This window comes from Sus scrofa, chromosome X, assembly GCF_054392235.1.
Source record: "Sus scrofa isolate SSC_HxYL_T2T_F1_AM1 chromosome X, Sscrofa_HxYL_maternal_Yorkshire_Landrace_v2.0, whole genome shotgun sequence".
Lineage (NCBI taxonomy): Eukaryota > Metazoa > Chordata > Mammalia > Artiodactyla > Suidae > Sus > Sus scrofa.
The window spans coordinates 76,014,863-76,159,041 of record NC_139401.1 but is presented as its reverse complement, the minus strand read 5'-3'; positions in this window follow the sequence as shown (position 1 = coordinate 76,159,041).

Sequence of the window (144,179 nt, the reverse complement as noted above, 5' to 3'; positions counted from 1 at the left end):
TACCCCCCTCACATCAATGGACAGATCCTCTAGACAGAAAACCAATAAAGCAACAGAGATCTTGAAGGAAACGATAGAAAATTTAGACTTAATTGATATCTTCAGGACACTACATCCAAAAAATATCAGAATACACATTCTTCTCAAATGCTCATGGAACATTCTCAAGAATCAACCACATATTGGGACACAAAGCTAACCTCAAAAAATTCAAAATATGCAACCTAGAATACTCTATCCAGCAAGAATATCATTTAAAATAGAAGGAGAAATATTTTTTTTCCAGCAAACAAAAGCTAAAAGAATACAGCAATACAAAACCCAGGCTAAAAGAAATATTGAAAGGGCTTCTCTAAACCAAAAAGAAGGGAAGGAAAGAATGTGAGGAAAAAGAAACAAAAAAAAGAAGAAGAAGAACTAGGATTGAGGAAACCACAATCAGAGAGCAGTCACTCAAATAAGCCAGCATACGGATTTAATCATGAACATGTTCCAAACAAAATAAAATTAAAAAGAAAATAAAAGATTCCTCAAAATCATAACATGTGGGAAAAGGATGTTAGGAAATAAATATACCCTTTTTGCTGGTTTGTTTGATTCTCTTCTTAATATTAATATAGTAATGAAGTGTTTGAACCTACAGAACCATGAGGCTAAAACACAGAATTATAGGAAGGGGTTAGCATACTTAAAAAACAGGGCAATCACAAGTCAAAACCAAACATTGCATTCACAAAAAATGAAGGAAAAAAAAACACTCAAGCAGACAAAAACCGGAGACCATCCAACCAAAACAAACAAACAAACAAACAAACAACAACAACAACAAAAACAAAAGGAAGAATGGAGAACCATAGAATCAACTGGAACACGAGGTTCAAAATGGCAATAAATAATCATCTATCAATTATCACCTTAAATGTCAATGGATTGAATGCTCCAATCAAAAGACACAGAGTGGCTGAGGGGATAAAAAGCAAAAACTTCAATATGCTGCCTGCAAGAAACGCACTTCAGGACAAAGGATACATATAGACTGAAAGTGAAAGGGTGGGGAAAAATATTTCATGCCAATAGACATGACAGGAAAGCAGTAGTTGCAATACTCACATCAGACAAAATAGATTATAAAAAAAAGACATAAAGAAAGACAAAGAAGGACACTACTTAATGATTAAGGGATCTATCCAATGAGAGTATATTACTATCTATCCAATGAGAGTATATTACTATCTTCAACATATATGCCCCAAATACAGGAACACCTAGATACATATAACAAATATTAACAGACATAAAGAGAGAAATCAATGGGAATACAATCATAGTAGGAGATTTTTTACCCCACTCACACCAATGGAAAAATCCTCTAGAAAGAAAACCAATAAAGCAACAGAGATCCTAAAGGAAACAATAGAAAAGATAGACATAATTGATATCTTCAGGACACTACATCCAAAAAAATCAGAATACACATTCTTCTCAAATGCTCATGGAACATTCCCAAGAATCAACCACATATTGGGACAAAGAGCTAACCTCAATAAAATTAGGAGCATAGAAATTATCTCAAGTATCTTCTCTGACCACGATGGCATGAAACTAGAAATCAACCACAGGAAAAGAAATGAGAACAAACCGACTACATGGAGATTAAACAACATGCTACTAAAAAATCAATGGGTCAATGAGGAAATCAAGACGGAAATTTAAATATACCTTCAGACATACGATAATGAAGACACAACCCCTCAAAATCTATGGGATGCCGCAAAAGCAGTGCTCAGAGGGAAATTAATAGCAATACAGGCCTTTCTCAAAAAAGAAGAGAGATCTCAAATTGACAGCTGAACCCTCCACCTAAACGAATTAGAAAAAGAAGAACAAAAAAGTCCTAAAGTCAGCAGAAGGAAGGAAATTATAAAGATCAAAGAAGAAATCAATAAAATAGAGATTCAAAAATCAATAGAGAAAATTAATAAAACCAAGAGCAGGTTCTTTGAAAAGGTAAACAAAATTGAAAAACCCCTGGCCAGACTCACTAAAAGGAGGAGAGAAAGAACCCAAATAACCAAAATTATAAATGGAAAAGGAGAAATCACAACGGATACAGCAGAAATACAAAAAAAAAAAAAAAACATAAGAGAATACTATGAACAACTATATGGCAACAAGTTTGACAATCTGGAAGAAAGGGACAGTTTTCTAGAATCTTACAGCCTGCCAAAACTGAATCAAGTAGAAACAGACCAACTGAACAGACCAATCAGTAGACGTGAAATTGAAGAAGTCATGAAAACACTACCTACAAATTAAAAGTCCAGGACCAGATGGCTTCACAGGTGAATTTTATCAAACATATAAAGAGGAATTGGTGCCCATCCTCCTTAAACTCTTTCAAAAGGTTGAAGAAGAAGGAATACTCCCAAAGACATTCTATGATGCCACCATCACACTCATTCCAAAACCAGGCAGAGATACCACCAAAAAAGAAAACTATCTCCCAATATCTTTGATGACTATAGATGCAAAAATTCTCAACAAAATCTTAGCCAACCGAATCCAACAACATATCAAAAAAATTATACACTATGACAAGGTAGGGTTCATCCGAGGTTCACAAGGATGGTTTGACATATGCAAATCAATCAGCATCCTACACCACATTAACAAAAGAAAAGTCAAAAATCATATGATCATCTCAATAGATGCAGAAAAACATTTGACAAAGTCCAACATCCATTCATGATCAAGACCCTCACCAAAGTGGGTATAGAGGGAACATTCCTGAATATAATCAAAGCCATTTATGATAAACCCACAGCAAAGATAATCCTCAATGGGGAAAAACTGAAAGCCTTCTCACTCAAATCTGGAACAAGACAGGGATGCCCACTCTCACCACTGCTCTTCAACATAGTTTTGGAAGTCCTAGCCACAGCAATTAGACAAACAAAAGAAATAAAAGGCACCCATATAGGAAGAGAAGAGATAAAACAGTCACTGTATGCAGATGACATGATACTATATATAGAAAACCCTAAGGACTCAACCCAAAGACGACTTGAACTGATTAATCAATTCAGCAAAGTAGCATGATATAAGATTAACATTCAGAAGTCAGTCGCATTTCTGTACAACAGCAATGAAATATTAGAAAAGGAATACAAAAATAAAATACCTTTTAAAATTGCACCTCACAAAATCAAATACCTTGGAATACACCTGACTAAAGAGGTAAAGGACCTATATGCCGAGAACTATAAAATGTTAATCAAAGAAATCAAAGAAGATGTAAAGAAGTGGAAACATATTCCATATTAATGGATTGGAAAAATCAACATTAGAAAAATTGCCATACTACCCAAAGCAATCTACAGATTCAATGCAATCCCTATCAAAAGACCCATGACATTTTTCACAGAACTAGAACAAACAATCCAAACATTTAGATGAAACAACAAAAGACCCAGAATCGCCGAAGCCATCCTGAGAAACAAAAACCAAACAGGAGGCATAACTCTCCCAGACCTCAAGCAATACTACAAAGCCACAGTCATCAAAACAGTGTGGTACTGGTATCAGAACAGACAGACACACCAATGGAACAGAATAGAGAACCTGGAAATAAACCCTGACACATATGGTCCATTAATCTTTGACAAGGGAGGCCAGAACATCAAATGGGAAAAAGAAAGTCTATCAGCAAGCATTGCTGGGAAACCTGGACAGCTGCATGCAAAGCAATGAAACTAGAACACACCCTCACACCATGCACAAAAAGAAACTCCAAATGGCTGAAAGACTTAAATATACGACAGGATACTATCAAACTCCTAGAAGAAAACATAGGCAAAACACTCTCTGACATCAACCTCATGAATATTTTCTCAGGTCAGTCTCCCAAGGCAACAGAAATAAGAGCAAAAATAAACCCATGGGACCTAATCAAACTGACAAGCTTCTGCACAGCAAAAGAAACCAAAAAGAAAACAAAATGACACCTTCCAGAATGGGAGAAAATAGTTTCAAATGATGCAATGGACAAGGGCTTAATCTCTAGAATATAAAAGCAGCTTATACAACTCCACAGCAAAAAAGCCAATAAATCAATGGAAAAATGGGCAAAAGACCTGAAGAGACTGTTCTCCAAGGAAGATATACAGGTGGCCAGCAAACACATGAAAAAATGCTCAACATCGCTGATCATCAGAAAAATGCAAGTCAAAACTACCACAAGATACCGCCTCATACCAGTCAGAATGGCCATGATTAAGAAGTCCACAAATAACAACTGCTGGAGGGGGTGTGGAGAAAAGGGAACCCTCCCTCCTTGGTGGGAATGTAAACTGGTACAGCCACTATGGAGAACAGTTTGGAGATACCTTAGAAATCTATACATAGAACTTCCATATGACCCTGCAATCCCACTCTTGGGCATCTATCCGGACAAAACTCTACTTAAAAGAGACACATGCACCCGCATGTTCATTGCAGCCCTATTCACAATAGCCAGGACATGGAAACAACCCAAATTTCCATCAACAGATGATTGGATTCGGAAGAAGTGGTATATATACACAATAGAATAATACCCAGCCATAAAAAGGAATGACATCATGCCGTTTGCAGCAACATGGATGGAACTAGAGAATCTCATCCTGAGTGAAATGAGCCAGAAGCACAAAGACAAATACCATATGATATCACTTATAACTGGAATCTAATATCCAGCACAAATGAACATCTCCAGTTAAATGAAAATCATGGACTTGGAGAAAAGACTTGTGGCTGCCTGATGGGAGAGGGAGGGTGTGGGAGGGATTGGGAACTTGGGTTTATCAGACATAACTTAGAATAGATTTACGGAGTTCCCATCGTGGTGCAGTGGTTAACGAATCCAACTAGGAACGATGAGTTTGCGGGTTCGGTCCCTGCCCTTGCTCAGTGGGTTATCCATCCGGCATTGCCGTGAGCTGTGGTGTAGGTTGCAGACGTGGCTCGGATCCCTCGTTGCTGTGGCTCTGGCATAGACTGGCAGCTAGAAATCCAATTAGACCCCTAGCCTGGGAATCTCCATATGCTGCAGAAGCAGCCCAAGAAATAGCAGAAAAAAAAAAAAAGAAAAAAGAAAAGATTTACAAGAGATCCTGCTGAGTAACATTGAGAACTATGTCTAGATTCTCATATTGCAACAGAACAAAGGGTGGGGGAAAAAATGTAATGTAGACATGTAAAGATAACTTGATCCCCTTGCTGTACAGTGTGGAAATAAAAATAAATAAATAAGTAAATTAGGTTGTTTCTTTACATAAAGCTGTATGAGATGTTTATATTTTTTAATCCATTGTTGATTGCTTTGTTTGCAAATTTTTCTCCCATTCTCTGGGTTGTCTTTTCATTTTGGTAATGGTTTTCTTTACTGTGCAAAAGCATTTAAATTTGGTTAGCTTCCATTTTTTATTTTTGCTGTTATTGTCATTATTCTACAAAGTGGATCTGAGAATATATTGCTGCAGTTTATTTCAAAAAGTGTTCTGCCTGTGTATTCCTCTAGTAATTTTACACTATATTGTCTTACATTTGGGTATAGTCATTTTTTTTGTCTTTTTGCATTTTCTTGAGTCACTCCCACAGCATATGGAGGATCCCAGGCTACGGGTCTAATCAGAGCTGTAGCCAGTGACCTACACCACAGCCACAGCAATGTGGGATCTGAGCCACATCCGTGACCCACACCAAGGATCATGGCAACACTGGATCCTTAACCTACTGAGAAAGGCCAGGGATTGAACCCACAACCTCATGGTTCCTAGTCAGATTTGTTAACCACTTTGCCATGATGGGAACTCCCAAGTATAATCCATTTTGAGTCAATTTTTTGTATGGTGTTAGAATGTGTTCTAGTTTTATTTTCTTACATGTAGCTGTCCAGTTTTCCCAGCACCACTTATTAAAGAAACTGTCTTTTCTCCATTGTATATTCTTGCCTCCGTTGTTGTAGATAAATTGACCATAGGTGCGTGGGTTTATTTTTAGGGTTTAATCCTGTTCCACTGACCTATATCTCTGTTTTTGTGCAAGAACCAAAATGTTTTGATGACCATGTCTTTGTAGTAGAGTTTGAAGACAAGGAGGCTTATTCCTCCAGCTCCATTTTTCTTCCTCAGGATTGATTTGGATAATTGGTTTCCACAAAAAATTTTACAAATTTTTGTCCTGTTCAGGGAAACATGCCATTGGTAATTTAATAGGAACTGTACTTACTCTGTAGATTGCCTTGGGTATTATAGTCATTTTGATGGTAGTGATTTTTCAATTGAAAAACACGGTATATCTTTCCTTTTGTGCCATCTTTGATTTCTTTCAACAGCATCTTTAATTTTTCAGTGTACAGGTTTTTTTTTGACCCTTTAGGTAGATTTGTTACCAGGTATTTCATTCTTTTTGATGCAATGGTAAATGGGATTGTTTCCTTAACTTATTTTTCCTGATTTTTCATTATTATCAAATAGAAATATAAGATATTTTTCTGTATTAATTTTGTATCCTGCAAACTGAATTCATTGATATGCTCTAGTAGTTTTCTGGTAGCTTCCTTAGGGTTTTATATGTATAGCATCATGTCATATGCAAACAGTGACAATTGTATTCTCCTTTTCTAATTTGGATTCCTTTTATTTTGTTTCTTCTCTTATTTCTGTAGTTAGGACTTTCAAAATTATGTTGAATATAAGTGGTGAGAGTAGAGTAGGTACCACTAATTATTAAAGAGTTGTAAATCAAAACTACAATAAAGTATCACCTCACACCAGCCAGAATGACCATTGTCAAAAAATCTACAAACAATAAATGCTGGAGAGTTGTGGTTTTCTCTGGATAGATGCCCAGGAGTGGGATTGCTGGATGAAATGGTAGTTCTATTTTTAGTTTTCTGGGGCATCTCCATACTGTTTTCCACAGTGGTTGCACCAATTGACAATCCCACCAACAGTGTACTAGGGTTCCTTTTTCTCCACACCCTCTCCAGCACTTATTGTTTGTAGACTTTTGGATGATGGCCATTCTGGCTGGTGGAACATGGTACCTCATCACGGTTTTGATTTGCATTTTTCTAATAATGACTGATGTTGAACATCTTTTCATGAGTTTTTTGGCCATTTGTATGACTTTGGAGAATTGTCTGTTTAGATCTTCTGCCCATTATTTGATGGTTTTTTTTTTTGTTTGTTTTTGGTATGGAGCTGCAGAAGGTGTTTATAAATTTTGGCGATTAATCCCTTGTCAGTTGAATCACTTGCAAAGATTTTCTCCCATTCTGTGGGTTGTGTTTTCATTTGTTTAGGGTTTCTTTTGCTGTGCAGAAACTTTGAAGTTTGATTAGGTCCCATTTGTTTATTTTTGTTTTTATTGTCCATACTCTGATAGGTGGATCTGAGAAGATGTTGCTGTCATTTATGTCAGAGAGTGTTTGGCCTATGTTTTCCTCTAGGAGTTTGTTAGTGTCTGGTCTTATATCTAGGTCTTTAATCCATTTTGAGGTTATTTCTGTGTATGGTGTTAGGGAGTGTTCTAATTTCATTCTTTTCCCTGTGGCTGTCCAGTTTTCCCAGCACCACTTCTTGAACAAGCTGTCCTTTCTCCCTTGTATACTCTTGCCTCCTTTGTCATAGATGAGTTGGCATATAGTTGTTCACAGTATTCTCTGAGAAGATGTTGCTGTCATTCCACAACTGGCAAAGACACATGTACTCTGATGTTCATTGCAGCACTATTTACAATAGCCAAGACATGGAAACAACCTAAATGTCCATCGACAGAGGAGTGAATCAAGAAGATGTGGTACATATACACAATGGAATATTACTCAGCCATTAAAATGAATGAAATACCAGAATTTTTAGTGACATGGATGGACCTAGAAATTATCATATTAAGTGAAGTCAGCCATACAATGAGACACCAACATCCAATGCTTTCACTGACATGTGGAATCTGAAAAAAGGACAGGCTGAACTTCTTTGCAGAGCAGATGCTGACTCACAGACATTGAAAAACTTATGGTCTCTGGAGGAGATAATTTTGGGGGTGGGGGTATGTGCTTGGGCTGTGGGATGGAAATCATGTGAAATTGGATTGTTATGATCATTATACAACTACAGATGTGATAAATTATTTGATAATAAAAAATAAATTAAAAAATAAAATAAAAATAAATAAATAAATAAATAAATGCTGGAGAGGCTCTGAAGAAAGAAAAACCCTCATACACTATTGGTAGGAATGTAAGCTGATCCAGCCACTATGGGGAATGGTATGGAGGTTACTTAAAAAACTAAATATAGAACCACAATATGATCTAGCAAACACACTCCTGGGCATTTATCTGGAGAAAACCATAATTCAAAAATATATATGCACCTCAATGTTCATAGCAACATTATTTGCAATAGCTGAGACATGGATGCAGCCTAAATATCAATCAACAGAGTCTTGGATAAAGATGTATATATATACATATATATATATGTGTGTGTGTATATATATACATATACATATATAATGGAATATTACTCAACTTTAATAAGCATAAAATAATGCCAATTGTAGCAACATGGATGAACCTAGAAATTATCATACTAGGTGAAGTTATTCAGACAGAGAAAGACAAATATATGAGATCACTAATATGTGGAATATAATAAAAATGATACAATAGAACTTGTACAACAAAAAAAAAGACTCAAAGATTTCAAAACCAAACTTATATTTATGAAAAAGAAAGCATATGGGAGAGGCAGGGATAATTTAGGGGGTTGTAATTGATACATACACACTATTATATACAAAATGGATGGATAATAAGGAGCTATTATGTAGCACATGGAAATGCACTAAATACTGCTTAAAAACCAAACTTATATTAGAAAGTAAAACTGAAAGGGAATGGATATATGTATAACTGATTTACTTTGCTCTATATATGCCTCAAATGAATAAAAAACTTTCAAGACTATATTCCAATAAAATTTCAAACATTTAATAAAAATAATTAAAAATTAAAATAAAAATAAATAAGATAAACATTCCTTGGCATGCATCTTGGTAAAGGCTTTTTGTATATGACACTTAAAATACTAGCAACAAAATACAAATAATAAAAAAATGGGACTACATCAAACTAAAAAAATTCTGCACAAAAATAAAGATATTTGCAAAATATATACCAGGTAGGAGGTTAATTTCCAAATTAAATAAAGAACTCATACATCTTAATAGCAAACAACCTAATAATTCCTTTTAAAATGGAGAAAATGACTTGAATAGAAATTTTTTTCAAAAGAGATATGTGACTCTCAACTGGTACATGAAGAAGTGCTCAACATCACTAATCATTAGGGAAATGCAAATCAAAACCACAATGAAGTTTCAACACATGGTTTTTAAAATGAAATTAATCATAGAGACAAGAGATTTAAAAAAATGCCAGCAAGGATATGGAGAACAGGGAAAATATTACACTGTTTATGGTATTGCAAATTGGTACAGCTATTACAGAAAGCACTATGAAGGTTTTTCAAACAGTTTAAAAAATGTGGAAATTGAATCCAGCATTTCCACATTTGGGAATATATATGAGAGTTACTAAAACACTGTGTCAAAGACATATTTTCAGCTCTATAATCTCATTGCAGTATCATTTTCAAAAGACAAGACTTGGAAAGAACCTGTGTCCATTAAAAAATGAATGGATAAAAAACTTTCTGAATATATATACATATATATATATAATTTAAGTATGGGAACAAAAATACCATCATTTATGCAACATATATGGACATTGAGGACATGATAAATTTAGTAAGTCATAGACAAACAGTGTATAATTTCACTTATGTGTATAATATAAAATATGTCATAAAAAAGATCAGATTTTTGATTACCAGAACTGGGGAAGAGAAAGTATGGTAAATGGATAAAGGTGGTCAAAATGTACAAACATACAGTTATAAAATAAATAAGGACTGAAGATCTAATGCAGAAGATGTAAATGTGAAGTGTATTTAACACTGCTGGAATATCTTTCCATTTCTTTGAATCTTTTTCATTTCTTTAATTAATATTTTATACTTCTTAGCATATAAGGCTTTTACCTCCTTGGTCAGGTTTATTCCAAGGTATTTTTTGAGGGGTGTGATTTTAAAGGCATGGTATTTTTTATACATTTCCTAATATTTAATAGTTAGTATATAGCAATGCAACCAAAATCTGAATGTTAATCTTGTGTCCTGCTGCTTTGTTGAATTCATTGATCAGTTTGAGTACTTTTTGTATGGTGTCCTTGGGTTTTTCTATATATACTGTGATGTCATGGGCATAGAGTGACAATTTTACCTCTTCTCTCCCAATTTGGATATATTTTATTTTTTTGTTTGTCCGATTGGCATGCCTAGGACTTCCAATATTATGTTGAATGAAAGTGGTGAGACTGGGCATTCTTGTCTTGGTCCAGATTTTAGTGAGAAGGTTTTCATCTTTTCTCCATTAAGTATTATATTTTGCTGTGGCTTTGACATAAATGGCTTTTATTATGTTAAGTTATGTTCCTTCTATAACTACTTTGGTAAGAGTTTTTATCATTAATGGATATTGGAATTTGTCAAATGCTTTTTCTACATGTATTGAGAATGATCATGTGGTTTTTGACTTTCCTTTTGTTAATGAGGTGTATGACATTGATTGATTTGTGGATGTTGAACCATCCTTGTGGACCAAGCACCTGAGTTGGAAAAAAAATTATCACCCAATGAATTTTATTACATTCATAATTGTACAACAATCATCACAACCAAATTTTATAGCGTTTCTATGCCAAAACCCCAGGGCATCACCCCACCCCCCAATCTGTCTCATTTGGAAACCGTAAGTTTCTCAAAGTCTCGGAGTCAGTATCTGTTCTGCAAAGAAGTTCATTGTGCCTTTTTTCTAGATTCCACAAGTAAGTGATAGCATTCGATGTTGATGTCTCACCCTCTGACTGACCACTTAGCATGATTGGAAAAATTAATGTCACAAAAATGGCCATACCACCCAAAGCAATCTACAAATTCAACGCAATCTCTCTCAAATTAACCATGACATTTTTCACAGAACTAGAACAAACAATCCAAAAATATATATGGAATCAGAAAAGACCCAGAATTGCCAAAGCAATCCTGGGGAACAAAAAAACAAGAAGCAGGAAGCATAACTCTCCCAGACTTCAGGCAATATTACAGAGTCATGGTAATTAAGATAGTGTGGTACTGGTACAAAAACAGATGTAAAGACCAATAGAACAGATCAGAGAACACAGAAATTGACCCACACACCTATGGTCAATTAATCTTTAACAAAAGAGGCAAGAATATCAAGTGGGAAAAAAAGTCTCTTCAGCAAGTGGTGCCAGAAAAAATGAACTGCCACAGGTAAATCAATGAAATGAACACAACCTCACACAATGCACAAAAATATACTCAAAAGGCAAGACACCATCAAACTCCTAGAAGAGAATATAGGCAAAACATTCTCTGGCATCAACCTTACAAATGTTTTCTGAAGTCAGTTTCCCAAGGCAACAGAAATAAAAGCAAAAATAAACCCATGGGTCCTATTCAAACTGACAAGCTTTTGCACAGCAGAGGAAACCATAAAAAAAGGCAACCTACAGAATGGGAGAAAATAGTTTCAAACAATGCAACTGACAAGGGCTTTGTATCTAAAATATATAAACAACATATACAACTCAGAAAAAAAAAACAACCCAATTGAAAAATATACAAAAGACCTGAATAGACATTTCTCTAAAAAGATATACAGATGGCCAAAAAGCCCATAAAAAAATTCAACATTACTACTTATTAGAGAAATGCAGATCAAAACTACACTATCACCTCACACAATTCAGAATGGCCATCATTAATAAGTGCACAAATATTAAATGCTGGAGAGGGTGTGGAGAAAATAGGACCCTCCTACACTTTTGGTGGGAATGTAAATTGGTACAACCACTATGGAAAACAGTATGGAGGTACCTCATAAAACTAAATATAGAACTAACATAGGATCCAGCAATTCTACTCTTTGGCATATATCTGGACAAATCTTTCCCTGTAAAAGATACATTCACCCCTATGTTCACTTCAGCACTATTCGCAATAGCCAAGATATGGCAGCAATGTAAAAGTCTACCAACAGATGAATGGATTAAGATGATTAGGTACATATACACAATGGAACACCACTCAGCCATAAAAAGGAACAAAATAATGCCATTTGCAGCAATATGGGTGGAACTAGAGACTCTTATACTAAGTGAAGTAAGTCAGAAAGAGAAAGACAAATACCCTATGATATCACGTATCTGTTATCTAATATATGGCACAAATGAACCTTTCCACAAAAAAGAAACTCATGGACTTGGAAAACAGACTTGTTGTTGCCAAGGGGTGGGGGAGGGAGTGGGTAGACTGGGATTCTGGGTTTAATAGATGCAAGCTATGACATTTGGAATGGATAAACAATGAGATCCTGCTGTATAAAACAGGGAACTATATCTAGTCAATTGTGATGGAGCATGGTGGAGGATAAAGTGAGAAAAAGAATATATATATGTGTGTGTTTGTGTGTGTGACTTGTTCACTTTGATGTACAGTAGAAAATTGACAGAACACTTTCACACAGATTGATTTGTGGATGTTCCAAATATAATGGAAAAAATAAAAATCATTAAAAATGTTTTAAAAATAAAATTATTTTAAGGGAATAAAATAATACTGCTTTATGGTATATTTTAAAGTTGTAAAGAGTGTAGATCATAAGAATTCTCACCACAAGACATTTTTTCCTTTATATGTCTGTATGAAATGATATAATTTCTAATCTTATTGTGACAATCATTTCAAGGTATAAGTCAAATCAGTATCTTGTACTCCTTAGACTTACACAGTGCTCTATGCCAATTATATCTCAATAAAGCTGGGAAAAACAAGATATAATACATAAAAATTTATTAAAAGCTGTGATTAAGATGCAGAAATTGTCAGAATATGGAAAAGGGCAATAATCCTACTATATACTTTCCCTAAAGGATATATTTTAGATTCAAAGTTACACATAGATTTAAAGTAAAACTATGGAAAAATATTCAATTAAAACAGTAACTCAAAAAGAGATGGAGTGGCTATACTAATATTAAACAAAACAGATTTTAGAACAAGACAAAGAGGACAATATACGATGATAAAAGTGTCAATCTGTCATGAAGATATACATAAATAAACACATACGCACCAAACAACAAAGCCTTACAATAAATGATTTTAAAAATTTACACAATGAAAAAAATATGGAATAAAACAGAAATAATATAATACTACAACTTCTGTAATGGATAGGACAAGAAAATATATACTTTCATATGAAAATAAAGACTTGAACAACTATTTAAAAATTTGACATATTTATAGAATATTATGCAATGATAAGAGAATACACATTTTTCACATGTGTACAGAAACATTCTCCAAAATATACCTATACATTGGGATATAAAAATTCTCAATACATTTGAAAGGATTAAAATCATATAAAGTTTATTCTCTAATCACAATGGAAAGAAATTAGAAATCGATAACTGAATGAAATTTATATAATTCAAAAATACATGGAAATTTTATAACACAATACTTAATCAATGGGTTAAAGAATAAATAATAATGTAAATTAGAAAGTATTTTTAAATTTAATTAAAATTAAAACACAACAAACCAAAATACGGAACACAGCTCTGATAGTGTTTAAAAGGATACTTATCACTGTAAATACCTTATTCAAAATGAAGAAAGTTATAAAGTCAATAATCTCTCATCTTAAAACTTATAAAATAGAAAAAAAAACTAAACCCATAATTAGCATAATAAAGGAATAATAAAAAATTAATACAACAACAACAAAATACCAGACTAACAGGTACAGAAAACAAACTAGTCGTTACCAGTGGGGATAAGAGTAAGGGAAGGGACAAGATAAGGGGAGGAGATTAAGAGGTTCAAACTACTTGATATAAAATAAATACGATTGAAAGATGTAATGTAGAGCACAGGAAATGTAGCCATTATTTTATAACTTTATAGGGAGTATAATCTTTCAAAATATTGAATTGCTATGTTGTACACTTGAAACTAATAAAATATTGTACATAAAAATAATCAATAAAAAAGATTGGAGTAGAATGTAGTGAAATGAGGAATTACTCAAAATAAGAAAATTCATTGTCAAAAAAAATTTGGGAAAAATCAATGACAGTGAAACATCTTTAGATAGATTGACCAAGAAAAAAGTCAAATTACTAACATCAGAAAGGAATGGAAGTACATTACTGTAAACTTCACAGAAATAAAGCAAAAAAATAAAATAAATTAAGGCAGTACTATGCATGACTGTATGAAACAAATTAGGTAACCTAGATGAAACTTTTAAAAAATCCTTTAAAGAAACAATCTATCAAAATTCATCTTAAATGATGAAATAGAAATTATGAATACAAGGAGTTCCCATTGTGGCAGGTTACAAACACTACTAATATCCATGATGATGCAAGTTTGATCTCTGGCCTCACTCAGTGGATTCAGGATCTGGTGTTGCTGAGAGCTGTGGTGTAGGTTGCAGATGCAGCTTGGATCCTATGTTTTTGCGGCTGTGTTCCTGCAGCTCTGATTCAAAGTGTGGCCTGGGAACTTCCATATGCTGTAGTTGTGGCCCAAAAAAGCAAAAAATAAAAAAGTATGACAAGATACTGAATTAGTAATAAAAATATACCTATTTTTAAAAAGCCCAGGAACAGTTGGTTCTTCTGCTATATAATTATAAAAATTATTTGAGGTAGGATTATTACCAATTATTGACAATCTAAAAAACAGTAAAAGAATGAAGTGTTCCCATCTATTCCATGACAAATACCATCACACCCTTACCCCAGTCCATCCCTTTAATGAATAGCTTTAATTAACATCTTTCCCCATCCTCCAGGTTTCCAAAAATTCCCATGGGAGATCCTAGAGAGCACTTTATTCACTTGAACTTACCAAGTGCTTTTGTTAAAACCACACCATAAATGTGGTAACTGACTTATTTATCCCCATTCACCAGGCAAAGAAAAATCAAATGGATTTTAGTTGTTTTACACTAAGCATTTCATATAGTTCTTCTGTAGCATAAGTTTCTTTTCTGTAGAATGGAGATGTATTTTGATCCCTACATACTTCTAATGGGTATCCTGATAATTGCCAAAATCTCTGGAAGGGAGATAGTAGAACTTAGTGTTCAGGTATAATTTTATTTATTTTTTATAATTATTTTCATTTTTTTTCCATTATAGCTGGCTTAAAATGTTCTGTCAATTCTCTTTTTGTTGTTGTTGTATTTTTTTCTAGGATCACACCCATGGCATAAGGAGGTTCCCAAGCTAGGGGTCTAATTGGAGCCATAGCCACTGGCCTTTGCCACAGACACAGCAATGCAGGATCTGAGCCAAGTCTGTGACCTACACCACAGCTCATGGAAATGCCAGATCCTTAACCTACTGAGTGAGGCCAGAGATCGAAACCACAACCTCTTGGTTCCTAGTCGGATTCATTAACCACCGAGCCACGATGGGAACTCCTGTCAATTTTCTACTGTACAGCAAGGTGACTCAGTCACACATGTATGTATACATTTTTTCTCACATTATCATGCACTATCATAAATGACTAGATATAGTTTCCAGTACTATACAGCAGGATCTTATCGCTTATCCTTTCCAAAGGCAATAGTTTTCATATATTAACCCCAGATATGATTTTAAAATGTTTTTTTCTCATTTTCTATATGAGAGAGTGGACAAAAATAATTTTTTATAAATATATAAAATATATTTTACATGTAAACTTTGATTATAAGGAAAATCTTGAAGTTGAGCCTACTTATACTGCTTTGATTGGATGGCCCCATTTATAATGCTTTAGCAGAGAAAGAACTAAAAAAATACCCCAATACTTTATTGTTCCAGTATTGATTGGTATTAGAATACACACTGAGACATGTACCAAAACAGTAGGAGAAGGGCTACTCCTCCAAACTTTGCTCCATTTAGACAAAATCAGAGGAGAATTTCTGTTGTTATGGTGCATGTTTCTACTAAAATATTAACTGCTAAACTGTTGATCTGAGTTGTGTTCCATATTATTTAGGTGCATTAATTTGTTAACATTCGCAACAATCTCATTATCATTTTAGGAAGGCACTACTACTGTCATTTATTTTCAGAAATGAGGTGATTTGAAATAATCTAATCAATTTACTGAAAGTCAGATATGTGATAGGTGTTAGAATCAGTAATTAAACTCTTGCCTTTCTCTTTCTGACTGACTTCATTCAGTATGAGAGTCCCTAGTTCCATCCATGTTACTGCAAATGGCATTATTTTGTTCTTTTTTATGGCTAAGTAGTATTCCATTGTGTATATATATAACATTTTCCTAATCCAAACATCTGTCAATGGACATATGATATCACTTATATCTGGAATCTAATATATGGCACAAATGAACCTTTCCACAGAAAAGAAAATCATGGACTTGGAGAATAGACTTGTGGTTGCCAAGGGGGAGAGGGAGGGAGTGGGATGGATGTGGAGCTTGGGGTTAATAGACACAGACTATTGCCTTTGGAATGGATTAGCAATGAGATCCTGCTGTGTAGCACTGGGAACTATGTCTGGTCACTTATGATGAAACATGATAATGTGAGGAAAAAGAATGTATACATGTATGTGTAATTGGGTCAACATGCTGTACAGTAGAAAATTGAGAGAACACCCCAAACCAGCTATAATGGAAAAAGATAAAACTCATTATATAAAATAAATAAATAAATAAATAATAAACTCTTGCAATCTGTCTCCAGAGCATGGGCCCTTAATCACTAAGCTTTACTGACTCCCTAAATATAGTTTAAGTTATTTGTGCATATGAATATATGAGGAAGATTGGGAGGGGAATCATAATGAAGTGAATTGTATTGTGCCATCTTACAGAGAATATAAATCCAATTTTTACTCCCATTAAATTGTCTTTGTGCTCATTATTGAAAAGTTTGATTAAAAAATCAGTAATCAAACATTAACCACTTGTTTGCCACCAGTAAGGCAGAGTACCTCTGTACTAAAATTATTTCAAAGTAGTCTTAATTTATACTTGTGAGAATTTTAAATGTGTTAAAATTCCAGTTTATTTTATTTTGCAATTGATTTTATTGAGTGACTTCAAATTTTATGAACCCAGTAAATAAGTTAGAGTGTATTTGTGATTTGAATGAGAACTGCACTTATGAGGTCTTATTTCTAGTTTTAAAATAAGAATTTAATGAACATCAGAGAGCTTTTTTTTTTTAATTTTACTGTGAGGCTTTTGAGGGATGGAAGGAGGTACACTGAGTTGATCCTAAGCATTACACAAAAGTTTGACCTCAAGTTTCAGCTTCATGTCCTTATTTTGGCATTTATGAAAAAATATATGAAAATTATAAGATATTGCTTACCATTTTTTGAGTGCATACTACTCCTTGATGTTCTTGTAAACTTTCTGCATGTAAATTCATTTAATAATCACAATAGCTCTATTAGGGAGGAATTACTATTATTTCCATTTTACATATAAGGAAACTAAGGTGCAGGATATTTGGACATGGAAGATTTCTAAGTGTTCCTTTTTTACTTTCCTTTTTCTGTTTCTTGAGCTCTGAGTTAAATATGCCAGTTGGACCAAGGGCCATGATGAACAACTAGGAAGTACATCATTCATGTTTCAGGCTAAGTGAAGAGTATATAGGACTTTTATCTTGACTTAATGTGTGGGATGGTGGTATTTGAGCAGCATTGTGTCACCTATATCAGATGTGAAAAGGCAGGAATTTTTCTGACATTTGAATTTGGTAAATAAATGTTATTCAACTTATACAGAGATATGAATTTTACAAATAGTTTAGAGGGTAAATAATTATCTGTAATTATAGAAAACCTAAATGTTATGGGTTTAAGTTAGCTGGGCATTTTATAAAAGTTGATTTCTAGAAGATAAGTAATCTTAAACCATGATTTTTTAAAAAAACTTTTACATGTATCAACAATTCAGAACTGACAAAAATCAGGAAGACTTATTTTATTTTATTTTATTTTATTTTATTTTATTTTAATTTTCCCACTGTACAGCAAGGGGGTCAGGTTATCCTTACATGTATACATTACAATTACAGTTTTTCCCCCACCATTTCTTCTGTTGCAACATGAGTATCTAGACATAGTTCTCAATGCTATTCAGCAGGATCTCCTTGTAAATCTATTCTAAGTTGTGTCTGATAAGCCCAAACTCCCGATCCCTCCCACTCCCTCCCCCTCCCATCAGGCAGCCACAAGTCTCTTCTCCAAGTCCATGATTTCTTTTCTGAGGAGATGTTCATTTGTGCTGGATATTAGATATGCATCATTTGAAACTATTTTCTCCCATTCTGTAATCTAATTATACCATATTATAAGTGATATCATATGGTATTTGTCTTTGTCTTTCTGGCTCATTTAACTCAGTATGAGAGTCTCTAGTTCCATCCATGTTGCTGCAAATAGCATTATGTCATTGTTTGTTATGGCTGAGTAGTATTCCATTGTGTATATATACCACCTCTTCCGAATCCAATCATCTGTCGATGGACATTTGGATTGTTTCCATGTCCTGGCTATTGTGAATAGGGCTGCAATGTATATGCGGGTGCATGTGTCTCTTTCAAGTAGAGTTTTGTCTGGATAGATGCCCAAGAGTGGGATTGCAGGGTCATATGGAAGTTCTATGTATAGATTTCTAAGGTATCTCCAAACTGTTCTCCATAGTGGCTGTACCAGTTTACATTCCCACCAGCAGTGCAGGAGGGTTCCCTTTTCTCCACACCCCCTCCAGCACTTCTTATTTGTGGATTTCTTAATGATGGCCATTCTGACTGGTGTGAGGTGATATCTCAAGGTAGTTTTGATTTGCATTTCTCTTATAACCAGCGATGTTGAGCATTTTTTCATGTGTTTGTTGGCCATCTGTATATCCTCTTTGGAGAAATGTCTATTCAGGTCTTTTGCCCATTTTTCCATTGGGTGATTGGTTTTTTTGCTGTTGGGTTGTATAAGTTGCTTATATATTCTAGAGATTAAGCCCTTGTCAGTTGCATCATTTGAAACTATTTTCTCCCATTCTGTAAGTTGTCTTTTTGTTTTCTTTTTGGTTTTCTTTGCTGTGCCAAAGCTTTTCAGTTTGATGAGGTCCCATGGGTTTATTTTTGCTCTAATTTCTATTGCTTTGGGAGACTGACCTGAGAACATATTCATGAGGTTGATGTCAGAGAGTGTTTTGCCTATGTTCTCTTCTAGGAGTTTGATGGTGTCCTGTCGTATATTTAAGTCTTTCAGCCATTTGGAGTTTCTTTTTGTGCATGGTGTGAGGGTGTGTTCTAGTTTCATTGCTTTGCATGCAGCTGTCCAGGTTTCCCAGCAATGCTTGCTGATAGACTTTCTTTTTCCCATTTGATGTTCTGGCCTCCCTTGTCAAAGATTAATGGACCATATGTGTCAGGGTTTATTTCCGGATTCTCTATTCTCTTCCATTGGTCTGTCTGTCTGTTTTGGTACCAATACCACACTGTTTTGATGACTGTGGCTTTGTAGTATTTCTTGAAGTCTGGGAGAGTTATGCCTCCTGCTTGGTTTTTGTTTCTCAGGATTGCTTTGGCGATTCTGGGTCTTTTGTTGTTCCATCTAAATGTTTGGATTGTTTGTTCTAGTTCTGTGAACAATGTCCTGGGTCATTTGGTAGGGATTGCATTGAATCTGTAGATTGCTTTGGGTAGTATGGCCATTTTTACAATATTAATTTTTCCAATCCATGAACATGGAATATCTTTCCATTTCTTTACTTCTTCTTTGATTTCTCTGATTAAAGTTTTATAGTTCTCAGCATATAGGTCCTTTACCTCCTTGGTCAGGTGTATTCCGAGGTATTTGATTTTGTGAGGTACAATTTTAAAAGGAAGACTACAGGAAGACTATTTTAGAATGTTGAATGTCAAAGATAATTGAAGAAAAAAGATACTGTAATGGAGAGAAATATATCACAAGAGAGCTGCAGCTGTATATCTGGTGAACATAGAAGCAAACAAAGTCCTATTAGTGAGTACAAGTTTATAAAGGGGAAGAAAACAACTACCCATTCTATTTAGTAGATGATTCTTATCTTTAATATTTAAGAAACAAATAATTCACACTGTAAGACTTGTCTCAGGAATGAGCTACTTAAGAAAATTTTGTGTCTATTTGGAAATCTAATGCTATTGTTCCTAGGGATCTGAGCAAATTAAAATATTCAATCAGTTCATTTTAATTTGGGGATATTTTGGCATTCATCCTTGATTCTTTTCAATAGAGCAAGAGAATATATTGGTCTGACCCAATATCAATTTACATTTTTGTTTTTAATTTTGGTTCCATTTGGTAGCTCAGTAAAAATATTCCACACACACACACACAAACACACACACACACACACACAAACACATATATATACAAACACATATATATGGAGAGAGAGAGTTGTTTGTTCATTTTGGTCACTGCAAAAGCATATGGAGTTCCCAGGCCAGGGATCAGATCTGATGCAGTTGTAACCTACTCTGCAGCTGTGGCAACACTGGATCCTTTAACCCACTGTGCCAGGTGGAGGATCAAACCTTCATTCTGACACTGCAGAGAAGTCACCTATCCTATTACTCCACAGAGGGCTAAGTTTATTTGAAATCCTCACTTATTTGGAGTTCATACAGATAGATTATTCCAAATCTCTTCCTGGAATTCTAATGCATAGTATTTAGAATTATGAAGATATCTGTCTGTGTTTAATGTATACCTGTTTGGTTAAATGGTCTACCTTTCTTACACTATTTTAGCTTAGTGAAAAGATAGTTTAGGCCACTTGAATGGCCTGGTCATTGAATTTTTCTTGTCAAGATAGCTGTGGAGAGGACAATAGGGAATCACTAGAGTAGGCAAAGTACTAGAATGGGCCTCAATTAAGAAAAAGGCAATAAAAAAAGTGTTTTCACAGCAAATCAAGAAATTGTTCTAAAAGGAGAGGAAGCAACTCATGAAGAAATAAAAAGAGGTGGAAAAACAGAGAATGGATACCTACCTTGAAAGTAAATAAATGATTGGAAAAAAACAAATAAAAATTGCAAAAGAGTTAGCTCTGTCAACATATGATTTAGCAAGTACAAATAAATGTTTAAACACTTAGATGCTGAAAGCTGAGTGAAAGCTAGAGAATGTAAAATTAAAGAGGAGTATAGGCATACAATTCAGATTTTTGAGATTTTATTTATTTTATTTTTTGCTTTATATGGTGACATTTTGACAGTTTAACTCTATTCTTTAAAAACAAGTGAATAGTTTGTAAATAAGTCACTCTATTTTTTAAAAAAATTAATAGTTTGTAAATGAGAAAACACTACTGGCATATATACTAAAATTGCTAATTTTCTAAGAACAAAACACTCTGCAAAATTCTAAGCTAGGTATGTAGTATGTAAACACCTCATGAACTTGGAGACAAAAGTGGTAAAACAGGGAGTTCCCACTCTGGCACACTGGGTTAAGGATCTGATATCTGTGGAGGTGCAGGTTTGATCCACAGCCCAGCACAGTGGACTACAATCTGGCATTGTCACAGACGTGGCAGAGTTTGCAGCTGTAGCTTAGATTTTATCCCTGGCACAGGAACTTCCATATGCCACAGGAGCCATAAACAAACAGATAAATAAATAGTAAAACACACAATGATTAAAATTAGCCATCTTCCAAACATTATCATCATTCATCTTACAGGACCATATATCATTGTGGTTATTAAGAGATAGTGTGTCTCCTATAATAAAGGTCTGTCATGTTGTTACCAAAAGTAAAGATGTAACTTGATCAGGGATTGGTACTCTGAAGAAAGAATGCTAAGTAGCTGGAGGTGTTTTGCCAAATTCTACACAAAAGAAAATAATAAGAATTTAGCCTTGCTTTTTATTTTAGTTTTATTGTAATGTAATTGATATATAGCACTGTTAAGATGTGTAACATAATGACTTGATTTATATTGACAAATGATTACCACAATAAGTTTAGTGAACATCCATCATCTCATATAGTTATAAAAAAGGAAAACAAAAAAACAATATTTTTACCTATGATGAGATATTTTATGATCTACTCTAATTGTAGACTTGTTTATTCAGTACAATGCAATGAAGAGATACACTGCATCTGGTGAATGTAAGTTTTCTGTCACTATAAATATCTCCTTTGTTTACAATTAATATTAAATCATAAATGGTCTAGATTTCATGCTTCTCAATTCTTGTCACATTGAGATTTCTTGTTAACTAGTCTCATGACTACCTTCAGTTTACCAAGTACTTTAATGACAGGCACATTTTCCTTTTTCCTCTTAGATTGAGATATCTCCCATTGTAAGTGTAAAAATTGGCATTCTGGTATATTCATCTACTACTTCTGAAAAAGTTCATGTGAAACCTGTTAAGTGATTATCACCTCTGTGCATAGAGAAAAAGGAGCATATGGGCCTGTGTATTTTGTGAGGTAAGCTAAACTATTGTAAGAAGTAGGATAAAAAGTATAATGACCCAAACTCAAACACAAGTTTATTCATTACAAAACCAACAGACCAAATTGGGAGTTTTTGCTGGCAGGACACTCTCCTCCAAGTTGTGATTCAGGGACCTGTTTGTTTTGTTTTGTTTTGTTTTTCTATTTTGTGTATGCATCATCTTGTATAGCCTTATTGTCATCCACATTCAGTTTAAGAGAAAATTGTGGGGAAAGATGAAATCTCTATTTATAAGCCTTACCAGAAGACAGTATATCTTCTGCTCTTATTCCATTGACTAAAATCCACCACATAGCTAAATATAAATTTAAAAGAAACTTAGACACTTAGTTTAACTGTGTACTCAGAAGAAGAGTGGTTTTAGTAATGAACTGGTAGTTTCTGCCAAATTGTATAAAGCTGAGTGTGACTTTATGCCTTGATGACAGCAACAAATAATGCCAGACCATGTGACCAGTCAGCCATATTATTAGATAACTAACTTTAATCTCTAACTGCACTGCCAAAGCCAGGAATCTATTATTTGTGGTAATAACTGAAGATAACATTAAAGTGCTAAGTGCTAGAAGGATTTCAATCTGACTTTAGGATTGTAATAATTTTCAAATCCTCAGTAGTAATTAGTGCATCATAATAGGTAGACTGACAAAACTAGGGGAGAATGAGACTTTGCTCTCAAGTCTAATGGTCCATTGTAGATGTGAGTAAATAAAGGAAACCTATAGAAATATGAGAAATGATTAAAATACATAAGATATTTTGGAAAATTTATTTTACATAGATTATTGGAATTACAAGAAACATAAGTACTTGGTTAGCCTATTTTTCCAATAGTTTTCCAGTTTGGAGGGAGGGGAGAAAAACTGATGAAAACTGGATATAGGCAACTGAATAGAAAGAAACTATATGTTACTATAGCCTGAATAATAGTGAACACTGATTTGTCATTCTCTTCATTCCTCCTTTCTATACCCTACGTTTACTTTCCGCCCAGCTAGTCTTTCCATTTCATATTATTTTCAAGCGGTTCTGGTAAGATAGAAAATCCATTCTTAGCATTAAACTTGCAAAATCAAGACCACAAGAAAAGCTTCTTCTAAAATAAAGAAAAAATGTGATAAAAAGCAAAAATCATTCTTATTTTTGTTTAGTACCAGGTCAAGTTTCATATAATAAAAACAAGTACATCACTTACAATTCACTAAATTTGTTTTTATAGCATTAAAACAAATGCTTTTCTTAAGTACCATGCTCACTTACTTAAATGCCTTCTCTCTGCAATATTGTCAGATATTAAAATGTTAATTGTGTCTTATGAATTCACTGCTATGCTTTTTTAACACCCTAAAAACAACAGATAACTGGGATAGTGATCCACTGAAATACATACTAATAATTTTTTTCTTATTTATTTTTTTATTTCCCCAATACATTTTTTTTTTCTGCTGTAGAGCATGGTGACCCAGTTACACATACATGTATACATTCTTTTTTCTCACATTATCATGCTTCATCATAAGTGACTAGACATAGTTTCCAGTGCTACACAGCAGGATGAATTGCTAATCCATTCATACTTTTAATGGATTGAAAGTAATTCATGAAAGTGGTAATGCATTAACATAACTGTGTATATGGTGGCATCATTGAATAATTTGTCCATAAGATAGAATATGATACAAGTGAAAAATTAAATGATTTCATGCTGATGATACCAATTCATGTTTCAGACTTCAGATTTATTTTTCTCATGTCTCAGGTTTTTGGGAAATATATAATGGAGAAGCCTTGGAAGGAAAAAATAACTGCAGGCAATAAATACACACTAATATTGATATATACCATAGAGGAGACACCATAAACTCCTTGGATTTTAAAAGAACAAAATACATGATTATCATGAAAGAGACTTCATTACTCAAAGTATCCACATACAAACATATACAGCAAGCATTCACTAGACACTGAATCATCAAGTGACTTGATCTTGGCTTTCTAGTCTCTAGGTGTGTGAGAAATAAACTTCTATTGTTCATAAGCTACCAAGTCTATGACATTTTTTCACAGAAGTTTGAATAAACTCATATGATTATTTTATCCTTTTTTTATAAATTGAAGAAAAATTTTCCAGAGATATTTTATAACTTTCATGCAGTCACACAGATAGTAAATAGCAAATCCAGGATTCAGATCCAGGATTTCTGGCTTCAAAATTTTTGTTCCTTCTACTCTACAAAATAGATTCAAATAAGAATAATATTAGGCATGTCATATTAAGTGCTTTAAGATGAATTCAGAAGGAGGAGAGAAAATTTCAAGATGAAAATAACATTTAAGTTGGAGTATTAAAAATTGATAGATTTTTAATAGGTGGATACGAAAAGACAGAGGCTTTAGACATGAGAAAAAGCATGCAGAAAGAAAATCATAGTATATATTTTAATGATTAAGAAAGTTTCAGATTAATGGAACTGAAATATGATAGTACTGCTCTAATGTTTAGAAAATAATGAGGGCAATTTTGATTGTTTCAAAAATGTGTACACTCTAAATGCACACAATCTTGCAAATACCAATAGTGTCTTCATTGAAATTTCTTTTTTTTCCCCTTAGACTTTCTATTGCAATCTTCTTTCCTTCTTTTTCATTTTTATTGTTATTTCCTCAATACAATTTTTTCTACAGTAAAGTGGGCCAATCTATGCATAAGAGGCATTCCAGAAAGAGAAGAAAAAGGAAAGGGGATTGAAAATATATTTGAAGAAATTATGGCTGAAAACTTTCCATATCCAAAGGATACTGATGTCAAGACACAGGAAGCACAGAGGGCCCCAAATAAGTTGAACCCAAACAGGCCCACACCAAGACATATTATAACAAAAATGGCAAAATTAAAGACAAAGAGAGGATTCTAAAGGCAGCAAGAGAAAAGCAAAGTGTTCATTGAAATTTCTGCATGTTGTATGCATAGGAATGTAGCAGGCGATAAGCCATGGTAGAAAATACTATTGCTTACCAATACTTTAGTTAGTTTTTTTTTTTTTCTGGATACATTGGAATATTGAATCTCCTTGCATCCTTTTATAGCCACTGAAAGATGTTATATGCTTCATGAGTTATTTGCAGATAGAAAAATTTACAGTCATAAAATTCTAATATCTTTTCCCCTGCTGATTTAAACTCTGATGGCTAGTAATGAGAAAGTGGTGCTACAAAATCAAAGCATCCTATATGACTAAGCCATCATAGGGAAGACAATTATCCTGAAGAGATGACTAAGACCACACAAGAATTTGTAATATACTTTTTTTACTTTAAGGCACTGAGATTTTGGTATTGTTTGTTATAAAACAGCTTATAGAAACTGATACTGACTTTAGATAGATGAGTTAAAAACAGCTTACAAAAATGTTGGGATATTAAAACATTGACTTTAGACATGACTCTAAAAGCCCTTCAAATGTAGGATTTCAACGAATGTTCAGAGTATTGATAGCATAATTTTATAATATGTATAACCAGTAAATTTAATTTATTTGAAGGATAATATTCATCATCTGGTATATGGTTCATATATATATATATATATATATATATATATATATATATATATATATTTGCTTAATTGTGCTGCACCTGTAGCATATGGGAGTCCTGAGGTTAGGAGTCTAATCAGAGCCACAGCCACAGCAATGAGGGATCCAAGTCATATTCTTTGCAACCTATACCACAGCTCACATCAATGCTGGATCTTTAACCCCCTGAGCAAGACCAGGTATCAAACCACATCCTCATGGATACTAGTTGCATTTGTTTCCACTGCACTACACTGTGAACTCCTACAGTTATATATATATATATATATATATATAAATTTTTTATTACTCAAATGAATTTATCACATCTGTAGTTGTATAATGATCATAACAATCTGATTTCACAGGATTTCCATCCCACAGCACAGGCACATCCCCCCACCCCCCAAAACTCTCTCCTCTGGAGACCATAAGTTTTTCAATGTCTGCGAGTCAGCATCTGTTCTGCAAAGAAGTTCCATCTGTCCTTCTTCAGATTCCACATGTCAGTGAAAGCATTGGATGTTGGCATCTCATTGTACAACTGACTTCACTTAGCATGATAGTTTCTAGGTCCATCTATGTTGCTAAAAATGCCAGTATTTCATTCTTTTTACTGGGTGAGTAATATTCCATTGTGTATATGTACCACCTCTTCTGGATCCACTCCTCTGTCGGTGGACATTTCGTTTGTTTCCATGTCTTGGCTATTGTAAATAGTGCTGCAATGAACATTGGAGTACATGTGTCTTTGCAAGTCATGGTTTTATCTGGGTAGATGCCCAGGAGTGGGATTGCTGGATCAAATAGTAGTCCTATGTTTAGTTTTCTGAGGAATCTCCACACTGCTTTCCACAGTGGTTGCACAAATTTACAATCCCACCAACAGTGTAACAGGGTTCCTTTTTCTCCACACCCTCTCCAGCACTTATTGTTTGTAGACTTTTGGATGATGGCCATTCTGGCTGGTGTAAGGTAGTACCTCAGAGTGGTTTTGATTTGCATCTCTCTAATAATGAGTGATGTTGAACATCTTTTCATGTGTTTCTTGGCCATCTCTATGTATTCTTTGGAGACCTGTCTGCTTAGATCTTCTGCCCATTTTTGGATGGGTTGTTTGCTTTTTTGGTATTGGGCTGTAGGAGGTGTTTATAAATTTTGGAGATGAATCCCTTGTCAGCTGATTCACTTGCAAAGATTTTCTCCCATTCTGTGGGTTGTCTTTTTGTGTTGTTTACATTTTCCTTTGCTGTGCAGAAACTTTTAAGTTTGAATAGGTCCCATTTGTTATTTTTGTTTTTATTGTCCATGCTCTAAGAGGTGGATCTGAGAAGATGTTGATGTGGTTTATGTCAGAGAGTGTTTCACCTATGTTTTCCTCTAAGAGTTTTATAGTGTCTGGTCTTCTATCTAGGTCTTTAATCCCTTTGGAGTTTATTTTTGTGTATGGTGTTAGGGAGTGTTCTAATTTCATTATTTTCCATGTGGCTGTCCAGTTTTCCCAGCACCACTTATTGAACAAGCTGTCCTTTCTCCATTGTATATTCCTGCCTCCTTTGTCATAGATGAGTTGGCTGTAGGTGCATGGGTTGAAATCTGGCCTTTCTATCCTGTTCCACTGATCTATATTTCTGTTTTGTGCCAGTACAATACGGTTTTGATGACTGTTGCTTTGTAGTATAGTCTGAAGTCCAGGAGCCTGATGCCTCCAGCTCCATTTTTCTTTTTCAGGACGTCTTTGGCTATTCTGGGTCATTTGTGCTTCCAAACAAACTTTATAATATTTTGTTTGATTTCTGTGAAAAATGTCCTTTGTAATTTGATGGGGCTATTGCATTGAATCTGTAGATTGCCTTAGGTAGTACAGTCGTTTTGATAATACTAACTCTTCCAATCCATGAGCATGGTATATTGTTCCATCTATTTGTGTCATCTTTGATTTCTTTCATCAGTGTCTTATAGTTTTCAGAGTACAGGTCTTTTGTCTCTTTAGGTAGGTTTACTCCTAGGTATTTTATTCTTTTGGATACGATGGCAAACAGTATTGCGTCCCTAATTTCTCTTTCTGCTCTTTCATTTTTAGTGTATAGAAATGCTGTTGCTTTCTGTGTATTGATTTTGTATCCTGTGACTGTGCCAAATTCGTGGATGAGCTCTAACAGTTTTCTGGTAGAGTCTTCAGGATTCTCTAGGTATAGTATCATGTGTTCTGCAAATAGGGATAATTTTACTTCTTCCTTTCCAATTTGGATTCCTTTTATTACTTTTCCTCTCTGATTGCTTTGGCTAGGACTTCCAGAACTATGTTGAAAAGCAGTGGTAAGAGCAGACATCCTTGTCTTGTTCCTGATCTCAGTGGGAATTCTTTCAGCTTTTCCCCATTGAGAATGAGTTTGCTGTGGGTTTGTCATATATGGCCTTTATCATGTTGAGGAAGGTTCCTGCTATGCCCATTTTCTGAGGGGTTTTTATCAGAAATCAGTGTGGATTTTGTCAAAAGCTTTTTCTGCGTTTATTGAGAAGGTCATATGGTTTTTCGTATTCAGTTTGTTAATGTGGTGTATCACAGTGATGGATTTGAGGATATTGAAGAACCTTTGCATCCCTGGGATAAATCCCACCTGATCATGATATCCAATCCTTTTAATGTATTGTTGGATGTGGTTTGCTAGGATTTTGTTGAGGATTTTTGCATCGATGTTCATCAGTGAAATTGGCCTGTAGTTTTCTTTTTTTGTGGAATCATTATCTGGTTTTTTGTATCACGGCGATGGTGGCCTCATAGAATGAGTTTGGGAGTATCCCTTCCTCTGCAATTGTTTGAAATAGTTTCAGAAGGAGAGGTGTTATCTCTTCTCTAAATGTTGGATAGAATTCACCTGTGAAGCCATCTTGTCCTAGACTTTTGTTTGTTGGATGTTTGTTAATCACAGTTTCAATTTCAGTTCTTGTGATGGGTCCATTCATCTTTTCTATTTCATCTTGGCTTAGTCTTGGAAGATTGTACTTTTCTAAGAATTTGTCCATTTCTTCTAGGTTTTTCATTTTATTGACATATAGTAGTCCCTTATGATCCTTTGTATTACTGTGATGTCCCTTGTTTCTTCTCCTTATTCATTTCTTTTTTTTTTTTATTTTCCCACTGTACAGCAAGGGGGTCAGGTTATCCTTAGATGTATACATTGCAGTTACAGTTTTTTTCCCCACCCTTTCTTCTGTTGCAACATGAGTATCTAGACATAGTTCTCAATGCTATTCAGCAGGATCTCCTTGTAAATCTATTCTAGGTTGTGTCTGATAAGCCCAAGCTCCCGATCCCTCCCACTCCCTCCCCCTCCCATCAGGCAACATCGCTGATTATAAGAGAAATGCAAATCAAAACTACCATGAGATACCACCTCACACCAGTCAGAATGGCCATCATTAATAAATCCTTATTCATTTCTAATTTTATTGATTTGAGTCCTCTCTCTTTTTTGCTTGATAAGTCTGGCTAGGGGGTTATCAATTTTGTTGATCTTTTCAAAGAACTGGCTTTTTGTTACATTGATCCTTTCTGTGGTTTTCTTGGTTTCTATTTCATTGATTTCTGCTCTGATCTTTATGATTTCTTTCCTTCAGCCAAATTCAGGTCTTGTGTGTTCTTCTCCCTCGAGCTGCTTTCGATGTAAAGTTATCTTGTTTATTTGAGCTTTTTCTTGTTTCCTGAGGTGGGCTTGTATTGCTATAAACTTTCCTCTTAGAATGGCATTTGCTGCATCCCATAGGTTTTGGAGTGCCTTATCTTTGTTGTCATTTGCTTCTGGGTATTGTTTAATTTCCTCTTTGATTTCTTCAGTGATCCATTGGTGGTTAGGTAGCATGTTGTTTCATCTCCACATGTTTGTGTTTTTTGCAGTTTTTTTCTTGTTGCTGATTTCTGGTCATATAGTGTTGTGCTCGGAAAAGATGCTTGATATGACTTCAATTTTCTTAAAGTTACTGAGGTTGGATTTGTAGCCCAGGATATGATCAATCTTAGAGAATGTTCCATGTGCACTTGAGAAGAATGTGTATTCTGTTTCTATGGATGGAATGTCCTATAAACATCTATTGTGTCCATCTGGTTTAATGCTTCATTCAGGGCCTGTGTTTCCTTATTGATTTTGTGTCTGGTTGATCTGTCCATTGCTGCAAGTGGGGTGTTAAAATCCCTGATTATGATCATGTTACTGTTGATTTGTCCTTTTAAGGTTGTTAGCAGTTGCCTTATATATTGTGGTGAACCTATGTTGGGTGCGTAGATATTTAAAATTGTTACATCATCTTTTTGGATTGATCCTTTGATCATTATGTAATGTCCTTTTTTTCCCTTAAAATATTCTTCATTTTAAAGTCTATTTTGTCTGATATGAGTGTTGGTACTCCACCTTTCTTTTGATCCCCATTTGCATGAAAGATTTTCTTCCATCCTCTCACTTTCAATTTGTATCTGTCCCTAGAAATGAAGTGGGTCTCTTGAAGACAGCATATATATGGGTCTTGTTTTTGTATCCATTCAGCCAGACTATGTCTTTTGGTTGGGGCATTTAGTCCATTAACATTTAAGGTAATTATTGATATATATGCTCTTATTACCATTTTATTAATTACTTTGGATTTGCTTTTTCTGCTCTTTTTTCTTTCCTTCTTCTCTTGTGCTAGAGAAGTTCTTTGAGTATTTGTTGTAAGGCTGGTTTAGTGTTGCTGAATTCTCTCAGCCTTTGCTTATCTGTGAAGGTTTTTTTTTTTTTTTTTTTTTTTTTTTTTTGCCATTTCTTGGGCTGTTCCCACAGCATATGGAGGTTTCCAGGCTAGGGGTTGAATCAGAGCTGTAGCCACCAGCCTACACCAGAGCCATAGCAACACAGGATCTGAGCCACCTCTGTAACCTACACCACAAGCTCATGGCAACACCAGATCCTTAACCCACTGAGCAAGGCCAGGGATCGAACCCACAACCTTACGGTTCCTAGTCAGATTGGTTAACCACTGTGCCACGACAGGAACTCCTGTGAAGATTTTGATTTCTCCTTCAAATCTGAAGGAGAGCCTTGCTGGGTAGAGTAACCTTGGTGGGAGGTTTTTTCCTTTCATCACATTAAGTATATCATGCAACTCCCTTCTGGCCTGCAGAGTTTCGGTTGAAAAATCTGCCAATAACCTTATCAGGGTTCTCTTGTATGTTGTTTGTTTCTTTTCCCTAGCTGCTTTCAAGACATTCTCTTTGTCTTTAATTTTGGTCAGTTTGATTAACATGTGTCTTGGTGTATTCCTCCTTGGGTTTATTTTATATGGTACTCGTTGTGCTTCCTGGATTTGAGTGAGTGATTCCTTCCCCATGTTAAGGAAGTTTTCAGGTATTATCTCTTTGAATATTTTTTCTGTCTCCTTCTCTCTCTCTTCTCCTTCTGGCACCCCTATAATAGGGATGTTGGTGCATTTAACGTTGTCCCAGAGTTTTCTGAGACTATCTTCATTTGTTTTCAATCAGTTTTCTCTTTTCTTTTCTGCATCCGTAATTTCCACTAATCTGTCCTCCACATCACTTATTCGTTCTTCTGCTTCTTGTATTCTGAGGTTAGCTGCTTCTAGTGAATTTTTTATTTCAGTTATTGTATTTTGCATCTCTTTTTGTGTCAGCTTTATATCTTATATCTCTTTGGTTAGTGTTTCCTGTAAGTTATCCATCTTTGCTTCCAGTTTATTTCCACTGTTTTGCATCATCTTCAACACCAACAGTCTAAAGTCTTTTTCCTGGATGCTGAGAATCTGCTCATGACTTTGCTGATTTTCTGGGGTTTTTCCTTTCTCCCTCATCTGTATTATAGTCCTCTGTCTTTTCATTTTTATAGGTTTTTGGTGTGGTGATCTTTTTATAGATAGTAGAGTTGTAGCCTCTCTTATTTCTGTTGTCTGCCCCCCTTATGGCTGAATTCAGTGTGGGGGCTTGCTGTAGCCTTCCTGCTGGGAGGGGCTGATGCCTGCCCACTGGTAGGTGGAGCCGATTCTAATCCCTCTGGTGGGTGGGGCTTAGTCTCTGTATGGGATTAGAGGCAGCTGTGTGCCTGAGCAGTCTTTAGGCAGCCTGTTTCCTGAGGGGCAGGGCTGTGATCCCACCTGGGTTGTTGCTTGCCCTGTGGCTTCTCAGTAGCTGACTGATGGGAATGCGGCCAGATTTTCCCAAAATGGCCACCTCCAGAGAAAGGCACTGCTGCTGAATATTCCCAAGAGCTTTGCTTTAAATTTCCTTCCCTCACAACAAGCCACATTCACCCCTGTTTTCCCTTGATGTCCTCCAAAACTGCAGTCAGATTTGACCCAGATTCCCATGGAGACTTTGGTTTGCCCTGGGACTCAGTGCACATGAAAATTTGTGTGTGCCTTTTAAGAATGGGGTCTCAATTTCCCCCATTCCTATGGAGCTCCTGCACACAAGCCCCACTGGCCTTCAAGGACAGATGCTCCAGTGCTTTCTCCCAGTGCCAGATCCCCACACGTGAAAGTTTAATGTGTGGCTCAGAACTCTCACTCCTGTAGGTGAGTCTCTGTAAACCAATTAGTTTCCAGTCTGTGGAGCTTCCCACCCAGGAAGTATGGGGTTGTTTATATTATGAAATCGCCCCTCCTACCTCTCGTTGTGGCCTCCTCTTTTTCTTCTGGAGTAGGGTATCTTTTTTAAGGTTTCCGTCCATTTGGGTGAAGAGTGCTCAGTCTTTAGTTGTGAATTTTGTTGTTTTTAGGAGAGAAGTTGAGCTCCAGTCCTTCTATTCTGCCATCTTAATCCATCTCTCCCTACAGTTATATTTTAAAAATCACTGTCACTCCCTTTTAGTCACAGAGTGTTAAAATGATCATAGCTTTTACTACATTTGTCTGATGCAGAGCATCGAAAGCAACTGTACAGGTAAATGAAAGGGAAAATTATTACTGAAATGAAACTGAATCTTACCAGTAAACAAAATTGTCTACCACATGGAGTAGAAGGTTCTCCTTCATTCATGTTTGGAAGTACCAAACAATAATAAGAATTCATCACCACTGTAGCCTTTATTTAAAGAGGGAGCCTAAGTTCCTTTTATGAATTTTTTTACCTAGCTAATAAACATAGAGATGCCAATTTTCTGGATTTCTGTATAAATGGGAGACATGATCGAGAAACATCACAATTCTCATCTGCTCAGACACAGCCTTCTCTAACTCTGTATGAAGCCAAGTTAAAATAATCTAAAATGATTTTAAGAAAAATTGGCAACATTTGCTAAGGGAGTATACAATATTTATATCCTTCAATTGAAGTAACTTCAACTTGAGGAATATAGATTAAGAAAATAATGTCAAATCTAACCAAACTTTAAACATAAAACTATTCAAAGTAGTAGTATTAACACTAGCAATAGATCATAAGCAAGTTATATTTATTAAAGTAAATTATAGTACATCCATTTTATATATTTTATTATTATGTAAACAATGCAGTTAATATAATGATTTTTAGTTTCATAAAATAAAAACAAGTTCTAATATAGCACTAAGAGTATGTATAATAGTATTCTAAATAGATTTATTTAAAAAAATATAGAAGTATGGCATACCTTCTGTGGCACAATGGGTTGGTGGGGACTCTGGAGCTCTGGGATACAGGTTTGATCCCTGGCTTGGTTAAGGATCCTGGGTTGCCACAGCTATGGTATTGGTAACAACTGTGACTCAGATATGATCTCTGGCCTGGGAATTCCATAAGCTGCAGGGTGGCCAAAAGAAAATTGAAAAAATAATAGAAATGTATCAAAATTGTTAAGTTGTCATCTTAGAGTGGTAAAATTTGATTCATTTTCCCCATTTGGGGTTTTTCTACATTTTGCCAAATGTCTATACAAAATTTTATATATTTTTAAATAAAAATATAAATTCTACAAGAACTTCAGCCTAGTTAAGCCCAGAACAACAATAAGGGACAGAGAAAAGTGGTTTATATAGTGTGCATCTTGCTCCATCTCTAAAATATATCACTTTACTAACTACTTATCTAGCCTTTTGGTCATTTTTATAATGTTAAAACATATTATTTCAATAAATGCTGGGAGGGTGTGGAAACATAATCTGGTGCAACCACTATGGAGAACAGTATGGTTGTTCCATAAAAAAAAAATTATTGAACTACTATATGGGTCTGGAGTAAGTTGGTGGAATGGTAGTATGTGAGGCTCAACTATCCCCACAAATACTTTGAGAATATATCCACAAGTGGATATATTCATGTAGAAATTTACTAAACACTAACTAAAGACCTTAGGATTATTATAGAGAAAAAAAATTTCATGAAATCATATAGGACAAAATAAAGAAAAAAGCAGGAGAAAAGAAGAAAGGTGGGACCCACACCCCTAGGAGGGAGCTGGAGAGAAGAAAAGCTCTTGCATTCTGGTAAGTTCCCCCACCATAGAGAAGGTCAGCTGGAACAGAGGAGAAATATTAGAGTATTAGAGAACACAGCAATTGGTATGAAGCAGTCAAAACAGAAACAATCCTTCAAAAATTGTCAGTGTTATAGCAAGGTCAGTGCTATGGAAACTGACAACTGTATTCTGGTGCCAGCAAGTATTGAGAAATAAAATTCTGGCCTTATAAATCAGGCTCAAAGAGAGAGCTGGGGCTGGCTACATGGGTAAAAACTGGGGTTGTTCACATGGAAACACCCTGGATGGACTAGAGTATACGGCAACCACATTGGAGGTCATAAATTGAGGCAATCCAGTCAGGCTTGGACACTAAGTGCCATTGTTTGGGGGTGCTGGATGGAAGGGGTGGGATCCACCACTGTAGTCTTGCTCCCTGTGCATGTGCTAAGGCTGCAGGACACTGTCTGCTTCAGTTCTGGGGGGCCACCCTTCAGCAACTGCTGCCTAACAACATCTTGGGAGACTTAGGGCTACAGAGAACAGAATTAGTAACCCCTCCAGGGGAATAACATAAGATCTCAAGCTCATTTCAGTGGCTCCAACACTAGGCACCTGTTCCTCACCTAAAGAGCCAGGATGGGGCCACAGGTACATGGTCCCTGTGAGATGCACAAGCTGCCTGAATAGGAAAATCACAAGTTCCATGGCTTCCCATATTGGCCCTGAGGGACTCACACTCGTGGTTCCCATTCTGCACTAAAAGAGCCAAGAGAGGGCTGCCAGGGCACGTTTCATGTGGGAAGAACAGGCTGCCTGGCTGGAGAAAAGCACAAGCTTCAAAGCTCCTGCCAGTGCCCTGCAAGGGCTTGTGCCAATGGCATTCCTTCCATATGAAGGGAACCACAGGAGGCTGACTGGTCCACATTCCCATCCATGACAGCTATAGAGAGCACTCCTACTAGCAGGAAAATGGGGAGAGGGACTGCCAGAAGTGCACCTTATGCAGCTACAGTAGGAGCATTTTAGTAGTTAGGGATCAGCCCCCACCTTTGGGGTTACAGAGAGAGATCCATAGAGTTGCCAAACAATGGGAGTGACTTCAGAACAGCACCTGGCCCTACTGCTAGAGAGAGCAAGCCCAAGAGCATTTGTGGAAAAGGGAGGGAATTCAGAAGTGGCTGCTGACAATGCCAGCTATAAGAAATAGTCCTGATAGCTACCAGGTAGCAGGAGGATCACTGGAGCCAATGCTGCATGTGTAGCTACAAAAACAATCCTGTGAACTGTGAATTGCTGCCAACATCCACTCAGACTCCATCCCTAGAAGCCATGCAGTCCCAGGAGAGGTAGTGTGATACTGCTGATTCCATCACATCCTCTATGTACATATGAACTGAGAACACCAGGACTGGGTACCTGCTGCTGTATCTACATATCTGCTTCCAAGGGGATGATAAACAGAAATGTACACATTATGAAATGAAAATGAAGTAACTTTCAGTCAAAGGAACAAGACAAAAACACACAAAAAAACAACTAAATGATAGGCAATCTACTGAAAAAGAATTCAAAGTGATGATATTAAAGATGATCCAACATATTGGAATGAAATGGAGACCCAGATCGAGATGTTACAAGAAATGTTTATTAAAGAGCTAGGGGATTTAAAGAGAAAGCAATCTAAGATGCATTTCACAATATCTGAAATGAAAAATACAGTAGAAGGAATAAATATCAGGATAATGGAGGCAGAAGTACAAGGAAATGAGGTGGAAGACAGAGTGGTGGAATTCACTGATGCAAAAAGGAATAAAGAAAAAAGAGTGAAAACAACTGATGAGCATATAAGAGAAATCTTAAACATACCAACAGTCACATCGTAGTGGTTCCAGAAGGAGAAGAGAGAGACAAAGGGCCAGAGAAAATATTTAAAGAGATTATAGCCCAAATTTTCCCTAATATGGGAAAGGAAACACTCAAGTTGAGGAAATGCAGAGAATCCCATAGAGGATAAAACCAAGTGAAACAGCGAGACAGATGCTAAGCAAAGACACAATTAAATACAAAGAAAAATATATTAAAAGCCACAAGGGAAAATCCATAAATAACATAAAATAAAGTCCCATAAAGATAACAGCTGATTTGTAAACAGACAATCTACAAGCCAGAAGCAAGTGACAAGATATATTTGATGTGATGAAGAGGAAGAAACTAGAGCCAAGAATAATCTACCTAGAAAATGATTCATTCAGATTTGATGAAGTGATAAAAAAATATTCAGACAAAAAGCTAAGAGAATTCAGCATCTCCAAACCAGAACTACAACACCTACTAAAGCACATTCTCTAGGAAGAAAAGGAAAAGCCACAATTAGAAACAAGAATATAACAAATAAAAAAGCTTGCTGGTAAAGGAAAAGATAATACAAAGTAGGAAATCACCCATTAACAAATATGATATCAATACTAGCAAGCATGAAAAAAGAAAAGGAAAAAAGCAGAACATGGTATGTGCATTTGAAATTAAGAAACCAGAAACAATTCTGCACACATGTAGTTGGTTATATCAAAATATAATGGGAACCAAAAATAAAAAAAATGATAAAGTACACACCCATAAAAAAGAAAAAACAATCCAAACATAACATTAAAGATGGTCAGTAAATTACAACAGGAGACTATAAAAAAGGAAGGGGGAAAAAGACCCTAGAAAATAAGAAAATAGCAATACGTACATAGTTATCCATAATCACATTGAATGTAAAGGGATTAAATGCTCCAACTAAAAGTCACAGAATGGCTAATGGATGCAAAAAAAAAAGGACCCACATATATGCTGTTTACAACAGACCTACTTCAGATCTAAAAACACATGCAGACTTAAAGTGAGGGGATGGAAGAAATTATGACATGCATATGGAAATCATAGAAAAGTGGGAGTAGCAATACTCAGATTTTATAATAATTTAATTATAAAGAATTATAATACATTTTAAAATAAAGGTCACAAGAAGGACATTACTTAATGACCAAAGGATCAATCCAATAAAAATTATAACTTAAGATAGTGGAGGAGTAAGAGGTGAGACACACCTTCTCCCACAAACTACATACATCAAAAAAACACATCCATATGTAAAATGACTTGCACAGAATATCAACTGAATGCTGGAGGAAGAACTTAAACCTCCAAAAAGGGCAAGAAACTCTCAACATAACTGGGTAGAACAAAAGAAAAGAGAGAGAGAGAAAAGGAATTAGGATGGGACTAGCCTTCCTGAAAGGGAAAGGTGAAGGAGAAAAGGAAACCACCTGCTTGCTGGGAAGCCACCTAACTGATGAAAGATCAGCAAAGTCAGCAGGACCTCAAAGTCACCGGATAAGCACAGCAGCTGAATCAAGGACAGCAAAGCAGAGTGAGAGCTGCACAGATCATCAGAACCAGTGGGCTGGACACCACAGCTTGAGATGCTTGGGTGGGGGCTGGGCGCTGAGACTCAGGCTTGAGGTCAGTCCTGGAGAGAGACCTGGGGATGGAATGAGGGGCTAAGGAGCAGTGTGCCAGGGGCTAAGGAGGGGAATGCCACTGCAGTGGGAACACGGGAGAAAGTCCAGACCTGCAGGAGAGGCAAGGCATCATTGATGGGGAAGGGAGAGGAGGAGGAGTGGTCTGCCATAAGAAACTCTCTGCTCTGGGGTGTGTACATGCCCACAGGCTTAGAGGGCAGGGCAGCTCTGAAGAGACTATGATGGCAAGAAGCCTCTTGTTCATTTAGGGGAGATTAGGTGCTTCTTGTGCAGGCTATCAGTGGCCAGGCACCTCTTGTGTGGGCTAAGGGCATAAGGGGGCTAAGTTCAATGTGGTGGCTCTTGCAAGATATACAGTTGGCAGGGACAGACTGTGATGGTCATCTCAGAGGCCAGAGGGAGTCCTGGCTTACCATCACTTAGGTCCTGTGAGTGGGCTCCTCCTGTGACCCCGGTAAACTCAGGGGTTGGCAAAAACAAAAAAAAAAAAGAAGGGCATTGCAACCAAGAACCATACACTGTTGCTCTCACTCCCCTGGGAACATGCCCACCCTGCAGCTGCCACTGACAAAATCTCTGGGGAGAGCCCAGACACTTGGACAATATCTCTTCCCAAGATCCTACAACTAGGAGCAACTGGTCCAGCACCTCCTGTGTGGGCTAAGTGGGACAGGGTGCTTCTTGCATGGTCTGCAGGTGGAGGAGCAAACTGCCACAGTTATCCCTGATTCCAGAAGTGGGCATGGCCCACTGCCATTGGAGCTACCTAAACAAAAATCACTTGCAACCCCATTAACCTAAAGGGCACCACAGAGAAGGGCACTGACCAAACACCACCTGTTGGTGGTCTTACACCCACAGGAACACACTGCCCTGCTGATGCCACTGCCAAACGTTCTGGGCAGTACCCACACACCTGATTTCTGTCACTTCCCAGGATCCTGCCACTAGGAACACCCTGTATAGCACCTCTTATGTGGGCTAAGTGAGGCAGGTTGCTTCATGCATGGTCTACAGGTGGCAGGGGCAAACGACCACAGCTATCACTGACTCTAGACATTGTCATGGTCTGCTACCAATAGGGGACCCTGATCAGGCACCACCTGCAGTTCCATTCACCTCAGAGGAGGGCATTGCATAAAACACAAGCTGTAGTTGCTCTCACTGCCCTGGTAACACATGCACCCTACTGTTGCTACTGCCAAATGCTCTGGTCACCTTGAAGATATGCCCTAAATCTTACTACCACTTCCCAGGTCCCTGTAACTAGGAGTAGCCTGTGCCACCTTCCTTGCTGCTGTTGAGAGCCCAATGGCCAGGCACTGACTGCTGGCCCTACCCACTGCCTACTTTTCCCTGAAAACACACTGAACCTCCTGAGAATAACATACTGCTCACACCAAAGAAAGAGGAAGCAAATATTCAAACTCCCACACCAAAAATAAATAGTAACCCCCCAAAAAATACAAAGGGGTATTCTTACATAGAAGTAGCCTTGCAAGACTACTGTTTGGCTTCCCAAAATTCACAGAAAAAGAAAAACACAAGCAAGATAAAGAAGCACAGAAACCATTCCCAGTTAAACCAACAGGATAACTCACCTAAAGCAGTCAACAATGAAACAGACCTCTGCAGTGTGATAGACTTGGAGGTCAAAAGGAAGATAGTGAAAATACTGAAGGAATTAAAAGAGGATATGAACAGTAATGCAGAATCCTTTGAAAGGAACTATAAAATATAGGGAGGAGCCAAGAAAAACTAGAAAATTCATTTGCAGCAGAGATGCAAACTGAGCTAAAGGCAATAAAGAGCAGAATGAATAATGCAGAGGAATGAATTAGTGACATGGAAGATAAAATAATGGAAATCACCCAATCAGGATAGCAGACAGAAAACCAAATAAAAAAAAAAAAAACATGAAAGCAATATAAGAGACCTATGGGATAATATAAAGCAGGCCAATCTATGCATAATAGGAATTACAGAAGGAGAAGAAAAATAATAGGGAATTGAAAATATATTTGAAGAAATTACGGCTGAAAACTTTCCAAATCTGAAGGGTACTGATATCAAGATACAGGAAGTACAGAGGGCCCCAAACAAGCTGAACAAAAACAGGTCCACACCAAGACATATTATAATAAAAATGGCAAAATTTAATGATAAAGGGAGTATTCTAAAGGCAGCAAGAGAAAAGCAAAGCATGAATTATAGGGAATCCCCATAAGGCTATCAGCTAATATCTCTACAGAAACAATACAGGCCAGAAGGGAGTGGCAAGATATATTTAAAATGATGAAGTGAAAAAATTTGCAACCTAGAATACTCTATCCAGCAAGATTATCATTTAAAATAGAAGGGGGAAAAAAAAAACAGAAGCTAAAAGAGTACAGAAATACTAAACACATTCTAAAAGAAATACTGAAAGGGCTTTTCTATATTAAAAAAAAAGAGAGAAAAAATGAGGAAAAGAAGAATTAGGATGGAGGAAACCACAATTGGAAAGCAGTCACTTGAATAAGCCAGCAACAGAACTAAATACAAAGATTTTTTTAAAGGCGTCAAAATCATACAATGTGGGGAATGAAAGTAAGAAAATATAGATTTTTTTATTTTACTGATATGTTTGAGCCTATATGACTATCATGGAAAAGCAAGCAGATAAAGGAAGGGCTTAACCATGCTTAAAAGACAGGGTGGCCACATATCCAAACAGAACATTAAACTCACAAAAACAAAAGAAAAGCACTCAAGCATAAAATAAATGGAAACCACCCAACCAAAAAAAAAAAAAGAGGAAGAAGAAGAAAAGAGAAACATAGAATCAACCAGAAAACAAGGTTTAAAATGGCAATAAATATGTATCTCTTAATAATCACCTTAAATGTCAATGGAATGAATAATCCAATAAAAAGACACAGAGTGGCTGATTGGATAAAAAAGCAAAATCCTACAATCTTCTCTCTATAAGAGACTCATCTTAGGGCAAAGGACACATGTAGATTGAAAGTGAGGGGATGGGAAAAGATATTTCGTGCCAACGAACAAGACAGGAAAGCAGGAGTTACAATACTCATATCAGACCAAAGAGACTTTAAAATGAAGGTCATAAAGAAAGACAAAGAAGGCCTCTATTTAATGGTTAAAGGATACATTCAAGAAGAAGATATTAAAATCATCACTATATATGCCCCTAATATAGAAGCACCCAGATAACTCCAATAAATATCAACAGCCATAAAAGGAGAAATTGATGGGAATATAATCATATTAGGAGACTTTCACACCCCACTCACAGCAATGGGCACATCCTCTAGACAGAAAATATATAAGGAACAGAGATCCTAAATGGCACAATAGAAAGGGTAGACCCAATCGAAATTTTCAGGACATTATATCCAAAAAAATCAAAATATACATTCTTCTCAAGTGCACATGGAGCATACTCAAGATTTGATCACGTACTGGGGCACAAAGCTAACCTCAACAAATTTAAATGTATGGAAATGATTTGAAGTATCTCCTCTGACAACAATGGCATGAAACTAGAAATCAACCACAGGAAAAGAAATGAGAAAAAACTTACTACATGGAGACTAAAAAACATGCTACTAAAAATCCCATGTGTCAATGAGGAAATCAAGAAGGAACTTGAAAAATACCTTGAGACAAATGATAATGAATACACAACCACTCAAAATCATGGGATGACACAAAACCAGTGCTCAGAGGGAAATTCATAGCAATACAGGCCTTCCTCAAAAGAGAAGAAAGATCTCAAATCAACAACCTAACCCACCACATAAATGCATTAGAAAAAGAACAAGAAAAAACTAAACTCAGCAGAAGGAAGGAAATCATAAAGGTCAAAGAGGAAATCAATAAAATAGAAATTAAAAAAATCAATTGAAGAAATCAATAAAACCAAGAGCTGGTTCTTTGAAAAAGGTAAAGAAAATTGACGAACCTCTGGCTGGACTCACCAAGAAGAGGAGAGAAAATACCCAAATAAACAAAATAAGTAATGAAAATGAAGTCACAACGGGTACTACAGAAATACAAAAAACCATAGAGAATACTAAGAACAATTGTATGCCAACAAATTTGACAAACTAAAAGAAATGAACAAACTTCTAGACACTTACACCCTTCCAAAACTGAATCAAGAAGAAATAGATCAACAGAACAGACATACCACTAGAAATAAATTTGAATATCTCATAAAAACACTCCCTACAAATAAAAGTCCAGGACCAGATGGCTTCACAGGCAAATTCTATCAAACATATAAAGAGGAATTGGTGCCCATCCTCCTGAAACATTTTCAAAAGGTTGAAGAAAGAATACTCCCAAAGTCATTCTATGATGCCTCCATCACCCTAATGCCAAAACCAGACAAAGATGCCACCAAAAAAGAAAACTATCGCCCAATATCTTTGATGAATTTAGACGCAAAAATTCACAACTAAATGTTAGCCAACTGAATCCAATAATATATCAAAAAGATAAGACACCATGACCAGGTGGGATTCATCCCGTGATCACAAGGATGGTTCCACACACACGGATCAATCAACGTCATACACCACTTCAACAAAAGAAAGTCAAAAACCACATGATCATCTCAATAGATGCAGAGAAAACATTTGACAAAGTCCAACATCCATTCATGATAAAAACTCTTACCGAAGTGTGTATAGAGGGAACATTCCTTAACATAACCAAAGCCATTTATGACAAATCCACAGCAAATATAACACTCAATGGAGAAAAGCTGAAAGCTTTCCCACTAAAATCTGGAACAAGGAAAAGATGTCCTTTCTCAGCACTGTTATTCGATATAGTACTGGAAATCTTAGCCACAGCAGTCAGACAAACAAAAGAAATAAAAGGCATCCAAACAGGAAGAGAAGAGGTACAACTGTCACTGTATACAGGTGACATGGTACTATATATACAAAACCATGAGGACTCAACACCAAAACTACTCAAACTGATCAACAAATTCAGCAACGTAGCAGAATATGAGTACCATTCAGAAATCAGTCACATTTCTGTATACTAAAAAAGAAATATTAGAAACGGAATTAAAAAAAAACAATACCCTTTAAAATTGCATCCTCAAAAATCAAATACCTGGGAATACACCTGAACAAGGAGGAAAAGGAATTATATGGCAAGAACTATAAAACATTCATCAAGGAAATTAAAGAAGATGTAACAAAATGTAAAGATATTCCATGCTCCTGGTTTGGACAAATTAATCTTATAAAAATGGCCATACTACCCAAAGCAATCTACAGATTCAATGCAATCCCTATCAAATTACTCATGACATTTTTTCACAGAACTACAACAAACAATCCAAACATTTATATGGAACCACCAAAGACCCAGAATTGCCAAGAAATTCTAAAGAACAAAAACCAAGCAGGAGACATTTCTCTCCTAGACTTCAGGCAATATTCCAAAGCCACAGTCATCAAGAGAGTGTGGTACTGGTATCAAAACAGACAGACAGACCAATGGAACAGAATAGAGAACCCGGAAATAAACCCAGACAGCCACAGTCAATTAATCTTTGACAAAGGAGGCAAGAAAATAAAATGGAAAAAAAGTCTTTTCTGCAAGCATTGCTGGGAAACCTGTACAGTGGCATGTGAATCAAACTAGAACACACCCTCACACCATGCACAAAAATAAACTCAAAATGGCTGAAAGACTTAAATATAAGACAAGACACCGTCAAACTCCTGGAAGAGAACATAGGAAAAACACTATCTGGTATCCACCTTACAAATGTATTCTGAGGTCAGCCTCCCAAAGCAACAGAAATAAAAGCAAAAATAAACCAATGGGACCTCATCAAACTGACAAGCTTTTGCACAGCAAAGGAAATGAAAAAGAAAACAAAAAGACAACTTACAGAATGGGAGAAAATCATTTCAATGATGCAACTGACAAGGGCTTAATCTCTAGAATATACAAAGAATTTATATAACTCAACAGCAAAATATCCAACAACCTAGTTGAAAAATGGGAAAAAGACCTGAATAGACATTTTTCCAAGGAAGATGTACTGATGGTCATCAAGCACATGAAAAACTGCTCAACATCCCTGATTATTAGAGAAATTCAAATCAAAACTCCCATGAGATATAACCTCACACCAGTCAGAATGGCCATCATTAATAAGTCCACAAATAACAAATTCTGGAGGGAGTGTGGAGAAAAGGGAACCCTCCTGCACTGTTGGTGGGAATACATGCTGGTACAACCACTATGGACAACAGTATGGAGGTACCTTAAAAAGCTATATATATAACTGCTATATGACCCAGCCATCCCACTCTTGGGCATATATCCAGACAAAACTTTCCTTAAAAAATACACATGCACCCCCATGTTCATTTTAGCACTATTCACAATAGCCAAGACATGGAAACAACCCAAATGTCCATCGACAGATGATTGGATTAGGAAGATGTGGTATGTATACTCAATGGAATATTAGCCACAAAAAAAGAACAAACTGATGCCATTTGCAGCAACATGGATGGAACTAGAGTCTCTCATACTGAGTGAGGTAAATCAGAAAGAGAAATACCATATGATATCACATATCTGGAATCTAATATATGGCACAAATGAACCTTTCCACAGAAAAGAAAATCATGGACTTGGAGAATATACTTGTGTTTGCCTGGTTGGGGTGGATGGGGAGCTTGGGGTTAATAGATGCAAACTTTTGGCTTTGGAATGGATTAGCAATTAGATCCTGCTGTGTAGCACTGGGAACTATGTCTTGTCACTTATGATGTAGCATGATAATGTGAGAAAATAGAACGTGTAACTGGGTCACCATGTTGTACAGTAGAAAAAAGATTGTATTTGGGAAATATCAATTAAAAAAATTTCAAAAAGAAATGTTAATAAAATATAATGTCAAAAATTATAAGAATTATAAATATATACACACCCAAAAAGGACCAAAATATATAAGGCAATTGTAAAAGGAGAAATCAATCGTGACAATAATAATGGGGGACTTTAACATCCCACTTATAGCAATGGACAGATCATCCAAACAGAAAATAAACAAGGAAACACAGGCCTTAACGACACACTAGACCAGATAGACTTAAGTGATGTTTATAGAACATTCCATCCCAAATCAGCAGAAAATACATTCTTCTCAAGTTCATATGGAACATTCTCTAGGATAGATCTTAGGCCACAGATAAAGCTTTGGGAAATTAAAAAAAAAAAAAACAAAAAAAACAAAAAAAAATCTACAGATTCTCATACTAAGTGAAGTAAGCCATACTTAAAAAGACAAATATCATATGATATCAATTATTCGTGGAATCTAAAATATGACAAAATGATCCTATATACAAAACAGAAACATATTATAGACATGTATAGCAGGCATGTGTTTGCTTGTGGGGTGGAGGGAAAGAAAGGTATGGATAGGATGTTTGGGGTTGGTAGATGCAAACTATTACATTTAGACAGTATAAAATAAGGAACGTGCAAATATATATATTTGGCTGGGTCACTTGTCTGTACAGTGTGCAGTGGGAATTAAAGGAACAGTGTAATTCAACTATGCTTTAATAAAAAATCTTAAAAAGGAAACTGGTAATTTGCAGCCATAGACTTTCATAAGTGTATTGTTTTTCTCCCTGAATCCTTTCTTCATTTTGAAGTTGAACAAATCTATATAAGTAAAAGTGAAAAAAAAAAGAACTACCATATAATCCAGCAATCCCACTCTTGGGCACCTGTCAGGAGAAAACCATAATTTGAAAAAATGCATCACCTCAATGTACATCACAACATTATGTACAACAGCCAAAACCTGAAAGCAATCTAAATGTCCATCAACAGAGGATTGGATAAGAAAGATGTGCTACATATATACAATAGAATATTACTCATCCATGAAAAGTATGAAATAATGCCATTTGCAACAATATGGATGGACCTAGGAATTATCATATCAAGTGAGGTAAGTCAGACAGAGATAGAGCAAAAAACTTACAAAACAGAAATAGTCTCAAAGATTTTAAAACCAAATTTATGGCTACCAATGTGGAAACTTGTTGGGGGAGGGATGAATTATGGGGTTGGGATTGACATGTACGTACTACTATATAAAATAGGTTATAAGGACCTACTGTATAGCACAGGGAAATCTTCTCAATATTGTGTAATAACCAATATGGTAAAAGAGCAAAAATGTATGTATATATGTATATATATGTATATATATATATATATATATATATAAAATGGATATACTTGTCATGCACCTCAATCTAACACAATTTTGTAAGTCAACTATACTCCAATAAAATTTATTAAAAGTACATTGTTTATATCCCAGTCCATGTGATTCCATAAATAAAGTATCCATCAATAGAAAGTGTAGGCCATTTACAATACCATACATATGTATTTGTTGATTAAGGATCATATTTACATTTTCTATGTATATATAGACCTATATGTTCATATATAATAAATATAGGTACATATATGTGTGAATATAAACATATATATTTATAGGTCTACACATGGATACATATATATCATGTGAGAGAAGAATGGGAAATACATTTTATCATGGACCAGTGTTGATCTGTGATTAAGTTTTTACTAGTCTTATAAAAGAGAAAAGTTAAATGAGAAAAATAAATGTCATGGAATTGGATTTTTCCCTGTTTTACAATGAATGTTTCCCTTTCCTGCTTTTGGTGTTAATATATTTTTCCCACGGTACAGCAAGGGGATCAAGTTATCCTTACATGTATACATTACAATTACATTTTTTCCCCCACCCTTTGTTCTGTTGCAACATGAGTATCTAGACATAGTTCTCAATGCTATTCAGCAGGATCTCCTTGTAAATCTATTCTAAGTTGTGTCTGATAAGCCCAAGCTCCCGATACCTCCCACTCCCTCTCCCTCCCATCAGGCAGCCACAAGTCTTTTCTCCAAGTCCATGATTTTCTTTTCTGTGGAGATGTTCATTTGTGCTGGATATTCGATTGCAGTTATAAGTAATATCTGATGGTATTTGTCTTTGTGCTTCTGGCTCATTTCACTCAGGATGAGAGTCTCTAGTTCCATCCATGTTGCTGCAAAGTGCATGATGTCATTCCTTTTTATGGCTGCGTAGTATTCCATTGTGTATATATATCACCTCTTCTGAATCCAATCATCTGTTGATTGAAATTTGGGTTGTTTCCATGTCATGGCTATTGTGAATAGAGCTGCAATGAACATGCGGGTGCATGTGTTTCTTTTAAGTAGAGTCTTGTCCAAATATATGCCCAAGAGTGGGATTGCAGGGTCATATGGAAGTTCTATGTATAGATTTCTGAGGTATCTACAAACTGTTCTCCATAGTGGCTGTACCAGTTTACATTCCCACCAAGAGTGCAGGAGGGTTCCCTTTTCTCCACAGCCCCTCCAGCACTTGTTATTTGTGGACTTCTTAATCATGGCCATTCTGACTGGTATGAGGTGGTCTCTCGTGGTAGTTTTGATTTGCATTTCTCTTATAACCACCGATGTTGAGCATTTTTCCATGTGTTTGCTGGCCACCTGTATATCTTCCTTGGAGAACAGTCTCTTCAGGTCTTTTGCCCATTTTTCCATTGCTTGATTGGCCTTTTTGCTGTTGAGTTGTATAAGTTGCTTTTATATTCTAGAGATTAAGCCCTTGTCCATTGGATCTTTTGAAACAATGTTCTCCCATTCTGTAAGGTGTCTTTTTGTTTTCTTTTGGGTTTCCTTTGCTGTGCAAAAGCTTGTCAGTTTGATTAGGTCCCATGGGTTTATTTTTGCTCTTATTTCTGTTGCCTTGGGAGACTGACCTGAGAAAATATTCATGAGGTTGATGTCAGAGAGTGTTTTGCCTATGTTCTCTTCTAGGAGTTTGATGGTGTCCTGTCGTATGTTTAAGTCTTTCAGCCATTTGGAGTTTATTTTTGTGCATGTTGTGAAGGTGTGTACTAATTCATTGCTTTGCCTGCAGCTGTCCAGGTTTCCCAGCAATGCTTGCTGAATAGACTGTCTTTTTCCCATTTGATGTTCTGGCCTCCCTTGTCAAAGATTAATGGACCATAGGTGTCAGGGTTTATTTCAGGATTCTCTATTCTCTTCCATTGGTCTGTGTGTCTGTTTTGATACCAGTACCACACTGTTTTGATGACTGTGGCTTTGTAGTATTTCTTGAAGTCTGGGAGAGTTATGCCTCCTGCTTGGGTTTTGTTTCTCAGGAATGCTTTGGCAGTTCTGGGTCTTTTGTTGTTCCATATAAATGTTTGGATTGTTTGTTCTACTTCTGTGAAAAATGTCATGGGTCATTTGATAGGGGTTGCATTGAATCTGTAGATTGCTTTGGGGAGTATGGCCATTTTTACAATATTGATTTTCTCAATTCAGGAACATGGAATATCTTTCCATTTCTTTACATCTTCTTTAATTTCTTTGATTAAGTTTTATAGTTCTCAGCATATAGGTCCATTACCTCCTTGGTCAGGTGTATTCTGAGGTATTTGATTTTGTGAGGTGCAATTTTAAAAGGTATCGTATGTTTGTATTCCTTTTCTAATATTTCATTGCTGGTATACAGAAATGCGACTGACTTCTGAATGTTAATCTTATATCCTGCTGCTTTGCTGAATTGATTAATCAATTCAAGCAGTGTTTGGGTTGAGTCCTTAGGGTTTTCTATGTATAGTATCATGTCATCTGCATACAGTGACATTTGTACCTCTTCTCTTCCTATATGGGTGCCTTTTATTTCTTTTGTTTGTCTAATTGCTGTGGCTAGGACTTCCAGTACTACGTTGAATAGTAGTGGTGAGAGTGGGCATCCCTGTCTTGTTCCAGATTTGAGTGAGAAGGCTTTCAGTTTTTCCCCATTGAGGATTATCTTTGCTGTGGGTTTATCATAAATGACTTTGATTATATTCAGGAATGTTCCCTCTATACCCACTTTGGCGAGGGTCTTGATCATGAATGGATGTTGGACTTTGTCAAATGCTTTTTCTGCGTCTATTGAGATGATCATATGATTTTTGCCTTTTTTTTTGTTAATGTGGTGAATGATGCTGATTGATTTGCGTATGTAGAACCATCTTTGTGAACCTAGGATGAACTCTACCTGGTCATGGTGTATAATTTTTTTGGTATGTTGTTGGATTTGGTTGGCTAAGATTTTGTTGAGAATTTTTGCATCTATATTCATCAATGATATTGGGCGATAGTTTTCCTTTTTAGTGTTATCTCTGTCTGGTTTTGGAATGAGGGTGATGGTGGCATCATAGAATGTCTTTGGGAGTATTCCTTCTTCTTCAACCTTTTGAAAGAGTTTATGGAGGATGGGCACCAATTCCTCTTTATATGTTTGATAGAATTTGCCTGTGAAGCCATCTGGTCCTGGACTTTTATTTGTAGGGAGTGATTTTATGACCTCTTCAATTTCATTTCTAGTGATCGGTCTGTTCAGGTGGTCTGTTTCTGCTTGATTCAGTTTTGGCAGGCTGTAAGATTCTAGAAAATTGTCCATTTCTTCCAGATTGTCAAACTTGTTGGCATATAGTTGTTCATAGTATTCTCTTATGGGTTTTTGTATTTCTGCAGAATCCGTTGTGATTTCTCCTTTTTCATTTCTTATTTTAGTTATTTGGGTTCTTCCTCTCCTCTTTTTAGTGAGTCTGGCCAGGGGTTTGTCAATTTTTTTCACCTTTTCAAAGAACCAGCTCTTGGTTTTATTAATTTTCTCTATTGTTTTTTGAATCTCTATTTTATTGATTTCCTCTTTGATGTTTATAATTTCCTTCCTTCTGCTGACTTTAGGTCTTTTTTTTCTTCTTTTTCTAATTCGTTTAGGTGGAGGGTTCAGCTGTCAATTTGAGATCTTTCTTCTTTTTTGAGAAAGGCCTGGATTGCTATTAATTTCCCTCTGAGCACTGCTTTTGCAGCATCCCATTGAATTTGAGAGGTTGTGTCTTCATTATCATTTGTTTCAAGGTAGTTTTTAATTTCCTTCTTGATTTCCTCATTGACCCATTGGTTTTTTTTGTAGTATGTTGATTAGTCTCCATGTAGTAGGTTTTTTCTCTTTCCTTTTCCCATGGTTGATTTCTAGTTTCATGCCATTGAAAAGATACTTGAGATAATTTCTATGCTCCTAAATTTATTAAGGTTATCTTTGTGTCCCAATATGGGGTCGATTCTTGAGAATGTTCCATGAGCATTTGAGAAGAATGTGTATTCTGATTTTTTTTGGATGTAGTGTCCTGAAGATATCAATTAAGTCTAAATTTTCTATCATTTCCTTCAAGATCTCTGTTGCTTTATTGGTTTTCTGTCTAGAGGATCTGTCCATTGATGTGAGGGGGTATTAAAGTCTCCTACTATGATTGTATTCTCTTCAATATCTCCCTTTATGTCTATTAATATTTGTTGTATGTATCTGGGTGCTCTTATATTTAGGGCATATATGTTGACGATAGTAACATCCTCTCCTTGGATGGATCCCTTAATCATTAAGTAGTGTCCTTCTTTGTCTTTCTTTATGTCTTTTGTTTTAAAGTCTATTTTGTCTGATATGAGCGTTGCAACTCCTGCTTTTCTGTCATGTCTATTGGCGTGAAATATTTTTCCCCACCCTTCACTTTCAGTCTATATGTATCCTTTGAGCTAAGGTGAGTTTCTTGTAGGCAGCATATTGAAGGTTTTTGCCTTTTTATCCACTCAGCGTCTCTGTGTCTTTTGATTGGGGCATTCAGTCCAGTGACATTTAAGATGATAATTGATAGATTATTATTTATTGCCATTTTGAACCTTGTGTTCCAGTTGATTCTATGGTTCTCCATTCTTCCTTTCTTTTTTTTTGGTTGGATGGTCTCCTGTTATTATCTGCTTGAGTGTTTTTTTTTTTTTTTCATTTTTTGCAAATGCAATATTTGGTTTTGGCTTGTGGTTGCCCTGTTTTTTAAGTATGCTAACCTCTTCCTAAATTGCGTGTTTTAGCTTGATTGTCCTGTAAGTTCAAACACTTCATTACTATATTAAAATTAAGAAGAGAAACATACAAACAAATAAACGAAAAGGGTTATTTATTTCCTAAAATCCCTTGCCCACATTTTATGATTTTGATGACTCTTTTTTATTTTTTTCTTTTTAATTTTATTTTGTTTGAAACATGTTCATGATTAAATCTGTATGCTGGCTTATTTGAGTGACTGCTCTCTGATTGCGATTTCCTCAGTCCTAGTTCTTCCTCTTCTTCTTCTTTTTTTTTCTTTTCTTTTTTCTTCTTTCTTCCCTTTCCTTCCTTTCTTTTTGGTTTAGAGCAGCCCTTTCAATATTTCCTTTAACCTGGGTTTTGTGTTGCTGTATTCCTTAAGTTTTTTTTGTTGGAAAAAATTTTTATTTCCCCTTCCATTTTAAATGATATTCTTGCTGGATAGAGTATTCTAGGTTGCATATTTTTTCCATTTAGCCCTTTAAATATCTCTTGCCATTCCCTCCTGGTCTGTAATGTTTCTGTAGAGAAATAAGCTGATAATCTTATGGGGGTTCCCCTGTAGGTAACATTCTGCTTTTCTCTTGCTGCCTTTCAGATCCTCTCTTTATCACTAACTTTTGCCATTTTTATTATGATGTGTCTTGGTGTGGGTCTATTTGGGTTCAGTTTGTTTGGGGCCCTCTGTGCTTCTTGTATCTTGAATCCAGTATCCTTTAGATTTGGGAAGTTTCCAGTGATAATCTCTTCAAATATATTTTCCATTCCCTTATCTTTTTCTGCTCCTTCTGGAATTCCTCTTATGTGTAGATTGGCCCACTTTATATTATACCATAGGTCTCTTATATTGCTTTCCTGTTTTTTTTTTTGATTCGGTTTTCTGTCTGCTGACCTGATTGGGTGGTTTCCATTATTCTATCTTCCATATCACTGATTCGTTCTTCTGCATTATTCTTTCTGGTTTTTACTGCCCTTAGTTCAGTTTGTATCTCTGCAAATGAATTTTCTAGTTTTTCTTGGCTCCTCCTTATATTTTCTAGTTCCTTTCTGAGGGTATCTGCATTACTGTTCCTATCTTCTCTTCATTCTTTCAGTATTTTCACTACTTCTCTTTTGAACTCCAGGTCTGTCAGACTGCAGAGATCTGTTTCATTGTTGACTGCTTTAGGTGAGTTCTCCTGTTAGTTTGACTGGGGGTGGTTTCTCAGCTTCTTCATCTTGCTTGTTGTTTTCTTTCTCCTGAGGGAGTTGTACTCTCTGTGGCCGGGCAGTGTTTGCCTTGTCACTGCCGTGGAATATTTCCTGAGGGCTGGTGTTGTTGGTCAATCTTTCTTGAGGCAGTGTGGCTTTTCTGGAGTGTTGATGGGGATAAAAGGGTTTCTTTGAAGCAAAGGAGGTCTTCCTGAGGGCAGACAGGACTGGGAGGTCCACACCACGATGGTAGCAGATTTCACTCGGCCAGGCAGGGCTGCTCTGGTTTTTTTAAGCTGTGGGGTTCTTGCAGGGGGTTGGCAGTGTTGGGCAGCTGTTCCTCAGGAGTGCAGCACCCCCTGGGGGCTGGAGCAGCTATCTGGGTCACTGAGAACCTAAGAGGCTGTTCCCTAGGGCAGCCCAACTCAGAAGGATGGCCTGAGAATGTAGGCAGATTTTTTCACAGTCTGGCCAAGCTTGTTGCAGCTTTTCTGGGCTGCAGGGGGTCCTCCAGGGGGCTGGTGGTGCTGCGCAGCTATTCTGTGGGAGTGGGGCACCCCCTGAGCACTTGCGTGTCTAGCAGGGCTGCTGAAAACCCAAGAGGCTCCGCCCCAGGGCAGCCTGACTCAGAAAGACTGTCTGAGATCTTTTCCTGACTCGGCCAGGCTTGTTGAAGCTTTTCTGGGCTGCAGGGGATCCTGCCTGGAGCTGGCAGTCCTATGCAGCTGATCTGCTAGGGCTCAGCACCCCCTGGGGACTTGGGCGAGTAGCAGGGCCTCTGAAAACCCAAGAGGCTCCTCCCCAGGGAAGCCCAACTCAGAAAGACCGTCCGAGAATTAGCCACATCTTTTCACAGCCTGGCTAAGCTTGTTGTAGCTTTTCCAGGCTGCAGGCCTTTTCTCGGGGGCTGGTGGTGTTTGGTGCTGCTCTGTGGAGGTGTAGCCCCTCCAACGGGCAAGCAGGCCTGTGCAGGGACAGCCCCTACAGTGTTAGGCTTCAGTCAATTTTTGAGGACAGCCCTCCTGGATGGCAGGCAGCCCCAGGTCCAGTGAGTGCATAGGGAATGGTGGGGGTGGGGGGAGGGGATGCACTGGGAAGCACAGCTTTCTGCTAGCCAGCGGGCTGGTAAGCTTGCTGTGGCATGGGGAGTATTCTATGGGGACCCACCCCTTCTTTTGTCCCCTTCTCAGCATGGGCACAGACCAGGCTCTTCTCCCTGGTTCCCTCTGATGTGACTTTCCACTTCCCCACCCCTAGAGTATTGCTCCCTTCCTCTGTGACAGCTTTGTTTTCTAGTCTCCCAGGTAGTCTCTGCCCCATCAAACTTGACAGACAGGTTTCTAGACCTCCAAAGCAGTCTCTGCTCCACCCCGCCCCCCAGACCTTTCCTGGGGACTAACCTCTGGAGCCAAGGACTCGGTGCTCAGCCCCCACCCAGGCATCTCAATTTTTGGTGACTGTGCCCGTAGTTCTGACAGTCCATTCAGTTCTTGATCGGCTTTTCCGTACTCCAACTTACTGCTACACTCTTCTCTGCATCTGGAGATTCCTCCAGTTCGTTTGATCTTTCCCCTGAGTAGGTGACTTTCCAGGGTGCGGGATCCGTTTCTCCTCCTCAGTTCCCTTTCGGGAGTGCCCGTCCCGCTCGGATTCACCTACTCTCACTCTCCTCTTTTCTCTTGTTTTGCCTAGTAATGTCACAAACTTCTTGCCATTATTGGAGTTTAGGTTCTTCTGCCAGTGATTGGTTGCTGTTCTGTGTGAGTCATTTATTCTGTAGATGTGCTTTTTTTGTTGTTTGTGGGAGAGGGCGAGCGTGTCCCCCTATTCCTCCACCATCTTGTCTCTCTCTCTCGGTGTTAATTTTATTTGGCATAAAACTTGTGATGTTATATAGCTGTTTGTTGTTTTTGTTTTCAAAGTTTCTGTTTAACAGAAAGAAAATGACAGCCCTATATAAAGGATCAGCCCCATATGGATGATCCTTCTCCACTCAGACTTTGTATGTAGCTCTTTATATGTGATTAGCCTTGACTAGAAGCTTTGGAAGATAAAGGCCATTTTTCATGTAGAGGCTACAACAGTATTAAAGCTAAAAACAGAAGATAATTTTCTTATACTCACTTATTTCACTCTCCCAAAAAGAAAGGAGCATCTGTGTCATTGGGGCCATAAGCCTGTGAATGGTGATGGAAAATAATAAAATGAGAGAACCAGGTTTAAACAATAAGAAATTGTTGCTGCAATACAATGCCCACTGATTTTGGGGAAGCTTCTGAAAGAGGGGTAAAGCCTCTCCTACCCATCCCTACCCCAATATAGATAGGTGGAACCTGCCACTTGGAACTATGGTCTCTGCTACCATTCTTCTCATATCCTGCTAAAAGCCTCTTCATACTTTTTACTTGGCATCTTGTTTCCATTGGTCTACTATAGTAAAAATACCATAGACTGAGGGGCTTAAACAACAAACATTGATTTCTTTCAGTTTCGAGGGCTACAAAATACAAGATCAAAGTGAGGGCAGACTTTGGCTCTAGTGAATGCCCTTTTCCTGATTCATAGAAACCCATCTTCTTATTGTGCCTTCACGTGTCAGAAGAGGAGAGAGTGTTCTCTGGTCTCTTTTATAAGGGCACTAATTCTATTCATGAGAACTCCACTTCATGACTTAATCATATCCCAAATGTCTCACCCCTTAATACTATTACATTGGAATCCAGATTTCAACATAAGAATTTTAGGGGAAATGCATATTCTGTCCAAAAAAACTTGACCTTTCTCAGTGTCTTCCTGACTCTATTACAAAAAGAAGCCCTTCAGATCAGTCTCAGGTGAACCAGTTAGTAAGACCAGTTAGTATGATCAGTATGAATACATGACTTTGACTTTACACCTCAGGTCTCTAGACATTCTGGCCAGGGAGCTAGGAGCAATTTTAGGTAGCAACAGTGGTTATGACATCTGGAAGAAATTTAGGGGCTCAAGTTACTTGGTTTCCTCCCTTATGGGACACAACTACCCTCCATTATCTTTATTTTCCTGTATTGACCTTAGCAGAAAACTACACTTAAAAAGGGGGGAAAATGTTTTGTGTCACTCCATCATGTGATAGGCAGGGAAAACATGCTTGATTATTTTGGCACAAAGCACTGGCCATCCTCTTTGAAAGAAATTGACACAAACAAAATACACATAAATGGCCCAGGCTATATATATCAATTCTAACATACCCAATACTCCTGTGGTTGCTTGTTCCAGTAAGGCTGCTATTGTGGGACTGAAATGTGAGAGAAATGTGCCAGGCCACTGCCTTTTAAATGCTCCTTTACTGCAAATGAAATTGAGGCTTTGCATGAAAAGGGTGCCTTTTCTTCTGATTAATTAAAATCAAACCTGCCCTCCTGTGGTCATAAAATTCTTTCTATTTTAGACCCTACTTCTAATTCTCCTAGCTCTTGCTGTGTTGTGAGGAAAAAGTGTTTCTATATATTTTCACCATGTATTGGATTTGGGACACTAAAAACCTTGCATCATATATACTTGTGAAGAGAACACCTGGCTTTGGCAGTGATTAACTCCTATTTCTGGCTTATTGCAAGTCAGACAATGAGTGTGTGGGCAAGAAACAGAGGAAAAGAATTCTATGGTTGAGACTAGCCACACCAGCAGTTGTGGCTGTCTATTTGCCTACAGGGACAAGGCTTTTTCATGTCTGTTATTCCTTTAAAATGTAAAGACTCATTAAAAGGTGAATTTATGTAGGGTTTCAACTGGACTTTAAATAGATATTATCAACATAAAATTAATTTCCTTTTTCAAACATTTATTTTTTTTGAAGTGATAGCACCTTCATCATTATCACCAGAAAAGACAAATATGCTTTTTATCTGGGTGGTTTATATAGTCAACAGATTCATTGCATCTCTGACATCTCATTTTTATTTATTGAAAATAAGCTATTGGAAAGTATTATAGTCTTTTGCTCCCAATTGTTAGGAAAGAAGTCTAAAAATATGGTTAAGTTTATTGGCCATTGATTTAATGCAATGTTACTAATATTGTTCCTATTCAGTTTTGTGAAAGTATTTTAACCTATCCCATCTCTCCTTAACTGACTTTCCAAATTAAAGAAAATATAGCTATTTTCTTTTTAACATAAACATAAATCTAAATAGCTCATTGAAATAGTTAAGACTGGAGTTCCCGTCGTGGCGCAGTGGTTAACGAATCCGACTAGGAACCATGAGGTTGCGGGTTCAGTCCCTGCCCTTGCTCAGTGGGTTAACGATCCGGCGTTGCCGTGAGCTGCGGTGTAGGTTGCAGACGCGGCTCGGATCCCGCGTTGCTGTGGCTCTGGCGTAGGCCGGCGGCTATAGCTCTGATTCAACCCCTAGCCTGGGAACCTCCATATGCCGTGGGAGCGGCCCAAGAAATAGCAGCAACAACAACAACAAAAAGACAAAAGACAAAAAAAAAAAAAAAAAAAAAAAAAAAAAGAAATAGTTAAGACTAGAAATATGAGACACTGAAAAACAATTCTGAATGGTTTTACTGGTTAAATTACAGTATCAGAGAATGAATGAAGAGTATTTATTAATTGATTTTTTCCTCAAAATTAGTATGAGCATCTATAAACCACCCAATATTTATGTGTCAGTAATCACTACTGTGTTTACTTTCTATTAAAGTATCACCTTAGATACTATGGGAATGATTGTAAAGAGAGTGTTTTTGTGTGCAAGACCCAATATCAACTATAAAATTAAAAATACCTTTATTCACATCTGCAGATTAGAGAAGCAAAATGTATTTTTAGTAAATGTTTTTTCTAAATATTAAGAAATTGTTTTTCCATGTGAATGTTTTATTTTGAACATCTAAAACCACTCCCTTTTTCTCCATCACACTTATAAACCAATCTGCCAAAGATAGGCCATTAAAAGTGCCAAGCTCCAATAAATGGCTTTCTCCTTCTAGTGGCTGCAAGGGAAAACTATAAGAAAGAAAATTTCTAATACTTTCACCAGTATAAAGTGTGAATCTAGTGAGATTGCTATGCAAAGTGTTAGTAATTGCTAATGGAGGCCTTCAAAATATATCTATGCATTAAAAAAAAGACAGTTTGTAAATTGGAAGAATATAGATTACCCATTTTCAGGGACTAAAACAATGAGTTTTCTTTAATGCTTTATCTACCTTTACTGAAATAGGACATACTATTCACTCTTAGTTGACTATAAAGACAAGTTTCTTATTTACCATAACAGAAATTGCTATGAATCTTCTTGTTTTTATTTTCATTCTTCATCTTCCTGAGCAGCCATCTCTCCTTTTCTCAGCTTTGGCTACCTCTATGTATTTATAAAGTCCCAGTCACTGTTCTTCTCTTCCAACTCCTTATCATCCTTGTCAAACATCCATCCTTTAGCTCACTATGGCTCCCACATTCAATTCTCCTTTAGTTAAGCTATATTGAGCTATTTATATGCAAATATGTTTTAACTATCCAATGAAATTATAATGGTAGAGTCTCTTTCAAACATCTTCATATCCCCTATAGGACTTATAACTAAAATGGATAGTCCAGAAATAAGTCTTCATATATATGGTGAACTGATTTTCAACAAGGGTACCAAGACCATTCAATAGGGAAAGGACAGTCTTTGCAAAAAATGATGCTGGGAAAAATGGATAGCCAATCCAAAAGAATGAAATTGGACCCTAACATTATGCCATAAATTAAAATTAACTCAGAATGGGTAAATGACTTAAACTTAAGATCTAAAACAAAAAAAACTCATAAAATATAGGAAAAACTTTCATAATATTAGATTTGACAATGATTTTTGGATATGACAATGAAAGCATAGGAAACAAAAGGAAAAAATAGATAACTTAGACTTCATTGTAATTATACTTTCCGTCATCTGAAGACACAATCAGCAGAATGAAAAGGTAACCATAGAATGAGAAAAAAAACTTCAAATTATATATCTAAAGACGATTAATATTCAGAATATCTCATGCAACTCTATGACAACAAAACCAAAACAATATAATTAAAGTTGGAAAAGTACTTCAATAGGCATTTCTCCAAAGAAGATACACAACTAACTAATAAATGCATAGAAAAGTACTCAATAACATTAGTCATGAGGGAAGTGCAAATCAAAACCACAACATAACCCACTATGATGGATATAATCAATTAAATGAAACATAGTGTCAGCACAGATGTGGTATAATTGGAGCCCTTGTGTTTTGTTAGTGGGAATGTAAAATGGCATAGACATGTGGAAAAGAGTTGGACAGTTTCTCAGTAGTTTAAACAGAACTCAGTGGTTCCACTCCTAGGTTTAAATACAAAAGAACTGAAAAGATATATGTGTACACTAATATTCATAACAATATTTTTAACCTTTAGCCAAAAGGTGGAAAAAACACAAATATACATTGATAGATGAATGGATTAATGAAATGTTATATACACACACACACACACACCATGGAATATTATCGATAAAAAGAAGTGAAATTTTCACATATGTTGCAACATGAATGGACCTTAAAATATTCTGCTTAGTATAATAATTAGCCAGATAGATAAAGCAAATTTTGTATGATTGCACTTAGGTGAAGTACCAGAATAGACAAATTCACAAATAAAAAAGTAGAATGCAAGTTACCAGGGATGGGAGAAGGAACAATGGAGAGTAATTGCTTAGTGGGTACAGAGTTTTTGTGAGGGAGGAATGATGAAAAAGATTTGAATATAGCTAGTGGTGATGGTTACACAGCACTGGGAATGTATTGAATGTGCAAGTATTCAATGTCATCAAATTGTACACTAACAAATTATTAATATTATAAATATGATGTTATGTATATTTTGCTACAATATGAAGGCATACACTAGCCTAAGACAATGTTATATCAAAATTTATTTTATGGGAGTTCCCGTCATGGCACAGTGGTTAACGAATCCGACTAGGAACAATGAGGTTGCGGGTTCAGTGGGTTAATGATCCGGTGTTGCCATGAGCTGTGGTGTAGGTCGCAGATGCAGCTCGGATCCCGCATTGCTGTGGCTGTGGCGTAGGCTGGCAGCTACAGCTCTGAGTAGACCTCTAGCCTGGGAACCTCCATATGCTGCAAGAGTTGTCCAAGAAATGGCAAAAAGACAAATAAAAATTTATTTGATAAACCAGCAAAATTGGGGGAGGGGTCGACATGCTTTAATGTTCTAAACTTTGTATATATACAGCTGCTCCATGATGGGAACTCCTAAACTTTGTATATTTGTAGATACTCTGTAGAACAAGATAAATGCACTGTAATAGCTTTAATCCTGTGTCTTCATTTTTCTTTTTATTCTGCTTATATAATGCTTTCACAGTGCTCTTTCCAAGGAGTTATCCTTAGCTCATGAAGGAATATTTCCACTGTAGAATTTCAGACTGAATAAGTCCTAATAAAACATGCAATCTGGAGTTCCCATCATGGTGCACCAGAAATGAATGTGACTAGGAATCATGAGGTTAATGGTTCTATCCCTGACCTCTCTCAGTGGGTTAAGTATCTGGTGTTGCTATGAGCTGTGGTGTAGGTTGCAGATGCGGCTCAGATCTGGTGTTTCTGTGGCTCTGCTGTAGGCTGGCAGCTGTAGCTCAGAGTCAACTCCTAGCCTGGGAACCTCCATATGCAGCCCTAAAAAAAGAGAAAGACTAAATAGATAGATAGATAGATAGATAGATAGATAGATAGATAGATAGATAGATAGATAGATATAAATAAATAAATAAATAAATAACATGCAATCTGATTTTCTTATTTTAAAGATTAGGAAATTAAGATGGAGAAAGACTAAGGGCTTATCAAGATTTCCAGTGCCAATTAGAGTCAGGGGTAGGCATGGAGAGAAATTCACTTAGGGTATATCAGTATTAAGATGCACAAGTGTGGTTGGCAGTTTTGAGATGAAATGTCTTTGGTGTGCTCTAAATTTTATACTGAGATTTTGATGTTCAGGCATTTGACGGACAGTGCATGCATAAACTGCAAGTCAGGTCATCCGATAATAATATAATGATATCTTGGATCTGGATTTATTCAGAATGTTAAAATACAACAAACAAGTATGTGTATTTTTGAAGGGAAATTCATATTGTTTCACATGGCTTCTTCTCCTCCTTCAAGCCACAAACAAAATATCACTCCTTCAAGTAACACTTACTAGGCCACACTACTAAACTATCCCCTATAGCTCTATATCATAGTATCCTCCTTATTTTCTTCATAGTAAATATTGTACCCAGAAATTGTATTTATTTACTTGCTTATTGTTTTACTCCACTTATTGGAACATACAATTCTCCCAGTCTACTTTTTTCACTATTGTGTGCCTAGTACCTAAATTGGTAACTGATATAAAAAAGGAATTCAGTAGATTTCTGAATGAGTAGATGAAGCCAAATCCAGATGGCTAATGGGGTGAAAGTTGGCCATAGAAACCTCTAGTACATTTAAGATGGAGGGTGATGCAGGATTTTCTGACAATGAGGGAAAACTACTTTATGAAATGCAAGCACTAGAAGCAGTAGAAAAATGTTAGACAGCAGGAGGTTGCACTAAAAGAGAGTTAAACACACTCAGAGTGAAGTAGGATACAGTACAGAGCCTCATGTGGGTGGCCTGTGAACTAAACCCTTCCCGAGTCAATTGGTGGGTTTTGCTTATGGAGGTGTTATGCAGCTTGATCTCTGTTTATAAATAAAAATGTTTCTTAAACATCAGAAAAAAACCCACATAATCTGTCATATATAAAAAGAGAGCCACAATCAAATATTCACTTAGGTGTGAAGTATAATTGACCTCAGACCTAAGAAATTTGTTAATTACAACCTGAAAACGATTATTCAAATTTATGTAACAACTTTTCCCAAGGATTAAGTAATAGCTTTCATAAACTGAGGGTAAGAAAATACAATGGGTCAGGCATCTTTGTGAAACAACTATCTTGATACATCATGGACATAGATACCAAATTACTGAAGTACATACTGGGGTAATCTATTGACAAACTACCAAATCAGTGGAGCTCACATTGGTGCCCCAGGGACAAATAATGTAACTCTACTTATTCAAGCTCTGTTAAAGAAAATATCAACATTTATGATATCTTGGTGCCCCAAATTTTCTTTACATGTAGAAGCCCAGCAATTGCCCCCTATTCTGTATTCAGGAAAGAATACAATGTTATCAAGGACTACACACAATGTGGCAGAAGTGGTCATTTCTACTTTAAGCATAGTAAAGAATTGCCAGCTATTTCCAAAAAGTCAGAGTTTCATTATACTTGGTATTTTGCTCATTTATCTTGTTGGCAGAGTATCTCCCAAAATGTTGTCTTTCTATTTGAGAAAAACAAGATCACAGATTTTTCTTTCCTCCTTCTTCACCCTCTATTCTCTTTTAATATTGGAAAAGGAACCAACTCCATCTTTCACTAGTCCTGTGAATCAGTCTTCTTCCTCTACTACTTGATGTGGATATTTAGGCCCTGAAAACCTTTCTATTATTTAATCTCAGATTCTTGTGAAATATATTTTCATTTCTTACCTTTGTATATGAAATCACATTTCATGCCCCTTTAAACTTCATTAAGCTATCATTGGAATTGGTCTCTCTATTTGATGTATTGTAACCTATGGATGCTCTTTCCACTAGCTTGATTACCTTTAGGATTTTTCTTTTCCTCTATGCTGGCCTTTAAAATCCACCACTCAGAGTTCCCATCATGGCTCAGTGGTTAATGAATCTGACTAGTAACCATGAGGTTGCAGGTTCAATCCCTGGGCTTGCTCAGTGGGTTAAGGATCCAGAATTGCCATGAGCTGTGGTGTATGTCACAGACATGGCTCAGATTCTGGCATTACTTTGGCTCTGGTGTAGGCCAGCAGCTACAGTTCCAATTGGACCCCTAGCCTGGGAACCTCCATATGCCCCATATGCCATGGGAGTGGCCCTAGAAAAGGCAAAAAGACCAAAAAAAAAATAAACAAAATAAAACTCACCACTCCCCATGCTCTCAATTGTAATTATTTCTATAAAGTGTGCATAACCCATGAGAATACATTCATTTGACTTGAGCACTTTTCTATTACTCCTCTGCCCCTTGCCTCTATTGTATTGTCCTGTTCAAATTTATCATGCACCTCCAGATGATGTCTATGACTGGCTTTGCTGAGTATCACACACACAGCTCAGTTTTCTATTTCTTTAATTAAAACTCAGATAAGAGGAATGATTGTTTAACTCTCCCACATCTCCCAAAAGAGCAAGTCTAGTAAGTGTGTTTTACTCTAAAATAAATAAAAAATTACTCTTAACCTTAAATATTTTTATTTATACTATGAGAAATTTTAAAGTAGAAAAATATTTCAATTTTGGAGTGTTTATTTTTTTAATCTTTTGAAAACATTTTATTATATTAGATTTATAGTTTTCTCTCTGCACAAAAAGGTGAACCAGCTATACATCCATATAAATTACTTTTTCTATTTTTTTAATATTAAATAAAATATCTTTGTAGTTTTGTCTTGTAGATTATGCTCAATGCTGTCATATAACTTTATGTATTTTGCTATATAATTTAACCCATCATAATCATTTGGCCTTATGCACCTTAAAGTTTCCCAAATATCACAAATTGATGCTTTTGTTTCATCTTCTTTAAATCTTCCAATAGCATTCACAGTCTTCTACTATACATCCATTTTAGGCTCTCCTTAAAAATAAATTCCTTGGGTCTGGAAAATTTGGCTAGATTTGAGGCCAAATTTTGTCAGGAATTATTTTTGCTATACAGGTATTATAGAAATCTCAATCTCTACTTATGAAAAAAGATATTAGTATACTATGGACAAATTACTGCGTAAGATGTATTATCTAATTGCTTTTGTCCCATTATGTGTGTTGTCTTTTCATTTTTTTAATGGTTTTCACTTTTGTGCAAAACATTTTGAGTTCAATTAGGTCCCATGGGTTCATTTTTGTTTTTATTGTCATTATTCTAGGAGGTGGATCAAAGATGTTACTGTGATTCATGTCAAAGATCATTCTGCCTGTTTTCCTCTAGTATTTCTATAGTATCTGGCCTTATATTTAGGTCTTTGATCCATCTTGATTTTATTTTTGTGTATGGTGCTAGAGAGTGTTCTAATTTCATTCTTTTACATGTAGTTTTCCAGTTTTCCCAGCACTGCTTATTGAAGAGACTATTTTTCCTCCACTGTATGTTCTTTCCTCCTTCATCATAGATTAGTTGACCACAGGTGCTTTGGTTTATTTCTGGGCTTTCTATTTTCTCCCATTGATCTGTATTTCTGTTTTAGTGACAGTTCCATATTGTTTAGATAACAGTAGCTTTGTAGTGTTGTCTGGTCAGGGAGCCTGATTCCTCCAATTCTGTTTTTTCTTTTCAATATTGGTTTTGCTCTTTCAGTTCTTTTGTGTTTTCATACAAATTTTAAAATATTCTGTTCTATTTCTGTGAAGAATGTCCTTGGAAATTTGATAGGGATTGCATTGAATCTGTATATTGACTTGGGTAATATAGTCATTTTGATAATATTGATTCTTCCAATCCAAGAGCATGGTATGTCTTTTCATCTATTTGTGTCATCTTTGATTTGCATTTTAATTTTTATTTAAAAAAATTTATTGGAGTATAGTTGACTAACAGTGTTGTGTTAGTTTCAGGTGTACAGCAAAGTGAATTAGTCTTACATGTTGATATAATCCATTGTTTTTTCCCATAAAGATTATTATAGAATATAGAATAGTTTTTCTTGTGCTATACAATAGGTATTTTTTTATCTATTTTGTATAATTTTTTTTATGTTTGCTTTTCTGGCAAGCTTTCCCCTTTGTATTTTATTGTTTCTGGTTGTGGACTTTTCATTTTCTGCATAGAGGAGTTCCTTTAGCATTTGCTGTAAATCTGGTTTTGTGGTGCTAAGTTCTTAGTTTTTGCTTTTCTGTACAGCTTTTTCTCTGTCAAATCTGAAAGAGAGCTTTGCTAAGTAGAATATTCTTCAATGGAATTTTCTCTTTTTTCACTTTAAATATAACATGTCACTATTTTCTGAATGGCAGATTTGCTGCTGAAATATCTGCTAATAACCTTATGAGAGTTCAATTACATGTTATTTGTTGCTTTTCAATAGTTGCTTTTGATATTTTTTCTTTTTTTTTTTGTCTTTTGTCTTTTTGTTGTTGTTGTTGTTGCTATTTCTTGGGCTGCTCCCACGGCATATGGAGGTTCCCAGGCTAGGGGTTGAATCGGAGCTGTAGCCACCAGCCTACGCCAGAGCCACATCAACGCGGGATCCAAGCCGCGTCTGCGACCTACACCACAGCTCACGGCAACGCCGGATCGTTAACCCACTGAGCAAGGGCAGGGACCGAACCCGCAACCTCATGGTTCCTAGTCGGATTCCTTAACCACTGCACCACGACGGGAACTCCTATTTTTTCTTTTTTAATTTTATTTTTATTAGAGTGTAATTGATTTACTATTTTGGACCAATTTCTGCTATACATCGTAATAACCCATGCATATAATATATATATATCATATGCATGTATCTGTTTGAATGAAATTTTTATCTGGATATATACCCAGGAATGGGATTGCTGGATCATATGATAGTTCTATATTTGGTTTTCTTAGAAACCTCTATACTGTTTCCCATAGGGGTTCTACCAATTTACCTTCCCATCAAGTGAAGAAAGTTTGCTTTTGCTCCACAAAATGGAACAGTGCAGAGAATTCAGATATAAACTCAACCACCTATGGTCATCTAATCTATAACAAAGGAGGCAAGAACATACACTGGAGGAAAGATAGTCTCTTCAGTAAGTGGTGCTGGGAAAACTGGACAGCTACACAAAAGTGAATGAAATTTGGACATTCTCTAACACCATACACAAAAATAAACTCAAAATTGATTAAAGATCCAAGGCACTATAAAACACATAGGTAAAAATGTAGGTAGAACACTCTTTGACATAAATTACATCAACATTTTGTTTGATTCACCTACTAGAATAAGAACACTAGAAACAAAAATAAACAACGGGACCTAATTAAACTCAAAAGTTTTTGAACAGCAAAGGAAACCATTTAAAAAAATGAAAAGATAATACAGAGAAAGGGAGAAAATCTTTGCAAATGAGGCAACCAACAACTGCCTAATCTCCAAAATATAAAAAAAACTCATACAAATCAACAATGAAAAACAACCCAGCCAAAAAATGAGCAGAAGACCAAATTTTTCCTTTTTTCTCAGTTTGTTTAATGTGTGTCTCACCATATTCCACTTTGGTTTAATCCTGTATGAGACTCTCTGTACTTCCTTGACTAGACTGAATTTTTCTTTTCCCATGTTAGGGAAGTTTACAGCTATTATCTCTTCAAATATTTTCTGTCAGTTTCTTTCTTTCTTGTCCTCCTGTGACCCCTGTAATCTGAATGCTGTTAAAGTTTAATGTTGTTGAGGGATCTCTTAATCTGTCTTCATTTCTTTTCTTTCTTTTTCTTCAATTCTGTGACAGTGATTTTTTACCACTCTGTCTTCCAGCTCATTTATCCATTCTTATGCCTGTTATTTTACTATTGATTCCTTCTAGAGTATTTTTATTTGTTATTTTATTGTTATTCTTTGTTCTTTAAGTCATCCAGTTCTTTCTTAAACATTTATGTAACTTCTTCATCTGTATCTCCATTCTTTTGCAAGATCTTGGATCATCCCTACTATCATTACTCTGAATTCTCTTTCAGGGATATTTCCTATCTCCTCTTAATTTAGTTGTTTTGTGGATTTTTATCTTGTTCTTTTGTCAGAAACATTTTTTATGATATCTCATTGTGCCTCACTTTCTATTTTTTTTTTTGCTTTCCTTGCCACAGAGTACAGAATTATATCTCCTCTTGATTTTTGTGATTGCTCCCTGTTGGGTAAATACGGTCCATGGGGCTTGTGCAGCCTTTCTTGTGGGAAGGAATGGTGTTGCCCACTGGTGATGGAGCTAGGCCTTTCCCTCTGGTGGTCACGCCATGTAAAGTGGTGTGTTTAGAGGTGGCTGTGAGCTCAAGATAATTTTAGGTAGTTGTCTGGGTTTAGTTTTTTGGTGTGAAAGCAGTTTTTACTTTGGATACATGATGCCTATGTCCTCAGTATATGTTGGCCATTATCCCTTTGAGAGAAGATATAACTGATGTTGTGGCGACCAGCCTGCACTGGATATTAAGTGGGTCTTCCTCTTTGCTATGTGATTATCACTCCACTGTGAGGGGCATGGTCCGTTCCTTAGTTGTTGGAGTAGGAGACTTCAGATCTGCTTCTGAGCTTTGATTCTGACCTGTGGGATGAGGTATGTGTGATTGGAGCTCTCCCATTAGGATAGGATACACTGAGTATTACTCCTTTGTAGATGTTTACCTGTGAGTGGGCTCTGTTGAGTCACCTTTTACCCGTTGTGTATGTTTACAAAATACACCATTGTTGGAGATGCTCTTTGTCTCACATTAACATGTGCATGCAGGAAATTGGCCTTGGTATTACTTAGATATTGTCTTCACCAGACCACTATCATCTATTTAGGTCAGTTCCCATGATGGTAGTATTTGTCTATCTGGGTCCACTGTAGGAGCTATGGAGGCACAAAAACTCTGGCCTGGGTCAATCACCATGTCTACATGCCCCCAAATCCCATAGCTGCTAAAGGCAGACCCATCTCAGTTGTGGGAGTACTTATTACACTTTGAGATAGTTCCACAGCTACTACATTTATAAAAATGGCTGAGGTGTAAATCTATGGTTCTTACACGTGGGAAGAGAGATTTCAGCTCTTCCTCCTTTCTCATAGGGCCCCTTAGGATAAGATATGGTTTTAGCCCCACCTCTGCATGTGGACAACCCGCTGGGGGCTGATTCTGAGCCAGCAGGAGCACAGAAATCTGTCCATAAGGGAATTTAGTGGGCAGTGATCAAGCACACAGGCTCATTCCAGCAGGAGTGGGATGAATACAGGTCAGGCTGAAGCAGCCCAGCCAGATGGGAGTCTCTCTCAGGGTCTACAGAGGGAGGGGCCTGCATGGGAAAAGAGGTGGCAATGGTGGTTCTGCTCCTTTACTTAGCCTCATGGATGGCATAGACCTCCTCCCCGAGCATTTCCATTTGTGGTGCTCTGCCCTCCAGTCTCTCTGGCTACCTCTGCACATCCAACTGAAGTTTTATCTATAGGTCTGTTCTATACACCCCAATTTGTAGCACCAAGCCCCCACTTATATTTGTGGTCATGTGTAGAACAATATCACAGAACATCTGTGTAGGTCTCATTCTGTCTCCTGCTACAGACCAGCTCCTGTCCCATCCTTTCTCTCTACTGGTAAGTGGACAGCTCTGGATACAGGAACCTCTTCTTCCCTTCAGCTCCCTCCTAGTGGTTTTGGTTCTTACCTCCATCTGCTTCTTTATTTTCTTTTTTCCTCTTTATCCCACCCATTATTTGGGGATTGGTCTTGTTCTTTCAGGTGTTTGAGTTCTTCTTCCAGTTTTAAGTAGGTGTCTTGTAACGTTTTTTTTCCATTAGTAAATGTATTCCTGATATATTTGTGTGAAAAGTTGAGCCTTATATCCTCCTCCAAGTCTATCATTTTGATATTCCATAGATGAATTTCTGTTGGTTCACATCTTTGGAAGGAAGCAGATGCAGAACCTTCCTCTGGATTCCACTTCTCTGACATTTTGGCCAAGTCTGCATGTTCATTTCAATGAAGGAATCCTGTCTCCTCAGGACATGGGGCCCTTCCCAGTCACCAACATGCTGGTCTTGAGCCACATGGAAGTTGCTTCCCACTCTGGGAAATTGGTGGAGGCCTTGAGGCATCACTGACACTCCAAACTCACCAAGGTTCAAACCAATATGGATGGGCGTGGATGGATGGCTCTGAGGCAGGTGAGCTGAGGGAAGCAATTCCTTAGAGTGAAGACTGTTGGAGACTTCTTAAAGGAGGTAGTTGAGGCTTCAAGGAGCTCACACCATGGTGGAGGTGGGCTCTCTGGAGAACAGGGGGAGAATGTGTCTCTCTAGGGCCTGGGTCCCCTCATGTCCCCATATCACTGTGGTGTGCATATGGGTGAGGCCTACAGCTTCACAGAAGCCCAAAGACAATTCTGCTAACAGAGTCCCTCTGCCAGAATGGCCTTTGCTTTCCTTATGCTTACCTTTGGTTAAAGGGATGTTGAGGACTGGCGGTTGAAAGGCAGAGGCTGAGGGCTTTCAGGAGACTGAGTGAGTGGGATGGCAAAACTGTTGCTGGAGTGAGAATAGAGTCTTGGTGTCAGGTTATGATGCATAAGGCCCTTTTGAGGCTCAGTGAAAGGGTCTGGATGGCCTGCTTGCACCAAAAGTTGTTAATGGCAATATTTTCATGGTGTTTCACACTGGGCATTGGCATGCAGTGATCTTCCTGTGTACTGTCTTCTCTAACTTTCATGTTATTAAAAAAATGAAATATCTCTTGAGACTTCTATTTGACCTATGTGTTATTTAAAAGTGTTATTTTTCTTTCTGTTATTGGTTTCTAGTTTGATTCTACTGTGGTATGAAACTTTGTATGTTTTGTAATCCTTGGCATTTATTAAAGTGCATTTTATCTTCTTGGTAAATATTCCAAGTTAATCAAAATGTATATTCTGCCATTGTTAGATAAATCATTCACCACATATCAGTTACATCCAATTTGATTGAGTTTTGGATCAATTATAATTTACAAATTTTTTGCCTGATGAAATTGCTAATAGCTGAAAGATGGATATTGATGTCACCAAATACAATATTAGGTATGTCTATTTATCCTCTCAATTCTATCAGATTTTTCCTTATGTATTTTGTTCCTCATTTGATATGTACATTATTGTTTAGTATTTGTATGTCTCCTTTAAGAAATCATTATTTTCATCATTGATATATACTCTGGGGAGCTGAGGGACTCAAAAAAATGACCTTACCTGATGGCAGAAAAACCTGAAGGCAGGTTCCTAACCAAGGAAGGGAGCTCACCTGAACGGTACATGCCGAAGCTGGGCCTCTGGACAGGATAAAAGCTTGCCTGAATGGTACAAGCTGAAGGTGGGCTTCTGGTCAAGATAAAAGCCTGCCTGTACAGTACAAGCTGAGGGCAGGCCTCAGGATATACAGCTCTCATTTTGATGTTTATGGGGAAGAATTGGGGCTTTCCTGGGAAAACAATTTCCATGTTTGTGCCAGAGAACATGGATTGTTTCTCGGGTGACCTAGTCTTTCCTGTTGTTTTATTTGTTATTCAGTTTTCCTCAGTCTGTCCTGATTATTTACTTATTATTCTTATTACCCATTCTTATTTTCCTGTGGTGATTTGTGACTTAACAAAGTTACAACAATAATATAATAAGAATTTCATCCTGAAGGAATTTCCCCTATTTAAATCCAACTTAATTAAAACATAGTGTTTATCTACTAAGTAGTTATACAGTAAACTTTAGAGTTAGGATTTTAATGAGGTTCATAGAAGTTAGACATATATTATTCTTGATCAAAAGAAAACCAGCTGTGAGTTCTGTCCTTGATTTTAGAAACTTTTAGCAGTAGTTAGCTAAATTGATTTGTATTTTCTCACACTGTCTCCCTGCCAAGGACACTTTGAAGATAGACACTAGTCTAAAGACAGGATTTTTTGTGTTTGTAACTTCTTCAGCTTGTGGGAATTAGCTGGCCATGAGATGGTTTGTGCTGGGTCTCCTCTTTCCCACATGATATGCTGTGCCTGTTTGTCCTTGAATTGTACTCACTAAATTTAGTTAGATTTTAAAACATGACATATTGCTACTGTACCATGTGATCAAAAAACAAAGTCTAATAGCTAACCAATGTACTTTTAACACTATGATGTAATCTGTAGTGAAAAACTGTCTATATAATCAACCACTTATGCTGATAAAATTTGAGCAGCCGAGCACCCTGAAAGAAGGGACAAAGAGGCTGTCTCCGTTCTTTCACCTATGCTGTCCATCTCCGATCAGGATGTATACTCCCTGGCCACCGGAGCTGGCCTCCAGCAATATACCTCTTTTTATCCCTGAAAATTTTTTCTGTTCTAAGGTCTTCTCTGTCAGAAATTAATAGAGATACTCCTACTCTCTTTATTTATGGTATTAGCTATGTGTATTTTCCTCTATCCCTTTATTTTGTTGTAACTTTTTAATTGTGATATAGTTGACATACAATATTACATAAAGTACCATTGTAAAACATAGTGATTAAAAATTTTTAAATGTTATATTCAATTTAAAGTTATTATAAAATAATGGCTTTATTACCTGTAATGTATAATATATCTTTGTAGCTTATTTCATACATAATCATCTGTACCTTTTAATCCCCTACTCTTATAATGACTCTCCTCTTCATTCTCCCTATAGTCTATCTTTACGTTTACATTTAAAGTGAGTTTCTAGCCAATGACTTATAGTTTCTTTTTTTAATTCAACCCTCAAAATCTCTGTCTTTTAATTGGTGTATTTATCCCTTGACATTTAAAGTGATTATAGATATTTACTATGATAATATATAAATTTTGTCATATTTGTTAAACTATTCTATATTGTACTCATGATTTTTTTAAATTTTTGACTATTTTCTACTTTGTCCAGATTAAATTGAGTGTATGTTATGCTTCAATCTTTCTCCTCTCATCAAAAATAAATTTTTTTAATTTGTTTTTTTTCCTGCTGTACAGTAGGGGGATCAAGTTGCTCTTACATATATACATATATTTTCCAACCTTTTCTTCTGTTGCAACATGAGTATCTAGACATAGTTCTCAATGCTACTCAGAAGGATCTCCTTGTAAATCTATTCTAAGTTGTGTCTGATAACCCCAAGCTCCCTATCCCTCCCACTCCCTCCCTCTCCTGCCAGGGGGCCACAAGACTATTCTCCAGGTCCATGATTTTCTTTTCAGTGGAGAGGTTAATTTGTGCTGGATATTAGATTCCAGTTATAAGTGATATCATGTGGTATTTGTCTTTGTCTTTCTGGCTCATTTCACTCAGTATAAGAGACTCTAGTTCCATCCATGTTGCTGCAAATGGCATGATGTCATTCTTTCTTATGGCTGAGTAGTATTCCATTGTGTATATATACCACATCTTCTGAATCCAATCATCCGTTGATGGACATTTCGGTTGTTTCCATGTCCTGGCTATTGTGAATAGGGCTGCAATGAATATGCGGGTGCATGTGTCTCTTTCAAGTAGAGTTTTGTCCAGATATATGCCCAAGAGTGGGATTGTGGGGTCATATGGAAGTTCTATGTATAGATTTCTGAGGTATCTACAAACTGTTCTCCATAGTGGCTGTACCAGTTTACATTCCCACCAAGAGTGCAGGAGGGTTCCCTTTTCTCCACAGCCCCTCCAGCACTTGTTATTTGTGGACTTCTTAATCATGGCCATTCTGACTGGTGTGAGGTGATATCTCATGGTAGTTTTGATTTGCATTTCTCTTATAACCACCGATGTTGAGCATTTTTCCATGTGTTTGCTGGCCACCTGTATATCTTCCTTGGAGAACAGTCTCTTCAGGTCTTTTGCCCATTTTTCCATTGCTTGATTGGCTTTTTTGCTGTTGAGTTGTATAAGTTGCTTTTATATTCTAGAGATTAAGCCCTTGTGGGTTGCATCATTTGAACCTATTTTCTTCCATTCTGAAAGTTGTCTTTTTTTTTTTTTTGAAAATTGTCTTTTTGTTTTCTTTTGGGTTTCCTTTGCTGTGCAAAAGCTTGTCAGTTTGATGAGGTCCCATGGGTTTATTTTTGCTCTTATTTCTGTTGCCTTGGGAGACTGACCTGAAAAAATATTCATGAGGTTGATGTCAGAGAGTGTTTTGCCTATGTTCTCTTCTAGGAGTTTGATGGTGTCCTGTCGTATATTTAAGTCTTTCAGCCATTTGGAGTTTATTTTTGTGCATGTTGTGAAGGTGTGTACTAATTCATTGCTTTGCCTGCAGCTGCCCAGGTTTCCCAGCAATGCTTGCTGAATAGACTGTCTTTTTCCCATTTTATGTTCTTGCCCCCCTTGTCAAAGATTAATGGACCATAGGTGTCAGGGTTTATTTCTGGATTCTCTATTCTCTTCCATTGGTCTGTGTGTCTGTTTTGATACCAGTACCACACTGTTTTGATGACTGTGGCTTTGTAATATTGCTTGAAGTCTGGGAGAGTTATGCCCCCTGCTTGGGTTTTGTTTCTCAGGATTGCTTTGGCAGTTCTGGGTCTTTTGTTGTTCCATATAAATGTTTGGATTATTTGTTCTAATTCTGTGAAAAATGTCACGGGTCATTTGGTAGGGATTGCATTGAATCTGTAGATTGCTTTGGGTATTATGGCCATTTTTACAATATTGATTTTTCCAATGCATGAACATGGAATATCTTTCCATTTCTTTACATCTTCTTTAATTTCTTTGATTAAGTTTTATAGTTCTCAGCATATAGGTCCATTACCTCCTTGGTCAGGTGTATTCTGAGGTATTTGATTTTGTGAGGTGCAATTTTAAAAGGTATCGTATGTTTGTATTCCTTTTCTAATATTTCATTGCTGGTATACAGAAATGCGACTGACCTCTGAATGTTAATCTTATATCCTGCTGCTTTGCTGAATTGATTAATCAATTCAAGCAGTGTTTGGGTTGAGTCCTTAGGGTTTTCTATGTATAGCATCATGTCATCTGCATACAGTGACATTTGTACCTCTTCTTTTCCTATATGGGTGCCTTTGATTTCTTTTGTTTGTCTAATTGCTGTGGCTAGGACTTCCAGTACTACGTTGAATAGTAGTGGTGAGAGTGGGCATCCCTGTCTTGTTCCAGATTTGAGTGAGAAGGCTTTCAGTTTTTCCCCATTGAGGATTATCTTTGATGTGGGTTTGTCCTAAGTTACTATGATCATGTTCAGGAGTGTTCCCTCTATACCCACTTTGGCGAGGGTCTTGATCATGAATGGATGTTGGACTTTGTCAAATGCTTTTTCTGCATCTATTGAGATGATCATATGATTTTTGACTTTTCTTTTGTGAATGTCGTGTATGACATTGATTAATTTGCGTATGTCAAACCATCCTTGTGAACCTGGGATGAACCCTACCTGGTCATAGTGTATGATTTTCTTGGTGTGTTGTTTCATTCGGTTGGCTAAGATTTTGTTGAGAATTTTTGCATTGATATTCATCAATGATATTGGGCGATAGTTTTCTTTTTTGGTGGTATCTCTGTCTGGTTTTGGAATGAGGGTGATGGTGGCATCATAGAATGTCTTTGGGAGTATTCCTTCTTCTTCAACCTTTTGAAAGAGTTTAAGGAGGATGGGCACCAATTCTGCTTTATATGTTTTATAGAATTCGCCTGTGAAGCCATCTGGTCCTGTACTTTATTTGTAAGGAGTGTTTTTATGACATCTTCAATTTCATTTCTAGTGATCGGTTTGTTCAGTTGGTCTGTTTCTTTTTGATTCAGTTTTGGCAGGCTGTAAGATTCTAGAAAATTGTCCATTTCTTCCAGATTGTCAAACTTGTTGGCATATAGTTGTTCATAGCATTCTCTTATGGTTTTTTGTATTTCTGCAGAATCCATTGTGATTTATCCTTTTTCATTTATAATTTTGGTTATTCGGGTTCTTTCTCTTCTCTTCTTAGTGAGTCTAGCCAGTGATTTGTCAATTTTGTTCACCTTTTCAAAGAACCAGCTCTTGGTTTTATTAATTTTCTCTACTGTTATTTGAATCTCTATTTTATTGATTTCCTCTTTGATCTTTATAATTTCCTTCCTTCTGCTGACTTTAGGTCTTTTTTGTTCTTCATTTTCTAATTCGTTTAGGTGGAGGGTTCAGCTGTCAATTTGAGATCTTTCTTCTTTTTTGAGAAAGGCCTGTATTGCTATACATTTCCCTCTGAGCACTGCTTTTGCGGCATCCCATAGATTTTGAGGGGTTGTGTCTTCATTATCGTTTGTCTCAAGGTATTTTTAAATTTCCGTCTTGATTTCCTCATTGACCCATTGGCTTTTTAGTAGCATGTTATTTAATCTCCATGTAGTAGGTTTGTTCTCATTTCTTTTCCTGTGGTTGATTTCTAGTTTCATGCCATCATGGTCAGAGAAGATACTTGAGATAATTTCTATGCTCCTAAATTTATTAAGGTTACCTTTGTGTCCCAATAGGTGGTAGATTCTTGGGAATGTTCCATATGCACTTGAGAAGAATGCGTATTCTAATTTTTTTGGATGTAGTGTCCTGAAGATGGCAATTAAGTCTAACTTTTCTATTTTTTCCTTTAGGATCTCTGTTGCTTTATTGGTTTTCTGTCTAGAGGACTTTTCCATTGGTGTGAGTGGGGTAATTAAGTCTCCTGCTATGATTGTATCCCCATCAATATCTCCCTTTATATCTGTTAATATTTGTTGTACGTATCTGGGTGCTCCTATGTTTGGGGCATATATGTTGATGATAGTAACATCCTCTCCTTGGATGGATCCCTTAATCATTAAATAGTCTCCTTCTTTGTCTTTCTTTATGCCTTTTGTTTTAAAGTCTATTTTGTCTGATATGAGTGTTGCAACTCCTGCTTTCCTGTCATGTCTATTGGCATGAAATATTTTTTCCCACCCCTTCACTTTCAGTCTATATGTATCCTTTGACCTAAGGTGAGTTTCTTGAAGGCAGCATATTGAAGTTTTTTGCTTTTTTATCCACTCAGCCACTCTGTATCTTTTCATCAAAACATTCAGTCCATTTTCATTTAAGGTGATAATTGATATTTGATTATTTATTGTAACTTTAAACCTCGTGTTCCAGTTGATTCTATGGTTCTCCATTCTTTCTTTTTTTGTTTGGATGATCTCCAGTTATTTTCTGCTTGAGTGTTTTTTTTTCTTTCATTTTTTGTGAATGCAATGTTTGGTTTTGGCTTGTGGTTTCCCTGTTTTTTTAAGTATGCTAACCACTTCCTATAATTGTGTGTTTTAGCCTGATGGTTCTGTAAGTTCAAACACTTCATTACTATGCTAAAATTAAGATGAGAAAGAAACAAATATAAAAGGTCTATTTATTTCCTTACTTCTCTGGACAACATTTTATGATTTTATAGCTCTTTTTTTTCTTTTTAATTTTAGTTTGTTTGAAACATGTTCATGATTAAATTTGTATGCTGTCTTATTTGAGTGACTGCTCTCTAATTGTGGTTTCCACAATCCTAGTTCTTCCTCCTTTTTATTTTTCTTTTTCCTCCCTTTATTTCCTTTTTTTTTTTTTGATTTAAAGAAGCCCTTTCAATGTTTCTTTTAGCCTGAGTTTTGTATTGCTGTATTCTTTTAGCTTTTGTTTGTTGGAAAAAATTTTTTATATCCCCTTCTATTTTAAATGATATTCTTGCTGGATAGAGTGTTTTAAGTTGCATATTTTTTCCTCTTAGAACTTTAAATATCTCTTGCCATTCCCTCCTGGTCTGTATAGTTTCTGAGGAGAAATCAGCTGATAACCTTACGGGGGTTCCCTTATAGGTAACATTCTGCTTTTCTCTTGCTGCCCTTAGGATCCTCTCTTTATCACTAACTTTTTCCATTTTTATTATGATGTGTCTTGGTGTGGGTGTATTTGTGTTCAATTTGTTTGGGGCCCTCTGTACTTCCTGCATCTTGAACTCAGTATCCTTTAGATTTGGGAAGTTTCCAGCGATAATTTCTTCAAATATATTTTCGTTCCCCTTATCTTTTTCTACTCCTTCTGGAATCTGTATTATGTGTACATTGGCCTGCTTTATATTATCCCATAGGTATCTTATATTGCTTTCCTGTTTTTTGATTTGGTTTTCTGTCTGCTGACCTGATTCAGTGATTTCCATTATTCTATCTTCCACATCACTAATTTGTTCTTCTGCATTATTCATTCCTGTTTTTACTGCCCTTCGTTCTGTTTGTATCTCTGCAAATGAATTTTCCAGTGTTTCTTGGCTCCTCCTTATATTTTCTAGTTCCTTTCTGAGGGTATCTGCATTACTGTTCATATCTTCTCTTCATTCCTTCAGTATTCACAATATCTCTTTTGAACTCCAGGTCTGTCAGACTGCAGAGATCTGTTTCATTGTTGACTGTTTTAGGTGAGTCCTCCTGTTGGTTTGACTGGGGGTGGTTTCTCAGCTTCTTCATCTTGCTTGTTGTTTTCTTTTTCCTGGTGGAGTTGTACTCTCCATTGCCAGGCAGTGTTTGCCTTTTCACTGCCGTGGAATGTTTCCTGAGTGCTGGCCTTGTTGGTAAGTCTTCTTTGAGGCAGTGTGCCTTTTCCATTGGGTGGGCAGTGCTGACAGGGTCTCTTTGAAGCAAAGGAGGACTTCCTGAGGGCAGACAGGACTGAGAGGTGCACATTGTGATGGAAGAAGATTTCACTCAGCCGGGCAGAGCTTGCTCTGGTGTTTTTGGCTATGGTGCTCTTGCAGGGGACTGGCAGTGCTGGGCAGCTGTTCCACAGGAGTGCAGAACCCCCCAAGAGCTGGAGCAGCTAGCTGGGCCACTGAGAACCCAAGAGGCTCTTCTCTGGGGCAGTCCAACTTGGAAGGACTGCCTGAAAATGGAGGCATATTTTTCACAGCCCAGCCGAGCTTGTTCTAGGTTTTCTTGGCTGTGGGGGCTCTTGCAGGGTACTGGTGGTGTTGAGCAGCTGTTCCAGAGGAGTGCAGCACCCTCCGAGTGCTGTAGCAGATAGCTGGGCCACTGAGAACCTGATTCTCTTTCCCGGGGAAGCCAGACTTGGAATGACTGCCTGAGAATGGAGGCATATTTTTCACAGCCCAGCCAAGCTTGTTCTAGCTTCTGGGTTGCAGGCCTTTTCCCAGGGGCTGGCAGTGTTGTGTGCTGCTCTGTGGGGGTATAGCCCCTCCAGAGGGCAAGCAAGCCAGGGCAGGGAAAGCCTCTGTGGTGGTAGGCATCCAGAAAATATCTAGGCCAGCCATCTGGGATGGCAGGCAGCCCTAAGTCCAGCATGTGCATGAGGGGTAGGGGGAGGGGGGAAGCACTGGGAAGCATCGGTTTCTGATAGCTGGCAGGCCAGTGAGCACACTGTGGCGTGGGGAGTATTCTATGGTGGCCCACCCCTTCTTCTCTCCCCTCCCCAACACTGGCACCTTGTCTCTCTTGCAGATCCAGCTCTTCTCCTAGGTTCCCTCTGATGTGGCTTTCCACTTCCCAGCCCTTAGCATATTGCTCCCTCCCCCCTTGATGCTCTGCTTTCTAGTCTCCCAGGCATTCTCTGTCCCATCAAACTTGACAGACTGGTTCCTAGCCCCCACAAGCAGTCTCAGCATGCCCTCCCCCCAACCATTCCCATTCCCTGGGACTCACAGAGGCTTTCCCTGCCCTGGCTTGCTTGCCCTCTGGAGGGGCTATACCCCCACAGAGCAGCACACAACACTGCCAGCCCCTGGGAAAAGGCCTGCAACCCAGAAGCTAGAACAAGCTTGGCTGGGCTGTGAAAAATATGCCTCCATTCTCAGGCAGTCATTCCAAGTCTGGCTTCCCCGGGAAAGAGAATCAGGTTCTCAGTGGCCCAGCTATCTGCTACAGCACTCGGAGGGTGCTGCACTCCTCTGGAACAGCTGCTCAACACCACCAGTACCCTGCAAGAGCCCCCACAGCCAAGAAAACCTAGAACAAGCTCGGCTGGGCTGTGAAAAATATGCCTCCATTTTCAGGCAGTCCTTCCAAGTTGGACTGCCCCGGAGAAGAGCCTCTTGGGTTCTCAGTGGCCCAGCTAGCTGCTCCAGCTCTTGGGGGGTTCTGCACTCCTGTGGAACAGCTGCCCAGCACTGCCAGTCCCCTGCAAGAGCACCATAGCCAAAAACACCAGAGCAAGCTCTGCCCGGCTGAGTGAAATCTTCTTCCATCACAATGTGCACCTCTCAGTCCTGTCTGCCCTCAGGAAGTCCTCCTTTGCTTCAAAGAGACCCTGTCAGCACTGCCCACCCAATGGAAAAGGCACACTGCCTCAAAGAAGACTTACCAACAAGGCCAGCACTCAGGGAACATTCCACGGCAGTGAAAAGGCAAACACAGACTGCAGAGATCTGTTTCATTGTTGACTGTTTTAGGTGAGTCCTCCTGTTGGTTTGACTGGGGGTGGTTTCTCAGCTTCTTCATCTTGCTTGTTGTTTTCTTTTTCCTGGTGGAGTTGTACTCTCCATTGCCAGGCAGTGTTTGTTTTTTTTGAATCCTCTTTAATTTCCTTGATAAATGTTTTATAGTTCCCAGCATAGAAGTCTTTAACCTCTTGGTCAGGTATATTCCCAGGTAGTTAATTTTTTGGCAGCAGTTTTAAAATTTATTGTATTTTTGTATTCCTTTTCTAATATTTCAATGTTACTATACAGAAACATGACTGATTTCTGAATGCTAATCATATATTGCAACTTGGCTGAAATTGTTGATCAGTTTGAGTAATTTTGGGGTTGAGTCCTTAGGGTTTTTTATATATAGTATCATGTCATCTGCACAAAGTGACAATTTTACCTCTTCTCTGCCAATTTAGATAATTTAGATACCATTTATTTATTTTGTTTGTGTGATTTCTGTAGCCAGGACTTCCAATACTATGTTGAATAAATTAGTGAGTGTGGGCATCCTTGTCTTGTTCCAGATTTTAGTGGGAAGGCTGTCAACTTTTCTCCATTGGGTATTATATTTGCTGTGGATTTGTCATAAATGGCTTTTATTATATTATGTTCCCTCCATACCCATTTTGGTAAGAGTTTTTATCATGAATGGATATTGGATATTGTCAAATTCTTTTTCTGCATCTAATGAGATGATCATACGGTTTTTGACTTTTATTTAATGTGGTGTATGATATTGATTGATTTGCATACCATCCTTATGAACCTGGGATGAATCCCACTTTGTCATGGTGTATGACCTTTTGTATGTTGTTGGATTCCATTGGCTAAAATTTTGTTGAGAATTCTTGCATCTATATTCATCAAAGAAATAAAAGATATCCATATAGGAAGAGAAGAGGTATACTGTCACTTTATGCAGATGACATGATACTGTATATAGAAAACCCTAAGGACTCAACCCCAAAATTACTCAAACTGATCAATAATTTCAGCCAAGTAGCAGGATATAAGATTTAGCATTCAGAAATCAGTCACGTTTCTGTATAGTAACATTGAAATATTAGAAAAGGAATACAAAAATACAATAAATTTTAAAACTGCTGCCAAAAAATTAACTACCTGGGAATATACCTGACCAAGAGGTTAAAGACTTCTATACCTGCCCATTTGTGTTTCTCACATGGGGTCATGTCTAATACATTGCTTCTAATATATAACATTGCCTCTCACTGAATTCTTTCTGTCCTGAAACATTCGGTTCCTAAGCTCCTCAGAGCGCCCCCCCCCCCCAAGAGTGTCTGCCTAGTGTTTTCAATGGGAACGTTGTCTACTATACTTCATTTATTTATATCAACACGGACTCCCCAATAATTTTACTTTCATTATAATAAAACAATTCTTATTTTGTTGCTCAAACTGTTTTCAATATTTTTTGTCTTTAGTTTTGATCAGTTTGATTAATATATGTCTCAGAATATTCTTTCTTGGCTTTATTCTATATCATATTTGATGTGCTTCCTAGAATTGAATGAGTTATTACTTTTGCATGTTAGGGAGGTTTTCAGCTATTTTCTCTTCAAATCTTTTCTCAGTCCCTACCTCTTTTCTCCTTCTGGCAATAGAATACTGTGAATGTTGGTGTTTTTAATATTATCATAGAATTCTCTTAGATTATCCTTGTTTCTTTTCATTCCTTTTTATTTTTGTCTTTATATAATGATTTTTTTCCATTATAGGTGGTTCACAGTGTTCTGCCAATTTTCTACTATACAGCATGGTGACCCAGTTACACATACATGTATACATTCTTTTCTCTCACATTATCATGCTCCATCATAAGTGACTAGACATAGTTCCCAGTGATTCACAGCAGGATCTCATTGCTAATCCATTCTAACATACAGCACAAATGAACCTTTCCACAGAAAAGAAAATCATGGACTTGGAGAATAGACTTGTGGTTGCCAAGGGGGAGGGGGAGGGAGTGATAGGGATTGGGAGCTTGGGGTTAATAGATGCAGACTATTGTCTTTTCATTCTTTTATATTTATTCTATTCAACATCATTGATTCCCACCAGCCTGTCTTCCACCTTGCTTATTCCTTGTTCTCCCTCTTGTATTCTGCTATTTTTTTTCCTTCTAGTAAATTTCTCCTTCAGTTATTGCACTTTTTAGCTTGAATTCTTTATTCTTTTTTTTGTCTTTTTGTATTTTAAGGCCATACTAGCAGCATGTGGAGGTTCCCAGGCTAGGGGTCTAATTAGAGCTGTTGCCTCCAGCCTATGCCAGAGCCACAACACCAGATCCGAGCCCCATCTGCAACCTACACAACAGCTCATGGCAATGCCAGATCCTTAACCCACTAAACAAGGCCAGAGATTGAACGCACAACCTCATGGTTCCTAGTCAGATTTGTTTCTGCTGCACCACGATGGGAACTCCTGAATTCTTTATTCTTTGTATGTTCTATTTCTTTCTTCATTAAACATTTCTTGTAATTTCTCAATTTTTACTTTCAGTTTTTTTTCCCAAGATATTGGATCATCCCTGCTCTCATTACTCTAAAGCATTTTTTATTTAGTTTGTTATCTACATTTCACTTAGCTGTTCTTCTGGGGTTTGATCTTGTTCCTTCATCTGGCTCATATTTCTCTGCCACTGTATTTTGTCTAGCTTTCTGTGTGGTCTATTTTTTGCAGGCTACATTTTTGTAGCCTCTCCTGCTTCTGGTGTCTGCCCCCTTATGGTTGAAGTTTATACAGGAGCCTGTGACCAGCTTCCTAATGGGAGTGACTTGTGCCTTTCCCTGGTAGATGGAGCTGAATCTTGTTTTTCTAGTGGGTGGGACTTTGGGTGTGTTTTGAGATGGCTGTGATCATGAGAGGACTTAACACCATGTATACTGATGGGTGGGGCTGTATTCACTTAATGTTTGTTTTTTGGCCTGAAGCCTCTCAGCTTTGATGTGTGGGGCAAGATTTTTCCAAAATTATGGCCTCCAGTGAGTTCATACCACAACTTCCAATATTTTGCCTCCAAAGTGAGCCACAGCCAACCCATGCTTACCAGAAGACCCTCCAAGACCCACAGGTAGGTCTCACCCAGATTCTTATGGAGTTCATGCTTTTCTCTGTGACCTAGTGCACATTAAACCTTGTGTGTGTCCTCCAAAAGTGGAGTCTGGTTACCCCCAGTCTGTTGGAAGTCTTGCACTCAAGACCCATTGGGCTTCCATCCCAAATGCTCTGGGGGCTCCTCCTCCCAATACCAGAACTTCAGGCTAGGGAACATGACATGGAGTTCAGAACTCTGACTCCTGTTGGCAACCATCTGTAATATAGTTGTTTTCTAGTCTGTGGATAACCCAGTGGGCATGGGATTGCTTTTTTTCATAAAAGTGCCTCTCCTAACATCTTTATGTGGCTTCTTCATTTTCTTTGGTTGTAGGATATCTTTTATGGTAGCTTCCTTTCTGTATTTTTATGTTTTCTCAGAAGTTAGTTGTAATTTTTTGTTTTCATGAGAGGAAGTAAACTCCAGAACTTCTACTCCACCATCTTGTTTCTCCATCTTTTTAAGTGCTTTTATATGTCTGTAATGTAATTTTGAGGTGAAATGTACTAGCAAAAGCCATATATTTTAATTAAAGGATAGAGTGTCAGTTCTATAGTATATATAGAATATATTTATATAATACTATTTTTCATTGTAGGTTATTACAAGACATTGAATATAGCTCTCTGTGTGCTATAACTTTTTTATTTTTATTGTTATTTCCCCCAACACACTTTTTTATTCCCACTCTACAGCATGGGGACCCAGTTACACATACATGTATAAGTAATTTTTTCTCCCATTGTCATGCTCTACTATAAGTATCTGGACAAAGTTCTTAGTGCTACACAGCAGGATCTCATTGTTAATCCATTCCAAAAGCAATAGTTTGCATACATTATCCCCAAGCTCCTAATCCCTACCACCCCCTCCCTCCAGGCAACCACAAGTCTATTCTCCAAGCCCATGATTTTCTTTTCTGTGAACAAAGGTTCATTTGTGCTGCACATTAGATACCAGATATAAGTGATATCATATGGTCTGTGTCTTTCTCTTTCTGACTTAACTTCACTCAGGATGATGGTGTCTAGTTCCATCCATGTTGCTTCAAATGGCATTATGTCATTCTTTTTATGGCTGAGTAGTATTCCATTGTGTATATATACCACCTCTTCCTAATCCAATTATCTGTCTATGGACATTTGTGTTGTTTCAATGTCTTGGCTATTGTGAATAGTGTCACCATGAACATGTGGGTGCATGTTTCTTTTTTAAGGAACGTTTTGTCTGGATATATGCCCATGAGAGGGATTGCTGTATTATTTAAGTATAGTTGATTTATAGTGTCCATTACTATCTGCTGTACAGCAAAGTGACACGGTCAGAAATAGGCATACATTCTTTTTGTTTTTTCCACATTATCTCATATCATGTTCAAACCCAAGAGACTAGACACAGTTCCTTGTGCTGTACAACATGACCCCAATACTTATCTGTTCTAAATATAATAGTTTGCATCTACCAACTCCAAACTCCCTGTCAATCCCATATTCTCCCTACTCACCCCTGGCAAACACATGTTTTCTCTCTATGTCCAAGACCTGTTTCTTTTTTGTAGGTAGAAATATTTTTGCCATATTTTAGATTCCACATAAAAGTGATATCATATGGTATTTGTCTTTATCTTTACTAAGTATGAGAATCTCTGGTAACATCTGAGTTGCAACAAATGATATTATTTTGTCATTTTTAGGCTAAATATTATTCCATTGTGTATATATATATATATACATATATATGTATATATGTATATATATATATATATACACCACATCTTCATAATCCATACATTAGTGGAAATTTGGGTTTTTTCCATGTCTTGGATAGTATGAGCAGTGCTCCAATGAACACAGGGGTGTATGTATATTTTTGAACGAAAGTTTGTCCAGATATATGCCGAGGATTGAGGTTGCTAAATCACATGGTAGTTCTATTTTTACTTTTCTGAGGAGCCTCCATAATGTTTTCCATAGTGGTTTTACCAACTTACACTCCCACCAAGAGTGAAGGAGGTTTTACTTTTCTCCTCATCCTCTCCAGCATTTGTAATTGGTTGACTTGATAATTATGGTCATTCTTACTGGTGTGAGATGGTACCTCATTGTAGTTTAGGTTTGCATTTGTCTAATAATTAGTGATGTTAAGAATTGTTTTCATGTGCCTACTGGATAACCTTATATCTTCTTTGGAGAAATGTCTATTTATGTCCTCTGTCCATTTTTCGATACGTGTTTTTTTGTTGTTGTTGTTGTTGAGTTGTATATGTTGTTTGAATATTTTAGAGATTAAGCCCTTGACAGTTGCATCATTTGTAGAGATTTTCTCCAATTCTGTGTGTTGTCTTTTCATTTTTTAAGTGGTTTTCTTTACTGTACAAAAACTTTTGAGTTAAATTCACTCCCATTGGTTTATTTTTTCCTAATTGTCATGATTCTAGGGGTGGAACAAACAAAATGTTGCTGTGATTTATATCAAAGAGCGTTATACCTATGTTTTCCTCTAGGTGCATTATAGTATCTGCCCTTATGTTTATGTCTTAAATCCATTTTGATTTTATTTTTGTGTATGTTGTTAGGTAGTATTAACATTTCATTGTTTTACTTGTATCTTTCCAGTTTTCCCAACACCACTTATTGCAGAGACTATCTTTCATTCACTGTATGTTCTTGCTTCCTCTGTCATAGATTAGTTGACCATAGATGCTTGAATTTATTTATGGGCTGTTTTTCCTGTTCCACTGATCTATAATTCCATTTTTGTACCAACACCATACTTTTTTTGATGATGGTAGCTTTGTAGTACACTCTGAAGTCCGGGTGCTTGATTCCTCCAATTTTATTTTTTTCTTTTCAATATTGCTTTGGCTATTTGGAGTCTTTTGTGTTTTCATACAAATTTTAAAATATTTTTTTCTAGTTCTGTGAAGACCATCCTTGGTAATCTGATGGGGATTTGCCTTGAATTTGTAGATTGCCTTAGGTAATGTAGTCATTTTTACAATATAGATTCTTCCAATCCAAGAGCATGGTATATCTTTCTGTTTATGTCATTTTTTATTTCTTTTATCAGCATCTTATAGTTGTCAGATTACATGACTTTTGCCCATTTAGGTACAGTCATTCCTTAGTATTTTGTTATTTTTGATGCAATGGTAAATGGGATTTTTCCTTAATTTCGATCTGATTTTTCATTGTTAGTATATGGAAATGCAATAAATTTATATGTATTAATTTTGTATCCTACACCTTTACCAAGTTAATTGATGAATTGTAAGAGTTTTCTGGTACTGTCTTTGGCATTTTCTAGATATAGTATCATGTCATTTGCAAACAGTGACAGTTTTTTTTTCTTTTCCAATTTGACTTCCATTTATTTCTTTTTCTTCTCTTATTGTCAATGGCTACGACTTCCAAAACTATGTTGAAGACCAGTCATGAAAGAAGACATCCTTGTCTTGTTCCTGATCTTAGTGGAAATGCTTTCAGTTTTTCACCATTGAGAATGATGTTAGCTGTGTGTTTGTCACATATGCTTTTTATTATGTTTAGGTTGTTCCTCTCTATTCCCAGTTTCCAGAGAGTTTTTATCAGAAATTGGTGTTGCATTTTCTCAAAAACTTTTTCTGCATCTGTTGGGATGATCATATGGTTTTATATTCATGTTTATTAATGTGGTGTATTACACTGATAGATTTGTGGTTACTGAAGAATACTTGTATCCCTGGGATAAATTCCACTTCATCATGGTGTATGATCTTTTTAATATATATTTGGATGTGGTTTGCTAATATTTTGTTGAGGATGTTTTCATCTGTATTAATCAATGATATTGGCCAATATCTTTCTTTTTTGTGGTATCTTTGTCTAGTTTCTATATCACAATGATGGTGACTTCATGGAATTATTTTAGGAGTGTTCTTTCCTCTGAAATTTTTTGGAAGGTTTTCATAAGAATTGGTGTTTGCTCTTCTCTGAATATTTGATGCAATTTACCCATGAGGCCATCAGGTCCTAGAATTTTTTTTTTTTTTTTTGTCTTTTTGCCATTTCTTGGGCCGCTTCCCATGGCATATGGAGGTTCCCAGGCTAGGGGTCGAATCAGAGCTATAGCCACTGGCCTACACCAGAGCCACAGCAACGTGGGATCTGAGCCGCGTCTGCGACCTACACCACAGCTCACGGCAACACCGGATCATTAACCCACTGAGCGAGGGCAGGGACCGAACCCACAACCTCATGGTTCCTAGTCGGATTCGTTAACCACTGCACCATGACGGGAACTCCAAGGTCCTAGAATTTTTTTTGAAGCTTTTAAATTACATTTTAAATTTCAGTTCTTGTGATTTGTCTATTCATAATTTTTTCCTCCTGGTTCAGTCTTTGTAGATTTTATCTTTGTAAGAATCTGTCCATTTCTTCTAGGTTTTCTATTTTATTGGCTTACTGTTGCTCATAGTAGTTTCTTATGATTCTTTGTATTTCTGTGTATCAGTTGTGATTTCTCATTTTTCATTTCTACATTTATTGAAATAAATTAATTCTCCATTTTTTCTTAATGAGTCTGGCTAAAGTTTTATCTTTTTTTATATTTTAAAAGAACAAGCTCTTGGTTTTATTGAACTTACTTGTTTTCTTTGTTTCTATGGCATTCATTTCTGCTCTATGTTTTATGATTTCATTCCTTCTACTAATTTGGGGCTTTCTTCTTTCTTCTATAGATGTTTAAGTGTAAGGTTAGAGTGTTTATTTGAGTTTTCTTATTTCCTGATATAAGAGTGTATAGATATAAAATTGTCTCTCAGAACTTCTTTTTCTGTGTCCCATAGTTTTGGAATATTGTGTCTTCATTGTCAGGTGTCTATAAGTATCTTTTGACTTCCTATTTGGTTTCCCCAACGATCCATTGGTTGTTAAGTAGCATATTGTTTAGCTCCCAGTAGTTTATGTTTTTTGCCTTTTTTCTTTATTATAGTTGGTATCTAGTATCATAGCATTGTGGTGCTTGAAATAATTTCCATTTTTTAAAATTTGCCATCTGTTGGCCAGGATGTGATACATCCTAGAGAAAGTTTTATGTGCACTTGAGAAGAATGTGTATTCTTCTCTTCGGGATGGAATATTCTATATATATATATATATCAGTTAAGTCTATCTGGTGTACTATGCCATTTAATGCCTGTGTGTACTTGTTGGTTTTCTATCTAGGTGATCTGTCCATTGATATATGTAGGGTGTTAAAGCCCCCCAATGTTATTGTGTTGCTGTTGATTTCTCCTTATATAGCTGTTAGCAGTTGCCATGTATATTTTGATGCTCCTGTTAGGTGCATATATTTTTGCATTGTTATATATTTTTTGGTCATTATGTAATGTCCTTCTTTGTCTCTTGTGATCTTCTTTATTTTAAAATATATTTTGTCTGATATGAGTATGGTTACTACTGCTTTTCTATCATTTCCATTTGCATGTAATATTTTCTTCCATCCCCTCACTTAAAGTATTTACGTCTTTAGATCTGAAGTGGGTCCTTTTTCTGGTTGGTCCATTTGTGGCTCTTGCAGCAAATGTGAACCACTGCACCTCTTATAACTCTTATTTGGCTGGGAAAATGTGCCTCTAGTGTGGACCCCTGCAGATACACTAACAGGAGCCTCAGAACTTTTGTTATTCCCCTAGGAAGTTACTCCATCTGCTCCAAGTTCTCTGTAGCCATAAAGGTGTGGCTTCTCTTCAGCTGTTGCTAGGCACCAGATGCTGCCAGGTGGCTCCTAGAGATGAAACTGACCGTGTCCTGCAGCCAGAGAGCATGAACGTGGAACAAGGCTATAGTGGTGGATACTGCCCTTTCCCTCCAGCACCCAGAAACAATGGCACCTAGTCTCTAAGCCTGACTGTGTTGCCTCAGCTTATGCCCTCAAATGCGGTCAGTCTATATTCTCATCCCTCCAAGCTGTTTCAGTGTGGCCAACCAGTTTTTTTTTTTCACTTAGTCAACCCCAGATTTCTCTTTAAGCCTGATTTCTAAGACCAAAGTTTTAGCTCCCAAAATATGGTTGCCATAGCACTGAGCATTTATGGAGGATTGCTTCAGTTTTAACTGCCTCACACCAATTGCTCGCTGATCTCCTCACTGTTGGGGGTACATCCCATGGTACGGGAGATTTTCTGCTTTCCACCTCCCTCCTAGTGGTATAGGTCCCATCTTGCTTATTTTCTCTTCTCTCTTTTTCTTCTGTCACCTTTATTTTTTCCTATCTGGTTTTGTGAAGTTTTTCTTGCTCTAGAAAAATCCTGTGGTCTTTTGTTACTGTTTAGCAATTTTTCTGTGCAAATAGTTCCACCTGATGGTGCATTCTCAAAATGTTTATTAGAGTAGATGAGCCTTATGTGCTACTACTCCACCATCTTCCTCTTCTCTCCTGTGTTTAGACTTTATAATGATGGCCATTATGGCTGGTGTAAAGAGGTACTTCATAGTTTTTTTGACTTGCATTCATCTAATAATTATCAGTGTTGACCATCATTTCATGTGATTTTTGGCCTTATATATCCTTGCAAAAATGACTATTTAGCTCTTTTAAACATTTTTTATTAGATTATTTGCTTTTTTGCTATGGAGTCATATGAGCTGTTTGTATATTTTATAAATTAATCCCTTATCATTCATGTCATTTGCATATTTTTTTATCTTTTTGGGGCTGTACCCAGGGCTTATGGAGGTTCACAGGCTAGAGTTGCATAAGAGCTATAGCTGCCAGCCTATGCCCCAGCCATAGCAACTCAGGATCCAAGCCATGTCTGCAACCTACACCACAGCTCTTGGGAATGCTGGATCCTTAACCCACTGAGCAGCACCCTTGTCCTCACAGATACTAGTCATATTCGTTAACCACTGAGCCATGATGGGAACTCCATTTGTACATATTTTAGCCCAGTTAGTAGAGTGTCTTTCACCTTGTTTATGCTTTGTTTGCTGTGCAGAAAAAAGTTTATAAACTTTATTAGGTCCCATATTTTTTATTTTTGTTTTTGTTTCTTTTGCTTTGGGAGACTGACCTAAAAAAATATGAAAATTTATGTCCATGAATATTTTGCCTATATTCTTTTCTCATAATTTATGTTGTCATGTCTCATATTTAACTCTTTAAGTCATTTTGAGTTTATTTTTGTGTATGGTGTGAAAGAGTGTTCTAAATTTGTTTATTTACTTTCGGCTGTCCAGTTCTCCCAACACCACTTGCTGAAGAGATTTTTTTTGTCCATTGTATGTGCTTGCCTCCTGTGTTTAAGATTAATTAATTGTAAGTCTGTGGGTTTATTTCTGGACTTTATGTGTTTATTATGTATTCTGACTACTAGTCCTTTTTTGGGCACAAAATTTGCAAATATTTTCTCCATTGTATGGATTGTCTATATAGCTTTCTTTTCAGAAGCTATTTCTTTTTTCTAATAGAATTTTATTGAAATAGTCTCTTTGAATTCTAGAATAATCCTTTTTTTTAACAATTAGTGATACTTTTGAACATTTCAATTTAAGAAGCATCAGAATTCCATATAAATGAGTAATGCCTGTTTTAATTTCCTCCCCTACATTCCTTAAGAAAAAATATATATTCTCCCAGGAAGCAGAGTGGATCAATTGTTCCATATTAAGTATTAAAATTTCTGAGTGAAATTTGAAGTACCATGATGAAATTTTAGCTGTATAAGTCAAAATGGAAGCTGCTAAGTGATAAAGAATGCTACCACATTCATTTTAATATCTTACATTAAAAAGGATTCTTTCACAAAATAAGTATTTGTGGAATTGAATCAGTCTATCTAATTCCACATATTGTGGTCTATTTAATTATCAATAATTTAACTCAATAGGAAATCAATAAATGCCAACCAAACTTAAATATTTAAAAATAAAATGTCTGAACCCAGGGGGGGGGAATGTAAAAAGAATTATTTCCTCCCTTTTCTTTTGAGATAAAACCCTTGTCTTGTATTTGGCATGTTCCTTGACAACCTTTCTTGCTCATGTCACAAAGGAAAATATGAAAAAGGAATAATGTTCAGAATTATATCATATTCTGGGATTATATGTTTTGTATGGATCCAGATCTTTTCTACATCAGTAATAAAAAGATCATTAAGAATTAGTAGCTCACATTTTAAAAAACAGTAAATTCTCTCAGCTGGCATAATACTCTCTATTGAACATCTCTTCTGCACATCCACAGCCCAACTGAAAATGATATTCATAATGATGTCATTTCAAGAGTCTTCTGAAATATTGAATCATTGTTATATATGGTAACTCTATATTAGCAGGAATATTTAGTTAAACAAAACTTGTTCCCAAGCATGTCAGATTACAGAGGGTTTCATGTACCTAAATGTTATATTTCATGTAGCTAAATATTATTGAGTGCCTCTAGATGTTCTGGCCTGCAAGAAATGTATTAATATATTTTGTGCCAGAAATAATTTTACATTAAACAGAAGACAAGATTGAGTTTTATATCTTGGTTCTATTAGATCACTCTTTGAACAATTGATTGAAAATAATGGCATTAAAATATTATTACCTGGGTGATAAAATAAAAATAGACAATATTTCTGTAAATCTTTATTATGAATTTCATAGACTTGAGATGACATCCTTCAAAAAAAGTAATTCCTTATATATGGATATTAGAAACTATCATTTCAAGTACATTCTTTTATTAAGAGAGCAATTTAATAATTTACCAAAACTGAAGACTTCTCTTAACTGAGTCCAGGGCTCTCAGTGAAAATTTTGGAGTGAGGGAAAACATGATCAGAGGCCTGTTGGCTCTGTTACTTTGTCAAGAATCAATGCCTCTGAAAGTCAATTTTCCCTCAGCGATGGAATTACCAGACAACCATCAAAAGTAATTGGATTTCCAGCATCCTGGCAATAGCATTTGGTAATAGAGATTGCTAAATAAAAAGTTGTAATTCATTTAAAAACCTAGTATATTAAGGATAAAAGTAAATAATGATAATTACAAAATATTTAGAAGCTTTATTTAATCTAGAACAATTTTTATATTTTAAGTGGCTGAAATGCATTTTAATAATTTTGTTTTCTTGCTCATTGAGCAAATATCTACTAATTATATACTGTATGAGTAGCTGTGTCCTAAAGCAAATATAAGATATAAACCAGAAACTCAAGGAGAAGTTATGAAAATGAGATTTTAAAATATTATTAAGAAAATCATGGATTAAGAAGATGTGGTACATATACATAATGGCATACTACTCAGCTGTAAAAAAAAAATAACATAATAATGCCATTTACACCAACATGAATGGAACTGGAGACTCATACTAAGTGAAGTAAGTCCAAATGAGAAAGACAAATACCATATTATATCACTCATATCTGGAATCTAATATATGGCACAAATGACCCTGTCTACATAAAAGAAACAAACTCACAGACATGAACTTGTGATTGCCAAGGGGGAGAGGAAGGGAGTGGAATGGACTGGGATTTAAGGATTAGTAGATGCAAACTATAGCATTTGGAATGGATAAAAAATGAGCTCCTTCTGTGTAGTACAGGGAATTATAATCCCTTGTGATGGAACATGATACAGGATAATGTGAGAAAAAGAAAGTATATATATATATATATATATATATATATATATATATATATATATATCTGGGTCACTGTTGTACAGCTAAAATTGGACAAATATTGTAAATCAACTATAATAAATGTTTTTAAAAAGTAAAGAAAATCTGTGAACAATTCCTAGGAAAAAATATGTGGCATTTAGAAAGACAACATAGTTTTAATCAGGATAATCACAATCACGGCCATATTTACTAGCTTAGACATCATTATGTGAATTTGATTTAGTATATACAATATATACTATTTTATAGGTGAAAGGTACTACAGTAAAAATGAAGAAAATTTATGGAAAGATGGAAGTTGGACTTAGGATGTGTAGATGCAATGTGATAAGCACTGGGGAATGCTTTTATGGAAATATATATTCTAAATATCCTTGAAATACTAGCTTTAGGAATATATTCATTTCTCTCAAAATTTAAGTTAAACTGATGCAAATTATATATTATGACACTCTCCATATCTACATCTTAATATGGAATATTTTTAATCAACTCTTTTACAAGATTAGCTTTTGTAAAGGTAAATTGAGAAAGAGGGTAATAAAATCTGAGAAAAATAAATTAGAGGAAGAACTGAAACAAACTCATTTCCCTATCCTAATTAGGATTGATGTGATTGGGTCTTGAGATTTGATATTCTCTTTTTTTTTTTTTTTTTTTAGCACTTGGTGTCCAGTGTCACAGCCATTGCCTAGCCATCTCTTATGAGGCTGCTGCATTTAAGTTGGGCATGGTGCTGCTACTCAAGGAAACTACAAGTCCTATCATTCTCCTCTTTTTTGAAGTTGGGTTTCTGTCCCATGGATGAGTCCACTTCTGTCTTATCTAACTTACAAACTTAACTATCTCAGGGAATATCAAGGCAATTCTATCTTAATTATCTAGAAACCTTAGAATATTACACCATGGTCAGGAGTTGGACATGAGAATGAACGGAAATAAACTGGGAGGAGAAAGAGAAGGAATACAGACTTTAGGAACAAGTTTTGGTCTCTACTTCCTGGGAGGGAAGATGATGAATGAAAGAAGTTAGAGTTCACAGAAAGGAGAAAAATTTATATTTCCATTTATCTAGTAGCTTACCATATTGTACATGGAATCTGAGAAGGGAAAGGTTGGTATTCTAATCCATGGGGAGGATGATTATGAATTATTGTAGCAAGTATATTTAATTGAAATAAAGTTGATTTACAATACCATATTAGTTTCAGCTATAAAAGATAGTGATTCAACATATTTAATTTTTTTTCTTTTGTCTCTTTGGGGCCACACCCATGGCATATGGAGTTTTCCAGGCTAAGGGTTGAATTGGAGCTATAGCTGCCACCCTATACCACAGCCACAGCAAAGCAGGATCCAAACCACTTCTGTAACCTACACTGAAGCTCATGGCAACACCAAATCCTTAAATCACTGAGCAAGGCCAGGGATCAAACCCGCATCTTCATGGATACTACTAGGGTTCATTAACCACTGAGCCGCAATGGGAAGGCCTCAACACATATAATTTTTATGGATAATATTCAATTTACAGTTATCAACAAAACAATGACTACATTTCTCTAATCTGTACAATATACAATTGTTGCTTATGCACTTTTTTGGAATTGACAATTTTTTTTTATTTTTCCACTGTGCAGCAAGGGGATCAAGTTATCCTTACATGTACACATTACATTTTTTTCCCCACCCTTTGTTCTGTTGCAACATGAGTATCTAGACATAGTTCTCAATGCTACTCAGCAGGATCTCCTTGTAAATCTATTCTAAGTTGTGTCTGATAAGCCCAAGCTCCCGATCCCTCCCACTCCCTCCCCTTACCATCAGGCAGCCACAAGTCTTTTCTCCAAGTCCATGATTTTCTTTTCACTGGAGAGGTTCATTTGTGCGGGATATTAGATTCAAGTTTTAACTGATATCATATGGTATTTGTCTTTGTCTTTCTGACTCATTTCACTCAGTATGAGAGTCTCTAGTTCCATCCATGTTGCTGCAAAGGGCATGATGTCATTCTTTCTTATGGCTGAGAAGTATTCCATTGTGTATATATACCACTTCTTCCTAATCCAATCATCCATTGATGGACATTTGGGTTGTTTCCACGTCCTGGCTATTGTGAATAGTGCTGCAATGAACAAGCGGGTGCATGTGTCTCTTTCAAGTAGAGTTTTGTCCGGATAGATGCCCAAGAGTGGGATTGTGGGGTCATATGGAAGTTCTATGTGTAGGTTTCTAAGGTATCTCTAGACTGTTCTCCATAGTGGCTGTACCAGTTGACATTCCCACCAGCAATGCAGGAGGGTTCCCTTTTCTCCACAGCCCCTCCAGCACTTGTTATTTGTGGACTTCTTAATGATGGCCATTCTGACTGGTGTGAGGTGGTATCTTGTAGTTTTGACTTGCATTTCTCTTATGATCAGCGATGTTGAGCATTTTTTTTTATTATTTTCCCACTGTACAGCAAGGGGGTCAGGTCATCCTTAGATGTATACATTGCAGTTACAGTTTTTTCCCCCACCCTTTCTTCTGTTGCGACATGAGTATCTAGACATAGTTCTCAATGCTATTCAGCAGGATCTCCTTATAAATCTATTCTAGGTTGTGTCTGATGAGCCCAAGCTCCCGATCCCTGAGCATTTTTTCATGTGTTTGCTGGCCACCTGTATATCTTCCTCGGAGAAATGTCTCTTCAGGTCTTTTGCCCATTTTTCCATTGCTTGATTGGCTTTTTTGCTGTTGGGTTGTATAAGTTGTTTTATATTCTACAGATTAAGCCCTTGTGGGTTGCATCATTTGAACCTATTTTCTCCCATTCTGAAAGTTGTCTTTTTGTTTTCTTTTGGGTTTCCTTTGCTGTGCAAAAGCTTGTCAGTTTGATGAGGTCCCATGGGTTTATTTTTGCTCTCATTGCTATTGCTTTGGGAGACTGACCTGAGAAATTATTCACGATGTTGATGTCAGAGAGTGTTTTGCCTATGTTCTCTTCTAGGAGTTTGATGGTGTCCTGTCGTATATTTAAGTCTTTCAGCCATTTGGAGTTTATTTTTGTGCATGTTGTGAAGGTGTGTACTAATTCATTGCTTTGCCTGCGGCTGTCCAGGTTTCCCAGCAATGCTTGCTGAATAGACTGTCTTTTTCCCATTTTATGTTCTTGCCTCCCTTGTCAAAGATTAATGGACCATAGGTGTCAGGGTTTATTTCTGGATTCTCTATTCTCTTCCATTGGTCTGTGTGTCTGTTTTGATACCAGTACCACACTGTTTTGATGACTGTGGCTTTGTAGTATTTCTTGAAGTCTGGGAGAGTTATGCCCCCTGCTTGGGTTTTGTTTCTCAGGATTGCATTGGCAATTCTGTGTCTTTAGTGGTTCCATCTAAATGTTTGGATTGTTTGTTGTAATTCTGTGAAAAATGTCATGGGTCATTTGATAGGGATTGCATTGAATCTGTAGATTGCTTTGGGTAGTATGGCCATTTTCACAATATTGATTTTCCCAATCCAGGAACATGGAATATCTTTCCATTTCTTTACATCTTCTTTGATTTCTTTGATTAAAGTTTTATAGTTCTCAGCATATAGGTCCATTACCTCCTTGGTCAGGTGTATTCCGAGGTATTTGATTTTGTGAGGTGCAATTTTAAAAGGTATCATATTTTTGCATTCCTTTTCTAATATTTCATTGCTGGTATACAGAAATGTGACTGACTTCTGAATATTAATCTTATATTCTGCTACTTTGCTCAATTTATTAATCAATTCAAGCAGTTTTTGTGTTGAGTCCTTAGGGTTTTCTATGTATAGTATCATGTCATCTGCATACAGTGACAGTTTTTTTTATTTTTATTTTTTATTTTTTAAACTTTATTGGAGTAAAGTTGACTTACAATGTTCTGTTAGTTTCATATGTACCAAAAAGCAAATCAGGTATAAATGTACATATATCCTTTCTTTTTCAGATTATTTTCACATTTAGGCTATTACAAAATATTGTGTAAATTTCTCTGTGCTATACACTAGGTCTTTGTTATCTATTTTATATTTTAGTAGTATGTATGTGTTAATCCCCAACTCCTTCCCCACGTCTCCTTTTAGTAACTGTAAGTTTGATTTTGAAATCTGAGTCTGTTTCTGTTTTGTGAATATGTTCTCTTGTATAATTTTTTTAGACTCCACATATAAGATACCATGTGATATTTGACTATGTATGATGTACTTCACTTAGTATGATAATCTCCACTTCTATCCATGTTGCTGGAAATGGCATTTTTAAATTTTTTTATGAATAAGTAATATCACATCATATATATGTACCATATTTTCTTAACAATTCCTCTTTCCATGCACATTTAGGTTGATTCAATATCTTGGATATTGTAAATAATGCTGCAATGAAAACTGGGGTGCATGTATCTTTTCAAATTATGGTTTTCACCAGATAAATGCCAAAGCATGGAATTGCTAGACCATATGGTAGTTCTATTTTTAGTTTTTTTTAAGGAATCTTCATAATGTCAGGGGTGGGGTCTTCTCCCTAGTCTTTGGAATAGAAGCCCCCAGGTCTGTTTCTGAGCTGTTTCTGATTTGCAGTGTGAGGCAAGCTATAATGGAGCATTCCCACTAGCAGAAGAGCCACTGAGTATTCCTCCACTGGAGATGTTCGCCTGTGAGTGCACTCTGTTGTTTGACTTTTCCCTCATTGTATGTGTTCACAGGTACATTTTTGTTGGCACTGCTCTCAGCCCCACCTCAACTGTGAATATACCAACAATTGGCCCTGTTGTCTCTCAGTCATTGTCTTCACCAGGTCATTAGTTCATATCCACTTTAATCAGGTACTAGTCCTGCAGTAGTCTGCACCTGGACCCACTGTAGGATCTATGGAGGGAGCTCAGACCCTGGCCTGTCCCAGCCTCTGCATGTACATTCCCACAAATCCCACAGATGCTAATGCCTGACCCCATATCTGTTGTCTTATTCAGATGATCCACAGTTGCTGAATTTACCAAGACATAAGTGGAGGCATAAGTCCTCTGTTCTCGCATTCACAAGAAGAAATTTTAGCTCTTCTTCCTAAGTTCCATGGCCCCTAAGTCTCATTTGTGATTTCAGTTCCACCTCTGTGCATGAGCAACCCCAAAAATGTCTATTCCCTAGGCAGCTTTGAGCATATTAGCCTGTCCAGGCAGGATTTATGGTGGAGCATCAGCCAAGAGGCACATGGTCATGCCTAGTTTGGAGCCTCTCCAAGAACCTGCAGAAGCTGCAGCAGATGCATGGGCAAAGAGCCAGTAATAGCAGTCTACTTCCTGCAGGCCCTCAACAGTGGTAGCCCTCTGTGAACATTCCTTGCTGTAATGCTCCACATTCCCAACCCAATGGTAGTCCTCTCCCAGGTCTGTTCTCCAAGCCCCACATTCCAGCTCCTAGCACCACCCATACCAGCAGATGAGCATCACAGCCTGAGCTGGGATATCCCAGCTGGGATACACAGGGAAATGGTGTGGACCTTCTGTGTAGGTACCACTCTCTCCTGCCTGCCATGATCCAGCTGTTTTGCTCTTTTATAAGCCTCTGAAAGTCCTTTTCAGTCTTAGCTTATCTCTCCACAGTAAAGAGGTCTCTCAGTGTGTGGAAACTTCTTTCCTTCAGTTCTATCCCAGGTGCACAAGTCCCATTGTACTTCCTGTCTTCCTCTTTTTTTTCATTTCAACCTACTTGGTCATATGGAGATCTTTCTTGTCCTTTCAGGTCTTTGACGTCTTCTGCTAGTGCTCAGTATGTATTCTGTGAGAATTTCTCTGTTTGTAGATGTATGCGTGATGTGTTTTTTTGGAAGATATGCATTCCATATTCTACTCCTCCACCATCATTTTTACTCTACTTGCTTATCTATTTTTTTTACACAGTAGTTTATATCTCTTAATCCCATAACCCTATCTTGTCCCACAAGCTTCTCCCCACTGTTAAATCTTAGTTTGTTCTCTATATCTGTTAAATGGTTACTGTTTTCTTATATCATTGTTTGTTTTATTTTTAGATTCTATATACAGAGGATAGCATACAGTATTTGTCTATCATGGCCTGACATTTCATTAATCATAATATTATCTAGGCCCATCCACATTGCTGCAATGACAGAATTTCATTCTTTTTAATGGCTAAATTATATATATATAATATATATATATAATAATTAATATATATTATATATTAGAATAAATAATATGTATTTATATAATAATATATAAATAAAATATAATTTTTGATTATTATATAATTATTATATATGTATTACATTTATCAATTTTGGGGGGCATAACCTGGCATGCAGAAGTTCCATTTTCAGGAATGGAAATCATACCACAACTGTAACCAGAGTCACAGCGGTGACAAAGTTGGATCCTTAACTGGCAGAACCACAAGGGGACTCAAATGTATCTACAAATGGGCACTTAGGTTGTATAATTATCTTGGCTATTGTAAATAATGCTGCTATACAAATTGTGGTACATGTATCTTTCCAAATTTTAGTTCTGGAATTTAGTTCTATATTTCATTTTTGAGGAAAATTCCATAATGTTTTCCATAGTGGCTGCACCACATTAAATTCCCACAAGCAGTATTACAAGGGTTTTCTTTCCACATCTTCACCGACTTTCATTATTTGTAGACTTTTTCAATGATAATCATTCTGACAGGTGGGAGGTGATATCTCATTGTGGTTTTTATTTTCATTTCCCTAATTAAAAGTGATACTGAACATCTGTTTATGTGCTTGTTAGCTTTCTGCAAATATTCTTTAGAAAAATGTATATTCAGAGCTTCTCCCCATATTAATTGGATTGTGCATTTTGATATAGAGTTGCATAAGACATTTATGCATTTTCATAATAATACCCATCAGTCATATCACTTACAAATACTCCTCTCTAAATAATTTGGCTTTTTGTTGTTGTTAATAGAATCATTTTCTATGCAAAAGCTCTTAAGTTTAATTAGGTCTCATTTGCTTATTTTTTGTTTTATTTTACCTTAAGTGACAGATCCAAAAAACATTGCAAACTTTATATCAAAAAAGTATTTTGCCTATGTTCTCTTCTAGGGGTTTAATTTTGCATATTTTAAATTTTGATTTCTCAGCCATCTTCAGTATATTTTTATATGATGAAGAAATATTCTCATTCAGTTATTTTATATATAGCTGTACAGTTTTCCCAATACCACTTACTGAAGAGACTGTCTCTTCTTCATTGTATATTCCTGTCTCCTTTGTCAAAGGTTAATTTATCATACGTATGTGGATTTGTTTCTAGGCCCTCTATTCTCTTCCATTGATTTATGTATCTGTTTTTGTGCCAGTACAATACAATTTTGATTGCTATAACTTTATGGTAAGGTCTGAAATCTTGAAGCATGATACCACTGGGTTGTTTTTTGTTGTTGTTGTTTTTGTTGTTTTAAGATTAATTTGGCAATTTGGGTATTTTGTAGTTTTATATAGATATTAGAATTATTTATTCTAGTTCTCTGTAAAATGACATTGGTATTTTGATGGTTATGGCATTAAATCTTCAGATTTCTTCAGGAGTATGGAGATTTAGCAATATCAAGAACACTATATATCTTTACATTTATTTCTATCATTTTTGAATACCTTCATCAATATTTTCCAGTTTTCCACAGTAGTATAGATCTTTCATCTCCTTGGTTAAATTTATTCCCAGGTATTACATTTTTCTGATGCAATTTGACACTGAATTGTTTTATTGATTTTTCTTTATGTTACTCAATTATTTGTGTATAGACAGGTGACAGACTTCTGAATTACTGAATTAATTTGTCAGTCCTAATATTTTTTGGTGGAGAATTTAGAGTTTTAAATATACTATTTGTTGTCTTCAAATAATGACAGATTTAATTCCTCTTTTCCAATTTGTATGTATTTATTTATTTTTCTTGTCTCTTTGCTGTGGCTGTGGCTTTAAATAAAATGTGGAAATGGAAATAATCCTCTTCTTATTCTTAAGTTTAAAGGAAAGGCTTTGAGCTTTTCATTATTGATGATTTTTATTGGTGCATTTGTACTAAATGGCTTTTATTATATTTCCTCTATGAGCACTTTGATGAGTTTTTGCCATGAATGAATGTTGAACTTCATCAAATGTTTTTTCTACACCTATTGAGATCATGTGATTTTTATCCTTACTTTTATTAATGTGATGTACCACATTGACTGATTTTGAAATGATGAAGTATCCTTGTGTCCCTGGAGTAAGTCCAATTTGAGCATGGTGTATGATAATTCTTATATATTTTTGAATTTAGTTTGCTAATATTTTGTTAAAGTTTTTGCATATATATTCATCAAATATATAAGCCTGTAACTTTCTGTTATTAATGTCTTTGTCTGGTTTTGTTATTAGGGTAATACTGGCCTCAGAATGAATTTGACAATATTCTGCTCTCATCAAAGTTTTGAAATAGTTTGAGAAGGTATTAGTTATTTATATGTTTGGAATTCCCCTGTATAGCCTTATAGTAGAGTCCTCTAGAACTGAACTTTTTAAAAAAATTTCAATCAATTTTATTACTAGTGATTGGTCTGTTCTCATTTTCTATGTCCTCTTAATTAAGACTTAGTATGTTGTATTTTTCTAGAAACTTGCTCGTTTATTCTAGGTTATCCAATCAGTGGCCTTTAATTCTTTTTAGTATTGTATTATTTTTTTTATCTCTGTGGTATAAGTTGCTATTTACCCTCCTTCATTTCTGATTTTGTTTATTTGGGTCCTATCTTTTTATTCTTGGTCAACCTGGGTAAATCTTGATAATTTTTGTATATCTTTTCAGAAAAAAAAATCTTCATTAATCTTCTCTATGGACTTTAGGGGGGATATATTTTATTTATCTCACTATAATCATAATTATTTTCTAAATTTGTTGACTTGGAGCTTAGTTTTTCTCATATTCTTCTTTCTTTTTTTTTAGGGGCACATGGAGGCATATGGAGATTCCTAGGCTTGGGGTTGAATCAGAGCTGTAGTCACTGGCCTATGTCAGACCCACAGCAATGTGGGATCTGAGCCACATCTGTAACCTACACCACAGCTCACTAACCAAGGCCAGGGATTGAACCTGCATCATCATGAATGCTATTTGGGTTCATTAACAACTGAGCTGTGATGGGACCTCCTCTTATATTTTCCTAATTATTTTATATTGTAGGTTAGCATGTTCATTTGAGATTTTTCCTTCTTTTTAAGGAAGGCCCACATCACTATAAAATTCCATCTTATAAAAACTTTTGCTGCATCCCATAGATTTTTGGAACATTGTGTTTCTATTTTCATTAGTCTCAAAGTATTTTCTGATTTTCTATTTGATTTCTTCTTTGACACAATTGTTTTTAGTAGTATGTTATTGATTCAAACGTGGTTATATGTTTTCCATTTTATCCTTTAATTCATTACCAGTTTCAATCTGTTGTTGTCAGAAAAATGCTTGAAATGATTTCTTGTCTCTTAAACTTGTTGAGATTTGTTTTGTGGCCTAGCAAGTGATCTATCCTGGTGAACATTCCAAGTACACCTGAAAAGTTTGTATATTTCCTGTTTTTTAATGGAATGTCCATTAGATATCTATTAAGTCCAACTAGTCTATGTGTTATTCAACACTACTGTTTCCTTATTGATTTTCTGTACTGATCATTTAAACACTGATTTAAGTAAGGTGATAAAGTCCTCTATTATTTCATTATCATTTTCTCCTATTACATCTGTTATTATTTGCTTTTTGTATCTACTTTGTCCCACATTATGTGCATATGTGGTGAGTGTTAATTCCTTATCTTGTATTGTTTCCTCTATCATTATATAATTATTTTCTTTGTTTTGTATTATAAACTTTTGTTTGTAATTCTATATTTTCTCATATGAGTATTGTTACTTGTTTGGCTACACCCTAGAGTCCTGCAAGTCCTGTAATTGCCTATCTGCAAAAAATGGTTTGTTGTATAGGGGAATCTTACCCTTTTGAAACAAGGCCCTGGAGCTATACCCTACCATGTTGGCAGACAGTAGGAAGGACACACCAACAGTCTTTGCTACTGGAAGGGAAAAGGAAATTACCTGTTATAGGGAGAATTGACATCAGGTTGACATTCCTTAACAGGAAAACCAGAAGAGGAGCACCTTCCTTATAGCCTTTATGGTTATTAACCATTCTGGGGCAGGCATTTTGCTTTGATAACCTAGAATAGTGGAGCAATTCTAATCTAAATATGAGAACAATTACCAGCTGGACCTGGGGGACAAACATCAGCAATTACTGATTAAGTTTTATGATTAAGAGGGAAAGTAAATTATATGAATAAGTTGTAGTTGAAGTAGGAACTCATCAAGCAGGGGATGCGTGGAGAGCATGACATCAGCCATTTTGAATGACCTGATAATACACTACCCCAACTTTCTTGTAATTTCCATTTGCATGAAAAATATTTTTCCATTCACTCATTTTCAGTATGTGTGTTTCTTTGGCCCTGAAGTGAGTCTCCTTTAGGCAATATATTGAAGGGTATTGATATTTATTCTTTTAATTGGGACATTTAGTCCATTGACATTTAAAGTAATTACCAATAAGTATATACTTATTGCCATTCTGTTACTTGTTTTTCACTTGTCTTTGTAGTTTTCTGTTAATTAATTCTTTTGTTTACTCTATTGTAATTTGATGATTTTCTTCAGCAGTACACTTGTGTTATTTTTTCTCTAGCTTTTTGTATGTCCTGTATGTTTTTGATTTGTAGTTACAGTGGAGTTCAAATATATTGATCTATAACTATACTGACTTATTTTAAACTGGTAGTCCTTTAAGTTAAAACACTTTATAAAAAATCTTAATTTATACTCCCCTCCCTCACATTTTATCTTTTGTCTGTCATGTTTTAAAACTTCATTATTATCCTCACAGATTATTGTATTTATAACTGGTTTTACAATATTTTTTCCTTTCAATATTTGCACTATTATTTCAGTGTCCAATCCACAGGCTTTACTATATATACATACATTATATATAGTAGAAATTATATATAATTTTATACAATTTTTGTTTTCCTTTCTATTATTTCTTCTTGTTATAGGAGTTTCTTTTTCACTTAGAAAAGGCACTTTAATATTTTTAAGGTAGATTTAGTATTTATGAACTCTTTTACTTTTTGATTATATGAGAAGTTTGTTATCTCTCTTTTGATTCTAAATGATAATCCTCCTGTGTAGAGTATCCTAAGCTTAAGGATTGTTTTTTCTTTTTCAAATATATTTATATACCTCATGACATTGTCTTCAGGTCTGCAAAGTTTTTGCAGAAAATTTATCTGATAGTCTCATGAGGGTTCCCTTCTATATGATTCCTTTTTTCCTTCTTGATACCTTTAGAATTACCTCCTTTACTTTTGTCATTTTAATTATATGTCTCCGTGTGGGTCTGTTTAGCTATATCTTGTTTGGGACTTTTTTGTGTTTTTTTCACCATGATTATCTACTTTCTTCTCTAGGTTTAGAAAATGTTTCAGCCATAATTTAATCAAATATATTTTCCACTCCTTCCTTTCATCTCCCTCTGAGACCTGTATAAAACAAATATATGTATTTCTCATATTACCCCCAAAGTCTCATAAACTCCTCTATTATTTTTTCATTATATTTTCTGTTTGCTTTTTATAAATTTTTGGCCACACTTATGGCAAACAAAATTTCCTGGGCCAGGATCCTGTGCCACAACAGTTACCCAACTCTCTGCATTGACAGTGCCAGATCATTAACCCACTTATCCACAGGGGAATTCCTATGTTTACTCTTTTGATTATCTGGCTTCTGAGACTGAATCAATAATAAGCATAAAATTTGAATATGTTAGGCACTATTTGTGAAATTGTACTTGTAATAAAAATATGCTACAAAACAAAATTCCAGGACTAGTTGTCTTCCTAGAGGATATTTATGAAATTATAAATAAATCATGCTCATACTTATCCAACTGTTTCATACAATGGAAAAAAAGGTGATATGCCCAAATTCATTCTATAAGACCTTCATTACACTGATAACAATAATGAAGATGCTTAAAAATATAAAATTACAGGCCAATGCCACTGGTGAACATAGATGAAAAAATCCTTAACAAAATATAAGCAAACTGAATGTAATAATAGATTAAAATAACCAAATTTGATTTATTCCAAGGTTGCAAGGATATTTCAATATTTACTACTCAAAGATCTGCACCATATTAACAAAAGGACAAAGGGAAGAATAAAAATCACATGATAATCTCAATAGATGCAGAAAAAATATTTATCAAAATTCTACATCCATTCATGTTAAAAACTCTCATCAAAGTTATTATAGAGGGAACAGTTCAATCTACTAAAGGTCTACTAAAGGTCAATTACGACAAACTAACAGCTACTACCACTCTCAGAGTTGAAAGCCTTTCCTCTAAAATCAGGGACAAGTCAAACAGGCCCACTTTGGCCACATCTATTTACCAATATATTGGGAGTCCTATCAACAGCAATCTAACAAAAGAAATAAAAGGCATAACAATTGGAAAGAAAAGTAATAATGTCGTAATTTATAGATGATAATACCATATATAGAAAATCCTGAAATCTCCACAAAAAAACTATTAGTACTAAAAAATAAATTCAGCATAGTTGCAAGACACAGTGTTAATATATAATAATCTATTGCTTTGACATTCACTAACAATAAACTGTCATAAAGAATACAAAACAATTCCATTTAAAATTGTACCATAAGGCATGACATACCTAGGAATAAATTTAGCCAATAAGAAGAAATAGTTATACTCTAAAAAGTATAATACATTGATCAAGAAAGTTGAAGATAAGACAAAAAAATGGAAATATATCCATAATCTTTGATTGGAAGGGTTAATATTACTATAAAAGCCAAACTACCTAAAGAAATTACATATTTAATAAAGCCTGGCGTTCCCATCACGGCACAGTGGTAATATATCTGACTAGGAACCATGAAGATGTAAGTTTGATCTCTGGCCCCACTCAGTGGGTCAAGGATCTGGCATTACCATGAGTTGTGGTATAGGTTGCAGATGTGGCTTGGATCTGGCATTGCTGTGGTTGTGGCACAGGCTGGCAGCTGCAGTTCCAATTTGAACCCTAGCCTGGGAACCTCCATATGTCATGGGTGCAGCCCTAAGAGGACAATAAAATAATCTCCATCAAAATACTCATTACATTTTTACAAATCTATAAAAAGTACTCCTAAAATGCACATGGAACAACAGAGACAGCAAATTGACAAAGCTCTCTTAACAAACAGAAAACTGGAGGTATTATATTTCAAGTCTTCAGACAATAGTAAAAAGCTACAGAAACCTAAAGAGTGTTGTACTGACAAAAAACAGATATATAGATCAATGGATCAGAATAGAAAGCTCAGAAATAAGCCAGCACATCTACAGTCAATTAAACTTTGACAAAGGAGGCAAGAATATACATTGGGGAACAGATAGTTCCTTCAGCAAGTTGTGTTGGGAAAGCTGAACAGCTTCATGTAAATAAATGCAGTTAGAACACTCCCTCATACCAGGCACAAAAATGAACCCCAAATGGCTTAAAGACTAAAATACAAGATATGAAGCCCTGAAATTCCTGTAACTGAATATAGGCAAATTGTAGCAATATTTCCTTATGTTTGTATTTGAAGGCAGAAAAAACAAGAGCAAAAATAAACAAATGGGACCTAATCAACTTATAAGAATTTGCAAAGCAAAGGAAATCATAAACAAAATAAAAGATACCCTGCAGACAGAGAGAAAATAATTTGCAAATGATGTGACTGACAAGGGATTAATTTCCAAAATATACAAACCACTTATACAACCCAATGACAAAAATAAATAAATAAGGGGCCAAAACCTAAATAGACATTTCTCCAAAGAAGACATGATAATGGCCATTAGGCACATTAAAAAATGTTCAACATCACTAATTACTAGAGAAATTCAAATCAAATATTCAATTAGGTATCACCTCACACCACTTATAAAGTCCATCATTAAGAAAAAAATTACAAATAATAATGCTAGAGAGGATGTGGAGAAAAGGAATACTTTTACACTGCTAATGAGAATGTAAATTTGTACAGCCACAGGAGAAATCTGTATTCGATTTTCTAAAAAAAAAAAATCTATGAATATAACCACCATATGAACCAGCATTCCCACTAGAGTATATATATCTGAATAAAACAGTAACACTATTTTGAAAAGATATAGGCATGCCAATGTTCATAACAGCATTAGTTATAATGGCCAAGATATGGAAGGAAACTCAGTGTCCATTAACAGAGAAATGTATAAATATGTGTTACAGATATAGATATAGATATAGTTACATACCTATAAAAGAACTATTCATCCTCAACAAATAATTTTTTTTTCATTTCTAACAATATGGATGGTCTTGGAGAATGGTATGCTGAGTGAAATAGTCCCAAATAGAAAGGCAAAGAGTATATGATATCACTTATATGTGGAATCTAAAAATTACAAAAAAGGTAGGGAATATAATAGAAAAGAAACAGACTCACTAATATAGAGAAAAAATTAGCAGTTACCAGTGAGGATAGGAAAAGAGGGGAGGATCCAATAAAGGTATGGGATTAAAAGGTACAATCTACTATGTATAAAATAAATAAGTTGTAAATATATATAACAGGGAATATAGCTAAAATTTTATAATAGATTAATTTGGAATATAATATTTAAAATTTATGTATCACTATGTTATACACCTTAAACAAATAATATTTCAATTCATATCAACTATACCTGAATTAAAAGAAAATAATTATTTCAACTTTACAGTACTTTGGGACCTGCAGTTTAAGTCCCATTTGCAACAGGGTCAGACAAACAAGGGTTATTATTTTGGCAGCATCCCCCAAAACTGTGCTTTGAGATGTGTACACAAGTTCCTTTCTAGAACAAACAAGTGACCTGGAGCAAGGTAAAGGGAGAGGATAAAATTTGCTTCCACGAGACTCTTCATGCTATAAAGAGTTTTGCAGTCATCCTCTTGATTTTTGTTAAATTAAAAGCCTGTCAGGAATTAAGTTTTAAGATGAAGAAAGAAGACTTTTCCAAGTAAAGACTTCATTTAAGCCAGCTGCCTCTGTTGGTCCCTGCAGGAATAGCCATGATGGGTCCACATGAGCTTTTTAAGAACTGTCTCTTGAATTTCTATAATTTGATTGTGACTTTTCAAGCAAATTTGGCTGTGGGGAAATTTTACTGTATTATATTTTAAACTTTAATAAATAAAGATAACATTTTTTATGGTTACATATGATGTGCAATAACTAAAACATGCTCAACTATTATATTTATACTTTGAAAAATATCTTACTCCAGCCAGACGACCACCATCAAAAATTCTACAAACAATAAATGCTGGCTAGGGTGTGAAGAAAAGGGAATACTCTTACACCGTTGGTGGGAATGTGAATTAGTACAACCACTATGAAATACATTATGGAGGTCCTTCAAAAAATAAAAACAGAACTACATGTAATCCAGCAATCCCACCCCTGGGTAAATATCTGGAAAAAAATCATAATTCAAAAAGACAGTTTTTTCTCATTTCTTTTCTTGTGGTTGATTTCTATTTTCATACCATTGTGGTCAGAGAAGATACTTGAAGTAATTTCTATAGTCTTAAATTTTTTGAGGTTAGTTTTGTGCTCCAGTATGTGGTCATTCCTTGAGAATGTTCCATATGCACTTGAAAAGAATGTATATTCCAATTTTTTCGGATGTAATATCCTGAAGATGTCAATGAAGTCTAACTTTTCTATTGTGTCCTAAATCATGTTACTAAATTAATACTGTACTTCTACAAATAAAATGTTGCATATAAAACAAACAAAAAGATACATGCACCCCAATGTTCATTTAGTACTATTTACAATAGCCAAAACATGGGAGCAACCTAAATATTCATCAATAGAGGAATGGATAAAGAAGATGTACATATATGAAAGGAAATATTACTCGGCCACAAGAAAACATGAAATGATGCCACTTGCAGCAGCATGGATGGACATAGAGGTGATCATACTAAAATGCAGTCAAACACGAATGAGCCTATTTGCAGAAGAGAAACAGACTTGCAGACTTTGAACACAAACTTATGGTTACCAAAGTGGACAGGTAAACTGGAGGTATGGACTGGGGGTTTGGGACTGGCATATGTACACTGTGGCATATGAAATAATTAGCCCAAAGTGACCTGCAGTATAACACAGGGAAATCTAACTATTTTTCTGTGATGATCTTTATGGGAAAATAATCTGAAAAATAATGGATATATGTAAATGTAAATTAAATCAGTTTTTTTTTGTACAGAAGAATATTTCATGACATTGTAAATCAATTACACTTCAGGAAAACTTTAAAAATTATGAAATAATCTGGGCATCTCTCCCTAAAATATTTGTTGGAAAAGAAAAATAAGAAAGTTGCCTTGATCCAACTAACCTTTGATCTCTTGCCTACTGTCATTAAAGAGTGTTATTAAATGCCCCTGTGAAGTTTTGCTCCCTTCAGAGCATCTCAGCACTCTATATCCTGCATTCAGCACACCTAGTCCTATTTTGACAACAGTGATGGCACCCAGGGCCATCACATTCTAATGTTTGCTGTGAATGAAATTGTATGTCCTTTTGTAGTAATGCTCAGACCTGTTAAAACTAAGTGTTCTGTAACACTGACATTGTATTATTTTCCCAGCTGTGTGTTGCTATTGGGATTTCTGAGATTAGAAACTAAAAATGCTCTACAAATAACAAATGCTAGAGAGGGTGTGGAGAAAAGGGAACACTGTTGGTGGGGATGTAAATTGCTAAAGTCACTATGGAAAACAGTAGGGAGGTCCCTCAGAAAACTAAATATAGAGTTACCATATGATCCAGAAATATCACTCCTGGACCTATATACAGACAACAATAATTCAACAAAATAAATGCACTCCTATGTTCATAGCAGTGTATTGAACAATAGCCAAGACATGGAAACAAACTAAATGTCCATTGACAGATGAATGGATACAGAAGATGTGGTACATATATATAATGGAATAATACTCAGCTATAAAAAAGAATGAAATAATGTCATTTGCAGCAACATGTATGGAACTAGAGATGATCCTACTAAGGAAATAACTCAGCCAGAGAAAGACAAATATTACATGATATCATTTGTATGTGGAATCTAAAATATGACTCAAATGAACCTATCTACAAAACATAAACAGACTCATGGACAAGAACAGACTTGCGGTAGCCCAAGGGGACAAGCTTGGAAGAGGGATGGAGCGGGAAGCTGGGGTTAGCAGATGTAAGCTATTATACATGGAGGAGAAAAACAAGGTTCTAATGTATAGCACAGATAACTATATTCAATGTCCTGTAATAAACCACATGGAAAACAATATTTTTTAAAATAATGTATATATTTGTATAACTGAATGAATTTGTGGTATGGAAAAGATTAACAATATTTTAATTCAACAAATATAAACTGAAAATAAAAAAGGAAAGTTTTAAGATAAATATGCATTTAAAAAACAAATTGTGTTAAATGCTGTGAAGTCAAATAACTTGAGAACAAATCGTGTCTTTTGGACCTGGCAGTAAAAGAAGTGGTTGATGACCTTGATTATAGCCATTTTAGTAAAGTGATTCAGATAGAATTTTAGGAGTGTGATAAAGAATAACAAAGGAAATTAGACAATGGTTTAAATATATTGTAGATGTAAAAAAATGGAAAGATATTCCATGTTCCTGGATTGGAAAAATCAATATTGTGAAAATGGCCATCCTACCCAAAGCAATCTACAGATTCAATGCAATCCCTATCAAATTACCCATGACATTTTTCACAGAACTAGAACAAACAATCCAAACATTTATATGGAACAACAAAAGACCCAGAATCGCCAAAGCAATCCTGAGAAACAAAAACCAAGCAGGAGGCATAACTCTCCCAGACTTCAAGAAATACTACAAAGCCACAGTCATCAAAACAGTGTGGTACTGGTATCAAAACAGACAGACAGACCAATGGAACAGAATAGAGAATCTGGAAATTAACCCTGACACCTATGGTCAATTAATCTTTGACAAGGGAGGCAAGAACATCAAATGGGAAAAGGAAAGTCTATTCAGCAAGCATTGCTGGGAAACCTGGACAGCTGTATGCAAAGCAATGAAACTAGAACACACCCTCACACCATGCACAAAAATAAACTCCAAATGGCTGAAAGACTTAAATATACGACAGGACACCATCAAACTCCTAGAAGAAAACATAGGCAAAACACTCTCTGACATCAACATCATGAATATTTTCTCAGGTCCGTCTCCCAAAGCAATAGAAACTAGAGCAAAAATAAACCCATGGGACCTCATCAAACTGAAAAGCTTTTGCACAGCAAAGGAAACCCAAAAGAAAACAAAAAGACAACTTACAGAATGGGAGAAAATAGTTTCAAATGATGCAACTGACAAGGGCTTAATCTCTAGAATATACAAGCAACTTATACAACTCAACAGCAAAAAAGCCAATCAATCAATGGAAAAATGGGCAAAAGACCTGAATAGACATTTCTCCAAGGAAGATATACAGATGGCCAACAAACACATGAAAAAATGCTCAACATCGCTGATTATAAGAGAAATGCAAATCAAAACTACCATGAGATACCACCTCACACCAGTCAGAATGGCCATCATTAATAAATCCACAAATATCAAGTGCTGGAGGGGCTGTGGAGAAAAGGGAACCCTCCTGCACTGCTGGTGGGAATGTAAACTGGTACAGCCACTATGGAGAACAGTTTGGAGATACCTTAGAAATCTATACATAGAACTTCCATATGACCCTGCAATCCCACTCTTGGGCATCTATCCGGACAAAGCTCTACTTAAAAGAGACACATGCACCCGCATGTTCATTGCAGCACTATTCACAATAGCCAGGACATGGAAACAATCCAAATGTCCATCGACAGAGGATTGGATTCGGAAGATGTGGTATATATACACGATGGAATACTACTCAGCCATAAAAAAGGATGACATCATGCCATTTGCAGCAACATGGATGGAACTAGAGAATCTCATACTGAGTGAAATGAGCCAGAAAGACAAAGGCAAATACCATATGACATCACTTATAACTGGAATCTAATATCCAGCACAAATGAACATCTCCTCAGAAAAGAAAATCAATCATGGACTTGGAGAAGAGACTTGTGGCTGCCTGATGGGAGGGGGAGGGAGTGGGAGGGATCGGGAGCTTGGGCTTATCAGTCACAACCTAGAATAGATTTACAAGGAGATCCCGCTGAATAGCATTGAGAACTATGTCTAGATACTCATGTTGCAACAGAAGAAATGGTGGGGGAAAAACTGTAATTGTAATGTATACATGTAAGGATAACCTGACCCCCTTGCTGTACAGTGGGAAAATAAAATTTAATAAAAAAAAAAATAAATAAATAAATAAATAAATATATTGTAGAAAACTATTTAATAAGAGAATTAAGTAATGACAGAAAAATATAATGTGTGAATTGATGATCTTTTGAAAGATGGGAATATTGGGGTACATTTGTATTCCTATGTGTACACCCAATGAGGTGAAACATTCAATGATGTTGGAGAGACAGAAAATAATACACAAAAATATTGAGCCACTAATTAATAATAGAATGTAATCTATGTACAAAGGATATAGCAGTAATCAAGAGTTTTTGTCTTCATATAGCTTATAGTGAGTAATTTAAAATAAAATACCTTGAGAAGGAAAAGTGGACTAACGTTTGAGAGATACACAATGTAGGTCAAGGAGAAGCTTGCATGCTATAATAAGGACATTAAATTTATGCCCTAGTCTATGAGGATCTATTGAAGTATTTCTTTTTCTTTTTTCCATTTCTTAGGCCACTCCCACTGCAAATGGAGATTCCCAGGCTAGGGGTCCAATTGGAGCTGTAGCCACCAGCCTATGCCATAGTCACAGCAACTTGGGATTCAAGCCGTGTCTGCAAACTACACCACAGCTCATGGCAACACCGGATCCTTAACCCACTGAGCAAGGCCAGGGATCAAACTTGCAACCTCATGGTTCCTAGTTGGATTCGTTAACCACTGCACCATGATGGGAACTCCCAATTGAAGTATTTAAATTAAAGAGGTTATCTGGTCAGATTTATATCTTTAAAAAATCACTGTGGCAGCACTGTGAGTGGATTGGAAGAAGTCAAGATTATATATGAAAGGATTATTTAGGGAGCTAATGTAATAATCTGGAATTGCGATAAAGATGGTTTTAAATAAGGAAGTCATTTTAAGGATAGATTTAAAAGATTTTATGAATGTAGAGTTTACATAACACAATGGTTAACTAGATTTGGTAAGTTAGAGAAAGGAAGAGTCAGAGATGACTTCTCAGTTTCCTTGGGCTATTGAATATAGCAGAAGGACAGTTTAAAGACAGGAAAATATCATTCAATTTTAGACATGAAATTTTAGACAAATGAAAATTTCCTTTTGAAATTAGTAACTTCCTTGAACCATTATGTGAAATTTGATGCTGAAGATAAATTTATATTCATCTGGTTAACACTTCAATATCACCTATGAGAAAACTTTGGCCCATTAAAAAAAAAATAGAGGATAGTGAAAGCAAAGCCTAAAACCTTAAATTATTGGCCCCGAAATAGTCCATCATAACACACTTTCAACAAGTCTGTCTTTAGAGATATCAGTTCTGTTTCATAATTTGTAATGAAGAGAGATGACTCAGGATACATTTTTGCATTTACTCATAGATGACGTATTGCAAATAACCTCATAATACTATGAAATAAATTTTAAAATGAATGAACATATTGCTAGAAGATAGTGTTTCTCCTTATTAAATTCCTTAATTGCCTCTACTGGTCTATATCTCTACGGTTTGAGTGAGATTTCAGATTAGAACTGGTGACTAGCTTTTTTTGTATTATTTTAATTGTTTTTCCCAATATGATACACAATCTCTGAGGAGAGGTATTATTGAAAATGGCTTAATGGGAGACAGAGGAAATATGACAGATTAGTAGATATCAGGCTCATCTACTCCCGAAAATATGTCAAAAGTACATTTTTATGTGGAATGATTTAAATAGAAAATTTGCTAAATACTGACAAAAGGCATCAGGATTCTGATAGGACAAGACAGTCTTCATGAAACTGGGTAGGACAAAAGAACAAAGAAATAGAGCAAATGAGAAAGTAAATGGAACAGGACCTGTACTCCTAGGAAGGAGGTGTAAATAAGAAAAGCTCCTACACCCTGGAAAGTGCCCCCACCAGTGGGGAAATGAGCCAGCACAGGGGAAGAATTTTGAAGTCTTGGATGAAAACACAGCAATTGGTTCTAATCAATTAAAATGGAAACAGTCCTGCACAAATGGCCAGTGCTATAGCCCTTCACTTCCCAACTGTCCACTGGCACAGGGAGGGGGTGGGAAATAAAACTCTGAGAAAGAGATGGAGCTGGCTACCTGTGAGGAAATTCTGGTTGGCTGAGAAGAAGAAGCCTGGGTGACTAGAGTCAAGGATAAATGTATTTGAGAGTGTAAGCCAGGAAAGCCAAGATGGACTTGGAAGATGGGTGCCATTGTTGCCATTGTTTGGGATTCTGGAGAGAAGGGGTGGGATTAATCCCTATGGTCTTATTACTCTTACTCAAAATCAGGCACCAGGTCAACACTTCCCCCAGCTCCAGGAGCCTTAGTGTGAGCAGCTTCTGCCTATCAATAGCTGGAGAACAGCTCCCAACCTTGGAGCCACAGTGAGTACTCCCAAGAGTGGCACAGCAGAATGAGTAACCATAGGAATGGTGAACTCCCAAACTTGGCTAAGGAGAGTGCTGCCTAGAAACAGCTAGGGAGCAGCCCTGGCTGTTAATGCTAAGACCACTCCTGCAAGTGACCCAGCAAAGGGAATGACTGCAGAATTGAGCTTAACCTATGGCTAAAGAGAGCACTCCCATGAGAAGCCCAACAAAGGGAGATACCAAAGGAACAGCATACATTGCCATAACTGAGAACAGTCTTTAGACCCTGCTTGGCAAAGGGAAGGATCACAGAAGTGGCTGCTGACTTTGCCAGCTACAGAAGATGATTCTGAGAGCTGTCTGTTAGTGGTAGGGGTCATGGGAGGTAGTGCCACAACCCCTGCTACAAGAGTAGTACTGTGAACCATGAATCAATGCCACATCAATCACAAACACCATCCCTAGCAGCCACCCAGCTCAAGGAAAGATAACATGATAGTATTGCTCCCATCACATGCTCTGGGTACACATGAGATGTTACCACACCCAAGATCTTCAGGACTGGGCACAAGTTTCTCCATCAAACAGTTGCTATTAAGAGTACTACAAATCTAGTAAGTTAGACAATATGAGGAAACAAATTAATAGCTTTCAGATAAAGGAACAAGTTTAAAAAAACTAAAAACAAATAAATTTAGAGGAGATAGGCATTCTAACTAAAAATAATTCAGAGGGAAGATGCTAAAGAGACTCCAAGATATCAGAAAAATAATGAAGGCACAGATCGAGAAGTTACAAGAAATATTTAGCAAAGAACCAGAAGATTTAAAGAACAAACTAAGATGAATAGGACAATATATGAAATGAAAACTAAACTATAAATAATCTATAGCAGGATAATTAAGGAAGAAGAACGAATAAGTGAGGTGGAAGGCAGAGGGGTGGAAATGACTGCCACAGAAAACAATGAAGAAAAAATAATGAAAATAGGTGAGTAGTGTATAAGAGATCTCTGGGACAACATTAAACACACAAACATTTGTGTAATAGAGATTCCAGGAGGAGAAGGGAGAGCAAGAGTTCCAGAGAAAATTCAAAGGGATTATAACCGAAAACTTCCCTAATAAGTGAAAGGAAATAGTCACTCAATTTGAAAAAGCACAGAGAATCCCATACAGGATAAACCAGAGAAACACAGCAAGATATATATTAATAAAACTGACAAAAATTAAATACAAAGAAAAATATTAAAAGCCACAAGGGAAAATCAGCAAATAATATACAAGGGAACCCCCATATAGATAGCACCTGATTTTTCAGCAGAAACTATAAAACTAGCAGGGAGAGGAAGATATATTTAAGGTATTGAAGGGGAGGAACATAGAACCAAGAATACTCCATGCAGCAAGGTTCTCATTTAAATTTGACAGAGAGATCAAAACCTTTTAAGGTAAGCAAAACCATAGAGAATTTGACACCACAACCAGCTTTGAAAAAACTACACAGGGAACTTCACTATATAAAAATAGGGAATCACACATTGACATATATGTCAATAACATATATGACATAAATATATGACCATTGAAATGAGTAAGCACAAGAAAGAGGACAAATGCAGCACATAAAAATACATTTGAAATTAACAGAACTGGAAACCAAAAACAATTCTGCACTTACATAGATTGTTATATCAAAATCTAACATAGGGAGTTCCCATTGTGATGCAGTGGAAATGAATTCAACTAGTATCCATGAGGATGTGAGTGTGATCCATTGCCTCTTTCAGTGAGTCAATGATGTGGCATTGCTTTGAGCTGTGGTGTAGGTCTCAGACACAACTCAGATCCCATACTGCTGTGGCCATGGCACAGGTTGGCAGCTATAGTTCCAATTTCACCCCTAGCCTGAGAACTTCCTTATGCTGTGGATGCATCCTTAAAAAGCAAATAAGTAAATAAATAAATAAATGCAAAAAAAATCTAACTTAAACATCAAACTAAAACGCCCACAATAGACACATAAAAACGAAAAAGGAAACCAACCACAACACTGAGGTTAGTCAGCAAATCACAATAAAAGAGACAAAAGGAAAGGAAGGAAAAATATTTAAAATAGCAAATCCTAAACAATTGATATAATGGAAAGATAGATAGATTTACATTGGATAAAAGTAATTGGATAAAAGTACATATATATCCATACTACATATATATCCATACTTACATTGGATGAAAATGGATTAAATACTCCAGCTAAAATATATATCATGGATGAATGGATATAAAAACATACATGTATATATACTGTTTACAAGAGAGGCCCACTTCAGATATAAAGACACATCCAGACTGAAAGAGAAGGGATGGAAAAAGATATTACATGTAAGAGGAAATCAAAGGAAATCTGGAATAGTAATAGTTATTTCAGAAAGAATGGGCTTTAAAATTAAAAGGGTCACAAGAAATAAAGAAGGGCATTACATAATGATCAAAAGATAAATCCAAGAATATAAAACAATTGTAAATAAATATGTACCCAACATAGAAGCTCCACATTATATAATGCATCTGCTAACATCAATAAAAGGAGAAATTGACAGCAACACAATAATAGTGGGAGATTTTACCATCACACTTACATCATTGGACAAATCATCCAGACAGAAAATCATCAGTGAAACCAAAGCCTTAAATGACACCCTAGATAAGACAGATTTAATTGCTATTTATGTATAATATTCCATCTCAATGCAGTAGAATATGCATTTTTCTTAAATGCATAATGAAACATTCCCCATGATAGATCACATATTGGGCCACGGATCAAGCCATGGAAAATAAAAAAAAAATTGAAATTATGTCAACCACTTTATCTGACACAATATTATGAGAATAGAAATCAACTCCAAGAAATAAAAGCAAAAAACACAAACTCATTGATGCTAAACAATATTCTACTAAACAACAAATGAATCACTGAAGAAATCAAAGAGGAAATCAAAAGACACTTTGAGACAAATGACAATGAAGACACAAGCATACAAAAGCTAAGAGACACAGAAAAAGCAGTTGAGAGGGAAGTTTATTGCAATAGAATCTTATCTCAGGAAACAAGAAATATCTCAAGTAAACAACCTAAACTTACACTTAAAGCAATTAGAGATGGAAGAACAGACTAAGCCCAAATTAGGAGAAATAAATAAATCATAAAAATTAGAGCAAAAACAAATGAAATTGAAACAAGGGAAATAACAGACAAGATCAATGACACAAAAAGTTGGTTCTTTAAAAAGACCAATAAAATTGGTAAACCTTTAGTCAGATTCATCCAAAAAAAAAAGAGAGAGGGTTCAAAACAATAATATTAGAATTGTCAGTTTGATTAGGTAATATTGGTTTATTTTTGCTTTTATTTCTGTTGCTTTGGGAGACTGACCTGAGAAAACATTTGTAAGGTGGATGTCAGAGAATGTTTTGCCTATGTTCTCTTCCAGGATTTTGAGGGTGTCTTGTCTTACATTTAAGAGTCTAAGCCATTTTGAGCTAATTTTTGTGAACAGTGTGAGGATGTGTTCTAGTTTCATTGATTCACAGGCAGCTGTCCAGCTTTCCCAGTAACACCTGCTGAAAAGACTCTTTCTCCATTTTATATTCTTGCCACCTTTGTCAAAGATTAATTGACCATAGGTGTCTGGGTTTATTTCTGCATTCTCTACTCTGTGCCATTGTTTTATCTGTCCGTTTTGGTACCAGTAGCACACTGTTTTGATGACTGTGGCTTTGGAATATTGTTTGAAGTCTGGGAGATTAATGCCTCCTGCTTGGTTTTTGTTCCTCAGGATTACTTTAGCAATTCTGGGTCTTTTGTGGTTCCATATAAATTTTAACAAGGACCTAGAATTCATAAATTTGACCCAATTGAAAATAAATAATTCAATTTCTGATTTAAAAATCAATTGATTAGCAATGAATAGCAGGTTAAATGACAAAAAATAATGCTCAAGTGATTTGGAAAATAGAAGAGTGTAAATAAGTCATTTAGAAGCACAGACAGGAAAAACAAAAATAAAACAACATATGAGATACATTGGATAACATGAATCATACCAAAATTCACATTATAGGGTTCCAGGAGAAGAGAGAAAAAAGGGGATCAACAATGTGATTGAAAAAATTATGGCTGTTTCTAAAACCTAAAGAAGGAAATATATATCACCATATGGGAAGCACGGAAGGTACAAAACAGAATGAATCCAAACATACCTATGACAAAACATATCATAATTAAAATAGCAAAAGTTAAAAATAAAAAGAGGATTCTAAAGTCAGAAATGGAATAAAAAGAGTCATATAAAAGAAAATCCCCATAATGCTATTAGCTGATTTATATGCAGAAACTTTGGAGGTCATAAGGGAGTGGCATGATATATTCAAAATCCTGAAAGGAAAAAAAAAACTTGCAACTTAGGATATTCTACCCAGCAAGATTATCATTTAAGATAGAAGGAGATATAAAGAATTTCTCAGACAAGCAAAAACAAGAAGAATTTAACAATACTAAAACTTCCCTAAAAAGGAATGTTGAAGGGCTTTCTATAAATTGAAAAGAAGATTCTATAGGAAAGGGAAAATACCAATACAAAAGGCATATGTATAGTAAATATTTAAGAAGATTTAAGGTCATTAAATAAACCAACATGGAGGAGAGGAGGCAAGATGGTAGAAGAGTAAGAGGACACACTCACCATCTCCCACAAACACATCAAAAAAAAAAAAAAAAACATCTACATGTAAAATGACTCACACAGAACAGAAAACGAATGTTGGCAGAAGAACTTAAACCTCCAAAAAGGGCAAGAAACTCTTGACATAACTAGGTAGAACAAACGAAAAAGATAGTGAGAAAAGAAATCAGGACAGGACAAGCATTCCTGAGAGGGAGCTGTGAATGAGAAAGGGAACCCACACACTGGGAAGCCATCTAACTGATGTAAGGATCAGTAAAGTTGGAGAGATCTCCAAGATGCTGAGGAAAGCACAGCAGCAGGTCTAAGAACTGAAAAGCAGAGTGAAGAGATGCACAGATCATCTGAACCAGGGCACAGACACCACATCCTGAGAAGCTCAGGTGGGGGCTTGGCACTGAGACTTAGACTCTAGGGGTCAGTCCATGGGAGCAGGCTGTGGTTGGCAGTGTGGAGACAGCCTAAGGGACTAGGTAGAGGTGCACTGTGGGTGGGGGAAGTGGTACACTAAGGGCTGGAGAGTGGAAAGCCACAGCAGAGGGAACCTGGCAGAAGGTCCAGACCCACGGAAGAGATAAGGCACCATTGTTGGGGAGGGGAGAGGAGAAGGGGCAGGCCACCACCATCAGAAATTCCTTGTGCCACAGCATGCATGCACTTGCCCACCAGATCACAGAGGGTGGAGTGTCCCTGGCAGAGAACACTTCCCACAGTGCTCCATGGCACTCTGGGCCCCCCATCCCATGGGAAGCTGCACACTGCTCCACATTGCTCCAGCCCACCTCGCCCACCCCATGGGAAGCCATGCACCCCTCCACAGCACTCTGGGCTGCCTCACCCCATCCTGTGAGAAGCTGTGTTCCACTTTGCAGTGCTCTTGGCCCCACCCCATCTCAGAAGAAGCCATGCACTGATCCACATCACTCCAGGGCACCTCTCCCCACCCCATGGGAAGGCACATTATGCTCCACAGCACTCTGGCTGCTCCACAGCACTTTGGCCGCCATGACCCACAGGAAGCTGTGCTACCCACCCTAGATTGTGCCTCTCAGGTGCAGCCCCTCATGACCAGAATTTGCTTGCTAGCCCACCATAGACCTGGTGTCTCCAACAATGGGAAGCCCCTTGCTAGCCCATGGCGGACTGGACATACAGGTGGCAGGAGCAAACCACCACAATTATCTCTGCCTCCAGAAGTCGGCATTGCCTACCACAGCTAGGGCTATCTGAACAAAAGTCACTTGCAGCCCCAACCACATCAGAGGGCATCACAGAGAAGGACACTACAATGGAACACCACCTGATGTCACTCTCAATCCCCGAGGGGCACACATGCACTGAAGCTGCCACTGTCAAATGTTCTAGAAGGGGCCCAGATGCTTGACCACTGTCCCTTCCTAGGAACCTGCAACTAAGAGCACTTTATTCAGTACATCCTGTGGGGGCTAAGCAGGATCAGGTTCTTCTTGCATGATTTATGGGTGATGGGGACAAACCACTACAGTTATATCTGGCTCCAGAGGTGTCAGTGGCCTGATAACACTAGGGGTCAGTGAAGAGGCACCACTTGCAGCCCCATTCACCTCAAGAGCATCACAGAGAAAGGCATTGTGACCGAATCAACAATTGGTGCTTGTGCACCCTGCGAACACACTAGCCCTGCTGCCGCCACTGATGAATATTTAGGGCAATACCCATGCCAGATCTCTGTCACTTTCCAGGATCCTACAACTAGGAACAGCCTGTTCAGAACCTCCTATGTAGGCTAAGTAAGACAGATCACTTCATACATGGTCTACAGGTGGTGGAGGCAAACCACTGCAGTGATCACAGAAGCTAGAGACAGTCATGACCCACTCCTACTAGGGGTCTCTGAACAGGAATCACCTGTGGTTCAAATCACCTCAAAGGGGGACATTGTAATCAAACACAAGCTGTTGGTGCTCTCACCCCCTGGGACTCACACGCCCTGCTGCAGCTACAGCCAAATTCTCTGGTCACCTTGTAGATTCTTCTAGAGCTCATTACCACTCCCCAGGGCCCTGCAAATAGGAGTAACCTGTGCTACCTTCGTGCAGGTCTCTGCTTCTGTTGAGAGACCAATGACAAGGTACTCGATGCTGGCCCTACCCATTGCCCCCTTCTCCCTGAAAACACACTGAGCATTCTGGGGATAACAGACTGCTCACACCAGAGAAAGAGACAGCAAAGATTCAAACTCCCACACCAAAAATAAATAGTAACCCCCCTCAAAAATACAAGGGGGTATTCTTGCATAGCAATAGTCTTACAAGACTACAGTTTGGCTTCGCCACATTAACAGAAAAAAAAATACAAGCAAGATGAAGAAGCTCAGAAACCGTTCCCAGTTAAAACAACAGGGGAACTCACATAAAGCAGTCAACAATGAAACAGAATTCTGCAGTCCAACAGACTTTGAGTTCAAAAGTGAGATAGTGAAAATACCAAAGGAATTGAGAGGATAAGGACAGTAATGCAGATTCCTTCAGAAAGGATCAAGAAAATAAAAGGAGGAGCCAAGAAAAACTATAAAATTCATTTGCAGAGATACAAACTGTGCTAAAGGCAATAAAGACCAGAACAAATAATGCAGAGGAAAGAATTAGTGATGTGGAAGAGAGAATAATAGAAATCACCCAAAAAGTACAGCAGACAGAAAACCAAATCAAAAAACATAAAAGCAATAAAAGAGACTTATGGGATAATATAAAGTGGGTCAATCTATTCATAATAAGAATTCCAGAAAGAGATGAAGGAGAAAAGAGGATTAAAAATACATTTGAAGAAATTATGGCTGAAAATTTTACAAGTCTAAAGGATACTGATATCAAGATAAAGGAAGCACAGTCAGCCCCAAACAAGCTGAACACAAACAGACCCACACCAAGATATATTATAATAAAAATGGCAAAAGTTAAATAGAGGATTCTAAAGGCAGCAAGAGGAAAGCAATGCCATTACTAATCCCATTGATTAGCAATGGGATCCTTCTGTGTAGCACTGGGAAATCTATTAGTCACTGGAGGGAACACGTAATGTGAGAAAAAAGAATGTATACATGTAAGTGTAACTGGGTCACCACGCTATACAGCATTAAATATATATATATATATATATATATATATATATATATATATATATATAAATGACAAAAAATTTAAAAAATTAAAAATTAAAATAAACCAACATGTAAATTAAAAAGCAAAAATGTAAAAACAACAAAAATCCAATAAAAAGTTAACAGATTAGCATGATATAAAATATGACATCAAAAACACAAAATTTGAGAGAAGTGATTAAAAAATTTAGAATATTTAAAATTGTTTAAGCTTAAAAAATTTATCACATAGATTTAATTATGAGTAACCATATACAAAACGTATAGTCCCACAAATCAAAAACATACAGTAGATTCACAAAACCTGAAAATAAAGGAACTTCAGTACACTAAAGAAACCATCAGACAACAATAGGAGTAACAGAAAAAAGAAATGAAGAAAGTACTACCAAAAACCTGAAATACAAGGAATAAATTGGTAATAAGTACATACCTATCACTATTTACTCTTAATGTCAATGGATTAAATGCCCAATCAAAACATTTAGCATGGTCCATTGAATAAAAATCAAGACCTGTCAATATGCTGCCTACAAGAGACTTTTCAGGGCCAAAGACACAAACATACCAAAAGTGAGGGAATTGCAAAATATATTTTATGCAAATAGAAATGACAAGAGATTGGGGGTAGGAATACTCATATTTGAAAAAAATAACTTTAAAACAAAAGTCAAAGAATAGCATCATATAATTTTAAAAGGATTAATGCAAAAGAGGATATTACAATTGATAAAATATATGTACCCAATATAGGTGAACTTAAACATATGAAGCACATACTAACAGAGCAAAGCAAGAAATTGCCAATAATACAATAGGAGGCTAACATTTGACTGACATCAATAGATAGCTTATCTAGATAGAAAATTAATAGGGCAACAAAATTCTTAAATGACACAATATTCCAGTTGGACTTGATATCTGCAAGACAATACATTCAGATGAAATAGAATATGCATTCTATTCAAGTTCATACAGAACATTCTCTAGGATGGATTACATAAAAGATCAAAAAACAATCCTTAACAAATTTAAGAGGATAGACATTATATCAAACTTTTTTTCTACCATAACTCTATAAAACAAGGAATAAACTGCAGAAAAAATGGGAAAAAAACACATGGAGAATAAAAAATGTTATTAAAAAATGGATCCTCTGTATAGTACAGGTAACTCTACTCAATATTCTGTGATAATCTATGTGGGAAAAGAATCTGAAAAAGAATTGATGTATGTACATGTATAACTGAGTCACTGTGTTGTACCAAAGAAATTATCTCAATATTTTAAATCAACTGTACTTCAATAAAAATTTAAAAAAAGAAAAAAATAAAAACGGAAAAAAGTCTAAAAACAAAAAGTTTTTAAAAATTTAAAAATCAGTCATTGATGTGATAAAAGCAAAAAATACCTTGACAAAAATGAAAAGGAAAACACAATATTACATATATGTAGGCTGTAACAAAACAATTCTAAAGGGTGCAATCTTAGCAATACAAGCCTTTCTCAAGACATACGAAAAAATCTGCAATAAAAAGTCTACCCTATCACCTACAAGAATTTGAAAAATTAGAACAAAGGCCAAAGTCATCAGAAGGAAGAAAGTAATTGAGATCAGAATATAAATAAATAAAATAGTAAAAAACAACAGAAAAGGTTAATTAAAACAAGAGCTATGTTTGAAAAGATAAACAAAATTGATAAATATTTAGCCAGGCTCACCAAGAAGAAAAGACAGAGTGCCCAAATAAACAAAATATTAAAAAATAAAAAAGAGGAGAAATAACCACTGATTCCACAGGATACAAAAAATTGTAAGATAATACTATAGAAAATTATATGCCAAAAATTTGGACAACCTAAAAGAAAAACAAAAATTTCTAGAAACATACAGCCTGGCAAGACTAAATCAAGAAGAAACAGAAAATTTCAACAAAGCAATCTGTAGAAGTGAAATTGAGTCTGTAATGACTGTCCAGCAAATAAAAGCCCAGGACTGGATAACTATACAGGAGAATTCTATGACACAGATAAATAACTTATACCTATCCTTTTCAAACTATTTCAAACAATTGTAGAGGAGGGAACACCCAAATTAATACTATAAGACCACCATTACACTGATACCAAACTGAAAGCAATACAGTAGAAGAAAATTATAGGAAATATATTTGATGAATATAGATGTAAAAATCATCAGCAAAATATTAGCCAACAATATATAAAAAGGATCATACACCATAACAAAGTTGTTTTTATTTCAGGGTCACAGGTGTGGTTCAACATATATGAATCAATGTGAGACACTCCATTAACAAAGGAAAGGCAAGCATCATATGATCAACTCAATAGATGCAGAAAAAATTAAAATAACTCAAGATCCATTCATGATAAAAACTCTCATAAAAGTTGATATAGAGGGGACATATCTCAATATAATAAAGGCCATTTATGACAAATTCATACTGCTCAATGATAAAAACCTGAAAGCCACCCCACTAAATTTAGGAACAAGACAAACACTCTTGCAACTTCTATTTACCATACAATTTCCAGTCCTAGGCAAAGCAATCAGATGAAAAAATAAATAAATAAAATGTACACAAATTGGAAGGGAGGAGATAAAACTGTCACTATCTGCAGAATACATGATACACTATATAGAGTACCCTAAATTCCCCCACTGAAAACTATCAGAATAAATGATTTCAGCAAAGTTTCAGGGTATGAGATTAAAATACAGAAATTTGTTGTGTTTTTATACATTAATAAGGACATATCAGAAAGAGAAATTTTAAAAGCCCATTTAAAATCACATCAAAAAATAAAATACCTAGAAATATACTTAAACAATGATGTGAAAGACTTATACCTTGAATACTATGAAAGATTGATGAAGGAAATTGAAGTTGATTCAAAGAATTGGAAAGATATCCCATGCTCTTGGATTGGAAGAATTTATATTGTTAAAATGGCCATACTACACAAAGCAATCTACAGATTTCATACAATACTTATCCAAATACCCACTACATTTTTCACAGAAATAGAACAATAATCTGAAAATACATATGCAAAATAAGACCCCAGATTTCCAAACCAGTCCTGAGGGAAAAAAAAAACAATCTCAGAGGGATAACCCCCCTAGATTTCAGACTATATTACAAAGGTACAATAATCAAAATAGCATCATACTGGTGCAAAAACAGAGATATAGATTGAAGAAACAGAACACTGAGAGCCCACAAATAAACCCACGAGCCTATAATCAATTAATCTATGACAAAAAATGACACTACACAACAGAGAAGATCATCTCTTCAACAAGTGGCACTGGAAAACTGGACAACCATGTGTGAAGTTACAGGATTAGAACATTCCCTCACACATATAAAAAATTAACTGAAAATGGTTTAAAGACCTAAATGTAATTTAAGAAACCATAAAACTCCATGGAACATAGTGGGAACACTCTTTAAAATAAATTACAAGGGCAACACTCTTTGGATCAGTTTCCTAAGTCATCAGAAATAAAACCAAAAAATAAATGATCCAGACCTAATTGTTTTGTGCAGCAAAGGAAATCAAAAAAATGAAAAAAAACTACAGAGTGAAAGAAAATATTTGCCAATGATGTGACTTATAAGTGGTTAATAAAAAAAGATGCAAAGATCTCACAATTCAATAGCATAAAAACAACAAACTTCATCAAAAAAATGACCAGAAGACTCATATATTTTTCCAAGAAAGACATACAGATGACTAACAGGCACATGAAAAGATGCTCAAGGTACTAAATATTTGAGAAATAAAGATCAAAACAACAATGAAGTATCTTCTCACACCTGTCAGAATGGCTGTCATCGAAAAGTCTACAAATAAGAAATGTTGGCAAGGATGTGGAGAAAAAGAAACCCTCATATAATATTGGTGGGTATGTACACTGGTGCACCCACTCTGGAAATCAGTATGGAGACTCCCTAAAATATTAAAAATAGAAATACCACACCTGGATATATTGGATAATTGACAAGACCAACAAAATCAATAAGCTGACTAATAAAAATAGAGAGATGATGAAAATTGCTACATTATAAGAAACAAAAGAGTGGATATCGTAATTAATTACATGGACATCAAAAGGAAATTTTTTAAAAATACCATGAAACACTCTCTGCCCACTCATTTGATAATTAAGGAACTGGACCAATTCCTTGAAAGATACAATCTACCAAAGCTCAAGAAAAAAAAATCCACTGACTAAGACTATATCTATTATGTTAAATCAACAATAACCTCTGTAACTTAAATCTCCAGGCCCAGATAGATTCATTAGTGAATACCACCAAACTTCCAAGGAATATATTAGTCTAATACTCTGTGCAGAAGATAAAAGTAGAATGAACACATTATAACTCATTGTATAAGATTAGCATTAACCCAATACCAAAACCAAAGACATTACAAGAAAAGTAAACTACAGATCAGTATCTTTCATTAACATAGATGCAAAAATCATCAACAGAATATATGCAAATTATTTGAAAGAATTATTTTCTTTTTAAAAACTGCAACCCAGCAGGATATAATACAGATGTGTAAAGCTGGTTTAATATTCTGAAATCAACTAATTTAATATATCATATTAACTAGCTAAAGAGGAAAATTCATATTATATTAATTATTACAGAAAAAAATGGCAAAATCTAATATCCACCCATATTTTTTAAAAAGGCAGCAAACTAGGAATGGAGGTGAACCTCCTCAACATGATAAAGAATATCTATAAAATATCTAGTTAACATAATATTTAGAGGTGAGAAAGTAGACGCTGTCCAACTAAGATCAGGAAAAGACAATAACATCCCCACTTACCATGTTCATTTAGGACTGTACTAGGAGTCATAGCTAGTGCATTAAGTCAGAAAAGGAAATAGAAGTTATATAAATTTGGCAGAAAAAATAAAACTGTGGTAATTTACAGATGACATGGTAATCTATGTAGATATTACCAAAGGATCAAGAAAAAGACTCCAGAAATATTAAGAAATGTTTGTAACTCTGCAGGTCACAAAGTGGATATACAGAAAGCAAATGTTTTCCTATATGCTAGCAATGAAAAAATGAAATTTGAAATTAAAAACACAATGCCATTGATATTAATACTGTCAAAATGAAATACTTTGTTATAAATCTATCAAAAACATATAAAAGCTATATGACAAAAATAACAAAACTCTGATGAACAAAATAAAAGAAAAGCTAAATTAATGGAGAGATCTTCCATGCTCATGAGTTTGAAGACTCAATATTTTCAAAATGTCAATTCTTTCCAACTTGATTTATAGATATAATAAATTCCAACCAAAATCCTAGCAACTTATTTTGTGGACATTGATGAACTGATTCCAAAGTTCATAGGGAGAGTCAAAAGACACAGAATGTTCAGCATAATATTGAAGAAAAATAAAGTTGGAAGATGGGCATTACCTTATTTCAAGACTACAAAATATAAAATTACAAAAGAAAGTGTAGTCTCGGTCAGAAAATAGGCAAGTAGATCAATATAATAGAATATAAAGCGCAGAAATAGGCCCAGAAAAAACAATTCAATTGACCTTTTTCAAGGGAAAAAAAAGAAAGTTTGGTGAGGAAAGAAAGTCTTTTCAAAAATGGCGATAGAGCAACTGGGCAGAAAAATGCAGAAAATGAATCTAGAAATGGACTTATAGTGCCACAAAAATTAATTCAATATAGATTATAGATGTAAATGTTAAATGCAGAACCAGAAATAATATAGGAGAAAATACAGCTACCCTTGAATTTGACACTGACTTTCAGGTACAGCACCAGAAGCATGATATAAAAAAGAAAAATATGATAAATAGTAATTGATAATAAAGTCGACATCATTAAAAAAAATATACTGTTCAAAACACAGTTAAGAGAATGTAATACAAGACACGAACCTGGAGAAAAAAATTTCTAGAGTACATATGACTGATCTCAAAAACATGCAAAAATTCTTAAACCTCAAAACTAAAAAACAAATGAGCCTATTTAAAAATGGCCAAAAGGGAGTTCCCATTGTCGCTGGTGGGTCAAGAATCAGACTAGTATCCATGAAGATGGAAGTTCAATCTGTGGCCTCCCTCAGTGGGTTAAGTATCCAGCATTTCCATGAGCTGCAGTGTAGGTTGGAGATACATCTCTGATCTGTCATTGCTGTGACTGTGATGTAGGCTGCAGCTGAAGCTCTGATTCAACCCCTGGCTGGGAAACTTCCACATGCCACAGGTACAGCCCTAAAAATAAGGAAAATAAATGAATAAATAAGTAAATAAATAAATAAAATTAAATAAAAATGGGCAAAATATAAAAAATCAAAAAGAAGATATATGAATGGCAAGTAAACATAAGAAAATGGTTAATATCTTATGTTACCAGATAATTGCAACTTAAAACATAAATGAGATTCCACCACACACATGGCTAAAATCCAAAACATGTGAATTTTTTACATCTAGTGCTGTTAAAAATGCCATGGGTAATTTGATAGGGATTGCATTGAATCTGTAGATTACTGTAGGTAGTATGGCCATTTGAACAATATTTATTCTTCCAGTCCAGGAGCATGATATCTTTCCATTTCTCTGAATCTTCTTTCATTTCCTTGATAAATGTTTCATATTTCTCAGCATACAAGTCTTTCACGTCCTTAGGCTTATTCCTTGGTATTTGGGGGTGTGATTTTAAAAGGTATCACATTTTTATATTCCTTTTCAAACATTTCATTGTTAGTATACAGAATGCAATTGATTTCTGAATGTTAATCTTGTATCTTGCTACTTTGCTGTATTTATTTATCAGTTTGAGAAGTTTTTGTGTGGAATCCTCAGGATTTACTATATATACAGTAACATGCCATCTGCACAGAATGAAAATTTTATCTCTTCTCTTCCAGTTTGGATACCATCTGGCCTTATTCCAGGAACCACAAAGAACTTCATCCATGTATCCTAGTAAAGACATATGCCTGAGGTCCTACCTCTCTCTCTTCCTGCACCCTGCCCTGACCTCCTCTTGTTGCCCCTTGAGGGGCTTGTACTTCCTCCAGGACTTGAGAGTAATAAATTTATGTATTTACATTTCTACTGTTTTCTTTTGCTGAATTGTGGCTCACCTTCTGGCAACCTGTTCTCCCCTTAGAAAAATTTAATTTAATAAAGTCATAACACATTTTCTATATCATTCAATATTATTAATTTGTATTTCTGGACATTCCCATGTAACCATGTCACACTTAATATTACATATGATTAATAACAATGGTTTCTGCTCCCAAGAGGAAATAAGATTCATATGAAATATTAGTTGAAGATATCTGTTTTGTATACATATAGATAGATATAGATTTTAAAAAATGATCTTTACCTTATCAAACAGAATGGTAATAGAAAATTTTTTCAATTTTCTCATTAGTAAAAATATGGATAATACTAGCATTACCAGGTAGGGTAGTATGTAGGGCTTGGAAGCAATCAAAGTAAAAAAGTGTGGAATGAGTCAATTTGGGAGGTTGACTTACATGTTGTAATATGGTAGTTCACTTAGTACTGATGAGCACTGAGGATTATGAGAGGTCAAGTACATGGTAATCAATCTGATAGACTATAGATATACCAGACTAGAGTTAGGTTCAAGTTATTATAACAAAATTTTTTCATCAACAAGTGCTAGGACATTGCACAGGTCAAATGACATTATAGTAAAAGGTATATTATAACAATTAAGAGTTAATATTTATTCAAATTCTAGAAGTACTGTTTGCTGTGGGACCTTTACTTAACTCAGTAAAAGAGATAAAATGATGTATTTCACATACGATTGTCAAAAGGATTCAAACTGTTAATACAGGCATAGCATTTTGCGCAGTGCAAAACATTTAGTCACTCTCAATAAGTAGTGTCTATATTATTCCTATGCAGTCCATAAGTAATGGGATTTAAAATGATGATACAAAGAGATTGTTATTTTTCTTTAACTACAGGTTAAAGGCATAGGCATTAGGACACATAAAATTGGAAATGACAGCTTACAAGAGAAAGTAGCAGGACCTTAAAATCATTCCCTACCCATTATGTGCTCAACTTATACAAACAATGCATATATGTATGTATGAATGTATGTGTGTATGCATGTGCTGGTTCTTTTATTTAATTGATTCAGCACTAGTTATTAAGCATGTAATATGTGCAAGTATTATGCTTTATATGAACACCCAGTCTGTAGCAGTCACACAATAGGTCTGAGGGAAAATTTTAGATTTGCCCAGTCCAATATTTTCCAAACTATACTTCACAAAATCCTTGTGCCCCATAAGATTAAAATGGTTGTTTGATAAATAAATGTTTTAATTATCAAATTGAGAAATGTGTTATATCACCCTAACTGAATATCCATAAGGTAAAGTAGTATGTTAAATATTCTGAGAAGTCCTGAGGTAAACAAATCTGTTTACCTTGGTTTTATCTAGCATTTCCAAAATGTATTTGATCATAGAAACCCTTTTTCAATCAAAATTTGTTAATATCACACAGGCTATAATAGACTCATGGAATAAAATTTCAGAAAATTTGTTCTAATTCAACATTCTTACCTTGCAGTTGAAATATCTAAACATCAAATAACAACAAATTTGTTTAATATTATATTTTTTCCTCAGGTGGGAGGGATTAGAAGTTCATTCCAGTGCTTATTCTACCTCAACATGAAGCTTCCAAGGAATGGAAATCTACTTGCTATACTCTCTTATGAGCAGTAGGAAAGAGATTGTGCAAAATTTTGAGGTGCTTTGTGAAAGTTCAAACCACAAATTTAAATGATTCAGAGGACACATTCCAAGATCTACTGCAGATCTTTCTTGAAAGCCAAAAAGCTAACAATTATACATTCACATTTTATATAATTTGAATTATAGAATACATTTTATAATAATATAATTATAAATTATCATAATAGTTTTATATATAACTCCATACCTATTGCAAATGAATCATAGCTATCCTTAAAATAAGAGCTTATTAACCAAACAAAAGAAGCTTTTGTTTTATGTTTTTGAGAGGATATAACTCCTGTGTACTACTGTGTTTGGCTATCTTGTTGAGGGCTCATCAAAAGTCATCCCCTCTCACAGTATTCCTCCAGGTACAAGAAGAGTTGTCTGTAGAAGGATTTTTTGTTTTGTTTTTAGTTTGTTCTTTTTCAGAGTGGAGAAAAAATAAATAACAGTTATCAGGTCAAAGGTACACAAGTAAACAATCATCTGTTCTTTGTTTTTCTGACCTCTTACTACAAATTCCAGTAACAAAAGATGAATATAATTTAAGTATCTTCTTTTTAATAAATGAATAAAATACAAATAGAAAATAAATCACAGGTGGGATATAAAATATCTCCATTGCAAAGAGAACAGCAGCAAATTCTTATTGCTCTTTAGAAAGAGTAGTTTTAACAAAGTAAGCAAGAATAATTTTCTCTGGTTGAGAGTTGATTCCCCAGCGTGCTCTCAGTATGTAATTAAAATGGCCCACTGAATGTCAGCATCAGCTTGTTTATTCTCATTATTTTATCATTTTAAAAATCCTCTAGGTGATAAGACATGCAGAATAGAACATAATTACCATTATTAGCATACTAATTGGACACAAAAATAGGCCAGCTACAAGGTAGCCAACTGAATAATTTCACATTAATCAAACACCATAGTGCATAAGCCTATTGTTAAATTGACAGCTTCCATAATTGGCAATATTTCTCAGTGAAATATCAGAATATTCTTGTAATATCTCTCTAGTGTCAGATAATTTAGTAATATCCCATGTTTCCATCTTCAAATGTGTTATAAGTAGCTCAAGTTCAAGAAAACATCATGATGAGAATACTGGTATTTTTAAGAACTGGCCTAAGTTTCTAAAAAGAAACTTATTTACCTTCTTCAAAAGATGAAAGTGATAATCAAAAAAGCTACTGATTTAGTCACTTGTTGCTCTATATTGTGTTTTAGTTCTAAAAATCTATTTCCTAAAGCCAAAATATAATTGACCACATTTAACAATCTCTTGTGCACGCTACTTTATAAAAGTGCAAGTATGATACTTAGCAGTAATCCTCTATTTAAAAATGTAACTTTTTTTTAAATGTATTGGAAGTTATGAGCTCTACTCCTCGCCAGCAGTATTTTTCTTCTTCTGCAGGTAAGTAGAGCTGGTCTAGTTCAAAATCCTTTCTCAGTAGAAGAGAATCATAAAGTCCCAATGTGTAGGAGACATTCTTCTATTATCTTATGATGCCACTTTCATTAGATCATCTGTCTATTAAAAAATTACTAATGTTTGCCCTCTATCCTCAGGATCTAATACTCAATTGAGCACCATTTAAAGTTTCCACATTCTGACACCAGTAGATTTTTTTTTCTAATCCTCAAACTCTTTTCCAGTCAATCTCCTCTATGCCAATTATCCATGCCATAATTCTCTTAGTATATACTTTTCCATGTTTTCTTCTCCTGATTATCTGCAAAATTTTCTTACTCTCAGATGTTGACTTAAATACCTCCTCCATGAAGTATTTCCTGAGTACTGCAGCCTGAAGTGAGTTTTCCTCTGGATAAGCTTCTGTCATGTTAACTGTTTATTTTGTATATATTCATTTCCTTAGTAATCACTGAGTACTTATCAAATGCCAACTATACCATTTGGCATCAAAAATATTAAAATGGCTCTGAAACAGTCCCCCCTTGAGGTTTCGCAGCTGTGGACATAATCCATATGTATATTATAAGTTTTTAACATTAGAAATCCTGTTTTGTTCCTTTTGTACTCTCACTAGTGACAGAATAGCAGTGATCTAGAAAAAAATAATAGTGGAATAAAGTTCTCTATCACCGTTCTCTATCACCTTTTCTTTTCTGTAAGTCTTATTGAATCCAAATGTCATTTCATTTAGAGCCTCCTTTCACTTTCTTTAATTTTGCCAACTTTCTTTCCTCACCTATCATTTCTTTTTTTTTTGTCTTTTTGTCTTTTTTCCTTTTCTAGGGCTGCTCCCATGGCATATGGAGGTTCCCAGGCTAGGGGTCTAATTGGAACTGTTGCTGCTGGCCTACGCCAGAGCCATAGCAATGCAGGATCCAAGCTGCATCTGCCACCTACACCACAGCTCATGGCAATGCCAGATCCTTAACCCACTGAGCAAGGCCAGGGATTGAACTTACAACCTCATGGTTCCTAGTCAGATTCGTTAACCACTGCACCACGATGGGAACTCCCCTCACCTATCATTTCTTTTTCTGGTAACACTGCCTGATTCTTCTATAGCACACTAGGATTAGTAGGTATTGAACTGGAAAATATGTTCCTGAATTGGCTTCTAAACCTGATTCTGCACCAAACTTGATTTATTCCATTAATTTTCTGTATCTTAGTTTTCCTAACTGCTAATGGGCACATACTTTTTGGTGTGGAGAGCGATGCAAATGTAATGAATTTAGATTGTGGTGATGGTTATATAATTCTGTGAATATTCTAACAAAAGGAAGCATACATAAAATTATGCTTTATGTTTGAGTCTCTCAAGTGTTTTCTTCAAAACGTTAGTCATCAGGTTGTTGTTAGTGGGCGTTTCATGAAAAAAAAAGTTTTAAGATTAAGTTTGGGAAAGGCTTAATTATTAAAACTGGTAATATATTTTTTAAAAAAATTGATAAGAGCTCTCAAGGGATTTAATATGCTAAGATATTTTATAAATCATGGTGGGAGGATGGGAAATGGCAAATAGTGAGCAATAACTTCAATCTTATTTGCCCATGGAATCCCCTTTTGACAGAGGATAAATTGACACACTAGGCTTCCAAAGAAGTCAACTAAGAAAGCTGGTCCCTCTTCTTGGAGACTCTAATATCATTGAAGACTCTGAAGGGCTAAACTTTCAGATCCTAAAGGAAGAAATATAACATAATGGCACTTTGGTCCCTGTGAGAGATGAATGAAGGAAATATTATGGAGCAGGAGACATTCTAAGTACTATTGGAATCATACTTGGGGCCTTTTCTGAAGACTTAAAATGTTAGCTCCGGTGTTTGGCTTTTGCCTGCAATCTAAAAAATGAAGTCAAGGTATTTTGTGTCCTAATGAAATGATTTCATGAATGAAAATGTGTTCTTATATACACTTAAACCAGAGTTAAACTTTTAGTGCTATGTGGTGCCTTGAGGCCACAAATTACCTTAAACTAGCTCCTGTGTGAACCAGCATCAAAGGGATTGCTCCCTCCCAAGAAATCATATTTTAGAAATGAAGCCTTTTAATTCCACTGTTCTGCCAAAAGGATCCCAAGAAACAAATACAAACAACATTTGAGTGTTTCCTAGGGAAAAATGTCCACAGAAAGAAGATGCTAAAATCCAATGACCCTAAAAACTCTGTCATAATTATATTAACTTACCAAGGCTTTTTGACATATTCTGTAACTATTTTCTCATCTTACATGTGAGATCAGTGAAGTCTAGGCTGGCATTTAAGTAATGAAAATATGGAATTAATCTTTCCTTGAGCCCAGGCATTAAGACACATGAAATGTATAGATTTTATCTTTTTGTCTAGCACAGAAAAGAATGGCATTACTAATGCAATTCTGGGTGACAGTTTTAGGCAGTGGGAGTTTGTTTACTAATATATTATTTCAAGCAATATATTCCATTTAGCAATCAAATAGACATCTATTTTATTATTTGTTGGAAAAATATTATAAAGCTTTTAAGCCTACAATTTTTTTTCCTTTTTTCCTAATAACAAAAATGTTGAACTTTAAATATATGTAATGACTACGAACCATGAGGTTGCTGATTTGATCCCTGGCCTTGCTCAGTGGGTTAGGGATCTGGCATTGCCGTGAGCTGTGGTGTAGGTCACAGACGTGGCTTGGATCCCACATTGCTGTGGCTGTGGCGTAGGACAGTGGCTACAGCTCTGATTAGACCCCTAGCCTGGGAACCTCCATATGCCATGGGAGTGGCCCAAGAAATGGTTAAAAAAAAGACAAAAAAAAAAAGAAAAAATGACAATTTTTTTTTAGGGCCGCACCTGTGGCACATGGAAGTTCCCAGGCTATGGATTGAGTCAGAGCTGCAGCTGTGGGCCTACACCACAGCCACAGCAGCACAGGATCTGAGCCACATCTGTGGCCTACGTCACAGTTTGTGGCAATGCCAGATCCTTAATCCACTGAGTGAGGCCAGGTATCAAACCTGTATCCTCGTGGATACTAGTCAGGTTCTTAACCCCCTAAGCCACAACAGGAACTCCAAGGTCATAAAAAATTAATCACAGTTAATCTTTAGAAACTCCTAATATGGGGTAGAAACTGTTCCAGGTGGTTTCCATACGTCATTTCTAACATTAACATCTGGGCAAGGTAATTATAATGGTGCTGAGGATAAAATAAAAAATGATTAAAAAAGTAATAATAAATAAATAAATAAAAATATGTAAGTCTGAAATTAAGATACTTCCTTTGACGTAGTCTAATGCACATATTTTATATATTACCTGGAAAATCTATGCAATATCTATAATGTTTTATATATATATACACACACACACACACACACACACACACACATACATACATATATATATAGTCTGATGTCTAGATAGACACACTTAGTTAATTTGATTTAATTATCTTTGTTGCTTCCAAAAACATACATATAAAAATAAACTAGGAAGTTTGTATCGTGGCACAACAGAAACAAATCTGACTAGGAATGATGAGGTTGCAATTTTGATCCCTGGACTCACTCAGTGGGTTAAGGATCCCAATTTGCCATGAGCTATGGTGGAGATAACAGATGTGGCTCGGATCTGGTGTTGCTGTGGCTGTGGCTATGGCCTGGGAACCTCCATATGCTGTGGGTGCAGCCCTAAAAAGGAAAAAAAAGTAAACTAAATGCATTATGGAAGTAAGGCAAAACTTTTGAAAGATGTAGTGGCAGCCTGTACAGAATCTTATGGACACAAAGTGTTGGAGACCACTGAACTGCTGAATTCTGCAGAAAGCAAACTTCTTAGTGCAAAATCATGATTAAGTCAAGAATGCTTGTGATAGCAAAAGACAGGTAAGCCTGTTTGCCGATGCAGAGTCCTAAAGTGCAGAGTATCCTGTCAAAATAAAATGAGGGGCTTATACATTAACAATGTTGTTCCTTAGACAGCTACACTATATCATAGATGTATATACCTATGATTTTATTGCTAGTAGTTTCCCTAAATCTAAGAGAGCTTCAACATTCCCTATGCCTACTCTTGCTCACTAATCTAAACACATCAATTTCCCTAATAAAAGTCTTGTGGGCTAAAGCCTAGGGGCCTTTGTTCAGAGAAACAGAGAGCCTCCTGGTCCCCCACTTTTAAAATGTAAAAGAGTCTTGTGTGTTTTTTATGCTGCACCTTCCTTCTTTCAGGATCTCCCTTTGACCTGCAGTGTAGGACACAGCAAAAAATATCAGACACAATACTCCTTGGTGTGCTTTCTGATTTCAAAGGCTTGAATTTCCAAGTCAGAAAATTTGGGCATTAAAGGATTCTATTTTTCAGATAGCCATAAAATGTTTATGCCACCTGTAAATTTACTCCATCCAAAAATGGATAAATCGTCCTAGAAAAACTGGCTAAATTCTCAAAAATCCTGTATTCTCCTGCTCGGCACAGGAAGATGGTATCTCTCAGTTTCACTTGTAGTTAGGTTGAGGTAATGTGACAAACATTTGGCCTATGAAATTATTGATGAAAATGATCAATAAGCAATATATATAGGAGTAGATTTGAGCCAAATTGAGGACTACAGGCCAGACCCAGATTAAAAAGCACTTGAATTGCATTCTGCTGGGATACACAACTGATGTGCCTTATATATTTGCAAATGTCAGGCTCTTCTGGGAGTCTTGAAATGTATCCCTTGCAGATAAGGGGACTATTGTATTCAAAATGGATGAATCCATGAGCTGGAAAGACAATCTCAGAAACAAATATTGAAGGAGAGTGGAGCAAGAGAGCCTCTTCATCTAATGTGAAGGAGAAATAAATTGTTTCATTAAATCAATGAAATTTGAGGGTTGGTTTGTTGCTGTAGCCTATACTTAACAAGGAAAGCAAGTTAATTACAGACCCAAATGAAGGCTTAAGCTAAAATGACTTTCCAAGTCTGAGACCTTGTTGAATGACTGCAATTACCTGCACTAACACTTTACATAACAATTTGATCCAAACAATAGCATAGTTACTAAATTAGGTATTAATGTATAGGCCAACTCAGAGCTTTCATAATTTGTTTATAACTCACTGTATCAATCACTCAAAGTTATCTAGAATAAAAGAGACAATGTTGGATATAAAGAGGATAGATAGATGATAGATGATAGATAGCTATCTAACTAGCTAGAGAGGTAGATAAAGAAATTTGTGGGCCTGGTTGGCTGGAAACTCAGACTAGAGTTGATGCTGCAGAATGAGACAGAATTTCTTCTTTGGAAAACACCTCTTTTGTTCTTAAGGCCTTTCAACTGAGTGGAAGTGATGCATCCACATTACCCAAGGTAATCTCCTTTATGTAAAGTGATGATGTTTGTGTTAACCACACATACAAAATATCTTCATACCAACACTTAGATTAGTATTTGATTAAATAACTTAGTACTAAAAACCTAGCCAATTTGACACATAAAACTAAATATCACACCCCCCAACAACTTTATTTTTCTTTAAGGTATGCATTTGCAGCTACCTTTAAACTTTTTTTTTTTTAACAAATTTTGAGTAATATTAAACAAATTACTTCTCTATTTTATTTATAAAATAAGGAGGCTATATATCAATATATTTTGTCTAAGCTATTAAATTTTTCTAAAGCTTATTTAATCCCACTTATAAGAAAATACAAGCTAGTACAAATAATGAAAAGTTCTGGTGAAAATTCAGGATAGCTAATTAATACATTGTTTCAAAGTCAACCAAAAAACTTATTCTTTATAATTAAGAGGCTAAAGAAATGAAAGCAGCTATAACTTGTACTGCCAGGGTCCAGCCCCAGCAGCCAGGAGACGAGGAACAGGAGGAGGGGCTACAAACAGGCGCGGAAAGAATTGGAGCCAACTCCCTCAGCAAGTGCTGCAGATGACCCGCTTATTGAAAGGAGAGCATCAGCTTTTATACAATTTACTCTTGTGCATGATTATACAAAACAACAATATGTGCTAATTTATTATTCCAAACTATTCTTTTAGTTTTAGATTTTAAATAAAGATTATGTACAAACTGTACTTTTATTCTTAGAAAATAAGTAAATAGCAAGCAGAATAATAGGTATCTAATTTTTACTTTAACAATGATTTGGCATAAGGTGATAGATATTCTTGCCTCAAGCTACCTATTGTGCTCCTATAGCAGGCATGAACAGCCATTGATGGGGAGTGGGGTATTCACACGTGGCTTGCTTTCGAGGTCAGGCTGCCCTCAGACCATTAGCAGGTTGTGGGAACATAAACTGTCTTAAATAAACCTTATCTATTATAAAAATATTTATTAATTATAAAATCTATATATCAAAAGAATCTTGCCAATTATAATAATAATTTCCACCTGCTGGGTCCCAACAGGTAGCATTTATTGTAGAAAAAAATATCTTGCCTTATAATATTCACAATTGTTGGGCCATGGGCAATACCCAAACCACCCCCTAATCTGTCTCCATGGGGAAGGACCAAAGTCCAACAAAGATCTCCAGGCTTACGTGGCAGTTCTGCGTAATATTTACTATTACTCCTCTGAAGGGAAACTTCCCATTCTTAGGAAAGTTCTTTATGCATAGTTCAATTGTTTTCAACCTATTTGACAAGGGCTTAGGTTTATAAGTAGGTAATGGCCCATACTTGGGTGGAAGCGCAGGAATTTGAGAAGGTTCCCATATTATGAGCCAAGAATGACTCACAACACACATAAAGGTCAGACAGGAAAGAAGCACAAGAATAGAAGAGGAAATCATATTTCAGGAATTTTTACTAAACAGGATCAGCTGGGGGATTCTTCGAAACTGCTTTGCAGCTTCAGTTTCTTCAGCCTCTGCTGTAGCTTTGCTTACAGTTAGGCCTCACTCAGGATTATTCTTCTTAGCCACTTTGTGGCTCCCAGCATTGTACAGAGAGAACAAACAAATGAAGCCCTTGACTGATGACCAAGTATTAAAGTGATACTTATTTTGAGGAACAAATTTTTTATGTCATTGCTTTCACATCTTTATATACTACTCTATGCCATGCTTAAGTCACATAAAGAAGTGGTACAGTAAAGCTTCAGAGGGTTTTGTTTGTTAGTTCCCTGCTATTGTTTCTTTTTGAATTGTGTTGGTATGGTTGGAAAATCTGTAAAAAAGGCACGTTATATATTATATGGTCATTCAAATAATAAAATAGCATATTGTACCATTTAAATATTTGATTTTTAATAGAAAAGTAAATAATATATTTTAGAATTTTTAAAATTAGATATAATAGACATACAGCATTATATTAGTTTCAGGCATACAATGTAATAATTTGATATTTGTGTATATCACACAATAACCACCACAATAACTCTAGTTACCATCCATCACAATACATACTTTATTCTTTATTTTTTCCATGAGATGACAATTTTTACAGTTTACTATCTTAGCAACTTTCAAATATACAGTCATATTTTATTAATTATGTTCACCTTATTCTACATTAGATCCCCATAGTTTATTTATTTTGTAACTGTAAATGTGTATCTTTTGGCCACCTTCAATTATTTCTCCCACTCACCACCATTGCCTCTTATAATCACCAAATATTCAGATACTTTTAATACAACTTTTAAAAATTATATTACATTTAAAAGTATTAGAAAACATTGGCTGTATTCCAAGTCTTGTACAATACATCATTGCAGCCTATAATACATCCAATAGTTTGTACCTCCCATGCCCTATGCCTATATTGCCCCTCCTCCCCACTTGGAGCCTTTAGTTCAGTCTCTATACCTGAGCATCTGCTTCTTTTTGTTATATTCACTACTTTATTGTATTTTTAAGATTCCACATATGACACCATGCAGTATTTGCCTTTCTCTTTTAGATATTTCACATAGCATAACGCCCTCAAAGTCAATCCATATTTCAGCAAATGTCAAAATTTCATTCTATAGCTGAGAAGTATTCCATTGTGTTTGTGTGTGTATATCACATCTTTAACCACACATCTGTTGATGGATACTTAGGTGGATTCCATATCTTGGCAATTATAAATAATGCTGCTATGAACATTGGGGTGCATGTATCTTTTCAAATTAGTATTTTTGTTTTGTTTTGTTTTTAGATATCTACCCAAGTGTGGAAATTCTGGGTCATGTCGTACTTCTATTTTTTTTTTTTTTGAGTAACTTCTGTACTATTTCCCACATGGCTACACCAATTTACATTTGCATCAACAGTATTCTCTTTTCTCCATACCCACACCAACATTTGTCATCTGTGATTTTTTTTTTTTGATGATTAGTCATACTGACAGGTATGAGACCTCATTGTGGTTTTGAATTTCATTTTCATGATGATTGGATATGTTGAGCATCTTTTCATGTGCCTGTCAGCCATCTGAACTTCCTCTTTGGAAGAAAGTCTATTAAGTTTTCCTGCCAATGTTTAAAATAGTTTTTTTTTCTCTTTTTGATGTTGAGTTTTATGAAATGTTTATATATGTTGGATATTAATTTCTTACTGGTCATATCATTTGCAAATATTTTCTCTCATTGAATAGGTTGTCTTCTCATTTTGTCAATAATTTCATTTGCTGTGCAAAATCTTTTAAGTCAAATTAGGTTCAATTCATTTATTTTTTCTTTTATTTCCTTTGTTTTTATATTCTACATGTTAGTGAGATCATATGGTATTTGTCTTTCTCTGCCAGACTTATTTCACTTACTGAGATGATATCAAGGATAATTCATAATATTCTCACAAATAGCAAGATTTCCTATGTTGTTAGGGCAAAATCATACACAAGCACACATATATACACATCATGTATATATACACATATGATATATATATATATCACACATTCTTTATCTGTTCATACTTTAATACATTTTTGGATTCTTACATCACTTTGACTTCTTAGATATTATAGAAAATGCTGCAATAAAAATGGCATTGAAGATATGTTTTTGAGTTTGTGTTTTCATTTCCCTTCAATAAAGATCAGAACTGGAATTGCTGAATTATATGGTACTTATATTCTGAGTTTTAAAAAAACCTCCATTGGGAGTTCCCGTCGTGGCGCAGTGGTTAACGAATCCGACTAGGAACCATGAGGTTGCGGGTTCGGTCCCTGCCCTTGCTCAGTGGGTTAAGGATTCGGCGTTGCCGTGAGCTGTGGTGTAGGTTGCAGACGCGGCTCGGATCACGTGTTGCTGTGGCTCTGGCGTAGGCCGGTGGCTACAGCTCCGATTCAACCCCTAGCCTGGGAACCTCCATATGCCGCGGGAGCGGCCCAAGAAATAGCAACAACAACAACAAAAGACAAAAAAAAAAATTAAAAAACCTCCATACATTTTTCTTTAGTTACTGCACCGATTTAAATTCATACCAGCAGTTCTCAAGTGTTTCTCAACAATCTTGTCAAAACTTGATGTTTATTTATTTTTTGAAAATGTATTTTTAGGAAGTTTAGGCAGTCTAATTGTGGTTTTGATTCCCACTGCCCAGGTGATTACTGATGTTGAGCAACATTTCATATAGTTATTGGCCATCTGTATATATTCTGTGGAAAAATGTCTACTGATCTCTTCTGAGAATTTTTAATCAAAATATTTGTATTTGTTCTTATTACATTGTATGTGTTCTTTATATATTTTGCATGTATATAATTTGCAATTATTTCCTAATATCTAATAAGATCTCTTTTCTTTTTGTTGATGATTTCCTCTGCTGTGTAAAAGATATAGTTTCATTTGTTTACTTTTTATTTTGTTGCTTTGGCTTTTTGTGTCAAATTCAAAATTACCATCTATCTTTTCCTATTGAAGACATGTGGCCTCAGGCCTTATCTTCAAGTATCTCATCTCTTTTTAGTAATTTTGTATATTAGTCCAATTTCATTATTTTGCATGTGAATTTCCAGTTTTCACAATATCATATACCAAAGAGACTGTTTTTCCTTATTGTATGTGATTTGTCCTTTACTGTATGTTAATGGTATATGTGGGTTTCTGAGATTTCTGTATTTTCTATTGATTTATGTGTACATTTTTATGGCTGTGCCATACTATTTTGATTAATGGCTTTGCAATAGATTGAAATCATAGAATATTACACCTCCAGATTTGTTATGCTTTAACAAAATTGCTCTGCCATTTGGGATCTTTTTTGTTTCCATACAAATCATAGAATTTTTTCTGTGAAAAAATGTCTGGATTTTAGGTAGTTATTACATTTGTATTGAATCTGTAGATGGCATCAGACAACATGAACACTTCAAAATATTAACTTTCAAAAGAAGTATCAAGATGGTGGGGGAGTAAGATGTCATGTTCAACCTCTCTCACAAACACATCAAAAAAACATCTACATGTAGAGTGATTCGCACAGAACATCTACTGAACAGTGGCAGAAAAACTTAAACCTCCAAGAAGGGCAAGAAATCCTCCACATAACTTGGTAGAATAACAAAAAAAAAAAAAGATAGAGAGAAGAGGAATCAACATGGGACTAGCACTATGAGAGGGACCTGTGAAAGAGAAAAGGAACCCACAACCTAGGAAGCCACCCAACCAACAGGGAGATCAGCCAAGATGGAGGGACTTCAAAGATGCCAAGAAAAGCATAGAAGCTGGATTGAAGAGTGCAAAGCAGAGTGATAGCCACGCAGCTTATCTGCACCACTGCCCCAACCACCTTAGCCTAAGATGCTTGAGTGGGGGCTAGGTGCTGAGACTAAGGCTGTGGAGATCAGTTCTAGGGACAGGACTAGGTTTGGATATGTGGAGACAGCCTGAGGGCCTAGAGAATTGTGTGCCATGGGCTTGGGAAAAAAAATCCCACAGTCAAGGGATCCCAGGAGGAGGTCTTGGCCCTCAAGAGAAGCAAGGTGCCATTGTTGAGGAGGGTGAGGGGAGGAGGGGCAGACTGCCCTAGGAATCTCTTTCCTTGAATATACACTGAATCTCAGAGGGTGAGGGACTTCTGGTGCAGGCTGCAGATGGCTAGAGGCAAATTGCTATGGCTACAGTAGACTAGGTGCATCTAGTGGAGGCTACTGATGGCTGGGCACCACTTGTATGGGCTAAGGGCAGTGAGGGCTAAGTGCTACATGACACCTCTTGCGTGATCTACAGTTGGTGGAAACAAACCACAGCAGTCATCTCAAAAATCAAAATGAGGCATGGCCCACCACCACTAGGAGTCTGAGAATACGTTCCACCTGCAGCCCCTGTCACCATAGAGGTTGGCAAGAAAGAGGGCACTGCAACAAAGCACCAACCTTTGATGCTTTCACTCCCTTGGGAACACACAGGCCCTGCTGCTGCCACTGCCAAATGCTCTGGGCAGCACCCAAACATGCTTTATCAGTTTCACTTCCCATGACCCTGCAACTAGGAGCAGTCTCTGCAGTAACTTCTTCATGGTCTAAGTGCTTCTTGCATGGTCTACAGTGGTTGGCAAAAACCACTGCAATTATCTCTGACTCCAATGGTGTACATGGCCCACCACCACTAGAGGTCTGTGAATGTGGCCCCAATCACCTCAGCGAGCACCACAGAGGAGGGCATTGCAACCAAACACCAACCATTATAGCTCTCATGCCCCTGGGAACACACACTGTCACTGCCACTGCCAAAAGTTCTAGGCACTAACAAAATCTGTCTGAGGCTCATTACCACTTCCCAGGTGACTGCTCTAGAAGTAGTCTGTGCCACTTCTTGGCAGATCTTTGCTACTGCAAAGATTCCAGCAAATAGGCACTAACTACTAGCCCTACACATTGTCTCTTTCCCCCTGGAAACACACTCAGCACCATGGGGATAACAGCCTATTTACTCCAAAGAAAAACACAACAAATATCCAAACACCCATGCCAAAAATAAATAGTAACCCTCGACAAAACACATAGGGGCCCTCTTGCATAGAAATAGCCCTCCAAGACTACAGTAGTTGGTTTCCCTAAACTCACAGAAAAAGAAAAACATAAGTGAAATGAAGGAGCTTGGGAAGCATTCCCAGTTAATACAACAGGAGATTTCACCTGAAACAGCAAACAATGAAACAGACCTCTGCAGTCTAATACACATTAAGTTCAAAAGGGAGATAGTGAAAATAAGGGGGAATTAGGGGTGGATATGAAGGAATTAAAAGCAGATATAAAACGTAATGCAGATTATTTTAGAAAAGAACTAGAAAACATAAGGAGGAGACAAGAAAAATTAGAAAATTCATTTGAAGAGATGCAAAATGAGTTAAAGGCACTAAAGAGCAGAATGAATAATGCAGAGGAAAGAATTTGTGACTTGGAAGATATAATAATGGAAATTACACAATCAGGACAGCAGACAGAAAACACAAATGTGAAAGCAATATAAGAGATTTATGGGATAATATAAAGTGGGCCAATCTATGCATAATAGGGATTCCAGGAGTAGAAAA